Source organism: Schistocerca nitens, chromosome 1 (genome assembly GCF_023898315.1).
Source record: "Schistocerca nitens isolate TAMUIC-IGC-003100 chromosome 1, iqSchNite1.1, whole genome shotgun sequence".
Lineage (NCBI taxonomy): Eukaryota > Metazoa > Arthropoda > Insecta > Orthoptera > Acrididae > Schistocerca > Schistocerca nitens.
The window spans coordinates 590,566,473-590,699,883 of NC_064614.1; the positions used below are offsets into that span (position 1 = coordinate 590,566,473).

The 133,411-nt window shown below is 40.5% G+C and overlaps 1 protein-coding gene across 3 annotated transcripts; it reads right to left on the bottom strand.

Annotated features, from left to right (window-relative positions):
• Positions 1 to 24,777: 24,777 nt before the first annotated feature.
• Positions 24,778 to 76,670, bottom strand: LOC126236472 (uncharacterized). 3 transcript variants are annotated; one of them, XM_049945816.1, is made up of 5 exons: positions 76,360 to 76,426; positions 75,332 to 75,436; positions 68,233 to 68,358; positions 48,584 to 48,711; positions 24,778 to 26,535 (listed from the first exon to the last, which is right to left on the bottom strand). In XM_049945816.1, exons 1-5 carry the CDS (start codon positions 76,382 to 76,384, stop codon positions 26,506 to 26,508), a joined length of 414 nt encoding a protein of 137 aa, XP_049801773.1. In that variant the 5' UTR covers positions 76,385 to 76,426; the 3' UTR covers positions 24,778 to 26,505. The 3 variants fall into 3 exon arrangements, with proteins under 3 accessions (XP_049801773.1, XP_049801782.1, XP_049801765.1); XM_049945825.1 differs by lacking the exons at positions 48,584 to 48,711; positions 76,360 to 76,426 and adding an exon at positions 76,639 to 76,670; XM_049945808.1 differs by lacking the exon at positions 48,584 to 48,711.
• Positions 76,671 to 133,411: the final 56,741 nt, after the last annotated feature.

The window sequence follows — 133,411 nt, forward strand, 5'->3', positions numbered from 1 at the left end:
AAACTTAGTCACCTACAATTCTGACACAAAGAACAACTCTAGTGAAGAATGTATAAATTTTAAAAGCTATCTCTTGTCTATGAAAGAAAAAGATGGGACAAGTTGTACTCTTACAGTTCTCTGTAGAAAGTTGGTTTCAAAAAAAGATTGGTGATGTCTACCCAAATGTATGCATAACACTTAAGGCATAAAACTGCACTCCAGTGACAAACTGTTCAGCCACAAGATCATTTTCTGTTTTAAAATGGATTAAAACCTACCTATGGAGGAAAGAAAATCAAAAATGACTGGTCAATCTTGGAGTACTAGTCATAGAATCAGTCATGAGAGTCAGTCTGTATTTTCAGAGAATGATAACTGAATTCACAAATACAAAAGTGAGAAGAAAATCATTTCTCTAAGTTTGCTATATTTTGGAAAAGACCAATTAAATGGTATTGTATTGTGTATTTGGGACTCACTAAACTCCACGTTCTAAATGAAGTAATGTTGATATTCTGTATTAAACTGTAGTGATTTTTTTTGTATTTTCACCATATGTTTCATCCAAATTTGATGTTCCTGTGATAAATTTTCAGTAAAAGGGGCTACTGAACTGTAGTAGCTGTTTTATTATTGTTGAATACACTACTTGCGCATGTGCTTTGTGTTACATGTCATTTAAATACTTCAGTAAAATTTAAAAGTGTAGTTAATGATTAAGCAGCTTTAGTGTTGGTAGTCCATAAATGAAAAGCAATGCTGAAGTTTAGGAATTGGGGGGAGGGGGGGGGGGGCGTAATATAAATTATTGTGCAGGGGAGTCACACACCCTAAATATGGCCCTGCAGACATGAAAAAACACTAATTTGATGATGTAGAAACGGCTAAGATAAAATGGGAGGTGAGTTGGCAGTCATAGCTGCAGATGGATAAAAAAAATTTCCAAAAATGGAGTTAGACAAATATATTTCATGTACTTGAGAGTAATGTAGATGTGATTAGTTTGTTTTGCAAAGAACTGAAATACATACCATTAAAAAACAGGTCTGCTGCCTCCCTTCATACACCAAGACTGTAAATGATTTTTTGTTACAACATACGTTCCAGGCCAAAAGTTTTCAATCACCAATGATAAACACTACATATTTTATTTCAAGGTATAAACACATTTTACAAATTAAACAGACCAACAAAATAAATATCTTCTCTCTCTGTCATTATGTGCAACACAATATAGTTTATAACAATGAAAATATTCATTTATTGATAATATAATGTAAATGGATAGACAAAAAACTTACTCGCCAAGTGGCGAACACACACACAAAAGGGTTTAACTTTTACAAGCTTTCAGAGTCATTGGCTCCTTCTGGCAGAAGAGCTGAAGGGGTAGGCAGAGGGGTGAAGGAAAAGGACTGGAGAGGTTTAGGGAAAGGGATACAGTTCAGAAACGTCACCCAAAACCACGGGTCAGGGGAGACTTACTGGACAAGTTGAGAAGGAAAAACTGATTCATGATCTCTCACAACAAGACTAACATTGGCAAAAGTGAACAATTTAAAAAGTACTTCACTTCATGCAAGATAATATTTAGAAATGTGTTGCCTGTATCAAATAATTAATGCAAAAACAGGTAGGAATAGGAATAGTGTTAGTAAGGTTAAACTTAAAGCAAATGTAATATTGATCACTAAAAGGAGAAAGTAGCTCAGGAATTTAACTCCTACTTTATTGAAACTATACAAAAACTAAAAGAACATATAAAAAGTAATTGCTTTCCTCAGTCAGTCCTCAATACATTCAGCAACACAATTCTTTTTCATCACAGACATTGAGAGCAGAGATGGAAAACAATTCATAGTAAAATAAAGAAAAAATCATCAGCAGGAGATGACATGATCTCTGGTTCCTTCTCCACAGATGCGGTAAACTTACTAGTAAGTCACTGTCTTATGGTTCATTTTCAGATGCAATATTCCCAAGAAAACTTAAAATAGCAAAAGTTATACCCATACATAAAAAAGAATCTAAAGAAGTCCCAGCAACTACCATCCATTTGCAATGCTGCCTGTATTCAGCAAAATATTTGATTATGCAGTGACTACCAAATTAAAATAATTTCTTAGAAGAAATAGCATTCTTTCTTCTGCTCGGTATGGTTTTCAAGAAAGGAAAACCACTGCTGATGCAATATATGAATTTTTTGATACTACTCTACATGTTGTTGACAAGATGTGCCCAGATACATGTGTCTTTCTGTATCTCACAAAGACTTTTGGCATGTTAAATCACAACATACTTTTGCAAAAGTTACATTCTTATAGTATAAGTGGAACTGCCCATGGCTGGCTCAGCAGTTATGTCAAAGACTGAGGACTGTACATTCGTATAAATAAAGTCAGTCTATCATGAATTCTAAATGAGGCATACTCATTTACAACTACCATAAAACATGGCGTGCCATTGGGCTCAATTTTAGGTCCGTTGTTATTTCTGCTTTATTTAAATGACCTTCCTTATACTCTACCCACTAGTAAGGCATTTCTCTTTACTGATTATATTAACGGCCTTATCTGAAGTACAGAGAAATCTCTCCAGTCAGCAGTTAATAGAAATACAGCCCAACTACACTCATTGTTTGCATCAATCACACTGATACCCAGTGCAAAAAAGACAGTATGTCCAATCTTCCATACCATTCAGTCTAGAACTACCCATGTTCCAACAGTAATACTAAGTGGAAGCAATGTAGAATTTGTCAAAGAGACAAAATTCTTAGGGATTCACATCACTGACATATTCACATGGAAAAACCAAATCAACATTATTAGTTCCAGGCTAAGCAAAATTTCTTTTATGCTGCACTCAGTGAAGGATGGGCTAAATGCCAGAACACTGACATGCATATATTATGCTCTTTTCAATTCAGTGCTAGTCTATAGGATTATCTTTTGCGTTAGTAGTTCTGAATCAGTGAACTTATTTATACTGCAAAAAAGAGTAACTAAAATAATACTATACAAACAGCAAAAAGAAACATGTAAACAACTCTTTAAAAAATCAAACAATCTGCTCTCCCTAGTCAATATACATTTTAACTGCTCTATTTTATTAAACAAGACATCAATAGAGTGCACAGGAATACGGAGCATCACCTTGATGACACAAAGTCAAAAAAATTAAGACTAGTTCCCCATTCCACTAAATTATATAGTAATAGTGTTAAACATATGGGAATCAAACTGTACAGCCATCTCTTCAAAAAAGTAGAAAGTATTCAAGTAACAACAAAGTTTTTTTAAAAAAAGCCCTAAGAGCATTCTTAACAATGCATTTGCTCCTACAACATACAAGACTTTCTGGAATGTGATTAACCTATTCTCTATTTGTTTATGACCTGCATTATTATTTGAACTTATTCTAAAATTATTATGAATACATACATATCTTCAGTGTGATATTCACTATAAGAAACAATGTTATGTGTTTGTTTGTGTGTGTGTGTGTGTGTGTGTGTGTGTGTGTTTGTTCTCGTGTCAACTCTTTGACTGTGATGTTCACTCTGATAAAACTTTTATGTATGTATACATGTTCATATTGTCTGTTTGATTTGTCCTACACCATATTGTACAATTCTGTACACTGAACCACTGAGTGGATCAATAAAGGTACAGTACAATACAAATCAGGTGACTGACTTGTTCAAATCATATTCTTCTCAGCCTCACATCTCCTTTGTATTGACACACCCTCTGCACAATTTAAAAACATGTTTGGGATCATTGTCCTACTACAAAACAACCTACAATCAATAAGCCCTTGCCAGATGGAACTGCATTGTTGATCAGTATTGTGTAATATCCTTCCTTCTTTAATGATCCATTAATTCTCACTGCAACACCAACTTTATCTCCTGAAAAACATCCCCACACTATGACCAAACCTAAACCATTCTTTGCCATTGGCATCATACATTGAATCTTATACCTTCTCCATGAAATTGATAAACAAACATTCGTTGGTGGCTTCCAAATAGTTCAAACTTAGATTTGATAGTGAATAACGCCTTGGACCATTGCTGCACACTCCAGTTTTATGTTGCTGTTCCCATTGCAATCTTTTCATCTTATTCTGTTTTCGTAATGCAGGTTTCTTGGCCACAATGTATCTTTTTAAATCTGATTCATGAAGATCATGTTGCACTGTTGAGACAGAGATTGGAGTTGCTCAAATAGCATTTACTTCTTTGAAAAATTTTAGATGCCGTACAACTCCTCTGGTGTTTATTCTGTATGCATATGAACTGATCTTCCCTGTATAATGTTTCTTTCAGATCATGTAACACTTGCATTGGCACCAGTTTGGTTGAACAGCTGCACTGTATACACCACTGTAGATTGGGCTATGCCAACTTTTGTTGCTGCTGTCCTACTAGAATAGCCTTCCTGATGCAAAGCTACAATTACGTTTTTCAGTTCCATTTTCCTGCTTCCATCCCATTAGGAGTAGGGTATGAACCTGATCAGGTACGCAAACACACTGCTAGATGCATACAATGTACTGTAAAGTAATGCGAACTGATTGGTTCGGAGACTGCTGAAGGAATGAAGCCTATTTGAATGGAACTGTCTGACATAACAGCATTACAGTTTCTATGGATACTCATCATTAGCGCCCCTCTATGTGAACAGCCAGTCAGATAAACACCAATGGTGCTTAGTCTTAGAATATTATTACACCAATTCTGCTTGTGTACAACTCATCATCTTGCCAGGAGGTCTCATGGCCCTCATTTGATATAATTAGTGCAACATTTTCCCTTTTAAAGTCAAATTCAAAAATAATTTTACTGTCACACTAACCATGACTATACATAATGTTATTGTTACATTTTATGTTCACTTTTTCTTTCAAGCTTACTGGTAATGCAGAACTGTATACAAACTGTAAACTTTTTGACCACTGATTAACATGATTTAATTGTTGCAGATTGACATCCTTTCCTTTAATGCAACTAAAAGGTCATAATTCCTAAATCTTTCATCACAATTAATCGAATGTCTATGCAAATTTATTACAGCAATGGTATTGTTACAGTGTTGCTTCAAGCAAAATTTTTGATCAGTCACTGAAACTTGCAAGTTAAAATGATAAAATTCTGCATCAAAGTTAGGAGTTGTAAACATTTCATTACTTCCAGCATTACTACAAACATATATACTACTGTTTCTAAACTGACAACAATATTCATTTTGATGTATCAACCAACAGTCAAGCTGTAGCCAATAACAAAATCACAAAAACGTTTCAGAAAGGTAAAGCATGTTTGAAAATGTCAGATTGTTTGCATGTTACAGTTTCTGAATAGTCTTTAGAAAGTAAGTCTGAATGTAATTAAACAATGGAACATCTAGGATGGAATGTAACAATATTATGAAAAGAAAAGTTACTACTCACCAGATAGGCACAACAAAAAGACTCTCTCAATTAAAGCTTTCAGCCATTAAGGCGTTTGTCAACAACAGATAAAACACACACACAAATATGATTGCAGTCCCAGGCAACTGAAATCACACTAGTTTCAGTTGTCTGAGACTGCAGTTGTGTGTGCGAGTTGCATTTGCATGAGTGTGTCTCTGTCTGTGTGTCTGTCATCTATTGCTGATAAGGCCTTAATGGCCGAAAGCTTTAATTGTGAGAGTCTTTTTGTTGTTCCTATTTGCGACTCAGCATCTCTGATATATAGTGTGTAGCAACTTTCCTTTTCATAATACTGTTAAGTCGGAAGGTACATTTTCAATGTAGAGTTCTAGTAAAATTTCTTTGTGTATAGTAGGCATCAACAATACAGTCAACAACATGTAAACTCTTTTTACTCTCTGCAACTACAAAAGTCTTTTCATGACACAGAAAGGCTGTAAGAAAATGTCCTTGATGCTTTATGTTGATGATGGTTTCACTGTAGCTCACAGTGAACATGAAATCCAAGAATTTATTAGTGATTTAAGAGACGAATTTACATTTACTTTAACTCTTGCATCAATTTTCTCAGGTCTGGTAACTGACGAACCAGAAAATCGACCTGTACATGTAAGTCAAACACATCACACAGAGAAGATACCAGAGTGCTTCAACATTTGCAACTGTCTGAATTTCAGTATGGACTGGGCCACTAATGTTTTTAATGTGTGGGTATTCTGGTATTGCACATGTTATCTTTGTTGTATCAAGAAATCTTGAAAATTCAACAGATCATACTGTAGTCACAGATGAAAGGATCTTGCAATACATGTAGCCTAACAAATTATGTGCCTGTTTACAAACAAAAAAAAGGTTCAAAACAGGGATTTTAGAATGTTAATAGTGATGATAATCAAGGTGGTGATCTCTGCTCAGTGTGCTCAACATTGGATGTGTGTGAACTGTATTCTGGGACACCTGAACACCTAGATTAGTCACAGGCAACCTTCTGCTGCCATATTCACAACTGAATTTGAGTTGTGGCTGCTTGAGAAATTATCTGGACCAAGAACTGTTGACAAAATTGGGTCAGCTGAAGGCAACACCAGATCTACAGATTCACAGTCAAAACGTTTATATCAGACATTTATTTGTTTGTGAATTAGTTAATGCTGGTGAAATTATAGTATCAAAAATAGACTCTGACAAACAAGTTGCTGATATACTAACAGAACCATTGTTTTTCTTTATATTTAACCACTTGTGTAATAACACTGGAATTTGTAAATTATCAAATGAGGGAGAGTATTAATTTTTATTGTTTCCTTGGGGTTATTAATAAATGGACTTTGTATTTTTGGATTCAGTGATTGGCAATATGTAAGTGTTTAGTCTCTGTGAAGTAGTGGTGTGCATTCAGTTGTATTTAATAAAATTAGTGTTTTTCAACTGTGTAAATGTCATTTTTCATTAAATATCAGCAGGTTATGGTTAAATCTCAGCACTGAAAGCTCTAGTAACCATGTGTGAGTAGTGGTAATGCAACAATTTTTACCAGGTGATGTGAAACTTAAGAGTCTTAAACATTATGTTTATCTACTGACAATATTGTTTGGACCAAGTATTTAATAACAAAAATACATCCCATTTTATGATGTATCAAAGCTGAATGGTGTGACCCCTGTTCAATGCACAGATCTAGGTCAAATGTTACAACACCCAAGTTGTATTCATTGCTTGCCTTTTGAAAGTTGCCACTGAGTCACAGTACAAGGGCCGTCATTAAGTTTTAACAAAGGTACTGAAACATTGTTGTGGTAGAAACCATTTTATTTTTCTCAAAATATTTGGATTTAAAATTTATGCACTTTTGCATACATTCAAATCAATTCTCAAAATGTTTTTTTCTACTCTAATGTTGGTAACTCCAAACATGATTCTGGAAGGATTCACCAGTTTCTTTGGCTGATGACAATCAGTGTCCACAGATTTTTTCTTTGACATAAGGAAATAAAGTGAAGGTTAATGTGGGTAATGATACATTAGTTTGATGTTTGTCTCCACCAAATACAAATGTTTGGCATACTGTGTGACAGCTGGCATTGTCAAGATAAAGAATTATTCATTTATTCTTGATTTCAGCAATAACTTGAACAAACAAATTGTTGTATATGATTCAGCATTAACAGTTCTCTGATCCATTCCAAAAATGATCACAACACGTAAACCATAGTTAAAGAAATAAGTCATTATTTTGTAATAAGTGCTTTTGGAGATATTGGTTTATTTTGGCACACCAAACAGGAGATTGCTGTTTAGTTTCGAGTTTATGCAATTATATCCATACTTCATCTAATTAAAAAGTTGTGACTGGCTTTTGAATTTTCATGTTCAAATTTTTTGAGCTTTTTCTTACATGAACTGACAATCATTTGTTTCTGAGCTCAGGTCAAACTGTGTGGAATCTATCATGAACAGATCATTTTCACAGCCAAATCTACAGCAGTCTTAAATATGTCTCAGGTATGGTGCAATCTCAAAGTAAGTCTTACATTGATCCTCTTTGATTGTGGTTTGAAGCTTTTTGGCTGTTCTTCACAAAAGTCACTGATGGAACTGAGACCATGCCAAAATTCTACAAAGCAATTGTAGGCTGTTGTTTCTTTGCAATGATGATAAATTTGGCCTTCACAAAATTGAAAATATTGTTTTGATAAAAAATTTCATGTGAAATTTTTATTTTTCAAAACACCATATCTTTTCTCTTTAAATACTCACTGTAAACAGATTACTCAACCTTCTGTGTTGCTATTGTATTAATAATAACAAACAACAAATTTAAAGCAATATTAATTTCACATATCAGCTGCACAATCTGGTGGTCACTTGAAAGAAAAATAAAATGCAACTCGTATCTACATTCACTGCCTTCTTGGACAATAGTTTAAGTCTTGCTGCACACTTGTGGTTAGATGTCTTTTGACTGATAGTGCTGAAAGAAAATCATTCACTTTATGACATTCAAAACCAAAAGAAAGGCAATGCCTCACTAATTTTACCAAAAATCTTATACATACTGTATACTGCCCATGCTTACATCCTCTTATATTACTTACTGTTCATAAGTAATTAAATTTTCATTAATGTCACAACATAAAATTTTACCACTAGCTTATTAACTGCCCTTGTCCTTAGAATCATGGAAGTTAAAGTCAATTATAGAATCATGGAAGTTGAAGACAATTACTGATTTCCTAAGAACTATTAATAGGATAGTAAAAGACACTGAATGATTCTGGAAAGAGGAAAAATGAAATCAAACAGCTTGGGGAATCATTATCACCACATAATGAATCCATACAGAACAGTGAACCCCCTACTTACAAGAGGATCACCGATAATGTGACCTACAGCAAACACATTAAAAGCTACTATCTGTACATCTACATTAAACATTATTCTTTGCGCATTCAGATTGAAAATCATTTCTGAAAACTGTTTGCTTTATAGTTAACCTGATAATTTCTTTTTCACACATAATACTGTTTATCCCCTCACTAACTTCTAATAACTTGTACATAGCAGCTCTTGGCACCTTAGCAACAAACTTCTTTACTTTGGCAATGTTTCTCTTTCCAACATACACACCTTCCATTTCACTAATTGCATCTCATTAATATTACTGTTATTTACACGCTCCTTACTTTCTTCATTAACATGCTTACCAACTTTACCAACCTTTTTATTTGTTAACTGTATATATTCTGTTTCAATTTTATTTCATTCAGGTTCATTTATTTGCAAATCATCTACAATACTGTTAACTTCTAAAGCTCTTCTTTATTTTTGAAAATGACTCTTACTCACACTGTCATTTATTGTATCACAAAATTCATTCACTACCTGGTCACTTTTTGTTTCGACACCATCACCTATATTAACATTCATGTCAACTTTCTCTTTAACTACACCCCCCCCCCCCCCCCCACACACACACCCCTTTTCAATAATAACAAAATCAGTTTCATCAATATCACCAGTACAGATTTGCGTTACTTCAAGTAAATCTATCCTGACAAAACTCAAACTCTTCCATCTCTTTATTACATTTGTCTCCAATTACACTTTTACTAGATTGCATGCCCTGAATCCAAGTATCCGATTTGTTGTTTAGATACTGTAAACTAGATTCTGCAATACTGATATTGCTTTTAGCCTTGTCCCTTTTGGAATTTAAACCATTAAAATCATCGACACAACTTTTAATTTCATTGTGGAATTTGTACATTTCACTTCTAATTTATTCCATAAACTCCAGTATTCCAACCAAACATCAACCTGTACTGACACTTTGTGTGTTCAACCCCCAAACACACTATCTATTACTTTTTAGTTGCTTGTTTTGCCAAATAGTCTATCACACTAGAATAGCAAAAACACTTAAGCTGTAAATGATTTCCATGTCAGTTGCTGTTGACGCTGCATCATTTGCTGAGGTATGTTGTAAGTACCATCACTTTGTCACATTTCACTGTATTGTTGACAGTGAGATCTGCTCCATGCTGATTGGCTTCTGTGCTCCAGGATGTGACATCAGGTGAAGTCATGGTTAGCTGCGTGCATATGGATTTCTTAATGGCAGCTTGCACTCAATGTCTATGCACCACACTTCATATTTTCTGGTCGGTGTTATTTTCCTGTTAATAGATGGTGCACTGTCTATTTTTTTCACAGTCATACCCAAATTTATTGTTCACTGCTATGCTATGCTGGGTGCTGCCTATTCTTGTTAATCTTCACTTTGTCACAGTCATGTTCTGTCGATTACTCTTGCATAAATCTCTATGAATTCATAACCACTCTGCCAGATTGCAACACCCCCCTCATCCACTGCACAATACATAACCTACCAGTTTTACCTTTGCACATGTCCTCAGTAGCCATCACCTCCATTGGAAACTGGCTGAGGTTATGGTGTTGGTTGTACGGTATTTTCAGTGATGTAGCACCCACACAATTTCGAAGTTCGAACATTTAATAATATTTTGATGTTGTCTGGAGTACTGTTTGTAGCTAGTTTGAGACTCATACACTTCAATTCAGTACAGATGAACAGGTTACACCTGAAAATAGCTCCATAGCTGCAATCTGAGTGCAGTAACTTAATACCAAAATGGTAGTTTCCTATTGTTTAAGTGTGGCAACCAGTTGATCAAAAACAGTCACAAAATAAATTACTTACAATGAAATCTGTACAATTTAGAACATGTGTTGCAATGTTTATTAGACTGAATGTAATCAACAAAATTAACCACAAGTGTGCAGCAAGATTTTGTTTTAATCAGTCACCATTGTCATTAAAAATCATTGTTAAAAGTTAATTTTAACTGCTTTTAGTGAACAACAAGGACCAATAGAATTTTAGAATACAGAAAATGTTGCTAGTTACAAATTTGTACTAATACAAGGACACTATTTTTCTTCTGCATTGTGAATCCTCTCATTCACATGTATGAGCACCATATTGCCAATTATAGTAAATTTCATGAAGTTATTAATTAATGTTCAAAATATCCACGGGTGTACTGCTGGTCTACAGTGTCCAACGGGCACAATATTTCGGCGATCATAGATGTCACCATCATCAAGTGAACTGACGGACTGAGCTCCTGTGAACATGCCGGCACGGAGATCTGTACATTATGGCTGCTCAGGGGGAACTGGATTTGGTCGCGGCGGCGGCCTTTCTTAAGTGATTTGAGTTGTTTCACAACACCTAAGGTACCTACTATTACGTCTCTCATGCTAACCACTGTTCTGGTTATGAATTGTATTGACAATACAGATAAAGCTGAATTAATATTTATCGTGCTTCTATAAGGCGCGCCTGCTAATAGTACCTTTTTCTTCCAGTTTCACAGTAATGTGGAATCCTATTAATGTTCTGAACTTAGCAATGACGAAATATGAAGAATGTGTGATTCTTGAGTTTCTCCCGGCGTATTTGATAATCAAAATATCCACAGGTGTACTGCCAGTCTACAGTGTCCAACGGGCACAATATTTCGGCGATCATACATGTCACCATCATCAAGTGAACTGACGGACTGAGCTCCTGTGAACATGCCGGCACGGAGATCCGTACATTATGGCTGCTCAGGGGGAACTGGATTTGGTCGCGGCGGCGGCCTTTCGTAAGTGATTTGTTTCACAACACCTAAGGTACCTACTTTTACGTCTCTCATGCTAACCGCTGTTCTGGTTATGAATTGTATTGACAATACAGATAGAGCTGAATTAATATTTATTGTGCTTCTATAAGGCGCGCCTGCTAATAGTACCTTTTTCTTCCAGTTTCACAGTAATGTGGAATCCTATTAATGTTCTCAACTTAGCAAGAATGTGTGATTCTTGAGTTTCTCCCGGCGTATTTGATAATCAAAATATCCACGGGTGTACTGCCGGTCTACAGTGTCCAACGGGCACAATATTTTGGCGATCATACATGTCGCCATCATCAGGTGAACTGACGGACTGAGCTCCTGTGAACGTGCCGGCACGGAGATCCGTACATTATGGCTGCTCAGGGGGAACTGGATTTGGTCGCGGCGGCGGCCGATTTAAATACCCTCCGCCCGCGGAGCACTCACTCCGCCGTCCGCGCCCCCGCCACGGTCGCGCGGTGGAACAGATTGCGACGGCGTCTGAGATGACGTCGGTCTGATGGCTCTGTCCGCCGTGGTCATCACAACTATACATTTGCTCGATTTACTCTTGATTAACCCATTCGCTGGTTCCCAAGCCTTGCTAAGATTATAGCCACAGTCACGGTTTATGAGGTCATCATTGGTGCGAATTTCGATGGCCTCTCTAACAACACTGTCCCAGTATCTCGATGTCTGTACCAGAATCGTCGTGCAATCATACTCCATAGCGTGATTTTCCGACAAACAATGTTCAGCGACCGCCGACTTGCTCGGATACATCAGTCGAGTGTGCCTCTGGTGTTCACGGCATCGATCCTCGACGGTACGCATCGTCTGACCAATATACGACTTGCCACATTGACACGGAATCTGGTACACGCCGGCCTTCCTCAAAGCGAGGTCATCTTTGGCGCTCCCCACCAGTGCACGAGTTTTATTCGGAGGACAAAACACAGTTCCGACCCGGTGTTTCTTCAAAATGCGGGCGATTTTCCCCGAGAGTGCGCCTGCATATGGGATAAATGCAGTGCCTACCTCCTCCCTCATGATTTCATCCATCTCCACAGGTTGTGCTGTAGTGGGTGGGCGAGAGCACGTTGAATCTGCCACTCTTGAGTACCCATTTTTTCGAAATACAGTTCTCAGATGTTCCAATTCCTGGGGTAGACTCTCTGCGTCGTCATCCGAATGGAAACCTACTTGCTTTTTCCGTTACGTGGACGACACGTTTGTCATCTGGCCACATGGTATGGATAAACTCCTTGACTTCCTTACACATCTAAACTCCATACACCCCAACATCAAATTCACTATGGAGACTGAAACGGAGGGTAAACTACCTTTCCTTGACGTCTTGGTCAAGAGAAGGCCTGACGGCACCCTAGGCCATGGGGTGTATCGGATGTAATAACTATAAACGGCTTCTGACATCAAATGTAACAATTGTGTTACTAAATGTGACACTTCTGCTACTAAATGTAACTGGGTTTTCTCTTTGGATGCTGTCAATTGTCAGGATGAGCATTCTAAAGCATTCTGTCAGGGTGAAAATATTAAATAAATTAACTTTTCTCTCTTAACAACATGTGGGCAGGGTGGGTTCTTCCTTGGCTCGGGTATGAGGTCGAATGAAACATCATTTTTACATAAGATAACTTTTATTGAAGATTTGTACAACTGTATCTTACGGGATGTTCTGGTTCGGAGAGCGGCAGCTGTGTCGTTTGTGAAGTCTTCTGCTGCGGCAGCGGCGGCGGCGGCGGCGGCGTCTGATTACGCGTAGCGGTGTGTATCTCGTGTCGCAGTCTCGCCCAGCTGACGGGAGACGCGCAGCGCGAGGTGGCCGGTTTAATTATTGCGAGCGAAGTCGTGCGTCGGATGATACCTTGGGAGTGGCGTCCCAGTGTTTCTCTTCTCTATGCGGCCGCATGTGTTGTGCGTCGACCAGCGGAGCGGCGCGGCGGTGGAAGGCCAGTGTCCCGGACTCGAGCCACGGACTCCCGCTTGCCCGTCTTCGGCTGTCAGGTCTTCATCCCAGCTCACAGGTGACTACTGATGTGAGGCCGTCTCCTTCCCGTCCTCACGAGTCACCCGGGTATGTAAAAACCAGACTTCAAATACCTTTTAACTTCTGTCTTCTGGCGCAGCGGCTGCTGCTTGCTATTCCATTACAGCGGCGGACTTGGTTTGTCTGTGCATGATGCAGACTCTTCTTGCATGACGGTCTTCAGCACCGAAACTGACTGAAAACTACTGCTACTCTTCTTTTCTTCCTTCGTCTCTCGTCTCCGTCTCCGTCTTCATCTGACTTCATCTGTCTGGCCCACTGCGTCTCGCGTATTTATTCGCTTCAGTTTACTGGAGGTGAACGACTTCACGGTCATTGCCTCGTCTGTCACGTTGAAAAGCTTCTCGAAGAATCTTCTTAACGTCGGTCATTGGCTCTTGGAATGTAGGCGAGGGCCTTTGATCACACGTGACGGCTGAGAAACACGTGAGCCGGTCATTGCCTCTTCTGTCACGTTGAAAAGCTTCTCGAAGAATCTTCTTAACGTCGGTCATTGGCTCTTGGGATGTAGGCGAGGGCCTTTGCTCACATATGACAACTGAGAAACACGTGAGCCGGTCGGGCGATGCCCTGACGGCTGAATCGACAGCGCCCGCTTATGTGGAACTTGCTGACTTCATGGTCATTGTCTCTTCTGTTCTGCTGTTTTGCCCGCTGAATGCCAGTATGTAACTCTCTAAACTAAACCAAGTTTTTCATTTATATCCTAATTTCTAGTTCACTTTGATTTCACTGATTTATTTACTTAAGTACCACTCAACATTCCTCCACCCTTCGGAGAAATTCGCCCTCGAATTTACCACTCAACATTCCTCCACTCTTCACACGGCAAAAGCACTAACATAAGCAATGAAAACTCTCGACTTAGAAGATTACACACGCTTCACATTAAGTATGTTGAAAATACTTAAGCACTTTACTAAAGCACTGTACGCTCATGAATCACATAGTTCACACATAAATGGTTATAATAAGTGTAACAAATCTTGATGACAATGAATGAACAAAAATAGATTATTCACTTAGAAAGTAACATAGCAACACCTGTTTAATGTACCCTATACTAATGCAAGAATATCTATTCTACAGTATTGTTTATTTTAACATGAGACTGTTTAATAAAGAATGAAGTACAGTAAACAAAATTAATACACTAGTGCTGAAAAGTAACTACTGAAGTACACCAGTTAAGAGTGTGGTATCCAGGTAACAGGGATTTGATGAAGTGGTATATTATTATTTGGCTTCTTTTTTCGTCTTAGATAAAAGAAAACTGTACAAAGTAGAAACACCAACACAAAGGTTCCAGATATACCCGTTCCTAGCATTATAATTTTAGTTTTGTGTTCACCTTTTAATTTTAAAACATGTTGCATCATAACATTGGCATCAATTTTGCCTTGCTGTGAGTTTATGAACATATCTAATGACTTCAGAAGGGAACTGTCAAGGGAGTCATTGAGGTAGGATAGGTTTTGTGTAGGAAATGCTTGCATGGCGTTTTCTGAAAAAAGCAAACAACATGGTTATGAACCTACCAACCTAGTAAAAACAAAAACAAAGAAAAGAAGGAATACATTGTTAACTACAAGATCTACATGTCTCTACGTTCAACTTTTCTTTCTTAAAAAATAAACCATTATCATTTATTAATTATTTACATATGTATACTACAGTCTACTAAGATTCAACTAGGACATTCGCACTCTTGGTCAAAGATTGTATGGTGCCATGTCTGTATGTTGTGGTGGCGTGGCCACTCTTTTTCCTTTACGGGAACTTCCTCCACCCTTCGGAAAAGCAGACACTACTGTGGAAGGAATTACATCTGGAGCGCCCTTAAAAGGTTTTAAACGACTTGCATGCACAATGGTAGTTCGGGTGGGCAGTTGCAATTTAACGTTGACTGGTGACGTGATCTCAATAATTTGGTAAGGACCTCTGTAGTTTGTTACAAATTTCTTCGTTTTTCCTCTCGCAATATAAGGAGTTGAAACCATAACCCACTGACCTATTTTGTAATTTGGATATTTAGCTTGGGTATTACCTAATCTTTCCTGTCGTTCCAAAGCCTTTGTATTAGATTTTTGAACCTTTTTCCATACATCCTTCATCATTCGACTGAAATCTCTTACTGTTTCTCCGACTTTTCCGTTTTTCTGCCTGATTACATCAAAAGGGGACGGCATTTTTCTGCCATAGACCACTTCATAAGGTGACATGCCAGTTGCTTCATGCGTTTTAGCGTTGTATACCGACACGATTATTGGTAAATACGTATCCCAATTAGAATGTTGTTTGTTAATATAATAACTAAGCATCTTGCCAATTGTCCGATGAACTCTTTCTGTGCGCCCGTTGCACTGAGGGTGTAACGGAGTTGTGCGTAATTTGCGTATTTTTAGTAAGTGGCATAGCTGTTTCATTAATTCCGACATAAAATTAGATCCCTGATCTGTGATAATAGCTTCAGGTACGCCAAATTTAAGTATCCAGTTGTTAACTAAAGCTTGGGCAACTGTATTTGCTTGCTGATCTGGGAGATTCACCATAGCTAGATAGCGTGAAAAGTGATCTATAATTGTAAAAACATACTTATTACCAGCAGGTGTTTTATGAAATGGCCCGTAGAGATCGATTCCGCAGATTTGAAATGGACATGAAGCTTCGGGGAGCCTCTGTAAGGGTATTTTTGAACGAGAAAGTTCTGCTCGTTGTGCGCACGCAATGCAATTACGAACGTACTGCGCAACATCCTGCTTTCTGGTTTGCCACCAAAATCGCTCTGCTACACGTCTTTCGGTTGTCCGCTGTCCACCGTGTCCTGCAAGGATATGGTCGTGGGCCTCTGCCATTATTTCTTGTCTAAGGTGTTGGGGAACAACAATTCGCGGTCCAAGTTTTGTTTTACGGCATAATACACCATCTTCAAAGCAAAATTGTTTTTGAGTTGCGTATTTTTTGCATTCTGTATCCTCATCTTGTGCCTTTCTCCAGTCCTCAGTATCTCGGCCTGTTGCTTCCAAAAGTGCTATTTTCCGACTTAGGCAATCTGCATTCGTGTGTTTTTTGCCTGGTTTATGGATAACTTCGAAATCCATTTCGGAAAGACATAGGGCCCAACGCGTGAGACGACTAGATGGATCCTTTAACCCAAGCAACCATTTTAAAGCTGCGTGGTCTGTAATGACCTTGAATTTCCTACCGTACAAGTAGCATTTAAAGTATTTGATACCATAAATAACACTTAACAATTCTTTCTCCATTGTGGAATAATTTCTTTCTGCCGTTGTTAGTTGTCTCGAAGCGTAGGCTATGGGGTGTTCCGCGCCGTTAATATTCTGACTCAAAACAACTCCTACTGAATGACCACTTGCGTCACAGGATAAAATAAATTCTTTATTATAATCTGGGTAGGCTAATACTGGACTGTGTGTTAACTTATCTTTAAGGGTTTGAAATGCTGATTCACAATCTTCAGACCAATGAAATTTTGCACCCTTTTTCAATAATTGGGTTAAGGGTCGGGCAATTTCAGCGAAATTTTGAACATATTTTCGGTAATACGATGCAAGACCAATGAAACTTTGTACCTCCTTAACGCGTTGTGGTGTTGGGAAGTCCTTAACTGCCGAAATTAATCGAGGATCTGTTTTAATTCCTTTTTCACTAATGACATGCCCTAGGTATGTAACCTCTGTCAATGCAAAACTACATTTTTCCATATTTAATGTTAATTTAGCTTTTCTAAGTCTCTGGAAAACATTACGCAGACGCACAGCATGTTCATTAATGTCTTTGGAGAATACAATAATATCGTCTAGATATACACAACATTGCTGAGTTTTGAGTCCTCGCAATACTCCATCGAGTAGTCTTTGAAAAGTTGCTGGTGCATTTTTCAAACCGAAAGGCATTCTTTTAAATTGCCAATGGCCTCCAGGGGTAGAAAATGCTGTTTTATGCCTATCTTCAGGTGCAACTTCCAATTGATGATATCCGCTACGTAGATCGATTGTTGAGAAGTATTTACTGTTACCCAAACTGTCAATGATATCTGTAATGTTTGGAAGAGGATAAACATCTGAGATAGTTTGTTTGTTAAGGTGTCTGTAGTCACAACAAAATCTATATCGTTTCGTACCGTCGGGAGACTTCTTTGGAATAATTACAATATTTGAATTATAAGGCGAATCCGAATATTCTATAATTCCATCTTTTAGATGCTGTTCTATAAATTCATCCAGTACTGGCTGTAAGTGATGCGCAACTCTATAAGGCTTCCTATAAACTGGGGGACTATTTCCTGTTGGGATCCTATGCTGTGTGATATCTGTTGCTGGCAGTGGACCTTCTGCATTAAATAAATCTTGAAACTCAACTAAAACTGCTTCTATCGTGTCTCTATCATTTCCTTTCAAATGCTCAATCTTCTGGCGTAATGCGGTTTTATAGGCGTCTGGTTTCTGACCATCATTAATATCTGACCAAATGAAATCATCTTCTGCAAAAGTACTGACTGTAGCTACTAATATTCCCTTATGCAACTCTTTGTCCTCCACTCCGAAATTGTCAATATGTACCGGTACTTTTCTTTCTCCCTCAACGTCTTGAACCCGTACAACACTTCTACGTACAAAACAATGTGATACATCTAATTCCTCATTTTCCTCTAAAGGCTCTATTAGACACACTGTATCTGTAGGTACTTCGGAGTCAACGGTCATCCAGAAAAGTTTTCCTGAGCCAGATGGTATCTGATCCCGCGAATCAACCTTCAAGGACGTTGCACGCAGTGTAGTTGATTTCGCCTTCCGGTTAGGGAAATCTTGCGGCAGAGGGCCCTTTGCAGCGGTGTCACCTAGCTGAAACACTATTCCGCTAAGTTCTACAGTTTGCTGTCTGAGGTCAATTTTAGCGTGATGTTTATTCAGGAAATCCAGTCCTAGGATCGCGTCGTACCTGTCAGTTACCTTTGTTACCACTTCTACATCTTCCTTAAATTGTACACCGTGAATATAGAAAATCAGTGATGTACATCCTAATGACTTCACTGTACCTCCTCCTACTCCGCTCAATCTATACCTTGGAGGGTCATATTTCTTTTCTCCAATACATTCATTACTTACTATTGATACGTTTGCACCTGTATCCACTAGTATCCTTGCCTCTTTATCCTGTATGGTAGCAGATAACCAGCATTCCGCCTTCACATTAGCCTTAATGGCATGAAATTTTATTGGGAACGCCTGGCGGCGGCTCCGACATTCCCGTTTGAGTTTAACTGATTTCTATTTCCAAAAACTTTCTTAGACCTGCATTCCTTGAATGTGTGACCTATTCTTTGACAATTAGTGCATTGAGGTTGTCTGCAGTGTTTTGCTATATGTCCCTGTCGATCGCACCTAAAATATCGTACTCCTGCTGAAAATACATTTCGCTTCTCCTTGTATCTGGTGGAAATGTCTATTTCTTCGAAAGCTGTCGCCACAGATACAGCTTCCGCTAAATTTTTAGGAAACTCTGCCCTGACACGACGGGACGTTTCAAGAGGTAACCCACGTAAAAATGTATCCAGAGCTCTATCTTCTGCCTCTTGTAAAATAACTTTATTTGCTTCATCACTTGTTGTCAACTGATAGGTGTTAATATTAACTTTTCTAATCCTATCTACAAAACTTTCTAACGACTCGTTTTGCCTCTGAGTGATAGTGTTTAACTGTTCCCTATAAAATCTACAGCTGTTCTGTTTTTGAAAATGTTTAAGCAATCCTTTCTTCAATTCCTCAAATGTTGGAGCATTCCGTAATTCTTCATGGTATAATACGTGTGCTTTAGCCTCTCCTAGCAATCTTAACTTTGTCATCTGTAAGAGCTGTTCATCTGACCATGATCCTAACTTTGCAGCTGCTACTAAATCATCAAAAAAGGCTGTTATGTCCTCGCCAGGTTTACCTGAAAAAGGAGTTACTAAGGCTGCTGCTGAGGAATCTAGGGTGGGAGGGATTGAACTGGTTTGCCTAACCTCACTCAACTGTTTAAATAATGCATTATTATCACTTTTAAGCTGTTCTATTTGATTAACTAAGCTCTGAATAGCTTCATCAGTAGAAACCGCTTGTGGTGCTGACTCTGACTTTGTACGATTTCGTGTCATCATTTTACAAACTAGTAGTTACACAATATTACCACACTGAATTCAAAAGATGTTTAAATATTTTCAACAAACCCTTAAAATCATGAGAGAAAATACACTTCTAAATAAAGAAAATATTACGACTGCTATGCAAACCTCTATCCTTTCACACATTAAACAATACTAACTGTGGACCTTTAGTGACTGTCATTCACACCTCATATTGAGCCAAGGGTTTTTTCTCTGACACCAAATGTAACAACTGAAACGGCTTCTGACATCAAATGTAACAATTGTGTTACTAAATGTGACACTTCTGCTACTAAATGTAACTGGGTTTTCTCTTTGGATGCTGTCAATTGTCAGGATGAGCATTCTAAAGCATTCTGTCAGGGTGAAAATATTAAATAAATTAACTTTTCTCTCTTAACAACATGTGGGCAGGGTGGGTTCTTCCTTGGCTCGGGTATGAGGTCGAATGAAACATCATTTTTACATAAGATAACTTTTATTGAAGATTTGTACAACTGTATCTTACGGGATGTTCTGGTTCGGAGAGCGGCAGCTATGTCGTTTGTGAAGTCTTCTGCTGCGGCAGCGGCGGCGGCGGCGGCGGCGTCTGATTACGCGTAGCGGTGTGTATCTCGTGTCGCAGTCTCGCCCAGCTGACGGGAGACGCGCAGCGCGAGGTGGCCGGTTTAATTATTGCGAGCGAAGTCGTGCGTCGGATGATACCTTGGGAGTGGCGTCCCAGTGTTTCTCTTCTCTATGCGGCCGCGTGTGTTGTGCGTCGACCAGCGGAGCGGCGCGGCGGTGGAAGGTCAGTGTCCCGGACTCGAACCACGGACTCCCGCTTGCCCGTCTTCGGCTGTCAGGTCTTCATCCCAGCTCACAGGTGACTACTGATGTGAGGCCGTCTCCTTCCCGTCCTCACGAGTCACCCGGGTATGTAAAAACCAGACTTCAAATACCTTTTAACTTCTGTCTTCTGGCGCAGCGGCTGCTGCTTGCTATTCCATTACAGCGGCGGACTTGGTTCGTCTGTGCATGATGCAGACTCTTCTTGCATGACGGTCTTCAGCACCGAAACTGACTGAAAACTACTGCTACTCTTCTTTTCTTCCTTCGTCTCTCGTCTTCGTCTCCGTCTCCGTCTTCATCTGACTTCATCTGTCTGGCCCACTGCGTCTCGCGTATTTATTCGCTTCAGTTTACTGGAGGTGAACGACTTCACGGTCATTGCCTCGTCTGTCACGTTGAAAAGCTTCTCGAAGAATCTTCTTAACGTCGGTCATTGGCTCTTGGAATGTAGGCGAGGGCCTTTGATCACACGTGACGGCTGAGAAACACGTGAGCCGGTCATTGCCTCTTCTGTCACGTTGAAAAGCTTCTCGAAGAATCTTCTTAACGTCGGTCATTGGCTCTTGGGATGTAGGCGAGGGCCTTTGCTCACATACGACAACTGAGAAACACGTGAGCCGGTCGGGCGATGCCCTGACGGCTGAATCGACAGCGCCCGCTTATGTGGAACTTGCTGACTTCATGGTCATTGTCTCTTCTGTTCTGCTGTTTTGCCCGCTGAATGCCAGTATGTAACTCTCTAAACTAAACCAAGTTTTTCATTTATATCCTAATTTCTAGTTCACTTTGATTTCACTGATTTATTTACTTAAGTACCACTCAACACGGAAGACAACGCACACTGATCTGTATTTGCATGCAGACAGCTGCCACCACCCTTCACAGAGGAATGGGGTGCTTAAAACTCTAGTACATAGGGCGCACACTATCTCTGACAGACGGAGATACCCAACTTGCTACATTTCAAATGGTGTAATTACTCAGACAATATGGACTTGGGGTAGTGTTTGTATCCCAGTAGTTAAAATAAAATAAAATTATCTATCTGCATATGGAAAGGGAGTGTGTGACTTGGGGGGCTTGGGGGGTGGTGGGTGAGGAGACAGGTTGCTTACATAATGTAGAAGACTGTAGCATAAAAAGCTTTATGTATACTCATAAAACACACACCCCTCAAAAACTCTCTCTCATCACCATACAGAATACAGAACCTAAACAGATATGAAACACAGTCATGAAGCTTTCCTCCAAAAGCCTTAGTCTCACAGTTTCCAAGGGTCTTACCTGTTGCCCCGCTCCCAAAGTTAATCATGATGGACTTGTTCAAGACCTTCTCTCCTATTCCCAGTCCCTACAGTGGAAACAATTTTTGCTACCAACCCTAAGAATCAGACTTAACCAAAATCAATGTTAAACCCTGCCTGACTCAGTTCACACCTCCATCCAACTCTGATCCACCCTCACTGTCCACAGATCACCCCCTGTTAACTTTCCAGAATTTCTTAACCTCAAACCTTCATTCTCGAAATCTCTCAAGAATCCTCAGAAACAAACACAATCCACCACCTAAAAACCGATCCCAACCTTACAATCCTACCTGCTGACAAAGACTCATCATTGTGATTTTAAACCATGAGGATTAACCAGCAGAAGGACTGCTGCAGCTGTCAGATTCATCCACCTGCAAACCCTGCACAGTGACCCCATTCCAGAAATCCAACAGGATCTTCAGTCTCTCCTCAAATTCTTAGGCTCATCCCAGAACTTCTCCCCTGAGTCTATCTCTCTTCTCACCCCTACCACTCCCTGCACTACTGCCTTCTACATGCTTCCTAAAGTTCATAAACCCAAACACCCAGGACTCCGTATTGTGGCTGGTTACTGAGAGAATATCTGCTCCTGCAGGCCAACATGTTTAGCCTATTACCAACAACCTAACCTCCTATATAAAAGACACCAACCATTTCCTCCACCAACTCTCCACAGTTCCTGTTCCTTTACGACATGGTGCCCTGCTAATCACTATTGATGCCACCTCTTGTTACACTAACATCCATAATTCCCAAGGCCTTGCCACTATTGAACACTACCTTTTCCAGTGTCTGGTAGATTCCAAATCTACAGCCTCCATCCTAGTCACCATGACCAACTATATCCTCACCCATAATTACTTCACTTTTGAAGGCATCACCTGTTGTATGGCAATGAGCACCCATGTGGCACCATTCTGTGCAAACCTATTCATGGGCCATCCAGAAGAATCCTTCCTAGCCATCCAGAAACCCAAGCCCCTCACCTGGTTCAGATTCACTGATGACACCATGGTCTGGATCAAGAGTGAGGACACCCTATCTACATTCCTTCAAATCCTCAACACTTTCTCCTCATTAACTTCACTTTGTCCTCCTTAATTCAGCAAGCTAACTTCCTCAATGTTGACCTCCAACTCAAAGATGACTACATTTATATGAAAGCTACCAACCCAGCAATGCTTCCACTTCAACAGCTGCCACATGTTCCATACCTAGAAGTCCCTTCCATATAGTCTTGCCACCCATTACTGTTGCACCTCTAGTGATGAGCAGTCCCTCACAAAATGTGCCAAGGGCCCACTGAGGCCTTAACAGACCAAAATTACCTTCACAAACTTGTGCAGAAACAGATCCCCCATGCCTCATCTATCTAGCCACCCATCACCTTCTAAAGTCCCACTATCTGGCCACAGAGGAGCATTTCCCTCATGGTTCAGTACCACCCAAGAATGGAGCATCTGAATCACATTCTCCTCAAGGTCTGACTACCTCTCGTCATGCCCTGAAATGAGGAAGCTACCTATGAAAGCAGTCAGGTGATCTACAAGCTAAGCTGCAACAACTGTGCTGCATTCTATGTGGGCGTGACAACAAACAAGCTGTCTGTCTACATGAATGCCCTTCAACAAACTGTGGCCAAGAAAAAGGTGGACCACCCAGTTAGTGAGCACTCTGTTAAACACAGTGTTCTTCACTGCTTTACAGCCTGTGCTATCTGTCCTTCCTACCAACACCGACTTTTCTGATTTGCACAGGTGACAACTATCCCTGCACTATATCATACATTCCCGTAACTCCCCTGGCCTCATCGTTCGTTAGTTACTGTCCTTCACCTACCTATCTCCAATTGCCACTCCAGAGCTACACAATCTTCTGTTCCAGCAATGCACCAACAGTCTTCTTACTTCTGTCCTTTTCTGCAACCCCTCCCCCACCTTCCATCTAAACTCCTGTCTGCACTTAGCTGCCACACCACCTACCCGCTACATCCTTGTATGCTTTACCCCCACCACCCATACTGCTTCACCCATCACATGCTGTTGCTTGCGGTCTGACCATGGTGCCCAGAGACAATGATTATGTGTGTGTGTGTGTGTGTGTGGGTGGGTGTTGTGTGTGTGTGTGTACTCCAGAATAAGGACTTTTGGTTGAAAGCTTATATACTTAGCAATGTTTTTGTTTTGTCTGTCTGTGACTCAACATCTTAACTCTATGGTGAGTAGCAGTCCATCCTTTTCATAATATTGTCATACAAATATTTTCATTTTTAAATCTTATGGTCAGTGAAAAATCATTATCATGTTCTAAATGTTACATGGTGAATCTACATATGTCTCTACAGAACACAGACAAATAAATAAATTGTTTATCCTTATTCAGACCAAATTTAACACAGTAAAATCAGCAGAAACTTGCTACATTGTTTAAAAACCTGCTACTTTGACAATGATATTAAATAACTGCAGTTTACTACAAGTTGCTTAACTATTCAACCAGATTAATATTTATTGCAGAACAACAAGTACCTACATAGCATAAGAATGTTGGGGAGGGGGGGGGGGGGGACCTTGTTTACAATGAACATTGCTACTTGCCAAGCAACTAATAATTAGATAATCCAATAATTTGTATACTGATGGTTAATAGAATACAATTTTTATTTTATTTTGAATTTATTGGGATTCCCAATTTACAGTTTTATGTCTGATGAGAGTTGGTTGAAAACCTTTGGACATGAATAGTCCACTCTGAACATATATTATTTGATCAAAAGTATCTGGACACCTATTAGTAGATACTAATGGTTGGTGTGCCCCTCTTTCATGATTATAATGACTTGAACTCTGTTAGGGACACTTTTAATAAGGTGCCTGAATGTTTGTGAAGGAATGACAGCCCATTCTTCCTCAAGAGCAAAAACCAGAGAAGGTAGTGATGTTGGGTGCTGCTATCTGGAGCGAAGTTGATTTAACTCAACCCAAAGGTCTTCCATTGGATTCAGGTGCGCCCTCTGGGGAGGCCAGTCCATTTTAGGAATGTTATTGTACACAAACCATTGCTTCGCAGATGCTAGTACGTGAGAGGGTGCAATGTCATGCTGATACAATCAGTCATTGTCTCCAAATTGTTCCTCTACAGTACACACTACACAATGTCATAAAATGTATTCATATCCTTCTGCATTCATCATTTTCTTAAGTGCAATAAGGAGGTCACATCCTAACCATGGAAAACACCCCAATACCATAACACCGTCTCCTCTGTATGTTACTGTTGCCACTACACATGATGGCAGGTAATGTTCTCCAGGTTTTTGGCAAACACAAATGCTGCCATTGGATTGGCACAGGGTATGGTGTGCTTCTTCACTCAGTATCAGTCATGCACTGTCCAGTGGCATTGCTCTTTACACCATGTTAAGTGTTGCTTAGCATTGACTACAGAAATGTTTGGCTTATGAGCAGTTGCTTCACCATTGTATGCCACTCTATTAACTCCCTGCACGCAGGTGTTGTGTTATTTGGACTGATAGTAACACTTTGGAACTCATGAGTGACTGATTCCACTGATTTCATGAGATATTACAACTGACCTCCAAACTGATCAACAGTCCGTGTCCGTCAGTACATGAGGTCTGGCTAGTCTTGTCTCAGCTTTGGTTGTTTATTTGCATTTCAACTTCATAATTGCATCACCAACATTTGACTTGGGCAGCTTTAGAAGGGTTGAAATGTTCCTGTTGCTCAGGCAACATCCAAAGACTAGTCCATGTTCAAACTCACTGAGCTCTACTGATCTTCCCGTTCTGCTGTTACTGCTTCTCTTCTGACAACACAATCCTTTTACGTTGGCAGGTCTGCCTCTCATGACATCTAGTGTTCAGTTCCACATTACAAAGGGGTCCTGGGATACTTTTAATCAGATAGTCTATTTCTGTACATCCTTGTAAAGTCCTGTTTTCTATTATCTTTTCCTATTTTTGTCACATACAGGAAGACCAGTGAAATATAACATCTGTCATTCCATCCACTGCTGCCCAGTAACTAGAGGCCTTTTCAGTCATTATATGTGTGTAAAATCATATTTAGTGAATGAACCCAGAATTACTTATACATTTTGCTAATCTTAATAAGATACATTATTAACCATTTTTCATTATCAGGAAGTACATGAATAGCAATGTAAATGGTGTAAACAGCAAGGAGTCTTATTTTCATTTCCTGTTTCAGTACAGTATAAAGATCATTAACCCCCAAGAGACTGCTTGCATCTCTTGGTTTTCAAATTAACTGTAGAAAATTTAATCATATTAAATCTTGTGAGTCTGAACAGTAAATTTTTGTATGTTATTGAACACTAAAAATAAGATGTCACCAATCAGGCCAAATTCATGCACCTTTATTTTAGATTTTGTTATCTGCTGTCGGAGTCTGTTAGCAACTTCACCAACTGTTCTCCCCATATCAGTTACAGTTGGGACTATGCTTGCAATCTTGCCATCTTCATCACCTGAAAACAATGAAGTCTATTAAAAGTCGTTTCAGTCATTCAAATGTTTGCATATTTGTACTACACTAGTAATGATGTCAGCATCCTAACTGAACTCAAGAGTACAATGAAGAACATAGACACAGTGAAATGAGCTTCAAAATACTTTATTCAAGACAAGTGTAGGATAGCCTTTTAAAGAGGTAAAAGTATTAATCAATAAATTTTTTATGGTCAGGCAGATAATTAAGACATGATTTTAATTTGTAAATGAATTTAAAAAGATTCATAATTTCCAACAGCCTTTTTATCAGTGTACCTACCACAAATACTTCATACTCAAAAAAAGATGAGTGTAGTGAATGTGGAAATTCTCATCCTACCTATTCTCCTTCTTTTGTACATTGAAAATTTGCTTTTACTTTTAACCACAGATGCCACTCAAGAGAAAATACATTAGCAAGTAAGACTCCTGGAAACAATGAAGAAACTTACATGCAATGATTGAATATGAGGACTACAAAATATTGTTAATGCTTGATTTTGTACAATAAATAAGTTTTTTCTGTAATCACATGACAAAAGAAATAATAAAAATACAAAAACTCTTATATTCACTTCAGTGGGTTACAGCATTGGAAGATTCTTTGAAGAATGTAGAAAAGTTTTTCCCTAGCAACTTACTGAAGTGTTGACTATACTTGTTACACACAAGGATATGATGGAATTTCTCAGATGAGACTATCATTAGGGCAAAACTGCTTAATTTTAATTCAAGCATTTGTAACTAATTAATGATACTATAGAACTGATTTATATTTTTTTTTCATCTGGCACCAGACAAAAAGTTAGTGGAAGTTATCTAATTACTTGCTAATAATTATTTCCTTTCAATTTTTTTCTCTTCTGTGAGATGGAAATCTGAAAGGTGAAGTTTCTATTGACAGTCTGTGTGTATCTCTCTGCTGCCAATGCTAACAATAAACTTTTTCTTTTCATAACTGACTGTATTACACTTCCACATTATTTCATTAGTTATTTATTTATTTTTGCATTTATACATCCACTACATAAAAAGGGGTATTGGACAGATGTTATAAATTGGAGAGGAATTTCTCTTCTGCCTTTCTCATACAAAATTCTGTTTCAGTGTCTCCTGGGCCAAGCACAACAATTCGACTACAAAACTCGATACAACCTTACTTTAAGGCTTTGAACCAAATAGATCTCACTCACAACAAATTTTAGTTCTGAAACTAATTCTCATGCAACAAAAAATTTGAAATAAGAATATAGTTTTTACTTTTATAGATGACAAAGACACTTATGACTCAGTGGGCCATAAGTCTCTGTTCCAAATTCTGAAAGAACAAGGTCCTGATCTAAAACCACTGCAGCTATTAGTGAAAAAATAAATGGTATAAAATGTAATGCAAAATTCAGGGCAGAAATTTTAGAATTTGTAAAATGAAAACCGTAATGAGACTAGGTGATGGATTCTCTCTATTACGTTTTAACTGTGTCTCATCAAAAGTAACCAACAGTGACAAAAACTGAAATCAGAGCTTAGAATTGATGAACAAACCAAATTAGGAAGTAAAAATAGTAGGTAGACTGTTTATCTTTTGCAGATGACCTGGCAATTCTATGTCAGGACACTGAAAGAGTGCAAAAACAAACATAAATTATTAAAGAAGCAGGAGAAAGAATATGTAAAATTATTTGAAAAAATAAAACTCATGTCTAGCAACTACCTGGTGAACAACATTCTAAAAGCTAAATATGGGAAAATTGAGAGTACTTCTTAATTCCGGTACTTAGGTGAAATGAATCAGGCCTAGAAAAGATTGGTTGTGAAATTTCTTGTCACAAAATTGAAACCGTTTTCAGACTTATGAAAGACAATAGTAACAAAAAGCGCACCTCAAAATATACCAGACTGAGACACTACAACACAGTCATCACACCAGAGTGTCATGATGGGGATTAAATACACATTTTAGACAGAAAGGACAGTGAAGAAATTCAAAAGAGAGAACAAAAAGTAATCAGGAAACTTTAACGTCCAAATTGTATTGAAGAACAAACATGCACGCTAAGAAGAAATAAAGAAATTGTTAAGTATATACAAACATCTACTTGGATATGGGAAAATGCATGCTGCGATCCTAGGCACGTTTTAAAAGAACAGAACCAATCAGATTTACTAAATATGTACCATGGCAGATTTCTATGAAACTGCTGTAAAGCTGAAACTGAAACAATAAAATGGATCAGAGCAGATAAAAATGACCCGAAATAAATATAAATAATACAACTTGATATACCAGACAGAAAAAAAATAGGTAAAAAATTAGTGACTAGACAGTAGGCCTTGCAGAAAAACCCAAGAAACTCGGAACAGCTTGGTTTGATAAGACGGAGAGACCCCAATCTAAGATAATGAAAGTAATATGGGCTCAAAGAGAAGTTAACAAAAACATGAAAATGCCACTTGTTGTACATAACATTGTACACTAGGGACCAAATGCAAATACCGTATTTACTCGAATCTAAGCCACACCTGAAAAATGAGACTCGAAATCAAGGAAAAAAAAATTTTCCCGAATCTAAGCCGCACCTGAAATTTGAGACTCGAAATTCAAGGGGAGAGAAAAGTTTTAGGCCGCACCTCCAAATCGAAACCAAGATGGTCCATTGTAATATGAGACACAATTTAGGTTGAATGAATGACGATACAGCTACAGTAATTTTGTTCGAGTCGTAAGCTTAGCAGTTAAGCTTTCCCAGGTAGCCACTGCTATGTGTCAGTTTTTTTTTTCTTTATTGTATTTCAATTCCCCATCGGGGCGGGCTGGCAGCAGCATATGCGCTGCTCTTCAGCCGAAAGACATAGATCAAAATAATAGAAGACATTTAAAAACAGCAAAGGAGAGAATAAGGTGAACATAGATATAAAAAATGGGGAACATCATGGAAGGCATTAGACAAAAAACGGGGTGACTGTAAAATGGAGATAAAAAACTGTTTAAAAGTAGCACACACAAAAAGCCACACACTGCGACGATTAAAAGAACACAAGGCACAGTATGACTGGAGCATAAAGGTATCGACGGATGGCATAGCACATAACGTAACACTGACGGCGAACCTCAAGGCAGTACACAATTAAAATCACACCTCTTGACGCACAGGAGAAACAGCACTAAGCACAACACTGATATGGCACACTGATGATGATCAATACAGAGGATCTGCCAGGCACTAGGAGATGAGGGAGACCTGAAGAAGGGGGGGGAGGGGAAGAGATGGGGGAGATGAGCGGGAGGCGCGCTGAAGAGGGCCAGGTAGGGAGGGATGTGGGAAGGAAAGAGGCAAGTATGGGGTGCAGGGTCACAGGGGAGGGGAGGATGGAGGAAAATCCGCTCTGGGAGAAGGAGGGAACAGGGAAAAGGGGGCCCTGGGGAGGGGGGGGGGACAAGGCCAGGCTACAGTTGGAAGGAAGGGTAGATGTCACGGCGAAGTTCGTCATCCGGGAGGGGGAGGCGTTGGAAATTGCCCTGATGAAGGAGATGGAGGGTGTGGAGGTGGAGAGAGGGAGGGATACAGCGATAGAGGTGCGGCAATGGGCGGGGGGTGGAGAGGAAGGAGGAAACCAGAGGGTGGGGGGGGGGATCAAGCCTGCGAACAATGTAAAGGATGCGGAGATGTTGGAGGAACAGGAGGAGGCGGGGGAAGGGGATCAGTTCATACAGGAGCCGTGTGGGGGAAGGAAGGCGGATACGGAAGGCAAGGCGGAGCGCATGGCGTTCAAGAATTTGGAGGGCCTTGTAAAAGCGGGTGGGGGCGGAGATCCAGGCAACGCTGGCATAACAGAGGATATGACGGATGAGGGATTTGTAGGTGTGGAGGATGGTAGAAGGATGCAATCCCCATGTCCGGCCAGACAGGAGTTTCAGAAGGCGGAGGCGGGAATGGGCTTTCTGCTGGATGGTCTGGAGATGAGGGGTCCAGGTGAGGTGTCGGTCGAGGGTGAGGCCAAGGTATTTCAGGGTGGGGGTGAGCTGGATAGGATGACCATAAAGGGTGAGGTAGAAATCATGGAGGCGAAAGGAGCGAGTGGTGCGGCCTATGATGATTGCCTGGGTTTTGGAGGGTATGTGTCAGGCGCTCCGTCCGTATTTATACGGGTACCCTTCCTTTTTCACGTGCTTTGTTTGGTTTGAATTAATTGCTTGTTTTTCTTTGATCTGATAAGTGCTGTTCTCTTTGTTATAGGTGTTGACGTCACTCTAAGCTGAAGATGCTTTGTCGCATTCTAATAATGAGTGTTTACAGCCTGTCGTTTATTAGCTGCGTTCTTTGATAATGATCGACAAGAACCAAATAATAGACTGCGTATGATAGAAGATGATCTGAACAAGAGTTTAGCGAAAATTTTTCTCCGTTTGAAAATCTATGCAGGCGCCTCTTTAGTACATTACAATCTGCACAGAAATTAGAGACATCTTAGACTTAAAAATCTAGTCAATTGCCGTGCTTCATTTCTGACTGTATCACTATTACGCATAAGAATAATACGAATATAAACATGACATGTATATTCTTCCGCGTTTGCTGTTGTCTCACTCTAGTTTCGTAGTTTATTAGGCAGACAGAATTTAAATGAGATAGCAGCAAACATGAAAGAACACATGGCAAAATGTTTATATTCGTATTATTCTTATGGTGAAGAGAATACTGTGTGTGATTCAAAATTCTTAAAAGTTCCTATTAGCAACCGTCTCTTCTCACAGGTAGGAAAAAATTCAGAACGCAGAGTTGGCCATATAGACAAACATCCCTAACAGTCTTGCCAGTCGGATTTTTGTAGTACGTTGAAACGCTGCAACATTCGAAGATGAACAATACGCAATTTGTATTTACTTCGACGGATAATGTATGAAAATGCAGTGGTCGAAACTCGGGGCGAAGTAAAAAAAGCTCGTCTTCCACTTTTTTTTTTATTTACTGACGCAGAGGTTTTGGCGCCAGTATTTATCTTTGTGCCTGCAAAGCATGCCTGTATAGCGCTACATATATTCGACGGTAAGTTCTGGCGGCACCTACCAACATTTTTCAGAACTTCCGCTTACTTTGCACTAGAGATGGGCAAACTGAAACACGTAACTGTTTCGAAACAAATGAAACAGTACAACGAAATGTTTCGATACGCTGTTTCGAAACAGTGAAACAGTTTGTGTTTTGTAATCTAATAAACCTACATATTTTAGCATCTTGAATGTCTACTGTATAAGTATGTCCACATAAACACAAATAAGGTGCGAGAATGCTAATCATATCGCTGAAAGTCTTGGCAGTTTTGTATTTCCTGCAGCAAATGCGCTGCTTTCGTGTCGTCTGACTTTCATACTTTTCAATTGGCTGAGGACAGCCATAGCTGAAGACAGAAGAACCACCACGAACGGAACTGGAGATGGGAGCAAACTGCAGAGACAACGGATATGCTACTGGGATTCCCACATTCCGTTAGTATGGGTAATATACCCATCCTGCTAATTTCCATGCACACAAAGAGAATCATTGTGGATAATAGGCACAGTGAGTATAGACTCATGAATAACGCCAAATAATTCGAATAAATAACAAAATATAACAAAAAAATTTTGTCTTGCAAGGTGTTTCGAACCGTTACTATAAATTCACCATGTTTCCCAGCCCTTCCTGTTCACTATTACACTATCAGTGATATGTCAAACAGATTGCTTGCAATTGTACCTACATCAGATTTATGTATCTGTCTAATAACTGTCACTCTACACCTTTTTTTATTCAAAATGTTGTAGGCTTACTTGCGTTTCTTAATATGATTACTGTACATGAACAGAGAAGCGTATGTTATAAAAAAAACTGTAATTTAACTGAATGATTTTCACATATTTATCATCTTGAATGTGAATAATATGCGTTGTTTTATTGTTTGGTTAGTCTTTATAAAGCAGATGTTAGCCATTTCGGAACAGGACAGTCAGCTAGAAACGAAGCTTTATTTTCGGATATCTTAAGCGTCATGCTATTGCTTGTCAAAAAGATTTCAACACTCTTGAAAGTGTTTCATGAAGTGGTATGTTGTGCCCAGCCCGAATCTCGTCCGACGCAGAGCGGAATGAAATATCACTGTTTCGATACAATTAGTCCGTTCTAAGCACAGGTGGACTGAAACAGCCTTCTTTTGAAACAACGATACAGTTTCTGTGTCTGGCTCGAGATCGAATCTGGTCCGGTTATCCGAGACAGGTGCGGAATGAAACACCATTGTTTCGAAACAGTGAACCACAGCTGTTCCGAAACACTGAAACAGTTCCACATATCGATACACTGTATCGAAACTAGAAACAGTGGCCAAGTCTACTTGCACTCGAATCTAAGCTGCAGGCGGCTTTTTTGGATTACAAAAACCGGAAAAAAGTGCGACTTAGATTCGAGTAAATACGGTAATAATAATAAATACTTTTATATGCTTGTGAGATAAACTGTGGGTTGTGAACCATTTACAGCCCTATTCAGTCAATAATTTGACTGTATCTAGTGTAGTCTAGTTTGCTGTTTTTATCAGTATGCTCATACCAGTACCAAACACATTTTAAAAATGATGTCAGTATACACATATCGTCCGCTCGTGGTCTCACGGTAGCATTCTCGCTGCCCAAGCATGGGGTCCCGGGTTCAATTCCCGGCGGGGTCAGGGATTTTCCCTGCCTCGAGATGACTGGGTGTTGTTGTGCCATCTTCATCATCATCATCATTCATCCCCATTACAGTCAGAGGAAGGCAATGGCAAACCATATCCACTAGGACTTTGCCTAGTACGGGCCTCCTGCATCGTTCCCTACGTTCTATCAGGAGTATGGGACTTCATCATCATGATCATACACATAACAAATAAATTTATGTAGAATGCATTTTATTCATCTTGTAAAGTACAGTTACAAATCAATTACTTTAAAAAAATAAGCTTATAACAATTAACATATTTCAGCAGGCATTTCTGCATTTTTACGCATGATCAACTTAACAAGAACATATATAACACTTAACATTTTTCCACTGTTGTATTAAATAACAATCTTTTTAGTGGGTAAAACTCCATATTTAACAGATTTGTGTTATTTAATTTACTGTAAATTTTTAATCCCATGTACAATGGTGTTTGAGCATAAACTTTTAAATTATGAAAGGGAAAAAATTGTCAAGTCAGTTTTGATTTTTATAGACGAGAATAAAAATTTCATAGATGTACACAGAAGACATGGTTAATATTTTTAATTTTTTAAATAATTGGCAACACGGTGTTCTTTTTTGGACTAAACATTATTCTTATTATTCTCTCTTGGAATGTAAGTAATCTCAGGCTGTTCGTGGAGTATCGAACTGTAGTCTCAAAGTAGCTGTGGTAGACTATCTTTCTAGTATCCATAAGGGAAGAACCAGATAAGACATTCATTGCATAAGCTAAGCTGTTTAGTTTGTTTGCTAAGAAGAGTACAAGTGCCTTCCAATTTAAATTTTTGTCAAGATTTAGACCTAGAAATTTTACATAACTTGCTTCAGTCATTTCTTGATCACCATGCACTATTTTTATAGGAGATGCTGATGATGTTTTAGCACTGAACTGCACTAATTGTGTTTTTGTGACAGTGAGTTTTAATCCATTTTGCTGAAACCATAAATCTAGGTTTCCCACTATATTTTCCACTGTATCGTGAATTTGTTCTAAATTGTCATTTTCAATTAAAACTGAGGTGTCCTCTGTGAATAAAATGGAGTGAACATCAATGTTTACAGGTAAATCATTTATGTACAGCAGAAAAAGGTAAGGCCGTAAATTTGAGTCCTGTGGGACCCCTGTACAAATCTTTTTCCAGTCAAAGAATGATTTTTTTCCATTTGTATTTAGAATTACTCTCTGTTTTCTTTCTGACAAATAAGATTTGAACCACTGCAATTCCATGTCCACAATCCCATACCTCTCTAGCTTGTGTAGAAGTAATAAGTGATTGACTGCATCAGAAGCTTTGGTCAAATCACAAAAAATACCTGTGACCTTTTTACCCTTGTCTAAAGGAGAGCTTATCTTTTCAGTGAATTACCTGATAGCATTTATTGTATTTTTCCCCTTTGAAATCCAAATTGTTTCCTATAAGTAAGTTTTCAGGGTGTTTTGCAACAATCCTTTCTATCACCTTAGCAAAAACTGGCAGCTTGGAAGTAGGGCAGTAATTTCCCATGTCATCTGGTGAGCCTTTCTTGAACAACGGAAAATTTTTATAGTCCTGCTGTGTGCAAAGTGTTGTGAAACATGCAACCTACCTTCAAGTTATGCACTAGGTATAATAAGTGAGAGTATATGGCAATGTGAAACACAGATAGAAGTTATGCTAAATGTTTTAACTTGTACTACAATGTAAGTTATTTCCAATACATATGACCTACATTGTGTGTGTGTGTGAAATTGAATGATTGAGTCACACTAAGTAAATAATGCATGTGACTACTGATGTTCTACCTGTTTCATGACAAATAGCATGTTCTCAAAAGGAAAAAAAAAAGAGTGACTGTCACTAGTACAGTGCATCCTCTGAACATCAATAAATGGCAAACTTGGCTATAAGGCCACACAGTTGAAAAACATGTTAGTTCTCAATGAAGAATCAATGGCATCTCTCAAAAAAATATTAATCTGTACATATTGTCTTGTTCTATTCCCCCTGTAAAAAATAGATGAATACTTAGGTAGAATATACATATTATTTGACTAATTATCCATGAAGGGTTATAGAGGCATTTTATTCTTTGGGTATTCTACACTACTGGCCATTAAAACTGCAGCACCATCAAAATGGCATGTAACAAAAGTGAAACTATCTGTTGTGAATTTATCTTCAAACTGCATCTTGTATCAGTACTGAGAATTTTACGCATCAGTCGTGAAACATGTGGTATATTTATAATGACATTTTTTGGAATGACATTATCCCATTATCAACTGCTATAAAACCAGTGTCAGGTTTATGAAATAAAGTACATGGGGCAAGAGGATAGAAATTTTAAAGTAAGGTTTAATGATCATAATAACAAAGAGAATGGCTCAGCAATAGAGGCAAAGCACCTCAACAATGAGATGGATTCACTCGGTAACATCACAGAAAAGCATGAGGGTATTGCACATTGAAGACAAAGGGAGGTTGCTGTCAAATTTAGAGGAAGTTGAGATATTTTGTGCTTTAAGACAGGAATGCATCAGCATATTCAATGAGAAGACTCAATGTCCAAGGGGCAGTCTTGGCTCCACTTTAGTGCTGTTCTCTTTGAGAAGGAGCCACCAACTTATTCTAGTTAGCAGTGTAATATTTTATGTTACTTATTCTACACAGAAGCACAAATTGCAACATAGGTCTAGCATTGGTTTTAGAATTTGCTAGGACTTGATACATAATGTTCAAATATTTTACAATAGACAGGAACATCACTGAGGACTGTGATACATACAGTCTGGGGTAGTACTATCTTTGGTATGTGAAGGCAGCTGCAGTTAGTTTACATCTGAGCCTTGTGAGAGTATGATACTCAATATAAGTTGAGCTTGGAGCAGTTTTATTGTTTTACAATGCATTTTTTGTTGGATTTTTACTGTTGACATAGAAGTTTTAAGGTATGTTATAGTACAGCACATATAAACACTTACATAGTCATCAATATGTGTAGTATTACAATGTATTGATTTGTTTTCTTGCTTTACAGCACTCAATAATTGGATAATGTAGACCCAAAACATGTTGACTGTCACAGGATGGACTGAATCTGACAGGTCAGATGTGGGCCAGTGTGAATGTTTGTTGGGGCAGGTAGCTGTCAGACTGCTGTGACAGGTGAGCTGAATGGAAGTGAAGGTGGCTAGTAAGCCATGAGGCCCAGTGGTCATCAGGATTTTTCCAGGCAGGAAGAGGGGTGTGTTCTGGCAATATGGTCGCAGGACCTGTGATATGGATTGTTGTCGCTAATATGATTTTAATGAAAATACTTTAAAATTCATTACAAGAATGCTAGAGAAAAACCAATGATAGTTTTAGAACCATGGAAGTAGGATGAGCTCACTGAACAATAAATTCATGTTTGAAGCTTTAATAGTTAAAAAGTTATTTACATTATTACCATTATTGTTTATAGTAAATTGTAACAACTTAATCCATCAAGAAAGTCACAGTCATGATACACCAGATGAAAGAGGTTAATGCTTGCAGTATAATGAACAGATTAAACAACTATAAAAATGTTATAAACAATTTAATTTGTTTACATAAATAGTGCCATAACTATGAACTCACCCACGGAGACACAAAAGAATTTATCACTATGAGTTTCTTTCCTTGATGTTCCAAAACTTTCAGCGTATATTGAATTGTGGTTGTGATTTTTAAAATAGGTCAAGTTACTGTTTTGAACAGAATACGAAATGTGGTGATTCAAGTGTTTGAAATTTGTTTCAAATTGTTAAAATAATATATAAAAGATCAAACAGTCCATGGGCGTAATGCCAGTTCATAGTGTCCAATCGGCACTATGGACCAGCAGTACACCTGTGGACTGTTCGAGCAAGAAATATGCTCGGAGAAATTGAAGAATCACAATATATAAATGAGTTTGTTAAGAGATTGGAAAATGACTGCAAAGATTTTCATATGTTTTATCATAAGTAGTTATATGAAATTGTTACGAAAATTATGAATGGTGGTCGAGATGAAAGTATTTGCATTGAATTGAGAAGTGGTCATATGATCAAACATTTAAATAAGCACGCGGGGCAGAGCTCAGAGTCTTTTGCCTGTCATCTTGTGTCTGGAGTGTTGGTGAGGTATTTCATCTTGAATTGGTACTGCTATTGGCGGTGTGTATGCCGTGAATGTTATTTTTGTGTACTGGAACTTGTATATTGTGATTTAGTGAATTCTGCTGGGTGTAATGCTACATCTGCACAAAGTAGTGCCAAAATTTGTGCTGGTGATAGACATGGTTCAGGTATTCAGTGAGTTATTGTTGGTGACCACCATTCACGTACATTGTGCTTCTCTAAAGAATAATTAAAAGGGTTTCCTGTAAAACTTAAAGTTAATATGTTTTGAGCAATGTTATCCTTCAGCATTTTGACCAACAGATTGAACCTGAATATATCTTTTAATAAATTAGTCACTAATGTCTCACAGCTAATATAAGGCTTTGGCGTTAACATTATTATGTTGCAATGTTGGGTTTGGCTACCCCCCCCCCACCCCCACCCCCACCCCCATTGATGTTAGCAAGCCACACCCAAAGTTAATGGCTGTACATTACCAACAAACTTGGGAACAGGGGGCAAACATCATAATTGCATTGGCTCATCCTGGATTGAGCTGCATGTTATTCTATTGATATTTCAGATTGGTTGTGATGTGACGTGCATGCACACAGTACAAGAGACAGTCACCTGCTGGACTTGCCTTCCACAAGACTTGCTGTAGTCCATAATAACTATAAGTACTTAAGCATAAAATTTTTCAATAAGTTACCATGCTCAGCTCGTACAGTACCACTAAATAAATATAAGAATACATTGCAAACCTGGCTAAAAAACAACGAATTCTATACAAATGAAGAATTCTTAGAAACTAATCATCAAAATATATGTTTTACCTAAGTTATGAAGAAAATATTTTGATATTATTTAAGCTAGTTATTTACTGTGATTCTTTTCTTATGTGTGTATTTAATTACTGTATAAAACATTGTTTTACATAATGCTGAAGAAAAGGTCTTTAGTCCCTTTTCTCCCCTTTTTGTAACTATTTGAATATCGTACTGAAACTAAAACCCTCTGTAAACTTTGACGAAGCCAATTGTATGAAAAATACTGAAAGGCTAATAAAAAAATATTCTATTCTATTCTAGTATCCAAGCTGTACTAGTGACCAGTTAGGGTGGGAACTCATGAGTTTCTGTACAGTGTGGCAGTGTGTAAAAGCAGCAGCAGTAATAGTGCACTTAGTGCACATGATAAGCATAATAGCAAGTGTCAGTAACAGCAGCAGCAGACAACAACTACATGGTACATCGCCAGTGAAGCAGTTCTTACGGGCAAAATCAATGAGCTGCAGAGGCGGTGTCTATATGGTATCAAACGTGGGTGGCACTACATTGGCACTGAGCTGCAGAGGCAGAGCCTTCACATAGTATCACATGCGGGCAACATCGCATTGGCTCCAAGCACCAGAGGCAACGGCTTCACACACAGTCACGTGAGGCAAATGGCGGTCCATATAGAGGGCAATATTGCATCGCCATTGGACGAAATGCAGAGCAGCAGAGGCTGCATACGTCAACGTGGAAATGCAAGTTAACTACAGTCAGCAGCTGCATTGTAAATTTTTCTCATAGTCAGCAATGGCCAATGAAATTATTAATTTGCAAAGTGACTGTGGGTCAGAGAGTGCAGGGAGTGATGTTAGTAGTGATAGCATTGCAGGGAGAAGGAAAGAAATAGATTGGATGCCAGGAAGTTATCTGTATGCATTTTTTTTAATACTGAGTAAGAAATTAGAAAAGATAGTTTTACAAATACAAATGGGGTGCATAAAATCTGAGATAGTTGGAGAGTAGATTTAAAATAGGAGAATGAAACTGGGAATATAAAAACTGAAATAGGCAGGAATATAGGTTCAAAATTGGAGGATATGGAATTGAAGCTTGGTGATGTTAAAGTGCAGTGAGTGGGAAATTTGATCAGCTAGATAGTAAATTCACTGAAATTACAAATAAGGCTGAAAGTGCAGTTAAGATGGTCAAGGGAGTTATTCTCAGAGTTGATGAGGTAGGAAAGGGATTGGTAGCCAAAGTGGAAACTGTAGAAGATCATCCTGTGGGAGGAACTGAGGCACAAGAAAGGAAATGTATAAACTTTGAAATACAAACAAATGCAGAGTTTAAATCAGTGAATGTAGGCATTGCTGATTGTTATAAAAGTATAGGTGAAAAGCTGGATGGGGAAGTTAGCAAAAGAGAGAAGTCAGCAAAAGAGAGACACAGATAAATGAATTAAAGGAATCAATAAGTGATGTAGCAGCTGGACAACGTAATTTAATAATGGGGGAAGGATTGTGTACAAAACCCTTCGGTGGAGACAGTAATTACCATGCAGTGGACTTCTTGGCTACATGTAAAGATAATTTTGTTGCCAGCACAGTGAAATGGCTAAAATTAAATTTGTAAAGAGGCATTTAGAAGGGGGAGCTCAGACACTGGGTAATCAGCATGTAAAGAAATTTGTTGATTCCAGGACTTCTGAAATAATGTTCTTAAATACTGGGGGCAAGATAACCAAGTAAGATTACAAAATGAATTTTTGAATGACTCAGGGTATAACAATGATTAAAGAGAGGAAGAGACAATTTTGTGCAAGAGAATTAAATAAATTAATATATTTGGACTGGTCATTGGAAGTGCTTACAGAAATGTGTACATTAGAGAAGGCTTCCAGAGTCATTGCAGTGGGAACTCATACGCAGCACTACTGATTCTGTATAAGAGTTTCTAGATTTCATAGAAAACATGGGTAGTGGGTAGGGCTCTGTGTTACACACCAAAATTTGCTGAGCACAGGGATGGTAATTACAGCAATAATTTCAATGAAAATCATAGGTATGGATGAAGAGATGATCAGAGTGGGCATAATAATCATAGTGGGAATTGGAGATACAGACAGCAGGGAGATAATGGGAATCATAATGAGGGAAGGGAGAATTTTGAACAGAGGAGAGAGCAAGTAAGGCAATGGCGAAGACATGAGAGTGCACATGGTGCAAAGTTCCAGAGCAGACCATTAGAAAAGTAACAGGAGCCTCACTCAAGGTCCATAGTGAGGCTAATGGATATGCAATGGTTACACGGAAGATAATTGGCTAAAAACGGTTCAAATGGCTCTGAGCATTATGAGACTTAATTTCTGAGGTCATCAGTCCCCTAGAACTTAGAACTACTTAAACCTAACTAACCTAAGGACATCACACACATCCATGCCCGAGGCAGGATTTGAACTTGCGACTGTAGCGGCCGCGCAGTTCCAGAATGTAGAGCCTAGAACCGCTCAGCCACTCTGGCTGGCAGAAGAGAATTGTAGTAAGAAATAAAGAAGAGAGATTGCTATATGCAACTTGGATGCAACAATAGGTAACAAAAATATGTGCGAAGGGTTTAATAAATATAGTAATTAGAACAGGAAGCAACAATATTAACAATACATGCAATATGAATAAATGTAACAATGATGATACTAGCTATTAAGTTGGGGAATTGTCTGTCAGAAATAGAATGATTGGACTGAAAGATCATGACAAAATTAAGAGTTGGTTTAGCTTCAATGAAAGTTACAGAGAATTCTGAAGCAAAGGCAGTCACTTTGCCAGAAGTAGAAACAGATATTGATGTGGCCAAAGTTAAGTGTGGTGGATCAATGTATCAAGTAATGTGAAATATCTGTACTAAGAAGGAGTCGGGCGGCCTCTTGTTTACTGTTGAACTGTGTAATTGACTTGTGTAAATGTGTTACTTATAATTAAGCATTATTCATTTAAAGTGGTGTTTACAATTTTATTTTGCTATGAAATCCAACTGCACCCACACTTGCGATCCCACATTACACATTTTCCGAGAACTTCCATGGTTTGAGCAATTTCTGTATACAAAATAACTCAGGACAATGTGGCCAACAATGACTGCTAAGACACAGCAACCAAATTCATCTACCACATCATAGCCTGTGGTCATTTCTCCCATTCTGATTTGCCACCATGTGCTTTGAATCATGTGAAATTTAAAAATGATGAACAATTTGCTTTGTCACCAGCACTACTCTCTCAACAAACAGCACAGACAGTAATCATTGCTGCACTAGTTTCTACACCCCATGGACATATCCCAGAACATTTTACACATCGCATTGCTCTGTTTAGTGGATTTTCTGTGCACAAACATTCTGTGATGTTGCATGACCTGTTTCTTACATTTCTTGAGCCTAACCTACAATGCAGACCGCTGCCTTGCTACAACACGATGCCATATTGCTGACATATGCACATAACCTCATCTGATTTGACAACAATTCACAAGTGTTGAACGCAGTGTAAAAGTAGCAGATCACGAACAGTGAACTTTTACCAATAAACAATCTGAGTTTCACTGTTTCTGCCTCATCTGGTGCTCCTATATTGAGCAGCTGCACCTGAACCTGTAAACAATGCACTGTGCACTAAGTTGTGCATTCCGAATTTTTCAAAGGCCATGGCCATTTCTGCCGTGCTGTTCATGTATTCCACCATGCTTGCTATGCTAGTTTATATGCATGTACCCCAAGAACAGTATTAAGTATAGTGCCCAGATACAGTACGAGCCTCTACAGTCTTAACACCTTCGTCAGTGTTTGCTCCATCTGTACTGCCATCTTTCTTGGAACATTTACCATGACTGCCACGAATCACTAAGGCCCCCCAAAGACATGGTTTTCTCTAGTGGGCATCCTGAATGTCCATGGCATCCTATCGAATGAAACATGGTTCATCACATTGGTTACAGCTCTGCATGAGCATATGTATTAGATGTCTGATCTCATCCCTATGGCACTGTTGAGGGACCACAATTCTTGAACAATTGTCAAGAACCCAGCAACAGGCAATTCAAACATAGTGCCTGGAGTATCACTCAGCAAGCTCACACCTTCTCAACTTTGGCAAAAGATTAGAACACAAATAGACATTTCATGCCTATCCGGCAAAGCTCTGTGGTCACTTTGGATAGTTAAAATACTGTCAGCCATCTGCCTACAACTCTCATCTCATGGTAATGACCCAATAAAAACATTTTAATGGTGATTTCATCAACGCCACCTATGGTTGGCAATCCTGTAAACACTTCAGTATGCAGTTTCACACATGGCCACAGGAGGTCATGCCAGTTGACAACCTCAATCAAGTGGTACCTGAAGGTGGTGGTAGAAAGCCTACTGCCCCCACCACTACAGCTCGCCTGCCCTCCAACACAGCCTCAACTGGGTCCATTGCTGCAAAGACAGATGTTACCCCTGGTTAGCAGTCACACTCCTTGTAACCTCTGTGTTAGTATCATGTCAACCACAGGGATGCGGTTCAAAGTGCCACCTGCCTTGCTCATGGGACCCAAATTTGCCCCGAGGGATAAATTATGCACATCATCTTACGAACATCCTACAGGGTGCCTATATCAGCAAGTCATCTCATAATAAACAACTACTGTCAGGCACACTGTACATTCATGACCTCATCATGACATGCTCTTCCTGGCCGTCACTGGTGCAGATACTAGTTTTCTACCCCTGGAATTGTCTACTGTGTCACCTCCACCTTCTGTCCTGACTCTGTGAGTGGCTAACAACTCTTTGCTTAAGGTCTATGACACTACTCATTTGAATCCCAAATTTCAACCAGCATTTGGTTTTCTTTGGACATTTAACATGGCTAACATCGATGAACCTGTGTTAGGCGTAGACTTCCTGTGACACTACCGACTCTCCAGACCTTTCAATGGCCACACTGTTACAATATTCCTCCAATCAACACATTGAGGGCTCCTTCATAACAATGCCTATGCATTCAAGGGTGATGACTACTGCCTCTCTGCCACAGTTAGCTGAACTCATGTGTCTCACTTCTGACTTTGTGAATTCACTGCTCAACCAGTGACTTGACATCACAGCTCTACCTGTATGTGCAGGAAATGCATCGCTGCAAGCACTCATCATCAACATGTCAGTGGAACTGGTATGTGCATGGAAAAACACTGCTAAACTCCCATCATGGACACCCATTACTGCACATGTTGTACACCCAAATCCCACAACTACAGCCATGGCTATCACTAAGAAGGTTCATGTTGAACTGCCATCCTGCTCACATGGCGAGCAAACTTCTTCCTCCACAACTAAGAGCTTCAACAACACATCCGCTACCGAGGCAGACACCACCACCTTTGCAACAGTTTGCAGTTTTCTCCCTCCAAGCCTATACAAGTCTATGCCAACAGACCCACTGCCAGTACAAAGCATGCTCACCTCATCAAGTGACCGTGCCACACGGTAGCCGATCTGGCCTCTGCACCCACAGCTGACACGGACCATGCCCACATCGCTCTCAACAGGAGTCAGCCTTCCTTGCCTACACTTCAGGACAGCCCTACTCTGTGTGTGACATTGTCCCACACCCCAGAATGCCTACTGCTCATGTTACTTCAAATCCATAGAGAGCACGCATTAAGGTTATTAGAAATGAACTTGCAATAGGCTACGTATCACCAAAGGACCTCCTGTCCATGCGAAAGCATGCTACTTGTTGGTTAAGAAACTTTGCGCTGCATTCAGGAATTGTTAAGCTTAGGGATCGTATGGCCTTCTGCTAGCATTTGGTCATCACCTATTCATCTCATCTCCAAAAAGGACTCAACTTTCAGACTTTGAGAGGATTAATGCAGGCTCAATGCTCACACCATTTTGACAATTACATCCCTCTCATTCAAGATTTTGCATTGCAATTATGTGGTGCTCGGCATTTCTGCATCGTTGACCGTTGTAAGGCACATCACCAGATTCCAACGTACAAAGATGACATTCCTCAAACTTCTTTTATAATTCACTTTGGCTTGTTTGAATATTGCTTTATGCCTTACGGACTCAAAAATGCAGCTCAGACATGGCAACGTTTTGTTGACTCTTTATTTCTCCAGTTTCCATTTTGTAATGCTTATCTCGATGACATTTTAATTTTTTCCAGCTAAAGAACATGAGCAGCACCTTTTCCAAGTTCTCCTCGTACTCTCAGATAATGGTGTAGAGATAAATGATGACAAATCACAGTTGCGTCTGACAGAAATTACTTTCCTAGGCCACACTGTGAACTCTAAAGGCATATGTCCCACGTCTGAACACATCAGTCACATTATGAGCTTACCACTGCCCATCGCTTTTCGTGATCTCTAGTGTTTCTTGAGCATGATCAATTTTTTCAGGCACCACATTCATCATGCCACCTCTCTTCAGATGCCCCTAACTGACGCCTTACGAGGCAAGCGTACCTCAGGCAATCACGAACTGATGTGGTCCCAAGGCACAACTCGAGCCTTTAACAACTTGAAAATGGATCTCGCTAATGCAGTCACACTAGCTCTTTCCAGCATCGACGCCCCAATTTCAGTCTATACTGATGCAAGCAATATCGTGATCAGTGCTGTGCTGCAACAACATGTAGGCAAGACCTCTCAGTCGCTACACTTCTTTTCCAAAAAACTGTCTGCTTCTCAGCATATGTGGTTCGCCTTTGATAGGGAACTTATTGCTGTCTGCGAAGCCACATGCCATTTTTGAGAGGCTACCGAGGCATGTGGCATACTATTTACATGTACCACTGTCCTCTCATTGAAACACTACCTAATCCTGCCAGTGACCTCCCTCTACACTGATTTCAGCAGATGGAATTCATCAGCTTATGTATGACAGACACCCGTTTCATGAAAGGTGCGGATAACATTGCAGCAGACTACATGTCACACATTCATACTATTACAAGCCTTTTTGACCTAGCAGAACTTATGTGACTACAAACAACAGATCTTGAGGTGCATTTACTAACTAGAAACAGCTCCACCACCCTACACATCTGACCGTGCTCTTTCACTGTGATATGTCAACAAACACACCACAGCCACTCATACCTCTTCCTCTTCACCAGACTATCTTTTCTTCGCTACATGGAATAGCTCACCCTAGCATCAGAGTGATGATTCGCCTCATCACTGAACATTTCATCTGGCCAGATATTAAGAAAGACTGCTATGAGTTGTCTCAACCATGTGTATCATGCCAGCATACTAATGTTGGTCAGCACTCTCAGCTGCCTCTTGGACACTTTGCGATTCCAAAGGGATGTTTTAAACACATACGTAGGGACCTCCCTGGCTGCCCACCCCCTCTAACGGCCACTGCTATGTTCTGTTAGTCATTTACTGCATAACACGGTGGATAGAAATGGCCCCTTCGAACGGTATCTCGACAGATACTGTAGCTCGAGCATTCATTACCTGCTGAGTCACCTGTTGTGACTGCTCTTCATCCATCACCATGGATCAGGGCCACCAGTACAAATCTTTTCTCTTTGACTGCTTGAGCATTCTATGCGGTCAAAGCAATTTTGTATGACACCTTTTAACGCCGTCCTTTGTTATGCACAATTGGAAGACCGTTAATTGTAATAAATGATCACAGATTTAAAATATTGTTAGCCAGGTCTAGTGGTAATTATAAATAAAAATTACTCATCTGGTTTTTGAGGATCTCCTTCAATCCATTGCTTGAATTTCTTCTGTTTGGAAACCAGTTCAAATGTAAGTCCTGTGTGCTAACATGGCACAACTTCAATTGGGAATATCATGTAGTGTGTTTAAACACACAGCTAAGTTCACTATCAATTTGGTTAAACTCATGGTTGAGGATAATATACAACAGCAATGAAATAACTTCTATTTATAAGCACTATGATGAATGTCCATATAAACATGTCAAGTAACTAACTCTTCAAGTACACAAATGAAAATGTTCTCTCCAGATCATGGGGTTGTCTGAAATTTACATACTATTTACGCCTGAAAATTCACTTAAATATAGATAGAATTGGAAAATGTCCACTTAGGTAATACACAAAATTATGCACTGTACACAGGTGATATTATGTATCAAATTTTGGGAAACAAGTGCCCACAGATTTCAATAATTCTCCTGATATCTTTCACACACTTCAGTGAAGATAGGATTTATTTGTTTCAGAGTTCTGGGTCATAGACATCTTTGTAACATTTCATGGTGCATTCTCGACTGTTTACAAGTAGTTCAGACACAAAGAATAGTATACATATATTACAGTATCTTCAAGGTACTTACAAAAATCATAAAATGTTATGCAGCGTTTATGGAGTGTGGGTATAGTATTCAATGGCAAAGTAGTCTTTGTACCAATTAGTATTTTTCAAGAATCACCCCCATACTCATACCTGGTTACATAAATAACAAAATATCAAAGAAAAAATGCAATACCACTAAGATATTTACAAGTCATTGTGGGGGATATGGTTGTGTTGAAGCACTTCAAAATTAGAAGTTCTGTACAGATAAATGTTGATCATTACACATTTCAGTAAGTCACTGTATGGTTGTAACACTTGGTGCACATCAAGCAGAAGACGAATTCAGTATAAACTCTCCTATCTGGGGTTACATGTTTCACAAACTTATATACCTCATCATGTTTTCAGAAAAGTAACAAAATAACTCCCACCTCTATTAGATTTTCAGAAACAGTAGCAGAATAGTTACATGACTCAAGTGTATAGTCTGATACAATAAGTAGTTCAATTTATAAAGCCTTTTAAGTGCTGAATAATCAACCATCAAGTGTTCAGACATGCCGTCCTGACTTACCTTTCAGTGTAAGTAAAAAAAAAATTTGGTAAGTTCAGAAGTAAACAGTTTTCACTTCCCATTACCTTTCAACAGTGTACAAGTATGTAGTGGTGTATAGGTATAGTTATTAATTTACTAAAAACATTCCCCAGTTTACTTCCTATTTTCAAGGTTCATGTTCTTCACATTAATTACCAACAAGATGCAGATTATTGGCATGTTGGCTAATTACAAAAGATGTCACACTTCACATACAATCAACCTTTCTGCATAAATATAACTGAGTATTTACTTGCATCTGTTATTTCAAATCAAAAACAACTTACATTACAAACCTTGCTGACTGTGTGTCTCTTTCATACACTTCCTCCACAGTAAGAAAAGACAGGTTCCCTAACCAGTCCCTACCTAACATCATTCCCCTCATTACATTACTAATATACCAATACTTTGTGGCACCGATGAGGTCGACAACAACATCAATCTGAGTATCGTCTTTGAACTAAACTAAGATTATCTTTGGGTGAAACCACCAAGTTAGTTCTTTGTAAGGCTTGCTTGTGTAAAGAGGTGAATAAATGAACTACTGCAAAATGGGAGTTTTGTTTGGTGTAACCGACCCGAACTCCTCCCTCACTGGTGACCCCGACATGATAACGTCTTCCGTTTTCACTGTTTTACTGTGTCCGCGGCCTCCACATCGGTTATTTTCGCGTGTGTTACTTTGACACAGCATTTGAACAATGGCTTCAGCCAGACGCTTAACGCCGGATTTTGTGATTGACATGCATCATGTTGCGGGCAATGTACACCCGCCAGGACTGCAACACGATGCCTCTCACTCGACGATTACGCCGATTTCGCAGAACGTTTTCAAGCCTGCAACAGTAAGTGAGATTGGGAGTGTGCCTGACTCTGGCTATCAGACACCTTTTTTCCTACCACATGTGCCCTCCCTCATCGACAGTGCAGTTACCTCTTACAGATCTCTGTGCAGTGCGGGACCACTGCTGATTTTTGCAAATGCTTCGTTGGACAACCTACCACCGCCAGGACAACGATTTGCCATGCCACAATCCGTGCAGTACCATGCGGATTCCTGCCACGTGGCCGGAACTGCTTTGTTCACAGCTCAACCTCCTCAGCATCCGACCACACGAGCGCCTGCCTCGGTTTAGCATCAGCACATGCCTTCCTGCTTCAATACCTCTGCCTGCAACAGGAACAATAGCTTGTTATCTGTGCCTGACCTCCATCTCCGTCCCACTGCTATGCCTCAGTGTTTTGTGCCACGACATTCACCTCATCCGCACACCGTTTTGAGTGGATAGACTATGAACAGTGAACATTCACACATTCCGTCCGACGTTTGACAACATTTTCCAGACTGCACTTCTGGACAGCTCGCACCTCCGCAGCCTCCCTGCAACACAGGTGGCTCTGACTCTGATCATACATCAACCTTTCCGCTCAATTGCATATGTTTTCAAACTTTGAACTTTTTCTCACCTGTCGCCCCCGCACCGGCTTCAGTCGGGCTTCCGCCACCGCTCTCGGCACATCTCGGTGCCTCATCCACGTTGGTCTTCCGCAACGCGTCAATCCGAAAACACCCGCACCATGTTGAGCTTCCGCAACTGCAATCAACACATTACAGTGCTTCACACGTGTCGGCCTTCCGCGTCGCGATGGATCACGATCAACCACAATGCATCACTTTCGCGCTGCCACCCGACCAGCTGTCATCGCCACATCCCCTGGAGGAACACTTTCCTGGAATACTACAGCAACAACAGCTTGTTTCAGGCATGCCCCGACGAATTCAACTCAACCTGTTCTTCCGAACATTCTACAACACTTACCGATGCTGCCGCCATTTAATCCCGACAGGGCAACAACCTGGTTCAAAATTGTGGATGAAGTGTTCAACCATTACAAACTTGACGAGTCAACCAGATTTCTATGCCTTATCGCCCACCTGCACGACCAGGAGGACTTGATTGCTGACCTGGTCAACGCCCTGGACTCAGCTACCCAGTACACTCTAGCCAAAGCGACAGTTCTACGTAGGCTTGCACGCTCAACTGAGGCAGCAATACGGCAAGTGCTCCACATCGAGCAACTAGGCAATGACAAACCTTCCCAGCTCTGGAGATGGATACATTCCCTGGTCAGCGTAGATCTATTCTCTGATGCAGCTCTCCTCACCATCTGGTCAGATAAACTATCTCCTCACATCCGCTTTGCTCTGGCTTAAAGGCGTCCTGAACCTGTCGAGCAAAGAATGACGATTGCTGACAAGTTACACGATGCATCACTGCTCCATTTCGCCAGCCACTGCCTGCCTGACAAGTCTCAGGTTCAGGCTCATCGCCCTGCGGCCAGACGCGGCCAGGGCCGTACTGTTCTGACTGTTCCGCTCGCCCCGGGAAGCAGTAAACAAACAACTGAGACTTCACCGGCTCTTCCCGTGGTCACGCCCCCTCCTGCAACCGAACCTGCTGCGGCCACCGAACCTCAGCCATCGCCACTGGCAACGAAATTTCTACAGGAAATGCTACTGCACTACCCACACTGTCACTTCCATATATGATTTGGTGAGGCGGCATGGAACTGTAGACCACCCTACTACATCCCAAACGCCAATTGCAGGTAGGTTCGGGTGACGCCTGCTGTGCACAACATGACAGGAACCCCCCAGTGCTCCATTCTGTCCGGGAACGACCAGATAATTGTGGACGACTTTACATTAAAGACATTTCGTCAGTATACCTTTTTCTAGTGGACACAGGCGCCGATGTTTCACTGCTGTCCACATCAGTAGCGTCGTTGAACATCCGCTCTCATCATACTTCACTGCAAGCCGTGAATTCAACTAAACTAAAATGCTCGGGTTCAACCTCACACGTCTCACTCTCTGTAAACTGCAAACTCGAGTGAACTTTTTTAGTGTGGGAAATTGACGAGCCAATACTAGGTATTGACTTCTTGTGACACCACAAACTTTCACCGGACCTAGTGCGAAACACTGTGGTTCACCATCTGTCCAAGACTCACTTCCCCTGTGCTCCGTCGACCAACCCCCCCCCCCCCCCCGGACACATTGGTCCGGGCTCATCTCATCCATACATGCTTGTCTCTGTCGACAACGTTACACAAGGAAAACTTTGAGCTTTCCCTCTGGCTCCACGAAACACAGCTCCAGCTCTCCGATGCAGCAAAGGAATTACAGACACTATAGCAAGGACAAAGCAAGGTCAGTAAGTGTGCCGAATCTGCTTGCAATCCCAGCAATCGAGCTTCCGTGTGTTTACCTCCTGCTACCCCTCGCAAATTTGCTATCAAGACTGCCATAACGTGTACTGACAGTTCCGCAGGGCCACACCCTCCTAACACGGCAGAGTTTGACACTTGGCTGGACACAAGTGTGTATGTGCGATGAGCGTCACGTGTTCCCGAACTGACAGATCCTACCCCATCCCTCGCGGACAGCACCTCAAACTATGCAACTTCGGCTCCTGCTCACCGACTTGCGACCGCCACTGACAACCCAAACAGTGCACTCGCGCCAAGTTTTTCGTCCCCGACTGTGCTGCCACAGGCCGCGCCCTTGGACAATAGACTCACTAACGCTTCAAGAGCACTACCGAGCTCACGCGACCACGGTGCCACTGCGTCGGACCGGCGGCCAACTTGTCACATTGACTCCTGGGACACTTCGCTGCCTCGGCTCCCGTCGGATCTGCCGAGTGGCTCCGAACACCTCAACCGCGACTCCCCTGCCCCGCCCACCACACATCGTGAACAAACCGTCTCCTGTGCTGCCGGCAACAATTCCGTCGTCACCAACGGCAAAGTTCACAAGCTTTGCCTCACACCAGGCCCCCCGATCTCCAGTAAACCACGTTGACTTTGTCCCGAGCGCCTCTCCGACCTTAAAAAACAGATTTCTGAACAACTATGCTCCGGCATCATTGAACCCTCTGCCAGTAGCTGGTCTACGCCCATATACATGACACCCAAGAAAGACGGGTCGTGGCGCATGTGCGGAGACTACCGTCAACTAAACGCACAAAAAATTATGGACACCTACCCCATACCTAACATTACGACTCTACCAGTTCCCTCACAGGTGTGACCATGTTCTCTGTCATTGATTGCAAATGGGCCTACCACCAGATCCCCTTGGCACCTGAAGACATCGAAAAGACAGCAATCACCACCCCGATCGGGTTATTTCAGTTTCGATTCATGCCCTTCCATCTGAAAAACGCAACCCAGACCTGGCAATGCTTCATCAAGGAAGTGCTATTCGAACTAAAACTCTGCTTTGCATATTTTGATGACATTCTTGTGTTCAGCTCATCCATCGAGGACAACATTCGAATTATGCAAACTGTTATGAACACTCTCCGGGCAGCAGGCATCGAGACCAACCAGGACAAATTGCAGCTACATCAAACCGCTGTCATTTTTCTTGGTTTTTGGGTCTCTGCCGATGGCATTTCACTGCCCCCTGACAAAATACAAACAATACTAAACCTACACAGACCTTCGTCATTCAGAGAGCTCCGGCGCTTTCTGGGAACGGTTAATTATTATCGCCGTCATCTACCTCGGGCTGCAGAGATTCAGGCTCCACTGATGGACGCCTTGGCAGGCACCAACACTTCTGGATCTCGGCCCATTCCATGGACCCCTGCTATGACTGCCTCTTTCACTGCCCTCAAAAATCTTCTTGCCGAGGCCTGCACCATCACGCATCCTCATCCCAATGCACAGCTTTTCATCACCAGAGACACAAGCGCTACTGCCATCGGCACTATCCTTAGCCAGACAGTTGACGGCCTAACTTCGCCTCTGCAGTTCTTCTCGCACAAGCTCACCAATGCACAACGGAAATATTCAGCGTTTGACAGAACGGAAATATTCTGCGTTTGACAGGGAGTTGCTCGCGGTCTACGAAGTGATCAAGCATTTTAAGACTGACGTTGACGGATGCGGTTTCTATGTTTTAACAGACCACAAACCCCTGGCTGCGGCCATTACCATCCCGCCAGCTGACCCGCCTCCTCGCCGCTTCAGATACAGGGACTTCATATCTCAGTTCACCATCAATGTCAGACACATAAAGGATGCTGACAATATAGTTGCTGATTTCCTTTCATGAGTCAACGCTGATTTCCTTTCACGAGTTGTCAAAGTTCATTTGCTGTTAGACCTCTCTGAACTGCCTAACCTCCAACCCGCTAAAGAGGACACACAGAACCTGATTTCAGACTCTACCTCTTCACTACACTTTGTTCGCACCACCTTCCCCGGCTTTTCTGGTGAGATCTGGTGCGATGACAGTACGGGCACGTTACGCCCCCTCACCCCAACCATGCTCCGTCGAGCTGTCTTCAACGCACTGCTTAATTTAGCCCACCCCGGTGTTCGTGCGTCCACCCGCCTCGTAGTGGAGCGCTTTGTGTGGAGAAATGTCAACAAGGACTGCCAGCAATTGGCACGCTCCTGCGTCGCGTGCCAACGCTGAAAACTACACAAGCCACAAGCGGCTTCACACCCCCCCCCCCCCCCCCCGGCGCCTTTCCGATCCTTCCTGAACGTTTCCAGCATATTCATATTGACATTGTCGGCCCTCTCCCTCAGTCTGACTTACCTTCCTTCGTGGACCGCGTTTGACGCCACTTCACCAACCTCCATATCCCTCTGCCTGCCAGCCACTCCCGCCCTAAGGTTCACATCCCGAAATCTCTGGATAATTGTGAATACGTCATGCTCCGAGATGACACTGTCCGTGCTCCACTCCAACCTTCATATACCGGCCCGTACCAAGTTCTCCGGCGCTCAGCCAACACCTATGACATCCAGATAAAAGATTCAGCTCTTACAGTCTCTCTCAACAGACTTAAGCCTGCTCATGTCGAGCCCACTTCGACCCCCCTTCAGGCCACGACCACGCCACTCACTGTCGTGGCTCACGACGCTCCGACCACTCCCTCCACGTCGGACTTACACACTCGGTCGAGTGCCAGCTCCAATCGTCGAGCTCTTCTCCGACCTCGCCCTCTACTCCGGTCTCACGCACTCCGTCGAGTGATCACATGCTCCCCACATTCAAGCTTACCTACGATCACTGCTAAGTTAGTTCTTTGTAAGCCTTGCTATTAATTGCAGAGGAAGACATAAAAATAAAAAAAATGAAAATAATTCGCTTGGCAATAACTTTTAAGCTTATTCTCAAGATAAAGATGTTTTCTATTACTGGATCTTTAGATTACCATTCTGCTAATTATAAGCATTGATTTTTCATTCTAACATCTCTGAAGTCTCTAGTTATATATTTCTAAGGACTTATTGCTTCAATTTCTTGTTTAGTTACTTAATTTAATATATGTACATAATTTTATCAATGACAACAATCCACAGATAATTATGACAAACACACGATCTTCTAGAACATTCCATACACCGCAATGAAGATAAAGTTTTTTATCAAGTAGGACAGAATGATATATATAAAGACACACATACAAGGCCTCAGGAAGCACGAAATTGTCCGATAACTACCCGGATGCATATAAAAAAAAGGTGGTATCAGACATTTCATATAAATTTTGGGGAAGGCTGTATCATATAATCTTTGACTAGATTATAAGGCTGTGCTGAAGCATCTAGGACATAGATTCACCACAGTATCATAATCATGGAATCGAGTGCTATTACTATGAATGCCATCAATCCCAATGATCAACCCATGACAAGAGCTGGAGAGCTGTTTTATTTAAAGGGAGTTAGTGTCAGGCTATGACACGAGGTTCATTTCAAACAGACTGCATGTGTCCTCCTTATTCTCTCCTATTTACTTAAAAGGCGCTGATCATCTGTGTCAGTTCCTTGCTGTGTGCTCTTGTGAAAGAGACAGGGTTTCTAGCAACATGTCTTAGAAGCTAATGAATATGCTTGTCTCACTTCATTTGGTTTTCTTAGACAGTCTCCTTTATGATATATGTGTATCATCACTCGGCAGACAGTGTCGTAAAGTTACGATGACCTGATCCATTTGCGACATACTGGCACGCTTCCTGCTTCTGCCTGTATTTACAACATGGCCTAACTTTCATGCTGCAATGTGAATGAGTTTTAATAAAATTTTCTAATTTCTACCCATTATTATTCCATGCCATAATGTTATGGATCTACGCCCATTGCTTGTTCAATGACAGAAGGGGCATCAGTGGAGGAGAAAGAACACATGCAGAGTCCCGAAGAAGAAAGAGTAGCAGCAGACATGTGTACCTAAGGATATCTGAGTACACATCACTATGGCAGACAAAAGTGTTCTGACAACATGGTTACCAATGGAAATGCAAGTTGTTATCCGGTATGAATGGTCATGTGGGATTAGTGTGTCCATTATCCATGAACACCTACAGACCATGTTTGGTGAAGAGGTCATGTCTTGTCAAACGGTTAGTCACTGGTGTTGCATGTTCAGAGAATGAGTGTGGAGGATGAAAGTCAAAGAAGGTGCCCTCCACATCCACGAATAAAAACAACATTATTAGAGTACAGAACACGGTGTTAGCAGACAGGCGCATAGCGGTGTCAGGTGTGGTGTTGACACTGCGTATCAGCCGTGTTCAAGCCCATCATATGCTCCAAGATGTATTACATTACCAAAAAGTGTCTGCCTGAGGGGTGCTGAGAAATTTCACCCTGGATCACAAGAGTGCAAGAACAGAAATCGGCTTCGATCACTTTATGCGGTATGTGTAAGAGGAAAATGAGTTCATAATCATCACAGACAATGAGATATGGGTTCGCCACTTTATCCCAGAATACAAGGCCACTTCAATGACATAAAAGCATCCCAGATCACCAATGAGGAAAAAATTCAAAGTGTCTCCCTCCACAGGAGAGGTTATGGCCACAGTGTTCTGGGACACAAAAAGTGTGATTCTCCTGGATTTCCTCCAGCAAGGGACCATCATTGCAGCATGTACTGTGACACTCTTGCCAAACTTGGGTCTGCCATTAGACAAAAGAAGGTCCTGTGCTCTTACTTTTGGAACGTTCCTCATACAAAAATAAGACACAATGGCAAGACATATGAATACTGAGTCACAATTTGCCTTTATTTCTGCAAAAATGTCACAGCTGTAAGACAAAGCTTGACATGTTCTCCTTAGTTCCACACCTCATCATCATTATGGCATTCCAATGTGAGACACCAAATATCCAAGGCATTGCCTTGGGATTATCAGGTATTTGGCTCTTTGAGTGGTATCTAGTCCCTTGACCCATCCTCATACCAGCAAACAATACACATCCTTCTAAAATATGATGTACTGATGTTTGTACATGGCAAACACTGGCCAGTTTTCAAACCAGAGAAGGAACCTATGCATGAATAGACAGAACATCCTGTAAAGGAATTTTAATAACATTTTTATATTGCCAGAGAGGCAGGGAAGATTTGTGCAATGGCTGGGTAGTTGGCTTTACTGTTCAAAACTGTTGTTCTTCACTTCCATCTATGGCTCATCCCACTGACAAATGATCCTTTGCCTGAACAGTGAAGTCATTAGTTTAAGAGGCACAGCACATTGTAGCACCCTCAGCTGGGGCACCTTTAAATGTATTGCTTCGCTCAAATTCTTATATGTCCTGAAACCTGACCTCTGTATATGGCAGAGTGAGTCTTGGATGGACTTGGCTCATTTTTCTGTTTGTTACATACAGTAGAAGACAAAGTATGTTCACTGAGTTTGAGCAGATAAGTAATTTCACGACTGGAATATGTCTTGCCTACTGCAATTCCCTTAAGACTGTATGCACTTTTACATTAAAGACTGTAAATTCATTCACTATGTGAAGTAAGCACACAATCAACGAAAACTGTCGAACATCCAAGGTTGTCCTCTCAATAACTCATCAGTACAGACAGGCAAATTGTTGCACCGCTCAGTTTTATCCTCATTCTTAGGATTGGAATCCAAACAATTGTCTACCCCCTCCCCTCCCAGCACAATCATAAAATGATCTTCTTCTCTAGATAGTTTCATAGAGAAATTGAATCACAGTTGGTAACTAGTGCAGTAGCTATACTGAAGCATTTGACTCCAGGTGTCAGCTTTGATGCTTGATGTTAAAATGATTTTTATTGCCAAACTCAGCAGTAACAATTGCAGAAGAAGGGAGAACCCTAATGAAAACAAAAGCTGCACAATTGAAAGAGCAGGAATTCTGACATCCACTGGTAAAAAAAGTAAACTAATTTGATTTCTGAACATTTCTTCAAAATGTTCAGTATGGTGATACAGAGCAAGAGAGTGAGTCTCATAATGAATGAGCATGGACTGACTGAAAATAAAATAAAGATGTACAATTTACAGGGTTATAATAGACTGTACTATTCTTGCAGAACTGAACATAAAAGTGAAGGAGTAACATTGCTCAGGGATTCAGTATAAATGAATGTGTTCAATGCCCAATTAAAACTGTAGACAAACGTCGTTTGAAGCTGCACTGATTCACACAAATTATCTGGAAGGCAAATGCCTAGTATTAGCAAAATGTCACTCTCGAATCTCTGGCATAAAAGATTTCTTAACTGAACTTGAAGTAATACACAACAAAGCTATTAAAGAAGTAAATAGTGGAAAACCGGGATGGAATAACAGCAGTATTATGAAAAGGATAGACTGATACCATATAGAGGAGACACCGAGTCACAGACAGGCACAATGAAAAGCCTGCTAAACATTTAAACTTTTGGCCAACAGGCCTTCTTCATAGACAGAAAACACACACATTCACACAAGCACTACTCATACACACATGATCACTCTCTCTGGCTCATGTAGCCCGACTGTGGACTGCAGGTGTGACTGACAGGACAAATAGTCTGCCATCAGTGGTAGGGGTATGGAGGAAGAAGGGGTGGGGAGGATAACAGGATAGGGGTAGGTGTGCTGCTTGTGGCAGTGTACCAAGGACATTGTGGGGACAGGATAGGACTGCTAGATGCAGATTCGAAGATTCGGGTGGCCTTAGGGGGGGAGGAGGGGGGGCGACAGAAAAGGAGAGAAACAGACAAGGGGAAGAAGATAGTGCATGAGTTAGCAGAAAAGAAGAGTGCATGAGTTAGCAGAAAAGAAGGCTTGTGTAGTTCTGGAGTGGGACCAGGAAGGGGGTAGATAGGTGGAGGACAGAGACTTTCAAAGGCTGATGCCAGCAGGGTTATGGGAACAAAGGATTTAATGTGAGGAGAGTTCCCACCTATGCAATTCAGTAAAGCTGGTTTTGGTAAAGAGAATTAGGATGGTGCAGGCTGTGAATCAGTCATTGAAGTGAAGCACATCATGTTAGGCAGCATGTTCAGACACTGGGTGGTCCAGTTGTCTTGGGGCCACAGTTTGCCAGTGACTGCTCGTGCTGGCAGACAGTTTGTTACTTGTCATGCTGACATAGAAAGCAGTACAGCAGTTGCAGCTTAATTTGTAGATCACATATGACTTTCACAGCTTTGATAAGACAGGAGATGCATGTGACAGGACTGCAATAGCTGGTCATGGGAGGATGCAAGGAACAGGTCTTGCATCTTGGTCTATTGCAATGATATGAGCTGTGATGCAAGTGGTTGGGAGCAAGGGGAGAGTAGAGATGGACAAGGATATTGTGTGGGTTTGGTGGATGGCAGAATACCGCTGTGGGAGGGAGGAAGATAGGATATTCCTCATTTTTAGGGCACGATGAGTGGTAGTCGAAACACTGGTGAAAATTATGATTCAGTTGCTCCAGTCCTCAGTGGTACTGAGTCATGAGAGGAATGTTCCTTTGTGGTCAGACTTTGGATATGTGAGGGTAGGTGACTGGCAAGAAAAGGTATATACACTATGTGATCAAAAGTATCCGGACACCTGGCTGAAAATGACTTACAAGTTCGTGGTACCTTCCATTGGTAATGCTGGAATTCAATATGGTGTTGGCCCACCCTTAGCCTAGATGACAGCATCCATTCTCGCAGGCATATGTTCAATCAGGTGGTGGAAGTTTCGTTTGGGAATTGCAGCTCATTCTTGACAGAATGCTGCACCAAGGAGAAGTATCGATGTTGGTCAGTGAGGCCTGGGATGAAGACAGCATTCCAGAACATCCCAAAGGTGTTCTATAGGATTCAGGTCAGGACTCTGTGCAGGCCAGTCCATTACAAGGATGTTATTGTCATGTAACCACTCTGTCACAGGCCATGCATTATGAACAGGCACTTGATCATGTTGAAAGATGCAACTGCCACCCCCCGAATTGCTCTTCAACAGTGCGAAGCAAGAAGGTGCTTAAAATATCAATGTAGGCATGTGCTGTGATATTGCCATGCAAAACAATGAGGGGTGCAAGCTCCCACCATGAAAAACAGGACCACAACATAACACCACCGACTCCAAATTTTACTGTTGGCACTACACATGCTGGCAGATGACATTCACCAGGTGTTCGCCATACCCACACCCTGCCATCAGATCGTCACATTGTGTACCGCAATTCGTCACTCCACACTATGTATTTCCACTGTTCAATCATCCAATGTTTACGCTCCTTAAACTAAGCGAGGCATTGTTTGGCATTTACTGGCGTGACGTGTGGCTTATGAGCAGCCACTCTGCCATGAAATCCAAGTTTTCTCACCTCCCACCTAACTTTCATAGTACAGTAGAGCGTTGATTATCCGAACGTCGGTCAACCGAACGACCGCTTAACCGAACTGTGTACTCGCTCGCACCTGTTACTCTCCCACCCTACCCTACCGCCTCACTCCCAAACAAAGTTTCCCACAGTAGTCGCCGCACTGGGCCACTGCTGGCGGAACATTGCTTCTAATGGGGCCTTCACAAGGCGCTGCTGGCCGGCCAAGCTGCCAGTCGCTGTGTTTCAACAATCAGCACATTTCTGTCGGCTTGGCACTGGCAGTAGAAGTAGCGGCAGCATCAAAGCTGTTCAAAGCAACAGCTGCGCCAGCTTAGAGTTGAGGCGTGCCGCTCCATGTAGTTTGAAGGATTGCGCGCCCCCAAGAAGAGCTTCTCACGGTTCAAACAGTCACCTTCTGTTCTCTGTTACGACCACTTGTGTGCTGCTGCGTGAAGAAGTGAACTTGACGATACAAAGTGCTTAAACGTAAACGTGTTGTCCTTTCTATGAGGGACAAGTACGAGATTATTACTATATATTCCTACTGAAGTTGCCTTTGTATGTTACTTTGTAATACTAAAAGAGATGCCTGTTTTTATGAATAAATTTACAGTACAGTACTTCTTTTTGGCAAATAAACATGTACAGTTTGATTATCCGAACAAACCAGTTTTCTGAACACCCATGTCCCCCAATTACTTCGGATAATCGACGCTCTACTGTACTTGCAGTGGATCTGATGCAGTTTGGAATTCCTGTGTGATGGCCTGGATAGATGTCTGCCTATTACGCATTACAACCCTCTTCAACTGTCGGGGGTCTCTGTCAACCAATAGACAAGGTCAACCTGTACGCTTTTGTGTTGTACATGTCCGTTCACATTTCCACTTCACAAACACATTGGAAACAATGGACCTAGGGATGTTTAGGAGTGTGGAAGTCTCGCGTACAGACATATGACACAAGTGACACTCAATCACCTGACCATGTTCGAAGTCCGTGAGTTCCACGGAGCACCCCATTCTGCTTTCTCACAATGTCTAATGACTACTGAGGTCGCTTATATGTTGTACCTGGCAGTAGGTGACAGCACATGCATCTAATATGAAAAAGGTATGTTTTTGTGGATGTCCGGATACTTTTGATCACATAGTGTAGGAAATTTGTTTCTGTTGATGGTTAGGAAAGTAATATCAGGCTGTGAAGGCCTCATTGAAACCCTTGCAAATTTGGAATGGGGACTGCTTGTCACTACAGATGTGATTCCCACAGATGACTAGGTGGTATGGAAGGGACTTCTTGGTAATAAAGGGACTTCCTGGTATGGAATGGGCAGCAGTTCTAACAGCAGCAGCTACACTGCTTAAAACATTTAGGGAATCAGGTGAGACATCATATGCAATAGACATATGGAAACGTATTTTATTCAGATATTGGTTACAGTTGTAATTTTTGTGTGATACAGTACAATATTTTGCTGTCTCAACTCTCTTTCCTTGATGTTTACATTTCAACTCTTTCCTTGATGTTTACATTGTGTTTACGTAGAGCAAGGCACCATGGGGCAACCATAATAGTGAAACAGTAGTTCTTGTTGCCCTCTAATATGGTGTGTGAACACCTCTGATGGCCAGTGTAGTTGCACACTTGTGTGGCATGGACAGTAGGGGTTATTTCGCCATTCTTCCATTAGTGTAATATCCGGCTCTGCAACCATTGCAGGAGGCGCTGGTCTGGCTGCAATGCGTCTGGCAAGTGCATCCCAGACATGCTCAATCAGGTTTAAGTCCAGTGAACAAGCTGGGGACGCCATTTGTTCAATTCCCTCAGGTTAAAACATTTTGTCCACCAGTGCAGCTCTGTGGAGATGACCATTATCATCCACCAGAAGGAACCCATATCCTATAGCACCAGCATAGGGCACAACAAAAGGTCGAAGGATGTCATTCTATACCTCCGAGCAGTGAAAGCGCCATTCTGAATGGCATAAAGGTCCATACATACACCCATGCTGACTCCTGCCCACTCCATTCGTCCACCACCATGATATGGTGATGTTTCCTGCACATAAGCAGGATTGTTCAGACTTCCACATTTTCTCCAGATGAGGGAACAATGATTGTCCGGCTGAACACAAAATCTTGACTCATCTGTGAACAGCACCCTGTGCCATTCGTTACAACTCCAATCCTGATGTTTCTCCTCCCAGTTTCTGCAGACTAAACAGTGTTGCAGTTTTAATGGGACACTCACCATAGGCCTCCATGCATAAAGGCCACATTCCTGAAGGTGATTTCAGACTGTCTTTGTTGATATTGCACGTCCTGTTGCTGCCTGGAGCGTGTGTTGCAGCTGAGTCTCCTGTCTCAACAGGCAGTTAACTCATGGACATCCTTGGCCCTGCCTTCTTTTAATGGTTCCTGCTGTCTAAAATTGTGTCCAGGTCCTGGAAATTACACGTTGGGACACTCCAATAGCTGTAGCCGCCTCCCTCTGTGTCTGTCCCGCTTCCAGCCGTCCTATGGCTCTCCATGCCATAGCTTCAGGTAAGTCATGTTGTTGTTGCATTGCACTACCTGCTCACTACACTATCTGAACCCAATTGCTTGTGTAATTCATTTGGTAGAGTAAACATAAGTCAACACTGACCCCCTCTGCAGCAACTTTCCATTATGACCACTGTCTCGGTGACCATAATGTAGTTGTCTCCACTCCATAGAACTGACAGAAAGACGTCGAACCATTTTAGTTCATTCTGCCGATGACAATACTTCAGAACCTAGATATCTCAACTGATCCCCTAATTGTTTTGACCACTGTACAATACCGCCACTTCAACAGCTGCCACCACCCAGTTTCTGAACGTGCTGCCTAACATAACGTGCGTCACTTCAGTGACTGTTTCACAGCCTGCACCATCTTGATTCTTCCTGCCAAAACCACCTTTTCTGAAATGCACAGGAGGGAACCCTCCCCGCATTAAATCCTTCTTTCCCATAACCTTGCTGGCGTCAGTCTTCACTAACCCCTGTACTCCAGCTACCTACCCCTTTCACTGTCCTACTCCCAACACTGCACACGCCTTCTTTTCTGCTAACACACACACTGCCCTTTTCTGTTTCTCTCCATTTCCTCCCCCCCCCCTCCCCCAACTGACTCTGCACCTACCAGCCCCACCCTGTACCCACCATGTCCTTGGCATGCATCCATAAGTAGTACACCCTTCACTACCCCTACCCTGCATCATCCCCTTCTGAGCCCCATTCTTCCTCCCTACCTACACCATATACTGCAGATTACTACTCCTGTCCGATGCTGTTGCAGTCTGGAGTCCAGCCACAGTGGCCAGAGACAGTGCTCAAGTGATGTGTGTGTGTGTGTGTGGGTGTGAGTTATGCTTGTGTGTGTGTGTGATTTCTATCTTCAAAGAAGGCCTTTTCACCAAAAGCGTAAATGTTTAGTGATCTTTTCACTGCACCTGTCTGTGACTCAACACCTCCTCTATATATTACAGAATTCCTGTACTTTTCAGTAGCTGGTGACTAAAAAGTATAAATACATTGGAACAGAGCACCTGTACAAATTGTTTTCAGGATGTAAATACATATAACATTAAGCTGCATGTTAACAGCCGAAAGAGCAAAGAGCACTGAATCATCGGATACAAAAATACATTATTTTTTTGTAAAGACACCTTTCCATAGACTGAAAGTGCAAAAACCACAGTCATTTCAAATCACTGTGGTCAGTTAATTGTGCTGCAGGATAAGAAAACAGAAACTGGAAATGTAGTTGTTGAGAAAAGGCCGGCAAATGCTGAAATCTCAACATATTGCAAATGTTACTTTGACCAGAAGACTGGAAGGCTGTATATAGCAATGATATACATCTATGTCTACATCTACAAAGATACTCTATAAGCCACCATATGGTGCATGGCAGAGGGCACCCTGTACCACTACTGGTAATTTCCTTTCCTGTTCCATTTGCGAACAGGGCAAGGTAAAAACGACTGTCTATATGCCTCCATATGAGCCCTAAGTTCTCATATCTTATCTTTGTGATCTTTACCTGCAATGTATGTTTGTGGGAGTGAATCATTCAGCAGTGAGCTCCAAATGCCAGTTCTCTAAATTTTCTCAATAGTGTTCCTCGAAAAGAATGTCGCCTTCCCTAAAGGAATTCCCACTTGAGTTCCTAAAGCATCTCCATAACACTTACAAGATGTTCAGACCTACTGGTAACAAATCTAGCAGCCTGCCTCTGAATTGCTTCAATGTCTTCCTTTAATCTGACCTGGTACTGATTCCAAACACTTGAGCAGTTCTCAACAACAGGTCGCACCAGCATCCTACATGCGGTCTCCTCTACAGGTGAACCCAACTTTCCTGAATTTCTCCCAATATACTGAAGTCAACCATTCACTTCCCTTACAACAGTTCTCACATGCTCAGTCCATTTCATATCACTTTGCCATGTTATGCTCATATATTTAAACAACATAACTGTGTCAACCAAGGCACTACTAATGCTATATCTGAATTACTGGTTTGTTTTTCCAACTCATCACATTCACTTACATTTTTCAACATTTACAGCTAACTGCCACTCATCACACCAACTAGAAATTTTGTGTAAGTAATCTTGTATCTTCCTACAGTCACTCAAGTTTGACACCTTACTGTACACCACAGCATCATCAGCAAATAACCACAAATTGCTGCCCACCCTGTCTGCCATATCATTTATGTACATAGAGAACAACAGTGGTCCTTTCACACTTCCCTGGACCACTCCTGACAATAACCCTGTCTCTGAACACTCGCAATCAATGACAACATACAGGGTTCTGTTACTTAAGAAGTCTTTGAGCCACTCAAATATCTGTGAACTTATTCCACACACTTGTACCTTTGTTAACAGTCTGCAATGGGGCACCGTGTCAAATGCTTTCCTGAAATCTAGAAGTATGAATTCTGCATGTTGCACTTCATTCATAGTTTGCTGTATATCATGTAAGAAGAGGGCAAGCTGACTATCGTATGATTGATGCTTTCTAAAATCATGCTGATTAGTGGACATAAGCTTCTCAGCCTCAAGAAAGTTTCTTATATTTAAACTGAGAATATTCACGGGTTTTGCAGCAAACTGAAGTTAGGGGTATTGGTCTGTAATTTTGGAGGTCCTTTCTATTACCCTTCTTATATACAGGAGTCACCTGTGCCTTTTCCCAGTCACTTGGGACTTTATGCTCAGTGAAAGATTCATGACAAATGCAAGCTATGTAAGGGGACAAAACCATAGAGTACTCTTTGTAAAACTGAATTGGTATTCCATCCGCACCTAATGACTTGTTTGCTTTCAAATCATTCAGTTGTTTCTCTATGTCAGGGATGATTATTACTAAGTCATCCATACAGAAGTCAGTCTGATGGTCAAATAACCGTATGTTTGTATGATTCTCCTGCAGGAATGATTTCTTTAATGCAAAATTTAAAACTTCAGCTTTCATTTTGCTATCTTCAACTTCCACATCTGACTGGTCAGTAAGGGACTAAATGGAAGCATTAGACCCGAACAGCGATTTTACACAGGAACAGAATTTTCTTGGTTTCTCTGCCAGATCTTTTGCTAAGGCATGACGGTTTTAGTTGTTGTATGATTTGCACACACATCTTTTCACAGACACATGAATGATTTGGGTGATGTGGGAGACAGCTGTAAAACTTTCACGTCAACCCTAAATTATGCATAAACATATCTTGTCCAAAGATCCACAGAAAGAAAAATTTAACATATGGTAAGAAATGGGCCACCACAGAAGTCAAGAATACTAGAGGAGATTCAAAAGATTTTTACAGATGATATCAGAAATGCAGTAGTCAAGCAGTTGTGAGATGTACAAACATAAGAAGGAAGAAAATAGTAGGATGATACACTGAAAAACAAAAACATTGAGGCGACAGATTGAATACAAGTAAAAATAATTAAAAATAATCAAACACAGCACACAATAACTAGCAAAACATCTGACATTCCTAGTAAATTTGGTAACAGAGTAGGGTATGTTCCCAACATGCCTGGAAAAGATTTAAGTAGTGCTAGTTTATAAAGATAGTGGCAAGAGAATTCTGGAAATTATAGACTTATAACGATTACAACCACCTCATCAAAAATTGTAGAAATAGCTATAAAAACAGTTATAAAATTTACAGAAAAACAAAATATCCTGGATGAAGCATAGCATGGATTTACGAAAGGAAAGTCTACGAAAACAGCAGCAGCAAGCTTCATGACATACACGTTAAAAGCACACGAGAAATTTTTGTGGTGTATTCTTGGACCTCTCAAAAGCCCTTGACTGTGTATGCATTCTACACTCATAGATATGCATGAGTAAGATATCGGGGGAATTCAACCAGTCCAATAAACTAGAGAACAAAATGTCAAATCAAGACAAAAGGTAAACAATATTAACACTAGACTCAACACTCAGTCTGCTACTTTTTGCATCTACTTCCACATCTGCATGTCCATATGTACTCTACAAACTCCTCTGAAGTACATAGCAGAGATTACATCACACTGTATCAGTTATTACGGTTTCTTCCCATTCCATTCACATATGGATCACAGGAAGAATGATTGCTCAAATGCCTCTGTGCATGGTGTACTTAATCTAATCTTTTCCTCAGGGTCCCTCTGTGAGCAATACGTAGGGGGTTACAGAAAATTCCTGTAGTCATCAACTAAAGTCGGTCCATGAAACTCTGCAAGTAGACTTTCTTGGAATAGTTTATGTTTATCTTCGTCAGTCTGCCAGTTCAGTCTCTTCATCACTTCTGTGATACTTTCACAGGTATCAAACGAACCTTTCACTATTTATGTTCAATACCTCTGTTAGTCGTATCTGCTATGGATCCCACACACTAGAGCAGTTTTCTAGAATGGGTCACACATATTATTTGTAAGCAGTCTCCTTTGTAGACTGACTGCATTTCCCCATTATTTTACCAATAAACCATAGTCTACCACCTGCTTTACTTATAACTGAGCCTATGTGATCATTCCATTTCGTATCCCTACAAAGGGTTATACCCCGGTATTTGTATGATTAGGCTGTTTCCAAATGTGACTCATTGATATTACAGTCATAGGATGTTTTATTGTTTTGTGAAGAGCACAATTTCATATTTCTAAACATTTAAAGTAAGTTTCCAACCATTGCATCACTTTGAAATCTTATCAAACTCTGAATGACTATTATGCAGCTTCTTTCAAACAGTACTTCATTACAGATCACTGCATCATCTGCAAAAAGCCTGAGGTTAATATTGTCTGAAACATCATTAATATGTTAATATACAACATGAATATCCAGGGTCCCAACACACTTCCCTGGGGCACACCTAAAGTTACTTCTACACTTGACAATGACTCAACATCTAAAATAACATGCTGCCTCCTCCCTACCAAAAAATCCTCCATCCAGTCACAAATTTCACATGATACACCATATTATCATACTTTTGACAGTAAGTGTAGATGTGATATTGAGTCAAATGTTTTTCAGAAATCAAGACATACAGCATCTGATTAAATGCCTTGATCCAAAGCTTTCATTATGTCATGTGAGAAAAATATGAGTCGTATTTTACATGATCAATGTTTTCAAAATCTGTGCTGGAAGGTATGGAGGAGGTCATTCTGTTCCTTGTTATGTTTCAGCTCATAATATGCTCTAAGTTCTGCAACAAATGGATGTCAAGGGTGTACTGTACAGTAGTTCTGTGGATCATTTCAACTACCCTTCTTGTACAGACCCGTGACCTGTCCTTTCTTCCATCTACTGAGCAGGGCTTCCTGTTTGAGGGATCTGTAATGGATTAAAGTTAGCAGAGCTACAAATTTGGTACAGAATCTGATAAGGGTTCCATTGGGCACTGGGGCTTTGTTTAACTTTAATGATTTCACCTGTTTCTCAATGCCACTAACACTAATGTCTATTTCACTCATCTTTTCAGTGGTGCAAGAATTAGATTGAGATAACACTCCTGGGTTTTCCTTTGCAAAAGAACATTTGAAAACAGAGTTAAGCATTTCCGCTTTTGCTTTGCTACCCTCAACTTCATTTCCACTCTTATCTATGAGTGACTGGATGCTAACTTTGGGGGCCCAACAGCCTTTTGCCTAATCGGGTTTTCCAAGATTTCTGTAAAGGTCTCCCATGAGAGAAACAAAGTTGTGATCAAAATTGCTTAGGCTTTTGTGGCTACTTGTTGACACATTGCCTGCTGGCTCTGCTTCAGTAACCTCAGCCGAAGTTTGTCCAATGATCACGCTAATGCATTGGCACCACAAGCAGGTAGCATCCCCAAAGACTCACACTCCACCTTCTGGTGGCAAATCAGATTCTCCCTAATGAGCCACTGAAGACCAAAAGTCTCTTACAACAAATTACTCAAATTACACCTGGATAAGCTCCACAAAGTTGTTGGTGCAGTTTACTTTTGCCCTGTATATTTTTTAAGGTGCACACTAGAAATGTCATATTTATTGAACATGTATGTATAATATCATATGGACTGTAACCATATCTTTACCTTGGAAGTGTCTTTGAAAGATGAATGATGCTACGTTTACATGTTAAAGGTGACAAAATAACGCAATAGCATTATGTTTTACTGTCACTGAGCAGGCACTTAAAAACTGTATGATTCACCTGTAACTTTCACAGAGCAGTTCACCAACATTTCTTACTCTTGTGTTATTGGACATCTATAGATAAAGGACCACTGTGAATATTACAAACTGGGGTGAAATATTGGTACAGCTGCATTGTGCACTACATGACTGGCACCATGACTTAAGAACTGTAAATTTCAAACTGTTTCATGATAATGTTTCTGCTATACTGCTGCTATTTTTCATGAAAAAAATTGTAAAATTTTAATAACCACAATTTCAACCAGAACATTTATATTCATCTATTTAGATCAAGAAAGAAATTATATGTGGCAAAACATTTCAGTTTAGATGATATTTTTAAAACAGTTGTGCATGCAGAGATTTACTAAGGTTAAAGAAAAGATTCCATTGTTTTCACAGTTATAACAGCAATGATAATGAGGTTCTAAAATAAACATTTTCTATTCTCCAGAAACAACATAACTGAAAACTCAGCTATTCAATTAGTCACTACATTTTACCACCAAAAACAGAATGTAGCAAGCAAATTGAAATAAATCTGGTATTTTAGAAAATAATATTAGTCACTATTAGAATGTCATTTTGCCAAAAAAATTGGAGATAAAAACTATGAACAGCACAGTACCTGATACAGTAACCAGAAACATATAAAGTACTATCTTTGGTAGGTAATTTGTCAGTGGGAAGACTTAAAATTCATTTCTGCAATGAAATACGTGTACATTAATTTATTGTCTAAATTTTGGATAACTTACGACTGATAAGAAAAACAAAGTATGTAGCTCGAGGCTGAAATAGTCGTAGTTCCAAGCCATTCTTCCATGGCTCCACATCATTCACATTCAGTAACCTGCCGTAGTCATCACAGAGGTCAATCTCATCTGGAAACAAAAATATAATACGGCACTTTGAAATCGTGAATTCACAGTTTGTTTCAGGATCTGGGCAGGCAGTTTTGAAAGAAGTCACTGTTGTAATTTGGTTTAAAGGTAAACAACACTGAAGTACGTACAGTATCACAGAAGGTGAATTACATAAAAATTGAACTGATCAAAATAATATATTAGTTGTAAAATAGTAAATTACTTTAAAAAATATCATCTCAATATATTTACTCTTTGTGTCCATGTTTGGACAGTAAGATATATTTGAAAAGTTCATCTTAGGAAAAATAGATTTTTCTCCACAATATCCCACACAGGTTTTGCTATTACACCATCCTCAAGGGATCCACGTGCAGCACTTCTGGCTGCTCATGTTGCTGCCTTTCTTCTCTATTACAAGTGACATTCTAATACAGAAAACAAGATGGTGAGACATATCAGTGCACAGGAAAATATGATGTAGAGCATGTTTGTATAAAGCAACAGAGTTGACATAACAACACATGACAAACAGTAGAGAAACAAACTACCATAAAATTTGTAAAAATACATTGAGAAATTCACAACTAAAATGAAGTAAACACAACTATTATAGTAGTTTTGTAGAAGTAATGCAAATAAACTGCATTAAAATATCACCTACTGTAAAGCAAACAGATAGCAACAGGAGCAACCAAATGCTTCATTTAAGCAATGACATGAGTTTGATTCACTGGCTCATTTCACTACACTCGCTACACAAAGTTTACCATATGATTTACTGATTAATGATTAACTTTAACTTCCGATAAATCTCCTGTAAAGTAATGCTTTAATGTTTAACAAAGTTAACTTTATTAGTAACAGATTAAAGCTTATCAAAGTTAACTTTTTGACAAACATTGCCCAGCTATATGGATTTGACTTTTTTTTGCTGAGTGTCTGGCTTGTAGCATATTCAGGGGTTGAGTTAAGAAATTTTGAAACTTTAATACGCCTCGTCTGCTCCAACTCTCTCGAGGCCACATATACTTCTGTGTTTTGGACACTAAATTCATTCAAGTAAGTGGATGTTCAAGACACGTCAAACCAAAGGGGTCAAGGTCATGCCCCCTGGTTAGACTACTACTGCAACATAACATGGCACTGGTATAAGATGTGTACAAACTTATTTAAAAAAATTCAATCGTCAGTACTCCACTCTAAATTAAACCTGAGCACCATCCATGGATAAAGGCTAGATCCTTATCTGTGCTAAGTGCAGGAGGTTCTCCACAGAATCAGTGAGAAAAGGAACATATGGGAAACACTGACAAGAAGAAAGGATAGGATACAGGACACCTGCTAAAACATTATGGAGTAACTTCCATGATACTGGACAGAGCTGTAGAGGGTAAAAACTGGAGATGAACACAAGAAATTTGAATAAATCCATAAGATAATTGAGCACATAGGCTGCAGGTGCTACTATGAGATGAAGAAGTTGACAAAGGAGAGGAATTCATGCTGGGCCACATCAAACAAGTCAGAAGACTGATGACTCAAAAAAAGTGCCACAAACGTTGCTTTTGAACAGGTGACTTGGTCAGTCACAAGCAGTTTGCAACTTCCTCTTTCATAGGTGGCTGCCCAACTGTGTGGTATACTGACAATTGTGAATGAAACAAGAAACTGTGAGCCTGATGTACCAGAAATGGTTGCTGTCTGATGCCAGGTATACAGGTACACAAAAACTTGTGGCCAAGTAATACTGCAGTGGATCGATCCATCCTCCATGAAATCCTCCCCACTCCACCAAGAGTGTCTTTCCGCCGTCCACCTAACCTTCATAACCTGTTAGTTCATCCCTATGAAATCCCCTAACCACTTTCCCTACCCTCTGGCTCCTACCCTTGTAACCGCCCCCGCTGTAACACCTGTCCCATGCACCCTCCCACCACCACCTACTCTAGTCCTGCAAACCGGAAGGTGTACACGATCAAAGGCAGAGCCATGTGTGAAAGCACCCACGTGATTTACCAACTGACCTGCCTACACTGTGATGCATTCTATGTGGGAATGACCAGCAACAAACTGTCCATTCGCATGAATGGACACAGGCAGACAGTGTTTGTTGGTAATGAGGATCACCCTGTGGCTAAACATGCCTTGGTGCACGGCCAGCACATCTTGGCACAATGTTACACCGTCTGGGTTATCTGGATACTTCCCACTAACACCAACCTATCCAAATTTCGGAGATGGGAACTTGCTCTTCAATATATCCTCTCTTCCCGTTACCCACCAGGCCTCAATCTCCGCTAATTTCAAGTTGCCGCCACTCATACCTCACCTGCCATTCAACAACATCTTTGCCTCTGCACTTCCGCCTCGACTGACATCTCTGCCCAAACTCTTTGTCTTTGAATATGTCTGCTTGTGTCTGTATATGTGGGGATGGATATGTGTGTGTGTGTGTGTGCGCGCAAGTGTATACCCGTCCTTTTTTCCTTTTTTCCCCCCTAAGGTAAGTCTTTCCGCTCCCGGGATTGGAATGACTCCTTACCCTCTCCCTTAAAACCCACATCCTTTCGTCTTTCCCTCTCCTTCCCTCTTTCCTGATGAAGCAACTGTTGGTTGTGAAAGCTAGAATTTGTGTGTATGTTTGTGTTTGTTTGTGTGTCTATCGACCTGCCAGCACTTTCGTTTGGTAAGTCACATCATCTTTGTTTTTAGATATATATTTTTCCCACGTGGAATGTTTCCCTCTATTATATATCTGACTTCCAGCCTTGCCTCTCAATCCTTCTTAAAAAACCTTAATCCTACTCCCAACATCACCACTGCTGAAGCCCAAGCTATCCATGATCTGAAGGCTGACCGATCCATCGTCATTCTTCCGGCGGACAAGGACATTGTACAGTAGATGGCAACCAAATGAGGTGCTGCAGTGTCAAAACAGTGACACATATTCAGGAGGATGGGGTTTGCTCTGACCTGCCATTTTGATTTAGATTTTTCACAGTTTTCCTAAATCATTCCAGACAAGGCCACAGCCAACCTCTCTTCCTGATTTCTCCTATCCTCATAAAAGCATAATTATATATTCTGTAAGCACATATATTTTAGAGCTATATATTTTCATTTTGTTATGGCGACAAATTCTATACCATTGCAAGATGTTCCCTGGATGAACAAACAAACAAATAAATAGATGTATTACATAGATTGCTGGTATGACTCCAAAACTTGCACAAAACTGAATAAGTGTGTTTTTCCAAAATTTATGGAAAGTTCAGTATCAGAGAATCACTTCACAATTCTTTGAAACATCATTAAAAATCTCTTTTGTTGCTTTCACTCTAATGGATTTATTACAACACTAGTATCATCTGCAAAAAGTACCAATTCTGCTTAATGAATGATAAGTAGAACTTCATTCACATATATAAAGAATAGGAGTCAACCCAAAATTGACCCATGCTGGACTCCCTTCATGAATTCTCCTCAATGTCTAAACTTTTCTCTCCTTCCAACATTATTTGAATTATTAGGACAAGTTTTTCCAGTCTGTTTGTTCTGTATGATTCAAGCCAGTTGCTGTAAAGCGGTCAATTCCACAAAACTTAAAGAGTAACATAGTCTATGCCATCAAATGCCTTGACAGAACACAAAAAGTACCAAATGGCTATGTTGTGTAATTTAGGGCTTTAATATTTGATGAGCAAATGTATAAAAACCACTCCCACTCAAAAACACCTCCTGAAATCCAAACTACAATGTACACAGTAAATTATTTCTGCTTAAATGTTGAGACTGTCCTCAAGTACGAGTCCATTATTTTTCCACGTTTATTGGAGTAAGATGTCAGTAAGGAAATTGGCCAAAAATTATTTAAGTCTTTCTTGTCGCCATTATTAAAAAGAGGTTTAACAATAAATTGCATATTCTAGTATGGCTAGAAAAATTATCTGTATCAATGATGTATTACATAATTACATCATTAAGGACATTAATTATTAAGTCAGAAAAACTTTTCAGAATCCAGCTTGAAATTTCATCAACAAATATGAGCTGTGCTTTAGAATTTTTAATTTCATTGAAGGATGTTGGTGCTACTTCTAGTTGCTTGAAGTTTTATGGAATGACATTTTTAACATACTATCTTGTCTCTTTGATCGAACTATTTAATTCTATTTTTGATGCTACATATAGAAAGTGATTGCAAAAAGTACTCACAATTTGTGAATTAAGAGTCACAACATTATCATTTAGTGTAATTATTATGGTACCTTGTACTCTGACTGGTTGCTCTTTCACAGTATTCTGTACAAATTTAATCTTATTATCTGCATTATAAATTTATACCTGGGCATGCTTATTTCTGGACAATTTAAGGTCTTTTCTTAAGTATTTTATTCCTAATTCCAAGCAACATTGGATCTTAATTTATTCTGGATTTTACATAAATTTCCCTTTTCATCTTACATGAGGTTTTAATCCATTTAGTTGTCCACAGCTTACCTTCTTTTACTTTTTAGGAAATATGCTTACAAATAGTGACACAAAGTTACTACGGGAATATATTGAATTTCAAATTAGGATCTCTTACTATAAATGCATCATCCAATATCATCTCTTTTAACTTACTCTAAAAACATTGAACCCTGTTTTTATTTATAATAAGGCTCACTGCTTTGTATGAACATACCTAAGACCTGTGAGGTGCTACACTGTTTATTTCCATTAACTGTGCATCATGATCAGGTACTCAATTAACAATTTGGTACACATTAATTTTTTCAGCCTGAGCACTGCGTGTAAAAATATTATCAATCTGAAGTGCTGGTATTTTGCTGGTCATGAGGGAAAATTCACTAGTGAAATCAGACTGAAACAGTCAAATAATGTTTACAGTTCATTTTTCCTGTCGAATTCTTTTAAGAAATCTACAGTGAAATCTCCACAAACTACTAACTTTTACATTTTGTCCTACATGTAGCTCAATAATTCATCTATATTTCTCATAAATATCTGAATGTTTCCTAGAGTCGAACAGTAGATTCTTACAATTACAAAAGAAATATTCTGCAGTAATAACCACAAGCACATGCCTCTGCATTCTGATCTACACAGAAACTGCTTGTTTCGATATTTTGGCTTGTGTACATCTGTTATGTTTCAATGCCTCTTTTTCTTCATATTCTCTCTACATGAAAAAGATGCTAATCTATAACTTCTGATATCTATTTTATCTATTCCTGTGGTTACATGGTGCTCAGAGAAGCACAGAACATTCTTCACTTCAGAATTTTCCACATTTAGATGTACAAATCCATACCAGGTATTACTGATTTAATGGAGTTCTCATCTGTGTTTGTTTCCTTAACACACAGAACATCCCAATAGTGTTTGCACTTCTCTGACAAAATGTGTTGCTTAGTTCTCATGATGCTCCCTACATTTTTGTTACTAATAGTCAATGTGCTCTCTACATTTATGTTTCTAATAATAGTCAATGTGCTCTCTACATTTATGTTTCTAATAGTCAATGTTGGTTTTGAGCATTGGGTGAAGTTCTTCATAACTTCACCCAGTGATAGAACTATCAGCTTCTGACAAAAGTCAGCACTGTGCACCGTATGCCCACTTCCAAAGTATATGCCCACTTCCAAAGTATGTGCATTTCACTTATGATCTAGACTGGCAAAACAGAAACTCAAAACACATAAGGAGAGCAGCAGCCAGAATACACAGACATTCCTAAATATCTAAGAGTATACCTTGACAGATTTTTAAGCTACAAAAATCTCTGTATGCAAACTTCTAAGAAACTAGCAAAGAGAGACGACATTTTGAAGAAACTTACTTGAAGTATGTGATGAGCAAATGCTATTGTCCTCAGCACAAGGTAAGACCCTGTAATTTTCCACTGCAGTGTATGTCTGCCCAATCTTGATCTACTCACATGGAAAACGTGGATATCATCCTGAATGAAACACGGCATTTAACAAGAGGCAGTATGAAGGCTACACTCCTGGACAAACTGAACAGAGCAGCACATTTCTCTGCCACATGTATTCATGATTCAGCAATAGTGTATAAGAACATGTTCAGAAGGACCTTCCATAAAAAACATGTAATGTAGTGTGCATAGAACAAGTTTCCAGTAACATTAAACTCCACAAGAAGTTTCATGAACAGTGTAAACATGTAACCTCCAGAATGGTATGCCAAACAAGAAACTGAGCCAACATGTATCCAGTTGGAATAGGAAACACTACATACTATGAACAGGTGTTATGGTGTTATACCAGTAAAGGCAAACCTATCGAGGTGGAGGTTAGAAATTGACAGCTACATTTTCTGCTATTGTGACACATCCATTAGATTGTCCTATTATGCCTCATACTGGCACCTTCAAAGATCTATGGCTAGGAAACAATCCAGCCATTATTAATGTTGCCCAACATTAGGCTGAAAATTTAAGAAGAGACCATAGATGTCCCATGCCCCCTGAAACCTGGAATACAGTTTTTATTCATTACATTCATTACAGAAATCTCACAGTTCTACAATGTTCTGGGATATATTAAGTTTTTTGGGTCACCTATAAAATTCAGTTCTTGTGGCAGCACACATCTCAAAACTAGCCACCTCTTTATTTTAAAAAAAGGCAATTTTAGTGTCATTCTTTGGGCACCATTGGAAAAGATGATGATGATTGGAGACCATAGCTGAAAACTCAGGAAAATTAGTAGCTGTAGTCTGGTTGAAGAAAATAAGATTGGAACTGTATATTGCACATATGAAAATTGCTTGACAGTACCGTATGTTAATGCATCCATACTATGAGCACAACTTTCATTACCAAATATTCTTCTTTTGAGGTAGCTGATGTTGCACAACATCACTGCACTAACTATAATGTGATACAATGCAGAAATTCAAATCAGGTAGGTAAAATATGTACATTACATATTAGTCAATACTAAGTCTCTGAAGTACTCACTATGTAAGTCAGTGTCAAATAACTCTGATTCAGCCATTGTTGCTTTAACATAATCAAGGAGGCTTCCTATTCTGCAATCTGGATTTGCAAGTAGCTCCTTATCATCTGAAAAAGGAAGTAAAAAATAATTGTTTCACAAACATTTATAAAATACAGGAGCCAATCATGTTAATTAAACTGGGTAACATTTTATTCAAATAATTAATTCGAATTATTACTCATAATGTTTGAATAGCTTAGAGTATTTCATTTCTTTTTATTTTGCCATCCCATAATATTGCTTGCAGATGTTAGACTAGATGAACAAAGGAGTGTACGCTATGTGCCTCGATCAGTTTTTGGTCACAAGGTCAACAGTTCAAACACACAGCTAAATGTTCTCAGTGATCTATATATGTCTCAGTAATCTATATATTTGCTATAAGAATATTGTTGTTCGGGTGGAACTCACAAACGTCTTTTGAAATTGAAGGGAGAATATTTACCTCCTACGTTCCATTGTCAACAACAGTCTGCAGCCAAGAGTGCACACTATTACTTGTCCAGTTAATGCTGTGCTCCCCATTTGCAGTAATTTAAGCTAATGTTCCAAACTCACTACTATTTCATAAAAAGTAAATATCCAAGCGAGACCACTAGAAACAGTTCGCAGATACTAGTTATCTTCGACATCCATTCAGCTAGCTGATCTTCACACACTGCTTCAAGCCCCACATGATATGCTACATGTTAACAATTAAATAACAGTGCACAGTTATTAGTCGCAAATCCCGAAGTAAAAACTCGACTACTTTTTATAGAAATATGAGGTATTGTTGTGGTCAAGCTAAATAGTATCAATAATAGTGCCTTTGTTGATAAACGTGCTGAATAAATTTCGATTGTGACAAATTCTGATGCAGTCCATATTTTGAATTTCGCGGTGTCACTTCTTGAACAGTGTATCAAAGCCCGACGAAGTAATTGTCGGCAATCTTTGTTATTACAGTTAGAATCGACTTAAAAAGGATTTGAAATATTTGTGTTACCTGCATATTTTATCTTGATGAACATATTTTAACGCATGTGCTATACACTGTAGTGCATAGATATTTGTCTTTATGCCAGCAAAACATCCAATAATAGGGCCTACACCCTACACGATAACTCTTCTCTTTGGTAGCCAAGGAGTATTATAATACAGTATTTTGACTTTAACTGACAAGTAGACAACCGTACACGCATAACATGGAATGTGCAGCTTAAATTGTGGAGTACAAATACTAAAAGTATACAGATAACGGAAATACAGAAGCGTCCGATCTTACCCGTCGGCTTTGACCCATGACGTCACAAATACCGCGGAAACGACCATAAACAACAATTCCAATATGGCGGATATAAAAACATCGAATACGTATTGTAAACACTGAAATACACAAGTTTCACAAAAAGCCTAATGACTGTAACGGGACAAGCGTGGGAGATTGGGGGTTTTTGGGTGGGGAGAAACTAAATATGTCGTTATGCGGTGGGGGGAGTCTGCAGTGCCCCCCCATCCCCCCACAGGCTTCATTAGTGTCAAATCAATATTTTCGAATCATAGGCGGCCGCTGCCGCGGCCGCATTCCAAAAAAAAAACTCCCAACCTAACCTCAAGTGGGCTACGCTACAGATCAATATGTTCATCAAATTGCTTCATATTACGTATACATGTTCATTAAACAAGAGTACATCAAACCATGTATTAGGTTTTCCGCGCCGTAATGACGTCACACACCACAACACGCTTACGTCACGGGTCAAAGCCGACGAGTAAGATCGGACCTTTCTGTTGACCCCAGATAACGTATTACGTTCAGTCGTACCAAAAAGTATGGAATGGGGCGGGGGCGCTGTATGCCTGCGCCAAGGCCGTAGTAGGCGCTTAAAAACTGACTGGAAAAAAAAACCGTTTCAAGAATTAATCTGGAGAGGTAGGTTGAGTTCGCCTACCGCTCGTATCCGTATCTTCTACCAGGGAAAAAAAGACGCAAGTTGTTGTAACAGTGCCATTGCATCCACGAGTTATCATGGAGAAAGGACCACTACAGAACAGACATCTGTCGCTAGCATGGTTTGTGTGACAACAGTGTGCTCATACATTTCACTCCATTATTGGAGTTCTTGCTGCTACTTCAGTACGGTATTGTAGGATCCAGCGTTGCCAACGGTACGATCGTAAATATAAGATAATTTAAGACGGTTTGCGAACATACGATCCACCCCTCGGATCATACGTCTGTTGTACGACCTTATGCAGCAGCTAACAAAGAAGGGCAGTCACCAAGTCGGAGAGCACAGGAGCCACCAGCAACAGCAACCACACAGATGAGGTCGTGAGGCCTGGGAGATCAACAGCAGAAGCAGCTTCCAGTCAAGACAGATGACTGAGAACTAGGAGACCTGCTACACTAAGTGAGGATTTCTTATGGTATCTCGTAAGCAGAAAGAGTACATGGAAAAAGATGTAAGTAAAACTGTCCATCTTAAATATCAGTGTGACAATAGTGAGAGGAATATAAACATAGGACAAAGATATGGCCCAGGTTTAACGACACAAACTGAAAAAATTCACTGTATAGTACCAGAAGCAAAGGGAGCAAGTGAAATGCTTAATATATTACAGGAAGGGGAACTATTAAATTTAAAGCCAACTGTTAGAATACTTCACCAAAATGTTCAATACATAAACAATAAAACAGAGGAACTAGAGGTAATATTACATGAATATAGGCCAAAAATTCTAGTCGTTACAGAACATGGGCTAAAAGAAAATCACATAGGAATGTACAACTTGAAGAATTATCTGAAAGTAACCAGTTATTGCAGAGCTTCCTATAAAGGTGGTGGGGTTGCCATTTTTTCTAACGATAAATGAACTAAAGCCATAAATATAACAAAATATACTATAGAATTGATCTATGAAGCTACAGCACTGGAAAATAAAATTGCTGGGAATTTATGTTGTGTATTAGGTTTGTATGGATCACCAAATGGTGTACTTAAAACCTTCTTTGAACAGCTGGAAGGTATAATCCAACAACTCTCAAAAACATATGCTTATTTGATCATTATAGGAGATCTGAACATAGACACAAGTAAAAATACAGACAATATTACGGCCGTACTGGACTTATTGTGCATATACAATCTAACAATAAAAATAGATAAACACAACAGAGTAACAATGCATAGTGAAAATATAATTGATCATGTAATAACAAATATTCCTACATGCTATTGTGACACACAGGTAATAAACTCCACATTAGCAGACCATTTTGCAATCATGATAGACATAAATATAAAGACTAGTGATTCAGTGCAGAAGATATGGGAGATGAGAAGACAGAACTACCCACATAACATAAATCTGCTAAAAAATGTTAGAGGCAGAAAACAGGGAAACAATATATGTAGCTAAAGATAGAAACACCAAATGGGACCTGTTTTTTCTTTATTCAATTATTATTATGATTTTACATGTCCTGTTAGTAAAAGGCTTGTCAAAAAGCAACAAAAAAAGAAAAGTTGGGTGACTGGAGAAGTAATCCATACCAGAAATATTCTGAGAGTGTATTATGACCTCTCCAAACAAAAAATACTGAGGCCTACAACACACTGTATAAAATAGAAAAGAAAGAGTACTGTAGTTTCATCAGAGAAACTAAACCATCATTCATCAGAATGTCTATAGATAAGGGAAAGAACTACTCAAAAGGTTTATGGTCTTTCATTAATGAAGAGAGAGGAAAAATAACAAATCGGGCAGAGGACATCTGCCTGCTGATGAGTGGGAAAAGCAATGCAAACCCTCTAGAAATAGTCAATACATTTAAAAGATATATTACTGTAGCAGACGAATTAATAAGACAAAATAAAACAAATGCAGTAAGTAAATTGTTAAACGCCCCACATAAAAATCGTACTATGGTTTTCATACCTACAACAGATACAGAAGTGTCAAACCTAATAAAACAACTTAAAATTAAACATTCATCTGGCTTGGATGGTGTCACATCACATCTCATAAAGGAAGTAAATTAGCTTACTACGCCTATTTTCACTCATTGCTTTCATATGGCATCATATTTTGGGGTAACTCATCACTGAGGAATAAAGTATGTATTGCATAAAAGCGTGTAATCAGAATAACAGCTGGAGTCCACCCAAGATCATCCTGCAGACATTTATTTAAGGATCTAGGGATATTCACAGTAGCTTCTCAGTATATATACTCTCTTATGAAATTTGTTATTAACAACCAAACCCAATTCAAAAGTAATAGCAGTGTGCATAACTACAATACTAGGGGAAAGGATGATCTTCACTATTCAAGATTAAATCTAACTTTGGCACAGAAAGGGGTGAATTATACTGGCACTAAAGTCTTTGGTCACTTACCAAATAGTATCGAAACTCCTTCTACTCCATAGAGGAATTTTTAGATATAAATTAAAAAAAGAAAAAAAAATATTAAAAAAATAAAAAAAATAAAAATAAAAAATAAAGAAAACAAAAAAACACAATAAAATAAAGTTGTTATATTAACTTAAGTATGTTGTTAAATTAACCTAATTATGTCATGTATTGGAAAATTCGACTCGTTCCACATCATTACGAAATATCGTATTCATGATCCATGGAACTAGTATTAATCTAATCTAATCTAATCTAATCTAATCTGTATATTAAAACCATTGACACACAAGCTGAATGCTGCGATAGAAGAAGATATATTTCCAGATTCACTGAAAGTAAGTAAAGTGAAACTAATATTTAAGAAAGGGCACAGGGATGAATTAGGAATTTACAGGCCAACATCACCGATCTCAAAATTTGCTAAAATCTATGAAATGATAATAAGGAAAATAGAATTGTAAGTTTTATAACAAAGTACAGTATACTGCATTCATCACAACATGGTTTCAGAGAAGGGAAGTCAACAAAAACAGGATCAACAGATATAATTGAGCACATTCTTAATTTACTTGACAGGCAACAAAATACTTGTGGGATTTTTATGGACCTGTCTAAGGCATTTGATTGTGTGAACCACTCAAAATTAATGATGAAATTATATCAGTATGGAATTAGAGGAAAATGCTATGACATACTTAAATCATACATTACAAATAGGAAACAATGCACGGAAATCAGACATACTAGTGGGGGAAATATAACAAACTACAGATCAGAATCGCAATCAGTTAAATATTGTGTGCCACAATGGTCAGTGCTTGGGCCAATACTATTTATACTCTGCGTAAATGACTTCTCTAGCTATATAAATCAGAAACTTATAATGTATGCTGATGACACAACAATCATTTGCACAGCTGACACAAAGGAGGAGCTTGAGAAGGAAGTACTCCTGAATATCGAAAATGCAAATAAATATCTAACACAAAACAACCTGTTTATGAATCAGCCTAAAACAATGAATGTAGTATTTCAGACCCAGCATAGTAAAAATTATAATATAAATGGAAAGACTATTAAAGAAGTAACCAGCACAAATTTTCTAGGAACTATAATAGACAAATATTTGGCATGGGGGGAGCACATAGATGCATTGTGTAAAAATATAAACAAAAATAGATGCATTGTGTAAAAAGGTGAACAAACAGATCTTCATCATGCATAAAACAGCTAAGACTGTGGATGATAAAGTCCTCAGATCAATGTATTATGGACTTGTCTTCCCACACATGTCTTATTTTGTTCACATATGGGGAAGTGCACAAGCTGGCTACTTAAAAAGAATATTCACAATTCAGAAAAGGGCAGTGAGATGCATTGCAAAAATACCACCAAGATAGACCTGTAAGCAAGCTTTTGTACACTATAATATTATGACAGTATATTCACTGTACAAATACCAAAGCATAATGGTGGTAAGGTCAAGCGATAAACACCTCCTAAATAAAGATGTACACAAACACGGTACAAGAGGAAATGAAAATTACTACATGATACAACAGAAATCTAAAACTGTCTATTACTGCCCCTGAAGAAGCAGGGGAAAGGTTTTTTAATAAACTCCCTAACATCATTAAAAAAGAAACAGACCTAAAATGTTTTAAAAATCATTTGAAACTATATCTCACAGAGAAATGTATATATAGTTTGAGTGAATACTAAGATGGTGTTTAATTATGTTATACCATTACTGAAATATACCTTTAAAAATTATCATTTCTGTATGTTGTTTCGATTTGTGTGAATACATAATGTGAAGCATGTAATACCTTTGTATGCTTATAGACTATTTCTGTTATTGTTTCATTTGTATACAGTGAAATCAAGTTTGATGTTAATAGCCTATTGTATGACACACCCAATACTCTCAGCTGGATTTTCAGCTGGAATCCATGGGCAAAGAATGAATAAATAAATAAATATGAAACTTAACTATTGTTAATATTTCATTATATGAATTTTTATAGCTTATTTAACTTTTGACGATATATTTCACAAATATGATTTTGAGCAGTATGCTTGCCAGTCTGTTCAACTGTGAGATTTCCTAATTTCATTACACTGCGGTTGCGTAACTCCACGTATGACGTCGGCACCGGTCCGAGTTGACGTGCTGCTCAACGTGTTTTGTGACGTTACTTCCTGCTATTTCTCATTGAGAAGTCATTTCGTCACGTGAAACAAAATAAGTTCTGCGAAATATCGGCAACATGCCATATAAAGTAGAACCAATAGAAAGCAAGAACGCTCCCTACTTCCCCAACAGAGAGCAAGACACCGTATTGTGCTTATTTCAGCAGCAGCCTATGTTTGGTGGGTTTTACTTTATACACTACACCCCATGCTTCTTTTAAGCACCAACACGTTGAAATGTCTCGAGATGAATCGATATCGGTACGAGTTGTAATAAAATGACTGGAAAAGTCATTTTGGTGGATAAAGAATTTTCGTTTTTAGTTATATACGCATTAGGCCTACAGGTCGTGTGTAATGAGAGTAAGCTGTTTTAAAGCAACGACCCATTCAAGATCCATGAAAACATGTCGTTCTTATTATGACTTATTATATAATTAAGAATCAATAAAAAAAGATGAACAAACAGATCTTCATCATGCATAAAACAGCTACGACTGTGGATGATAAAGTCCTCAGATCAATGTATTATGGACTTGTCTTCCCACACATGTCTTATTTTGTTCATATATGGGGAAGTGCACAAGCTGGCTACTTAAAAAGAATATTCACAATTCAGAAAAGGGCAGTGAGATGCATTGCAAAAATACCACCAAGATAGACCTGTAAGCAAGCTTTTGTACACTATAATATTATGACAGTATATTCACTGTACATATACCAAAGCATAATGGTGGTAAGGTCAAGCGATAAACACCTCCTAAATAAAGATGTACACAAACATGGTACAAAAGTCGAAAGTGCAGGTGCATGTAAGCTTAGTGTAGTTGACTGAGGCATTGCAATAGAGAACGAGCAATAGAGCAGAGAGGTGTTCGCGTCTTCTAATATGGAACCTTTTCTTTCACCTTCGCGTTTTCCAAACAGATGCGAGAGTTTCATATGAAATTAGTAAAACAATTTCTGTAATATTTGAGGTTATGTTAATATGAGTACGCTCTGTGTCAAAAGTGTGTGTGTGTGTGTGTGTGTGTGTGTGTGTGATTTGGTGAACTTTTATAAGCTCTCTTTCCTGAGTGGACATGTGTCTTTCATTTTTGTCATATTACACGTTCACGGGTATAAAAATTTTATTTATGTATATCACAGAGAGAAAAACATGACTAGTGTACAGCCAAGAAACGAAATGTTCCTTTTAATAGAGCTAAGACAGGAATTCTATGCGCATCCATTTTTGTGAACAAACTGTATGGTTAGCGAGCCAAATAAATCAGACAACCACCGATGGAGAGCACAAAATCACGTCAACCAGCTCGTGCCGTGTGCCGAAAACATTGAGTCTCATGCCGTGGGATATCCCATTTGCGTGCACGTCTACGTTAGCTGACTAGTCCCGTGTGCCAACAGCTTTAGGTTGTTCCCAGAGATGAATCCCCGTGGGGTATTCACCGCATTGATTGCGTTGCACAGCACGCAATGCTCATATGTAAGGTGAAAAGGATTACAGCTAAATCGTTGACTCAAGGGAGGATAGTGAGTGGTACAGCAGACGTGTTTAAATATAAGGGGCGAAAATAAAAAATATAGAAAATTTTGGGAAACTAATTCCGAATTTAAAAGTTGGATATGCGCTGATGAATCGAACTCCACATGTGCTAGATGTAGAATCTGTAACGTAACTTTTTTATGTGAATTGGGATGCATTAAAAAAAATTTTGCAAGTGAAAAATCATGTCAAAAAATGAAGGGGGTGTCATCTAAACACCTGGCAATACTGAGTACATTTGTGAAATCATCTACCGCAGAAATATCTTTAAATAATCTGGTTCACATTGCAGAAATTAAATTGGCAGGATTCGTGGGAGAACACGGTCTTCCTTTCAATTTTGTAGATCATCTGGAGGGTTTAGTTAATACACTCCTGGAAATGGAAAAAAGAACACATTGACACCGGTGTGTCAGACCCACCATACTTGCTCCGGACACTGCGAGAGGGCTGTACAAGCAATGATCACACGCACGGCACAGCGGACACACCAGGAACCGCGGTGTTGGCCGTCGAATGGCGCTAGCTGCGGAGCATTTGTGCACCGCCGCCGTCAGTGTCAGCCAGTTTGCTGTGGCATACGGAGCTCCATCTCAGTCTTTAACACTGGTAGCATGCCGCGACAGCGTGGACGTGAACCGTATGTGCAGTTGACGGACTTTGAGCGAGGGCGTATAGTGGGCATGCGGGAGGCCGGGTGGACATACCGCCGAATTGCTCAACACGTGGGGCGTGAGGTCTCCACAGTACATCGATGTTGTCGCCAGTGGTCGGCGGAAGGTGCACGTGCCCGTCGACCTGGGACCGGACCGCAGCGACGCACGGATGCACGCCAAGACCGTAGGATCCTATGCAGTGCCGTAGGGGACCGCACCGCCACTTCCCAGCAAATTAGGGACACTGTTGCTCCTGGGGTATCGGCGAGGACCATTCGCAACCGTCTCCATGAAGCTGGGCTACGGTCCCGCACACCGTTAGGCCGTCTTCCGCTCACGCCCCAACATCGTGCAGCCCGCCTCCAGTGGTGTCGCGACAGGCGTGAATGGAGGGACGAATGGAGACGTGTCGTCTTCAGCGATGAGAGTCGCTTCTGCCTTGGTGCCAATGATGGTCGTATGCGTGTTTGGCGCCGTGCAGGTGAGCGCCACAATCAGGACAACCCATCGTTCTACCATTCCTAGACCGGCAAGGGAACTTGCTGTTCCAACAGGACAATGCACGTCCGCATGTATCCCGTGCCACCCAACGTGCTCTAGAAGGTGTAAGTCAACTACCCTGGCCAGCAAGATCTCCGGATCTGTCCCCCATTGAGCATGTTTGGGACTGGATGAAGCGTCGTCTCACGCGGTCTGCACGTCCAGCACGAACGCTGGTCCAACTGAGGCGCCAGGTGGAAATGGCATGGCAAGGCGTTCCACAGGACTACATCCAGCATCTCTACGATCGTCTCCATGGGAGAATAGCAGCCTGCATTGCTGCGAAAGGTGGATATACACTGTACTAGTGCCGACATTGTGCATGCTCTGTTGCCTGTGTCTATGTGCCTGTGGTTCTGTCAGTGTGATCATGTGATGTATCTGACCCCAGGAATGTGTCAATAAAGTTTCCCCTTCCTGGGACAATGAATTCACGGTGTTCTTATTTCAATTTCCAGGAGTGTAGTTGCTTTCTTGATTCTTAAGTCGATGACGCTGTAAGTCTGTGTCACACTAAATGTTCCCAGATAGTAAAGAACGCGATAGAAGAAAGCCATAAGAAGAAACTTGCAAAAAACTGAGGCATACAAAATTCAGTCCTCTTACTGATCAGCCAAAGGACGTTAAAAATTCATGATAAAGACACAAATAGAACTGAAATTAGAGTTTGGAATCTTTGTGAAATTTTTAAGCCAGGTGAGTATGAAAGGCTAGTGAAGTTGCAACGAGTAAAAACCTTTATTCGAATCTAATACTTTCATTTTATGAGTACAATATTTCTGAAAACAGTATTGTAGGATTTGCATCTGACGGTTGTAATTCTATAATGGGGTCAAGAAACACTGTTGCTACTTGGTCAACTGAAAAATGTCTTGGATTAAATATTCACAAATGCGTATGTAAGTGGCTTCATATATGCACCAGTGAAGCTTTTAAATGTCTTTCTGGGCATTCTGAAGACCTGTCTAGGAACATTCATAACCATTTCAAACCTAGTGCTAAGAGAAAGACACTAATGCATTAATTTCAAACTTTTTTGTATATCAGAATTTATAAAATATTGTATGCATCACACAGAGAAGATGGCTATCTTTGCAGGTCTTTGTAGTGAGAACATCAGAACAGTGGTATGCTCTGCATCTCTATTTTCATTTTAATGTCTTAGAGGGGAGGCTGTTTGCGGCAGCAGAAATTCACTGATCGCTCAGTGACAACTTTTTAAAATTGTCTAATTAATTTTGGCCCATATTTTTAGCAAAATTCACAGATTTCTGGAGTGGCAAAGTTGTTATCATTATCTTACATGAAAATTTGACAAAGAGTTACAGGGAAATATTGCTTTGCCACAAGGAGTGGCGCTATGTCCAATAAATTGATTGACATTGAGCCCAACAACAAGTCAAAGTTTCTTCCTGACAGCCAAGTGTATTTAGGAGTTCAAGTTCTGAACGCATTCAGGAACCAGAAACATACAGGGTGTATCAAAAAGAACCATCCGATTTGGCATATTTGTATTTCTGAAACTTGTTGTTGTTGTGGTCTTCAGTCCTGAGACTGGTTTGATGCAGCCCTCCATGCTACTCTATCCTATGTAAACTTCTTCATCTCTGAGTAACTACTGAATTCTACATCCTTCTGATTGTGTTTAGTGTATTCATGCCTGGGTCTCCCTGTACAATTTTTACCCTCCACACTTTCCTCCAGTATTAAACTGACGGTCCCTTGATGCCCCAGAATGTGTCCTACCAACCGATCCTTCCTTCTAGTCAAGTTGTGCCACAAATTTCTCTTCTCCCCAATTCTATTCACTACCTCCTCATTAGTCACGTGATCTACCCATCTAATCTTCAGTTTAGACAAGAAGAGAATAGAAGCTACAGAGCACCACATTTCGAAAGCTTCTATTCTCTTCTTGTCTAAACTATTTACCATCGACGTTTCACTTCCATACAAGGCTACGCTCCATACAAATACTTTCAGAAACGACTTACTGACACTTAAATCTATACTCAATGTTAACAAATATATCTTCTTCAGAAACGCTTTCCTTCCCATTGCCAGTGTATATTTTATATCCTCCATACATCGGTCATCATCAGTTATTTTGCTTCCCAAATAGCAAAATTCATCTACTACTTTAAGTGTCTCATTCCCTAATCTAATTCCCTCAGCATCACCTAATTTAATTCGACTACATTCCATTATCCTCGTTTTGCTTTTGTTGATGTTCATCCTATACCCTCCTTTCAAGACACTGTACATTCCGTTCCACTGCTCTTCCAGGTCCTTTGCTGTCTGACAGAATTACAATGTCGTTGGCAAACCTTTAAGTTTTTATTTCTTCTCCATAGTTTTTAATTACTACTCCAAATTTTTATTTTGTTTCCTTTACAGCTTGCTCAATATACAGATTGAATATCATCAGAGATAGGCTACAAGCCTGCCTCACTCCCTTATCAACCACTGCTTCACTTCTGTGTTCCTCGACTCGTATAACTGCCATATGGTTTCTGTAAAAATCTTAAATAGCCTTTCGCTCCTTGTAGTTGACCCTGCCATCTTCAGAATTTGAAAGAGAGTATTCCAGTCAACATTGTCAAAAGCTTTCTCTAAGTCTACAAATGCTACAAATGTAAGTTTGCCTTGCCTTAGCGTATCTTCTAAGAGAAGTCATAGGGTCCAAAAAATAGTTCTGAGCACTATGGGACTTAACTACTGTGGACATCAGTCCTTAGAACTACTTAAACCTAACTAACCTAAGGACATCACACGCATCCATGCCCGAGGGAGGATTCGAACCTGCGACCGTAGCGGTCGCGCGGTTCCTGACTGTAGCGCCTAGAACCGCTCGGTCACTAAGGCCGGCTCATAGGGTCAGTACTGACTCACGCGTTCCTAAATGACTCCAGAATCCAAAGGTATCTTCCCCAAGGCCGGCTTCTACCAGTTTTTCCGTTGTTCTGTAATGGATGCATGTTAGTATTTTGCAACCATGATTTATTTAACTGATAGTTCGGTAATTTTCACACCTGTGAACATTGCTTTCTTTGGGGTTGGAATTATGAGTATAAATGCTAACGTCAGCTTTTATTTTTGAAGCACTGGAGGGAGATGCAACACCACATAGAAACAAAGCCTACACAGTTACGCTTGAGAGATCTGTGACGTCACAGATCTGCGGCTAAGTACTAGGATCTCTAATAGATTCCCAACAATAAGCGTCTAACGTTAACAGTAATGGGGACACTCGATTACTGACTAATCTGATAGATGTCTCCATGGTCGCGCTACCGTGATCCCTTGCGAGTCCACGATGATCATTCCTGCAAGGGAAGCTTTAAAATGACGTCGAACATATTTGGTGCGTGGCTGTCACCACAATGACCGTTCCAAAGTATGTGAAATACATAATTCTTCGTAAGACACAACTCACAATAGGAGATTAGAAAGTTGTAACAAATAGCTGTAGCAATCAGCTGTGTTCGATCCATCCTCCACCAAGCCCCATCTCTCTCACTCCTCTCTGACCTCCCCTCTCTAGGCACATGTTTGTCGAATAACACATGAAATTTCTCACTGTAGTATTCGAGTTGTATATTGCAAGCCGGGATAGTTTTTGGTTGTTGTTAAAAATCTTAACCTAGGTCCGAGACGATCTCCGGCAGAAATGGCAATCATCATTTAAAAAGGGAAACATTCGACGAGTTACCTGTTTTTTCATGCTTAGCATTATGCATTTCTTCTCATAATAAAGTAAAAATGTTTACATAGGTATTTTTGTGATGCTTCAGACAAAATAAATCTGTCTGAATTTCTCATTGCAGTAAACCATAAAAAGACAGTTGCAGGGCATGAAAGGCAGAATACACATATAAACGTCATATAAATTACGTATGGAAATATTTGTTCTTGATAATAATTTTTCGAAACACATCATGTCAAGTATGAACAGATACTTAACTTCTGACCATTTCATAATAACTGACTCCTGACTTTGAGCTCATATTCTGGCCTCATTGCATTACAAACATCGATATGTTATACCTTTCCGGAATCTTGGAAATGTCTAATTTTATTCAGTGTATGAATATCGTGTCTTACCTGAAATGAGGGCAACATATGCGGTAATATTTAAGAGAAACTGTGCTTTCTCTAGCTTCATTCGGTGAGTGTCAACTTTAATGACGCATAAAAATCAGTCCGTGATTAGGAGAAAAATTTCCTTTTCCACAGTTTAAAGATGCAACATTATTCTACACTCCTGGAAATTGAAATAAGAACACCGTGAATTCAGTGTCCCAGGAAGGGGAAACTTTATTGACACATTCCTGGGGTCAGATACATCACATGATCACACTGACAGAACCACAGGCACATAGACACAGGCAACAGAGCATGCACAATGTCGGCACTAGTACAGTGTATATCCACCTTTCGCAGCAATGCAGGCTGCTATTCTCCCATGGAGACGATCGTAGAGATGCTGGATGTAGTCCTGTGGAACGGCTTGCCATGCCATTTCCACCTGGCGCCTCAGTTGGACCAGCGTTCGTGCTGGACGTGCAGACCGCGTGAGACGACGCTTCATCCAGTCCCAAACATGCTCAATGGGGGACAGATCCGGAGATCTTGCTGGCCAGGGTAGTTGACTTACACCTTCTAGAGCACGTTGGGTGGCACGGGATACATGCGGACGTGCATTGTCCTGTTGGAACAGCAAGTTCCCTTGCCGGTCTAGGAATGGTAGAACGATGGGTTCGATGACGGTTTGGATGTACCGTGCACTATTCAGTGTCTCCTCGACGATCACCAGTGGTGTACGGCCAGTGTAGGAGATCGCTCCCCACACCATGATGCCGGGTGTTGGCCCTGTGTGCCTCGGTCGTATGCAGTCCTGATTGTGGCGCTCACCTGCACGGCGCCAAACACGCATACGACCATCATTGGCACCAAGGCAGAAGCGACTCTCATCGCTGAAGACGACACGCCTCCATTCGTCCCTCCATTCACGCCTGTCGCGACACCACTGGAGGCGGGCTGCACGATGTTGGGGCGTGAACGGAAGACGGCCTAACGGTGTGCGGGACCATAGCCCACCTTCATGGAGACGGTTGCGAATGGTCCTCGCCGATACCCCAGGAGCAACAGTGTCCCTAATTTGCTGGGAAGTGGCGGTGCGGTCCCCTACGGCACTGCGTAGGATCCTACGGTCTTGGCGAGCATCCGTGCGTCGCTGCGGTCCGGTCCCAGGTCGACGGGCACGTGCACCTTCCGCCGACCACTGGCGACAACATCGATGTACTGTGGAGACCTCACGCCCCACGTGTTGAGCAATTCGGCGGTACGTCCACCCGGCCTCCCGCATGCCCACTATACACCCTCGCTCAAAGTCCGTCAACTGCACATACGGTTCACGTCCACGCTGTCGCGGCATGCTACCAGTGTTAAAGACTGCGATGGAGCTCCGTATGCCACGGCAAACTGGCTGACACTGACGGCGGCGGTGCACAAATGCTGCGCAGCTAGCGCCATTCGACGGCCAACACCGCGGTTCCTGGTGTGTCCGCTGTGCCGTGCGTGTGATCATTGCTTGTACAGCCCTCTCGCAGTGTCCGGAGCAAGTATGGTGGGTCTGACACACCGGTGTCAATGTGTTCTTTTTTCCATTTCCAGGAGTGTATTTACAGACAGATTTTCGTTATTTTCTGATGGCTCGTTTCATCGCTATAATGTCAAATGCAAGACGGTGTGATTAAGCTTAGCGTTGTAGCTATTGCAGCAGAGAAGGCACTGGTGTTAAGCTTGAAACTGTTTGGTTACATCATATATCTTTTACTGATGAATACTCCTCGAGTTCGTTAGTTAAGAATTTGTCAAGCAATTGTGTTAGTAGCTGCAATATATGCGAGGCTATGGTGTGCCGTAGGTGTCATACCAGTGCGCCACCACAGTTGTAATGTGCCAAAGGCGCCTAGTCATCAGTGAAAAACAGCAACAGCGTAGTCGCATTCCAGTACAGCATGGTCGCATTCAGTTTTTGATGCAAGTACAGGCAAATAATACGGGAATTGCAAATAAATGCTTGATATGCAAGCACCTCACAATAAATGAACATTTGTATAGCACATTTCAACAGTAAATAGAGAAGTCGATTGGCTAGAATAAATTGTGCAGTGGAGAATGATGACTGAAAAAAACCTGCCTTAATCGCTTTCGCTGCCAGCCTAGGTCTTGCTGCTGCTGTTATTGCAGTCATCCATCTTTTTGATTGATATGTCAAGACGGTGGGCTCTTTGTGCTTAACTGTTTTCAGGTTTGTATACATGACACGGATACTTTGGGGACCACCTTCCAGAGATGGGCGACACAACTGCAAAATACTATTTATTTTAAAATTCTTGTTCTCCTTTGTTACCTAGTTCTTGACAAATGCCTAGATAAGTTCAATGACATTCAATTCGCAATGCACTGTAGGCAACCACACAAGTTTTATTTCCTTCTCCCCTGTTTGCAATACACATTCCCAACGGTATTTCTGTGTCTTGGAGTGCAGTCGCGCATGTTCCTATAGACCAGCTGTAGTAAATTCCTCATATGATGTGGCATTACATGGAGGATCTACAATATTGTTCTCCATCCATTCAATAAAAGAATCCTGTCTCCATTTCGCATATGGATTTCGTGATACTGGATTTATCGTCATGTTATATGGAGCCTGGTCTAAAACAATTTATTTGGTAATTTTTCGAGAATGCTCCTAAATTACTTTTTGTAGCATTTGGCATTCATTTCAGAATGATAATCTGCACCTCCTTTTTGCCCAGTGAAATATAAGCCAGTATTTTGCAGGAACCCATCTTCATTCCCAATGTGGCACATTATAATCATTTTCCCTGAACTAGACTGTGTTTGAGTTACTCCTTTCCAGCTGGACACTTCCTCTGTGATAAGCGTATACATTTATGATGCATATGGCACTTTTTGTTCCTGCTAACCAAACTTTCTGGAATCATTTGCACCACACAAGCCTCATCAATTTATTAAATAGTCCATCCAGTGTTGCGGAAATGTCTTATTTCCCGCAAGAACTCGTCTCTTTTGCCTGTTACGTTGTTATTTTCCATCAACACAAGTTTTTGTCAACTTTTCATATCTGAAATCCAATTTTTGAATTGCACGCCAAACAGTTGTTTCACTCATATCAAGAAAATCTCCCACTTCAGTCTTCAACTTTTCCAATGTGTCTTCCACTGCTGTCCCACACAGAAGTCATGGATTTTTCTGCTTATGACTCCATGTGTAAACTCATCCAATACAAACTTCTTCGCCTACCAAAACTCTTTTTTGGTGATACAAGACATGAAGTTTCTCAATATTCTCACAAAATTCGCTTCACTGTGCTTTCACTAATGCAGAGACATTTAGAAGTTCTCTTTACTAGCTACACTACTGGCCATTAAAATACACCAAGAAGAAATGCAGATGATAAACAGGTATTCATTGGACAAATATATTATACTAGAACTGACAGGTGATTAAATTTTCACGCAATTTGGGTGCATAGATCCTGAGAAATCAGTACCCAGAACAACCACCTCTGGCCGTAATAACGGCCTTGATACACCTGGGCATTGAGTCAAACAGAGCTTGGATGGCATGTACAGGTACAGTTGCCCATGCAGCTTCAACACAATACCACAGTTCATCAAGAGTAATGACTGGCGTATTTTGACGAGCCAGTTGCTCGACCACCATTGACCAGACGTTTTCAATTGGTGAGAGATCTGGAGAATGTGCTGGCCAGGAGAGCAGTCGAACATTTTCCGTGTCGGGAAAGGCCTGTACAGGACCTGCAGCATGTGGTCGTGCATTATCCTGCTGAAATGTAGGGTTTCGCAGGGATCGAATGAAGGGTAGAGTCATGGGTCGTAACACATCTGAAATGTAACGTCCACTGTCCAAAGTGCCGTCAATGCGAAGAAGAGGCGACTGAGACATGTAACCAATGGCACCCCATACCATCACGCCGGGTGGTACGCCAGTATGGTGATGACGAATACACGCTTCCAATGTGCGTTCACCGCGATGTCGCCAAACAAGAATGTGACCATCATGATGATGTAAACAGAACCTGGATTCATCGGAAAAAATGACGTTTTGCTTTCGTGCACCCAGGTTCGTCGTTGAGTACACCATCGCAGGCGCTCCTGTCTGTGATGCAGCGTCAAGGCTAACCGCAGTCATACTTGCGTCTAGGGAACGCCAGGGAATTGGGTCTGCTGATTGGTTGAGGCTCATGACGTCATCAGGGAGACAGAACTTGTGTAGCAGTGCCGCCTGGTGACAAGAAGTATAATGAGCTCTATTGACATTAGCGACGTTGCTCACCCGTTGTTTAAAAATTATATGTAGATTGCCCACAGCTGTCATTTTGGAACGTCAAAGAAGTCCAGATTATTCAATGGAGCTTAACTTATGGGAATTAAATGTAAAAACCTGGTTCGAATGCGAATAATCGATAATGCGCTGACAGACTAACCCGGTTGCAGCTGTGGCAAATGCGGACCAAATATATGTAAAAGTTACATACATATTCCTTGCATTTTCTGAAGTTTATGTATGATATTGTTCATGATATGTATCAAAATATTCTTTGAATGCTTATTCATTAACTATATTTTCCGATTTTACCATGTTCTTTTAGGTTTTATTGCAAGAAGTGCGATAAATATGGTACCTTCAAATATAACGCAAACGTAAATATTAGGCAATGCCATATGTCCGTTTGTCACCATAACAATTATCCCGCACCCAATCTTTACGAGTTCCACAACTAACGAAATTATCAACCTTCAACTAACTTAGGCCTACGACAACATTAGAGAGAAGTCCATTGAATAGATTTCCAGGGGAGTGTTCCAATATTGTGCTCCTGGCAAAGTATGTGTTATGCTTCAATTTTGGTCGTTGTTATGTAAACAAGGAACTATATGTCATTGTTATGCTCGAACTGCATCTTCCTACACCTTGTCTAGTTTTTCAGAATCCGGGTTATGTTCATATGGCATTGTGATAAACAGTGCTGAATGAGGAATTAGATTAATTTTCTTTCCGACGTGCATGCTTCCATGCATTGCTTAATTATACTAATTAATTTGAAATTGTGTGAAAATATTGTGTTATATTCATATATACTGCCTCATGTGCAACATGTGGTCTGTTCTTGTATTAAAAATAGCAAATAAATAAACTGATAATTACATAGCCAGTGTGTATATTGTTGTGATCATACAGTCTAACTTCACCTGCTTCCGTAATTACAGAGACCCAACAGCTAGAAATATGGGCCAGATCCTCATCTGCTTAAAGGCTTTCTTGCATTTACTCACTAAACAGTTCTCGGAAACTGCTGATTTTCATTTTTTTCGTGCTTGAGATGATGATCAACACAGCAATTAGCAGTAGTTTGTATAGTTAATAGATTAATAGGTATAGACAATACTCACATCTCCAAATCGTGAGACTGTTATAGATGTAGGTCAGTGGTAATCACAGTTTATCATTTACAGTGAAATGTGTAACAAAACATTTGAAATAAATCACAAAGTTTCAGAGTGATACCGTATGTTTTAATGTATTAGACATTCACTTATAGTTCTTTTCCGTATTCTCTATTACAGACATAGGGCCTAGTCTGCTAGCTACAATACGGCATGTGGTGATGGGTACCTTGTATGACATTTCTCTAAATTTTCTCAATAGTGGTACATGTAAAGAACATGTTTGTCCAAGTTTTTCTCATTTGAGTTCATGAAGCATCTCCATAATACTTGCATGTTGATTGAGCCTACCAGTAAGAAATCTAGAAGCCCACTTCTGAACTGCTTGGTTTCTTCCTTAAACTGACCTGGTGGGGATCCCAAAAATTCAAGTGGTACTCCAGAATGAATTGCATCAGTGTAGCAAATAAATAAACTGATAATTACATATCCAGTGTGTATATTGTTGTGATCATACAGTTTAATTTCAGCTACTTCCGTAATTACAGAGACCCAACAGCTAGAAATATGGGCCAGATCCTCATCTGATTAAAGGCTTTCTTGCATTTACTCACTAAACAGTTTTCGGAAACTGCTGATTTTAATTTTTTTCGTGCTTGAGATGATCAACACAGCAATTAGCAGTAGTTTGTATAGGCTGTCCCACATAACTGATACCATACTCACAAGGAATATTATAAATCCCTGGTACACTGAGCCTGAGAGTATGTTTGTCAGGTCACAACCTTTCTTTAATTTTCCTTGGTGACAGAAAGACTCATCTGATTTCTCGCCTGTTTACACTCTAACTTACCCATTGCACCACAGATTGGAAGCCATGCTGTGTCTTTGTCCTCATGACTTGGCTGATGATTTCTTCAACAGAATTGACCTAATTTCATATACAGAATGTTTGTTTGGAGGGAGGAGGGATTGTGAAGGAGCAGTGGGAAGATGAGGAGGTTTGGTCAAGGGTATAAGTAAAATAAATAGTGACTAAATGGTGGTGGCAGGGGGGTGGTTTTGAGTCGTAATAAATACAAATCCAGAAAAGATTGTCACAGTATTATGACAAGACTACGGACTACATGTCATAGGCACGATCCCAATTTATACAGTAGTGTCCTATCTGAATTAATAGCAAACTTACTTCCAACTGGGAATTTGCATAGATAGCCAATACATATATTACATGCCTAATACTGCAAAGAATTCAAACATTACTAACAATATCATGCTTTGCTGAATATGCAAACACACACAACAATTCAATAATAATCATGAGGATAAAAAACATAGGGAAACATTCCACGTGGGAAAAATATATCTAAAAACAAAGATGTTGTGACTTACCAAACGAAAGCGCTGGCAGGTCGATAGACACACAAACACACACACAAAATTCTAGCTTCCGCAACCAACAGTTGCTTCGTCAGGACATATATATATATATATATATATATATATATATATATATATATATATATATATATATATATATATATACACAAATGTCTGATTGTGTCTGTGTATGTGTGGTTGGATATGGGTGTGTTTGCGAGTGTATAACTGTCCTTTCTTCCCCCTAAGGTAAGTCTTTCCGCTCCCGGGATTGGAATGACTCCTTAGCCTCTCTCATAAAACCCACATCCTTTCGTCTTTCCCTCTCCTTCCCTCTTTTCTGATGAAGCAACTGTTGGTTGCGAAAGCTAGAATTTAGTGTGTATGATTGTGTTTGCTTGTGTGTCTATTGACCTGCCAGCGCTTTCGTATGGTAAGTCACATCATCTTTGTTTTATATATATATATACAATTATACTAATTAATTTGAAATTGTGTGAAAATATTGTGTTATATTCATATATACTGCCTCATGTGCAACATGTGGTCTGTTCTTGTATTAAAAATAGCAAATAAATAAACTGATAATTACATAGCCAGTGTGTATATTGTTGTGATCACCACAATGAAAGTGCTGGCAGGTCGACAGACACACAAACAAACACAAACATACACACAAAATTCTAGCTTTCGCAACCAATGGTTGCTTCGTCAGGAAAGAGGGAAGGAGAGGGAAAGACGAAAGGATGTGGGTTTTAAGGGAGAGGGTAAGGAGTCATTCCAATCCCCGGAGCGGAAAGACTTACATTAGGGGGCAAAAAGGACAGGTATACACTCGCACACACACCCATATTCAGCCACACATACACAGACACAAGCAGACATTTGTAAGGGCAAAGAGATTCGGCAGAGATGTCAGTCGAGGCAGAAGTGCAGAGGCAAAGATGTTGTTGAATGACAGGTGAGGTATGAGTGGCGGCAACTTGAAATTAGTGGAGATTGAGGCCTGGTGGGTAACGGGAAGAGAGGATATATTGAAGAGTAAGTTCCCATCTCCGAAGTTTGGATAGGTTGGTGTTAGTGGGAAGTATTCAGATAACCCGGACGGTGTAACACTGTGCCAAGATGTGTTGGCCATGCACCAAGGAATGTTTAGCCACAGGGTGATCCTCATTACCAACAAACACTGTCTGCCTGTGTCCATTCATGTGAATGGACAGTTTGTTGTTGGTCATTCCCACATAGAATGCATCACAGTGTAGGCAGGTCAGTTGGTAAATCACGTGGGTGCTTTCACACGTGGCTCTGCCTTTGATCGTGTACACCTTCCGGGTTACAGGACTGGAGTAGGTGGTGGTGGGAGGGTGCATGGGACAGTTTTTACAGCGGGGGCGGTTACAAGGGTAGGAGCCAGAGGGTAGGGAAAGTGGTTAGGGGATTTCATAGGGATGAACTAACAGGTTACGAAGGTTAGGTGGACGGCGGAAAGACACTCTTGGTGGAGTGGGGAGGATTTCGTGAAGGATGGATTTCATTTCAGAGCAGGATTTGAGGAAGTCGTATCCCTGCTGGAAAGCCACATTCAGAGTCTGATCCAGTCCCGGAAAGTATCCTGTCACAAGTGGGGCACTTTTGTGGTTGTTCTGTGGGAGGTTCTGGGTTTGAGGGGATGAGGAAGTGGCTCTGGTTATTTGCTTCTGTACCAGGTCGGGAGGGTAGTTGCGGGATGCAAAAGCTGTTTTCAGGTTGTTGGTGTAATGGTTCAGGGATTCAGGACTGGAGCAGATTCGTTTGCCACGAAGACCTAGGCTGTAGGGAAGGGACCGTTTGATGTGGAATGGGTGGCAGCTGTCATAATGGAGGTACTGTTGCTTGTTGGTGGGTTTGGTGTGGACGGACGTGTGAAGCTGGCCATAGGCCAGATGGAGGTCAATGTCAAGGAAAGTGGAATGGGATTTGGAGTAGGACCAGGTGAATCTGATGGAACCAAAGGAGTTGAGGTTGGAGAGGAAATTCTGGAGTTCTTCTTCACTGTGAGTCCAGATCATGAAGATGTCATCAATAAATCTGTACCAAACTTTGGGTTTGCAGGCCTTGGTAACGAAGAAGGCTTCCTCTAAGCGACCCATGAATAGGGTGGCGTACGAGGGGGCCATCCTGGTAGCCATGGCTGTTCCCTTTAATTGCTGGTATGTCTGGCCTTCAAAAGTGAAGAAGTTGTGGGTCAGGATGAAGCTGGCTAAGGTAATGAGGAAAGAGGTTTTAGGTAGGGTGGCAGGTGATCGGCGTGAAAGGAAGTGCTCCATTGCAGCGAGGCCCTGGACGTGCGGAATATTTGTGTATAAGGAAGTGGCATGAATGGTTACAAGGATGGTTTCTGGGGGTAACAGATTGGGTAAGGATTCCAGGCATTCGAGAAAGTGGTTGGTGTCTTTGATGAAGGATGGGAGACGGCATGTAATGGGTTGAAGGTGTTGATCCACGTAGGCAGAGATACGCTCTCTGGGGGCTTGGTAACCAGCTACAATGGGGCGGCCGGGATGGTTGGGTTTATGAATTTTGGGAAGAAGGTAGAAGGTAGGGGTGTGGGGTGTCGGTGGGGTCTGGAGGTTGATGGAGTCAGGTGAAAGGTTTTGTAGGGGGCCTAAGGTTCTGAGGATTCCTTGAAGCTCCGCCTGGACATCAGGAATGGGATTACCTTGGTAAACTTTGTATGTGGTGTTGTCTGAAAGCTGACGCAGTCCCTCAGCCACATACTCCCGACGATCAAGTACCACGGTCGTGGAACCCTTGTCCGCCGGAAGAATGACGATGGATTGGTCAGCCTTCAGATCACGGATAGCTTGGGCTTCAGCAGTGGTGATGTTGGGAGTAGGATTAAGGTTTTTTGAGAAGGATTGAGAGGCAAGGCTGGAAGTCAAATATATAATAGAGGGAAACATTCCACGTGGGAAAAATATATATCTAAAAACAAAGATGATGTGACTTACGAAACGAAAGCGCTGGCAGGTCGATAGACACACAAACTAACACAAACATACACACAAAATTCTAGCTTTCGCAACCCACGGTTGCTTCGTCAGGAAAGAGGGAAGGAGAGGGAAAGACGAAAGGATGTGGGTTTTAAGGGAGAGGGTAAGGAGTCATTCCAATCCCGGGAGCGGAAAGACTTACCTTAGGGGGAAAAAAGGACAGGTATACACTCACACACACACACACACACACACACACACACACACACACATATATATATATCCATCCACACATATACAGACACAAGCAGACATATTTAAAGTTTGGGCAGAGATGTCAGTCGAGGCGGAAGTGAAGAGGCAAAGATGATGTTGAATGACAGGTGAGGTATGAGTGGCGGCAACTTGAAATTAGCGGAGATTGAGGCCTGGTGGGTAACGGGAAGAGAGGAGATATTGAAGAGCAAGTTCCCATCTCCGGATTTCGGATAGGTTGGTGTTAGTGGGAAGTATCCGGATAACCCGGAACGATGTAACACTGTGCCAAGATGTGCTGGCCGTGCACCAAGGCGTGTTTAGCCACAGGTTGATCCTCATTACCAACAAACACTGTCTGCCTTGTGTCTGTATATGTGTGGATGGATATGTGTGTGTGTGCGAGTGTATACCCGTCCTTTTTTCCCCCTAAGGTAAGTCTTTCCGCTCCCGGGATTGGGATGACTCCTTTCCCTCTCCCCTAAAACCCATATCCTTTCGTCTTTCCCTCTCCTTCCCTCTTTCCTGATGAGGCAACAGTTTGTTGCGAAAGCTTGAATGTTGTGTGTGTGTTTGTGTTTGTTTGTGTGTCTATCGACCTGCCAACGCTTTCGTTCGGTAAGTCACATCATCTTTGTTTTTAGATATATTTTTCCTGCGTGGAATGTTTCCCTCTATAGAGGGAATGAAAGATGTCTGCTTGTGTCTGTGTATGTGCAGATGGATATGTGTGTGTGTGTGTGTGTGTGTGTGTGTGTGTGTGTGTGTGTGTGTGCGCGCGCTCGCGAGTGTATACCTGTCCTTTTTTCCCTCTAAGGGAAGTCTTTCCGCTCCCGGGATTGGAATGACTCCTTACCCTCTCCCTTAAAACCCACATCCTTTCGTCTTTCCCTCTCCTTCCCTCTTTCCTGATGAAGCAACCGTTTGTTGCGAAAGCTTGATGAAAGGTGAAAGGTGAACAGTGTGTGCACATGTCAATTAGCAATATTGATTTTCTGCGTAGAAAATGAATAACTCCATATGTTTCATATATTTTGCATTTAACAGTATTTCATTCTTCAGGTTGCACTGGCATGTGAATTGCGTAAACCCCTGTTTACCATCATACTACACCTAATGACTGCCAATATCAATGATTATAAGATGATATCCAAATTTTCCTATTAGTGTTGGCATTGATAGCCATCAAAACATAGAGGGTATTTTCTGGAGTGAAGTTCCACAATCAAACACAAAGATATTCCTCTCTTCCGCTCTTATTTTGTACACCTCCATGCCTCAACCCTCCTTCCACTGACTCTTTAATCCGTGTTCTGCTTACATCTTTCCTTGATCACGAATGCTCACTTTACCATGTGCAGTCCACTCCCCCCATCCCAATGACCTGTCTCAATGTTGACCCTTTGCCTCAAGTGATGCAAAGGTATTACCGACTGCCACTCACCCTATGGTCAGGGCAGACCCACCACATCAGATACACTATAAGGTGCATCAACAGCAGAGCCTATTGTGAAGCAAATGATACCTGAGCTGTTCCAAGCAATGCACCAGTTTCTCCGCCACCATTACACCTGAATGCAGCAGCCTGAAGACAGCTGACCATAGTTAAAAGCGCCTTCAGCCAATCATGAAATGCAGCCAGCTCCTATTGTGTCCAACACACACCCTACCCATCCTACCCTTTCTAACTTAAGAATTAAACTATGAAAACAAACAAAAAAAAGCTAAATATGTGACTTACTACTGTCTGACAGAGGCAGATGGCTTCTCCCCACTCGAATAAAATTATATTGAATATATTGTGTGTTCTTATCTAAGTGCTGGAATAATTTAATAACCTGTTTATGCACTTCAAAGAAATTTCTCCTTCAACTTATTATGTGTATGCGCAATACCTAATAGACTTACAGTAAGCCTCTATTCCCTATTTTAAGTTTATTAATACCAGAGATTGCTGGTTCACATTTACATAAGCTGAGATTAATTTGGAAGCCTCCCTTCCCTCTGTCTCTTGCCCATACCACCTGCATTAATACTGTACTTTTGTTCCAATGTGATCTTTGCGCTCTCAATTGTGATTATTAGTTTTCCTAAAGGAATAAAAAAATCATTTAGCGTGATGTACTGTTTTTATGGTGTTTCAGTTGATTTTTGTTAATTATCTGTCAAAATATGACAAATGAACTCAGCACTTCTACAACCTAGTCAATTAGTGGTATGTTATAACAGCTAATTATGTGATGGCAGAATGCTGTGAGTTGAGAGCTTCGAAGTTATGATAGATAACACTTGGCATGATACTCTGAAGTAAAGTTTTTTTCTCTGGTATGTTAACTTATTTGCCTATGAATCTAAGCACGCTTAATGTGTCATACATATTTTGTGATGTTTCTGGACAGATATTCTGATGATGGGCAATGTCTGAAATGCATTACTAATTAGTCATCAAAAGTGGCTAAAACATATACTGTTGTTTGCTTAACATTTTCTGGTGATTTACCCATAATTATGTAATCCTTGCACACTACTTCCTTTTGCATTTATTTTAAAAATAAAAGTAACTTCCTATACAGATATAATGGTACATTGTACATGGAAATTCAATCTTTATTTTTTGTTTCATGGTCCTGCTAGTGTTTCAGCTTGTATTTATTTTATTTATTTTTAATTGAATTATTATAATTTTTTCTGTTTTCAGTGTGTTCACTTAAATTATGAATAATTTAAAAGTACATAAAACATTAAACCATATAACCTGCTGAAATACTAAGAAGCACTTCCAGAATTTCTGTAGAATGGGTTAACACCATTATTCCGATCACTTTACAGAAAACTATCGAAACAGTCATTTTAACTCTTTCGCCTTACAATTTATTACTGTATTTGGTGGGATGAATTTGTATAAGATACATTACTTCTTGAAAAGCTGCTGGCAACCAAAACTTTTTTTATTGAAAATGTATGTACAATATTATGCAAGTGTTTATTCAGGCAAATAGTAATATTTAAATAAACTGAAAGTTAGTTGTTTCAGTACGCTGCAAGATTTTGAAATATTTTCCAATTAATTCACAAAATTTAATTCCTTTATGACATTTTCAAGTGCATCTTTACTTCAATGATACTTACTCTTTACTTTCACTTGCCTCTTTTTTTCCATCACCTCAGTTAACTACCTTCATTTCTTTCTTTTACAAATGTCTGCCAAGTCGTCTGGCGTAGCCTATCTAACCGATAACCAGTGTGGTGGGTTAATACGGATGCCAGGGAATTTTGTTAATGTTTAGATTGAATGCTTGTAAAATTGTAGTGCTTTAGGTGTGCATACTTTGCACTCTGAACTGTAAAACCAAGTGGTTGTGTTCAGAGCAGGTAAGTTTGGGGCCAGACTGACCCCACTATACTGCTTGTGGGATTTTTCTAGCGAACTGTTTCCTGTTCTTATACATTCAAACGATGTTATATTCTCGTAAAGAAATGAAAATAAGTGATCAACTCGATGAATGGCTACAGTCTATCCTTGATTAAGTACAGCTACACACACTGATTAACCAGAACCTTTTGACCATCTACCTAATAGCCGGTATGTCTGTCTTCAGCACGGATAACAGTGACGATGCGTTTTAGCACAGAATCAACGAAGCCTGGATAGGTCGCTGGAGGGAGTTGGCACCACATCAGTGCACACAAGTCCCCAAATTCTTGTAAACTGTGGGCAGTGAGCTCTGATGCCACATTCAAGTTTAATCACATGCCAGTCTGTGTGATGGGCAAAATCAAGTGTGTCTGTATGATCACCCTGTGTGAACGAGTTCTTAAATGCAAAATTTAGGACTTCAGTCTTCCTTTTGCCCTCTTCTACAGAAAGTAACTAGCTACAATGCCGAGTCGGGCCTTTATCCGGATTATATAGCAGCCATGACAGTAATTCAGAGTTAGGTGAAGAAGAAGAAAATGAAAACGAGGTAGAAAATGAAGAGGTGTTGGAAGAGGTCATATTTTGATCTAGCACTTACCAGGCATTGGTCCTGCATAGGTCTCCAAAATTCTTGTTCTGAATGCAGCATCTGGTCATTCCATGTAATGAGTAATATTTTTGGAGAAATTCTTAGGGCAATGAATGATTTTTTTCTTCTTTTTGTGAATCCATCAGAGGTGGGATATAGGACTGCAGCTGGCTTCAAATTCTTGTGAAAAACCTTGTACCATGCAACTAGTTTCGGCATCCGAATAATCTTAAGGCAATACATAAACCACCAGATAAATATATCACATAGTTGGTCTGCATTATGCAGGTGCCACCAGTTTTTTTACTAGATTCCACGGACTTCTTCATGCTGACATGGACACCTCAGTCATAAGACAACTAGTTATATTTCTACAATTATATGCATGGTATCCATTCTTTCAGACAGTCAAAAGAACAGTCACTGTGCATACAATTGTATCTATACATAGCCTAGCTTGGCATTGGGGAACTTTCTTCAGTTCAGATGCACTCATACACTCAGAGCCATTTGCAGGAATATCTCATGGATACGGTGAGTGAGATGGACTGCTGTAGTGAGGGTACTACTGCAGTAGTAGCGACATATGGAATTTTGGGTCAGATGCTGAGGTAATCCACATAGTCGTGATGGGCACTGTGTCTGGGTAGTGAAGTAGTCAGTGCAACTGCCTTGAGAGCAGGAGAGACGGGTTCAAATCCCAAACCAGTAAAAATTTTCTTGTGTCACCATTGATATAGGTCAACACAGCAAGAAAGCATTTAATAAAATTATCATAATACTTTTATGTCAGAGGCATCCACATGGAACTGAAGGAGACATTCACAGAATCTAATAAACTGTTGGGACCTGCACAATGCAGACCAACTATGTAGACATGTTTATCTGGTGGTTTGCATACAGCCTTAAGATGGCTGCCATTGGGGTCACCAAAACTACATGCATGTAATAATGGATTGATCGTAGAAAAACAGCTGTTTGATACAAGATTTTTCACAAAAACAAATGAAAAAATTCTGAAAAACCAGACTATTTCTCCAACAGAAAATACCTGATTGGTGATATGTGTCATGCAATATAAGGCATCTTGAGATTATTATCCTATTCAGCTTTATTGAAGTAAAAATGTATTTACAATGATGCCTACACAAGTTTATCTTGTTGTCCATCTTTTCTATAACCTTTGCAAGCTTTATAATAAAATTTATATGAAAAGTTTTCTGTACATGTTTACTTATCCTGTAACTACAACTAATTGATGCATAACATAGTGCTACTGTGATGGGTTTAGTCATATGTTAATTCAACCGACAGGTTTGGTTCTTAAGGTTTCAAGAAAATATAACATTTCCATATATTAGGAACATGTCAGAACCATTTCAATGTAAACATTTAAATTATGGTGAGGAGTATGTGATTTTCAACATGCTTCACAAGTTTGATTTTAATTGCTTTAACCAGAGAAAACTAGTTTCAACATCTTGCACAGCCCACTTTTGTATATTATCCCTTAAATGTCACAAAGTTGCCAGCAGCCATGGCAGACGACTCTGCTGTGGCTGATGTTGGCCTCACAGCACTTACCATGTTAAGTAATTACCAGACATTAACTGAATTATTGGGCAAAAACATTCCATTAAAGGAAAATTCCTCATACAGACATTAGAATTTTGGCTGCACTTTTTAAACAAGACTTCTAGATCCATATACTTCATGCTCAAGGTCCCGAAAAGCTGTTAACACATCGACTGCAGTATTGTCACTAAAAGCCACACACCTGATGCCATATGCCTGGTGACAAAACATCCATCACCAAGCATGTCGTAACCGACATGTTAAATATAGAAAATTAGACCAAGAAAGTCAGCAAAATAGATTCTTGGGGACTGTTTTAATATAAAAAATAATAACGGGAACTGAATAAACAATTTTCAGATTGTCCAAGCAAATTTTGCTTTTTGACTTCATTCAGTTGTCAATTAGAAAGCATTCGTACTGTAGAATTCTGATGAATACTCATACTTTACCTGTGAAAAATAGCAAAACCATTTGAAATGACTATGTACATAGTCCAATTAATGTTATAGTTTAGTAGATATTTCAGTTACATTTTGTTAACTACACTCCTGGAAATTGAAATAAGAACACCGTGAATTCATTGTCCCAGGAAGGGGAAACTTTATTGACACATTCCTGGGGTCAGATACATCACATGATCACACTGACAGAACCACAGGCACATAGACACAGGCAACAGAGCATGCACAATGTCGGCACTAGTACAGTGTATATCCACCTTTCGCAGCAATGCAGGCTGCTATTCTCCCATGGAGACGATCGTAGAGATGCTGGATGTAGTCCTGTGGAACGCCTTGCCATGCCATTTCCACCTGGCGCCTCAGTTGGACCAGCGTTCGTGCTGGACGTGCAGACCGCGTGAGACGACGCTTCATCCAGTCCCAAACATGCTCAATGGGGGACAGATCCGGAGATCTTGCTGGCCAGGGTAGTTGACTTACACCTTCTAGAGCACGTTGGGTGGCACGGGATACATGCGGACGTGCATTGTCCTGTTGGAACAGCAAGTTCCCTTGCCGGTCTAGGAATGGTAGAACGATGGGTTGTCCTGATTGTGGCGCTCACCTGCACGGCGCCAAACACGCATACGACCATCATTGGCACCAAGGCAGAAGCGACTCTCATCGCTGAAGACGACACGTCTCCATTCGTCCCTCCATTCAAGCCTGTCGCGACACCACTGGAGGCGGGCTGCACGATGTTGGGGCGTGAGCGGAAGACGGCCTAACGGTGTGCGGGACCGTAGCCCAGCTTCATGGAGACGGTTGCGAATGGTCCTCGCCGATACCCCAGGAGCAACAGTGTCCCTAATTTGCTGGGAAGTGGCGGTGCGGTCTCCTATGGCACTGCGTAGGATCCTACGGTCTTGGCGTGCATCCGTGCGTCGCTGCGGTCCGGTCCCAGGTCGACGGGCACGTGCACCTTCCGTCGACCACTGGCGACAACATCGATGTACTGTGGAGACCTCACGCCCCACATGTTGAGCAATTCGGCGGTACGTCCACCCGGCCTCCCGCATGCCCACTATACGCCCTCGCTCAAAGTCCATCAACTGCACATAAGGTTCACGTCCACGCTGTCGCGGCATGCTACCAGTGTTAAAGACTGCGATGGAGCTCCGTATGCCACGGCAAACTGGCTGACACTGACGGCGGCGGTGCACAAATGCTGCGCAGCTAGCGCCATTCGACGGCCAACACCGCAGTTCCTGGTGTGTCCGCTGTGCCGTGCGTGTGATCATTGCTTGTACAGCCCTCTCGCAGTGTCCGGAGCAAGTATGGTGGGTCTGACACACCGGTGTCAATGTGTTCTTTTTTCCATTTCCAGGAGTGTATATGCAATAGGATAAATGAGTCAAAAGAAACACACAAACAGTGACATTTTCTTTATTAAGTACACTCGGATTTCCACATCACCCTGAGGTACCGAGTATGATGCGTTACTCATTTTTTTCCTTGGCGAGTTTCCCCAGTAGGCCTATAAACCATGATACACAAACATGCACACACAACTGTAGGACAGATAAATTTAATTCTTAGAGTATGTGTGTTCAAAGCCAACATGTACACTCAACACTTCACTGTCAGGTTGCACCAAAGCACTAGCAACATTTGACTTTTCAGCCAGGGTTGGTTTACCAAAGACACTTTTTGGACTGAAGTTATGTTTGTTACATGTTCGTTGAACTGGCATCTTCTCATTGCTGGCACAGTGTTGACCTTCTTTCTTGGTGAGAGAGTTAACAAGTGACAGCAATTTCTTACCACAGCTTCAGAATTTGCTCACTATCTCCCGGTATGTCGAAATTGTTTCTTGCATGCGTTGAGCGATACGAAAAAAAAAACAGTTTCTTCACAATTTATGGACAGTAAAAATAAGGTTTATTAATTACCCATTGTGGATTACAATGATTGTGACTTTAATGTCTTCTGAGACTAGGCCGTTAATACAAATAATCTTTTCATGTGAACTGAAAGAAACTTTGCAGTACAAAATTGCACCAGGTTACTGAATGCACAAAGAACGAAATTCTATAGTTTTACCAGGAACGATCCTACTATTGAATAGTAAAAGCTTATTATTATGCGGTGTTTCTTATCGTCCATTGACTGGAATACAATCTCTTCATCCGCAGTTCGAAACATGTGCTCTTTCTCCACATGTGCTCTCAAACTAGCCAATGTATTAAAGGAATAGCTGCAGTCGTCTTGTGGGCACTTAATCTTACCTTCTGTATTTGGCTCTACATCATGCGTTTTCCTGATATGCGGGTATAAAGTTTTTCGAAGCTGAAATGCTTTATCGCACACAAAACACGTGTTGGAATCTGCCAGTATAAACACAGGCCTAGAACACACAACAGTGAAGTACTATAACGAGTTAACCACACAATGTATCCGGTATCGACAGACGAATGGCCTCGTTTAAAGAACAGCGCGTTTCAGAAAGTAGTTGCTACTGTCTGAAACGCGCTGTTCTGGATTGGCTGGTGTGGGAGACGACGTCATGGCACGACGTGGCCAATCAGCAAAGCCAATTCCTCGGCGTCCCCTAGACGCTAGAGTTGGGCAACACGATTCTTTTTCCCGATTCGATTCCTACGATTCAATCTCACATTGCGAATTGATTCCTACGATTCGTTCACGATTCATTCTAGTCTGTGATGGCACGATTCTTACGGAATGCAAAAAGTTCTACATCGTACTCACAGATGGCAGCACATTGTCAATGGAGTTAGACTCGGACTGCCAGAAATAGTTTATTTATGAGGTGCATATGACTTTACAAGTGTGATTCTCGATTTATACGTGTAATGCCTTAATTGTTGAAACGTCATGTTTGATTTGATTGCATCTATTGTTTTATTTCAGTATGCTAGGAAAGAGGAGTCGATTTGTGCGGAAGGTGGTGCAAAATTACGTGGTATGCCAGTTTGGTTGTGTGGCTTGAACGTATCTAACTACAGACGTCTGTTTTATAGTAACAAAATCTAGCAGTGAGGCAGACGTGGTTTGGCTCATATCATCCCAAGTTTTTCTGTGCTAAGATGTCTTTCCAAGTCCACATCACCCTTGTAATTCATAACGCAGCTGACAGCCCTCTCACTCAGCACATTTCTTCTAAATACAAAGCACAGGTATTTTGCTTTTAATTTGTCTGAGAACGTGACGCTGTCACTACTATTTACTTGAGAAGACGACATACTTCTAAACAATAGGATTCAATCGTATACAGCAACATTACTTCACTAAAATTTAATATAAATCTGAACACGATAACATTCGAAAACTCGAACTTGAAATTATTAACTAATTAAAAAGCTTTTGTTTAAAGACGGTATTACACTGCCAAGAAAGGTATTGGTTAGAGAGAGCCTACATTCTCTCTATATAGGCTCTGTAATATTGGTCTAGTGCGACAGCCATTTAGTGGCGGCACTGGTGGAACTAACAGAATTATTAAATTAGCAGTGAAGTAATGTCGCTGTATACGATTGTATCCTACACTTTAGAAGTATGTCGTCTTCTCACATAAATAGTAGTGGCAGAAGCAATTTCTCAGACAAATTAAAAGCAAAATTCCTATGCTTTGTATTTCGACGAAACAAAGGTTAAGCTAAATTTGCAGTGTGTGAGGGCTGACAGTTGCTTTATTGTGAAATATAAGGTGCTGTGGAATTGGAAAGAGCACAGAAAAAAAAGGTAGGATGATACGAATCCGCGCATGTGCACTATATAGGGATAGTAAATGGGAAATGCCTTTACGCAAGTTCCCGTCAGCTTGGTTTTCACGAGTAATATTACGGCCCACGAACTTCGTTTGTTCGTTCCGAGCTTCCTTTGCTCACACGCATCCTCCACTAGGCCACTTGACTGCCACCTGGCGGTCGTAATCATTCGGTACGACTCGGCATGATTCGGAAGTTGCCTTCGAAGCATAGCGTACTAAAGCCCGGTCCACACGCAACGATCTGTCTGCGCAGACATCGGCGCAGATTTCTGTACATGCAAAAGATCGCTGCAAATGTGGTGTGTTCACACGACACAAACCCCAATCTACTACTCGCCCGCCATCTGTCGGTGGAGAAAAGAAATATCAGTGGCTAGCGACTACGCTCCCCGTAAACGTCAAAAATTTAATTTAGTTCTTTGGATATATAGAAATGGAGGGAGTTCTGTTGTGGTCTGTGTTCGCAACTTGCGTTGCAAAAAACATTCAGACCAACCGCAGGAAACAGAGAAAGCGGTCAAAATGGTGTAGACTAAGAAAGCCAAGCAGATCAAAATACCATAACGTTGGCTGGTATCCTTGATCTACTCCTACACCAGATCTTCTAGGTTTCTGAACTTTGGATAACTCTTTTCGGTAAACAGTTCGCAACGAATTTTTTATTTTTTTATTACTATTTCTCTCTTTGCCGAGGGTCAACTAACCGCAATTTTTCAATTAGAGCATTGTATGGTGCTGTCATTTTGTCTCGGTCACTATATTCTTTACTTTTAATCTTCCAGAAACATGGGTGGTTTCTATATATTTCAATGAATTCACTAACAAACTCTCGAGAACACTGACGAGTATCAGCCATTTTAATGCCCTGTGCGCACAAATACAAACACTAGACTGAGCAAACAGCTGTTTCGCGCCAGATTTGCGGCGATCTCCTGTCCACACGCTCCAACTTGTCTGCGCAGATGTGGTTTGAACCCATAAGGCCCGTCCACGCGTTACGATCTGTCTGCGCAAATGTCTGCACACATCACATCTGCGCAGACAGATCGTTGCGTGTGGACAGAAGATTTGCACCAACCTGAGGTGTGTGCAAACCTGGAAGTTGGAGTTGGAGGTTTGAGCGAAACCTCTCAAATCTGTGGGTTCAAACCACATCTGCGCAGACAAGTTGGAGCGTGTGGACAGGAGATCGCCGCAAATCTGGCGCGAAACAGCTGTTTGCTCAGTCTAGTGTTTGTATTTGTGCGCACAGGGCATTAAATTGGCTGATACTCGTCAGTGTTCTCGAGAGTTTGTAAGTGAATTCATTGAATTTGTAGAAACCACCCATGTTTGTGGAAGATTAAAAGTAAAGAATATAGTGACCGAGACAAAAAGATTGCAGCATACAATGCTCTAATTGAGTTATCCAAAGTTCAGAAATCTAGATCTGGTGTAGATCAAGTATACCAGCCAATGTTATGGTATTTTGATCTGCTTGGCTTTCTTAGTGATCAAGAAACACCAAGACCAAGCAGGAGTACAATTGAAGATGAAATTGGAGTGTCAATGTTACCGCCAGCCGTTCATGAGGAGAAATTGCCCTTCTCATACAAGTATTTTTCCTCATAATATGAAGGGTTACAAGCTTTAAGAGATAATTATAAGTTTCGACATCCATCCGCAAATAATTTCGCCAGTCGTTAGGTTCGTCCTGCAACTCTCTCAGTAAATTTACGTGAGAAAACTGCTTTCGCTTTAGCAGCCACTGTCTACACCATTTTGCCCGCTTTCTCTGTTTCCCGCGGTTGGTCGGAATGTTTTTTGCAACACAAGTTGCGAACACAGACCACAACAGAACTTCCTCCATTTCTATGTTTCAAAATAACTGAATTAAATGTTTGACGTTTACGGGGAGCGTAGTCGCTTGCCATTGATATTTCTTTTCTACACCGACAGATGGCGAGCGAGTAGTAGATTGGGGTTTGTGTCGTGTGAACACACCACATTTGCAGCGATCTTTTGCATGTACAGACATCTGCACCGATGTCTGCGCAGACAGATCGTTGCGTGTGGAGCGGGCTATAGATTTGAGAGGTTTCGCTCAAACCTCCAACTCCAACTTCCAGGTTTGCACACACCTCAGTTTGGTGCAAATCTTCTGTCTACACGCAACGATCTGTCTGCGCAGATGTGTTGTGCGCAGACATTTGCGCAGAGAGATCGTTGAGTGTGGACGGGCCTTAAGAATCGACGAATCGTTGGAACTTGGAATCGTCACGACTCGGAAACACGCAATCGTTCTTACGACTCTTTTGAACGACGATTCGTCCGTATCACGATTCGATTCTTACGATTCTTTATTTAGAGTCGTTCAAATGAACGACTCATTCACGAATCGCCACAACTCTACTAGACGCAAGTCGCAGCCATGGTCTCTGAGCTGATAGTCCATGCTGCTGCAAACTAGAGATGGGTGGAGCTCGTTCATCCCCGTGAACTACTTCATTCATTTCACTCTTTGCCGTGAAGCGTTCAAATGAAGTAGTTCATTCATGAAGTACGGAAGCCTGGCGAAGTTGCCCAGTTCGCGGCTACGCACGCTTCGCCTGGCTCGTACAATAAAGCTTCGTAATACTTCATAATTTTACCAACAGATGGCCGCACTATGCAGTAACATGCACGCAACGTTTTACGCTCTTACAGCGTCTGAGTTAAATAGAGCTTGGTCGAAAGGGACAAAGGAAAGGTAAACAGAGAAGCCTGTCACATATAAGGGAGGTATTACATTTAATCTTGCTCGACATTTTCTCATGAAGCGCTCAAAAAAGTCTTTATCTACCAAATGAAACATTATTAGTTGTATTCACGGACTGAAAACTAGGGCTACCAACGAAATGCAGTCCAATTTTATGTTCCTTTCAAAATTTAATCGAAAATAGAATGAGTATGTTTACCACCGTCACAAAGTCTATATACCTACGTTAAGTAATTATTCAGAAGTTTTCATGTAGATTTTATTTTTGTTGAGGATAATAACCCTCCTTCAAAACGTAAACTGTCACCTGTAGTCATTGGTACGATTTCAGGTAAAGTCCCTCTTTCAGTGTTATTAACAAATCTTTTATTTTCATGTTGGCCGCCGATGTAGTGGGAGAGGAAGAGGCGAACCGAGCGAGTGAACTAGAAAAAAGTGAGGAGTGCGCTATCTGTGAAGAGTTTGAAGTACCAGTTCATTGAAATTGAGTGGTTAGTTCACACTTCAGTGAAGTGAAGCGTTCATTTGAACGACTCATTCACGAGCTCCCCATCACTACTGCAAACGTCGTCGAGCTGTTCGTGCAGATGGTTGTTGTCTTGCAAACGTCCCCATCTGTTGACTCAGGGATCGCGACGTGGCTGCACGATCTGTTACAGCCATGTGGATAAGATGCCTGTCATCTCGACTGCTAGTGATACGAGGCCATCGTGATCCAGCACGGCGTTCCGTATTACCCTCCTGAACTCACCGATTCCATATTCTGCTAACAGTCATTGGATCTCGACCAATGCGAGCAGCAATGTCGCAATAAGATAAACCGCAATCACGATAGGCTACAATCCGACCTTTATCAAAGTCGGAAACGTGATGATACGCATTTCTCCTCCTTACATGAGGCATCACAACAACATTTCACCAGGCAACGCCAGTCAACTGCTGTTTGTGTATGAGAAATCGGTTGGAAACTTTCCTCGTGTCAGCACGTTGTAGGTGTCGCAACCGGCGCCAACCTTGTGTGAATGCTCTGAAAATTTAATAATTTGCATATCACAGCATCTTCTTCTTGTTGGTTAAATTTCGCATCTGTAGCACGTCATTTTCGTAGTGTATCAATTTTAATGGCCAGTAGTGTATAATACGGAAATGCTCGCGCCCTATTCTTTTTCGGCATCAAAGCAAGTACGCACACCAATCGCCGTAGGCTTTTCACAACTACATAGATGATTCACGGTTTCACACAAGTAGAAGGCAACTAGTTACATCATGAGCACTGTCTTACACACCTACTCAGCAACGAATGGGAGAACGATTGTTTTCTATCTGACAGGAAGCAGAAATGTAAACATTGCAACAATGAACAATGAAATGGAAACACTGTTAAGATGTCTGGCAAGATGGCACATACAAGCGCGCAGCCCATAGAAATGCAAAAGCAAATAAATTAAAGATGTGATTTTAGCGCTTTATATGGATTTATGTGCATAAGAACGTAACAGCCGCTAAAGTAAACAACAGAGCCCATTTACAGTTTTTGTCTTATTAATATTTATCACCATTAGGACAAAACGATCAATTGGAAAGCAACAATTCGTCTGGAAGTTGAGTATGATTGTATCTTTAAACTGTGCAAAGGGAGTTTTCATCCTAATTCCCATCTGACTCCTATGACTCCTGAAATTTGACACTCGCCAGAACATGATCGAAGAAGCATGCTTTCTCTTAGATATTATCGCATATAGGGACTCTTTTCAATTAAAATGTAATATTCTTACACCAAATAAAAGTAGACATTTCTCTGATTCTGGCAAGGTATAACACATCGATGTTTGTCATGTGATGTGACTAGAACATGAGCTCAAAGTCAGGGGTCAAGTATTAAGAAATGGAGTTATTTAAATCATGAATGACACAGATCCATGCCTTCCAGAAACATTGATTATCATGAATGAAATTAGGAAATGACATGTTTTGAATGGGTATCGTGTTTGAGTTTATTCGCTCATTATCAAATGATTTCGTAGTTACGTTCCCGCACCATACCTCAAGGAGCTAATTCTGGTGCACACTTCGAGCTCTCCTCGCTATCCATGGCTTCACCCATAAATATTTCCATTTCTGTTTCTTTTTAAGCAATGTGCTCACCACCATCACTAAATTAAATGCTGTTGTACAGACGACAACCATTCCCAAGCAACTAATGGCTCTGAGCACTATGGGACTCAACTGCTGTGGTCATCAGTCCCCTAGAACTTAGAACTACTTAAACCTAACTAACCTAAGGACATCACACACATCCATGCCCGAGGCAGGATTCGAACCCGCGACCGTAGCAGTCGCACGGTTCCGGACTGCGCGCCTAGAACCGCGAGACCACCGCGGCCGGCTTCCCAAGCAACTACAAGGAAAAATTTTATGATAATGTAGCTCCAATGAAATAGGTTGGTCAAAGAAGTCTGACCAAATCTTTTAGGTTTTCTGTGATTTCCTTCAGGTAAATGCTGGAATGGTTTCCGTGAAAGGACACAGCCAACCTCCTCCTCCATCTTTCTCTAATCTGATAGGACCTATCGAGAGAAAAGCAAAAAAAAAAAAACCAGTTATGTGTTTGTGACAAATCTTAAACGCACCATTGCTTTGAATTAGCTTTTGCCTAACTTAACACCCTGGACTTGCGAAGGATCATGGTAGCATGACCATAGGCACATTTATTGCATTTCTCAGTAGACGATTTTTCTTATTGTAGCCCCAGACAGCTGTAGCATGGCAGTTTGAAAGCATGGATTCGCAGTCACTATGTTTATAACAATTGTTATGACAATCTTGTATGTCATGGTTGAAATAAACGCTTCAGAGTATTAACTTACTTAGTGTCTTTTCAAAATGCTGCACATGTGTTGCACGCCCAATTCTAGGGGAAGTTATGAGAATGGTCCTAAAGATAGCATGTTTATGTTGCCGTCTGACAAAGCCTTAAGACTGAAGTGGTTCTCAGCAATTCACAGGAGAGCCTGGATCACCAGTAAACAGTCTGCTGTAAGTATCTGCACATTTATCTTGATTAATATATGGTTACTTTTTTTTAGTAACGTAATGCTACAGAACTGAAAATATTAACCAATAGGCCTACTATAATGGAGTGTTATACAATGTCACTTTGTGCAGACTTCAGTCAGATTTCCTTTGTCAGTTTGCATCCCATCTCTAGATTAACTGTAAGATGTTTAGATATGTAAATCACATTTCATTGCACATGAACTTTTAAGGAATGCCAGCACATATGACCAACAAACTGTCTGACTCCTTATGGCACCTTTGGACCATCCACATTTAAAGTGGCAAAAAATTTATTTAGTACATAGTAGTGAATACTTGTAATATGTTTTTAAAAAATCAAAATTATAGCACCAATTCTTTAATTTTTTTTTCCGGTGTTGATAGTGGTCCAGCCCAGAAAAGTACATTATAAAAATTGCTGTATTAATGTCATGTTTATCTCTCTATTTCCAGATGCTGACCCCTAAAGTTTTTCCAGGGTGCCCTACTTATTTGTCTTTGTAGCAGACATCTACTCTAAAAGCTCCAGATAGTTGTTGAGACCATTTGGAAAACAGGGGACTCAATGTAACCATTTAGCAGAATGTGAAATCGCTTGCAAAAATGAGTCGATTTCATTTAGCAGTTAAGAAGAATGCAAAACTAAACGGTGTAATTGTGAAAAGCACAATGGCTCGTTCGCGATAAACAAAACAAACAGTTTGCTTCTTGTGTTCTTGAAGAATGATGCTTATCCAGGGATTGTGTTATGTAGTTGTAAATAGTGATTTATTGCTAAGTGTGAAGTTACCCATGAAAGTAAGTGTCCCCCAACTAGACGAACAAAACTTTTGTTTGATTTTTTTTTTTTCAAATGAAGCATGTTGTAGTCATACTTATTAGTAGCATACATGCAACATAATGAACTCACACACACACACCTGTCTCCTGTCAATTGTGATGGCAGACTGATCTGTAGCTTTCAAAAACAAATTGTCAATAACATCATGTTATAGTTTCCACATTGCTTACTGCATTTGTTGCATGTTTCCCAGGTCACTGGTGAAAGTCAGTGACTTGTACTGAACATTCCTCTACATCCGTGGTGCATTTAATGAGTATATACAGAGCTTCAGAAAGACCATATCACTTCCAGAGAAGTCTAAGGGATACAAAATGAATTTATTTTTGAGTGAACATGTTAAGGAAAACAGTACTGCAGATAAAAAAAGGCTACATATTATGGAATAATTTTTGACAGCACTCCCAATGAAAGCAGAACTGACAAAATGAGTAACATAATTACATACATCCATATAGAAGATAATATTGTGGAAATTCAAGAATCCTTCTTAGAGTCTCCGTGTTGGGAAAGACAGCAGAGGTTATGTCAAAATATATTCAACAGCAGCTGGGAGAAGACTGGATGGATATTGTGTTGTGCAGGTCTCAAGGTCATGGCAGTGCCGCACCAATGTCAGGTTTTCATGAACTGGTACAACAAAAGATACGAGAAGCCATATCCATGGCATTTCATAAGCCACACATGGTCCCCCAGGTCTTTCCAAATGGTGAGCACCTCAGGGAGCTCAGTATTCTCTTCCTGGGTATGGGCTTGGCGACCCAGGGTTTCCTGAGTTGGAGATTAGTACGCACTGCCACCCCCTGCAACCGTAACCTCTGGTCATATTTCAGCAGCCACTATATGGTGCGATGGTGGAACACTGTACATTACAGGGAACAGGGATCTTGGCTTCACCACCTGAGTCGCAATGATGGTACAAAACTCTTAAAAGACACCTCACTCTTAAGGTGTGCTGGGTGCAGATAAAATGCATGGCTATTGAGGCAGAACAGTCTTTAGCAGACAACCTCTGTGAAACCTGCCATACCTCAGTTGTAAGAGGCTTACTTCAGCAAGTGGGGCTCTGTCTGAGAGGATGAATGACTCCAGCGACTTGTAGGAGCAAAATAGCTCACAGTAGCAATAAACTTCAACCTCCAGTGGAAGGAGTGGGCCACTGGAGGGTTTACCTACCCACTCCACAAAGAGACCTCTGGTAGTGTGTCCATCTAATATATCTATTTCTGTGTTGAATAGCAGCAACAGAACAATGTCAATATATTATTTTTATGAAGGAGGAAGAGGGCACATTCAAAAGAATATCTACATTCTATATACAGAAGGGAGTGGAGGGGATTTCAGCAGCAAGTTATGCAAAGCAAAAAACTTCGAGGATATACTGTAACTGCTGAAATGCAAGGCATCTTCAATTACAGCACACTTTTTACCAAGTAGTGACCTTATGTACCTAGACCCTGCTGAATTTTAACAGAATGGTACGATGAAGGTATAATCAAAGTGAGAAATGTGACGAAACAGGTTGATGGTGAAGTAGGAAAAACACCTACCTTGCCCATCTTTAATTCAACTACAGGGTGACAATTACTGAACAATATGAAAACACATAAATTAGTTACAAACTCCAATGTGCACACACTTTATTCAACATGTAAACGTCACTATAGATATTCAGATCCAGGTTATGAGGTGTACGATATGCCTGCCATCATTGCCGATCATGTGGAGCAGACGAATAGCAAAATTCTGCATGACCCACTGAAGCATCAGAAAACTGATTCTATCGATGACCTCCTAAACAGCTGTTTTCAGTTCAGCAATGGTTTTGGCGTTACTGTGAACACATTGTCTTTAATATAGCCACACAAAAAAGGACTCACATGTGTTCAGATCCGGAGAATATGGCAGCCAATTGAGGCCCATGCCAGTGGCCTCTGGGTACCCCAGAGCCATAATGCAGTCTCCAAAGGGTTACTCCAGGACATCACACTCTCTCCGGCTTCAATGGGGTCAAGTTCTGTCTCGAATGAACCACATCTTGTCGAAATTAGGGCACTTTGGATAATGGGGATAAAATCATCTTCCAAAACCTCCATGTACTGTTCAGTAGTCACCCTGCCATCAAGGAATATCACACTGATTATTCTGTGACTGCACATTGCACAGTCACCCGTTGAGGTTGAGGAGACCTCTCAATCACAAAATGGGGATTCTGTCCCCAAATGCACCAATTTTGTTTGCTGACAAACCCATCCAAATGAAACTGGGCTTCGTCACTAAAACAAATGATAAGGTGCGTACTAATTTCCATCATGCCCCGTGGCCAACTGTGCAGTTTGAACATCCTTACGATGATATTATTTTATATAGTTCAATAAATTGTTGCCCTGTACATTACCTCGTTATGTACAGGCTGGTTTCTTATGTCTTAAGTCTGTATATCTCCAGTCCTGTGTGTTCCTTTCTGTGCCAGAGATTTGTGCAGACAGTTCCAGTGTGCAAAGGAAAGCTGACCTGTAGAAGACGACGTTTACACACACATGGGCCCAGGCTCACTGTGCACCCAAACCTCGTGTTAATTGCTCCAGCACACATCTACTCTGGTCACAGGAATATGCTCTTGATGTACACGAACAGAAGATCCAGGAATTTCTGGTCATCAGGCGATTACTGCACATGGAGGCAAAAATGGTTTTTGAGGCTATGCAACCTCCGACACTCTAACAGTTTCTGCGACAAGAGAAGCGGTGCAAAACTGGATTGTGAACTTCACACTTCTCTTACTACAGTTGACTTACTTGAAACGTTTAGCCGATCCTCTTCTCTGGATATGCAGCTGTGTCGATCTCCACAACTTCTCCGAAGAAATAATGCTGGTTAGAGGAACCAAAAAAATTACTATCTCTCTCACTTGAAATAACTCAGTACTCTCATACTTCCAGTTCAGCTCAGGCGTATTTTCCTTTCCATAACTTTCATATAAGCATACAAACTCTTGCAAGTCAACTGCACTGTAGTGCTTAAGTACTCTCATACTTCCAGTTCAGCTCAGGCGTATTTTCCTTTCCACAACTTTCATATAAGCATACAAACTCTTGCAAGTCAACTGCACCAATACTCATTAGATACAATTAAATATAATCACAATTGCCTAGTTTTAACAACCAAACAATTTATATACGTCCCAGCGTCTTGCTTTGTTCAGAGCTAAGAGATGAAGTAAGTTAAAAGTCTATATATACGGAGACAGTAACTTGTTCTCGAAAGAACAGTTACTGTTGATGACCATGCAGCTTTTCCCTGGAATAAATTATGACTAACTGACAACCTCAGCTGCCGACAGGTGTTGTTGATATACCTCGATGTAGCACACATTTTCAGCTGTCCATATCGAGGTATATCAACAACACCTGTCGGCAGCTGAGGTTGTCAGTTAGTCATCATTTATTAAAAGTCTATATTCAAATGTTCATTTTTATTTTTTTTTCAACACTCACATTCACTAACACAGCAAAGAATAGCATTTAATTATTCTGTGTCCTCTCACATCCTCTCACACAGCGTCTGTGGTTCTTGTGGCAAACACCTGTCAGCGCTGTTCGACTGCCTCGCTTATTGTCTTCTCATTACAAACTTCCAACTTGCACACAGAAACCAGTGGCACAGTAGATATGTTTCGGCTCTCTTACCTACTTTTAAAATATTGGGTGTTCGAGAGGGTGGAAGGCCGAGTCTCTCTAGAATTTTCATCGAAATTCTTGAGTCACTACAACACTTGTACCCTCATTCTCTGCCATTGTCAAGCAACCAGTTATATCAAGTCTGATGCTTCAACACAAACAGCCAGGACAGATGCTAGTGCATCTACCATTGTGAAGCAACCAGTAGCCAAGTCTGATGCCTTGATGCAAACTCACAGTGCAGGTGTTTGCAGCTGCACCTACCAAGGCACTGCTGTAGTTATTAGTTTGCCAGAACCACCAGTGTTGAGGTCTATGGAAAAGCAGGTGACTTCTACTCCAAAAAAGAAATCTGGTTACAAGACAACTACTTCTACTTATTTACCATTTTCCCCACAGAAAGGGAAACCACTGGATGGGAAGGCAAAGCCTAAAAAGCATGATGTCAAGCCCTCTAACTGTAGTGCTTCAGTACCTTCTAATGGGGAAGACTGTGCGATGGACCTAGACATATGTTTGAGTGATCCACTGAGCCCGCCACCTTGAACTCTGCTCCTACGGCACAAGACTTGGTGAGGGTTAAACAAAATGATTTAAGTTGGGTCCCATTCTTCAATGAAATTTAAATGGTTACTGGACGCATTTGGAAGAATTATAACTGTTTGTACAAGAACAGCCTTCAGGAGACGTACTTCAAGGTCATGAATTATCCTGTACTACCAGGATTTTAACCTCCACATGAAGGATGACCTAAGTGGTGACCATGCAAACGGTGGTATGGTTGTGTTCATCAGTAAAACACTCCATTACTTGCTCATCATCCTCACCATTGAGATATAAGTGGCTATAGTGGCAATGTGTGCCATCTCACCTTATAGCATGATCTGTGTAATCCCACCACAGCAACTGCTTGATGGTACACTACTTACTTATCTCATATTATAATAACTTCGCCCCCATTCTTATTACTTGATGACATCAATCCACATCACATGCTCTGGGGCTCTTCTACTATCTGCCCTGGGAGTCAGGTGACAGAGGCTCCAAATGTCAGTCGATATCTGCATACTTAATACTTGGGATACAACACAGTTATGCACAGCTACTGGGTCATTCTCTGCTAAAGGTCTCTACCTATGCTCTCCTGCCCTCAGAGATACCACTACATGGGAAGTGGCTAATGATTTACACTCCAATGATGACTTGCCCATCTAGTTTCATCCAGCTGTAAATACAAGACCTGAATGGAGGCCACCTAAGCGGCTGTTTGGCAGTGTGAACTGGCTGCTATACAGCCAACGGTTTGTCTGCCAATACTGTTATGACACGCAGGAGTGGGTGGACCAAATCACGAATGTGATGCATCATGCTGCTGATTCCTCCATTCCTACATCTTCTAGCCACCCTAAAAGAAAAAGCGTCCCTTGGCGGAACAAGGAATGTCAGTTAGCAGTTAGGAACATGGTGCTGTGTTACATTGGTTTAGGAAAAGAACATGTGGAGTTTCCCAGCCTTTCGGCAGGCAAGGGATAAAGCTAGGTGAATCATCAAGAAGAGAAAGCAGTGCATGTGGGGAGAATTTTTAATATGCATTAACTGTTCTGTACCAGCAATGAAAGCATGGGAATTACATCTACATCTACATCCATACTCTGCAAGCCACATGATGGTGTGTGGCGGAGGGTACTTTGAGTACCTCTATCGGTTCTCCCTTCTATTCCAGTCTCGTACTGTTCGTGGAAAGAAAGATTGTCGGTATGCCTCTGTGTGGGCTCTAATCTCTCTGATTTTATCCTCATGGTCTCTTCGCGAGATATATGTAGGAGGGAGCAATATACTGCTTGAGTCCTCGGTGAAGGCATGTTCTCGAAACTTCAAAAAAAGCTCGTACCGAGCTTCTGAGTGCCTCTCTTGCAGAGTCTTCCACTGGAGTTTATCTATCATCTCCGTAACGCTTACGCGATTGCTAAATGATCCTGTAACGAAGCGCGCTGCTCTCCGTTGGATCTTCTCTATCTCTTCTATCAACCCTGTCTGGTACGGATCCCACACTGGTGAGCAATATTCAAGCAGTGGGCGAACAAGTGTACTGTAACCTACTTCCTTTGTTTTTTGATTGCATTTCCTTAGGATTCTTCCAATGAATCTCAGTCTGGCATCTGCTTTACTGACGATCATCTTTATATGATCATTCCATTTTAAATCACTCCTAATGCCTACTCCCAGATAATTTATGGAATTAACTGCTTCCAGCTGCTGACCTGCTATATTGTAGCTAAATGATAAAGGATCTTTCTTTCTGTGTATTCGCAGCTCATTACACTTATCTACGTTGAGATTCAATTGCCATTCCCTGCACCACGTGTCAATTTGTTGCAGATCCTCAAGCATTTCAGTACAATTTTCCATTGTTACAACCACTCGATATACCACAGCATCATCTGCAAAAAGCCTCGGTGAACTTCCGATGTTATCCACAAGGTCATTTCTGTATATTGTGAATAGCAACTATCCTACGACACTCCCCTGTGGCACACCTGAAATCACTCTTACTTCGGAAGACTTCTCTCCAGTAATTCAGAAGATTTCTGGGAATAAAGGTCCATACCCAATATCTGCCATAATTATTACAGAAATAGCAAACAGCACCTACGGAAATAGCACAGACGTTGACAAAACATTTTTGTGATTTGCCCTCCACCTATTACATCACTTTCGATTCCACCAAAATAGGGAACACATGGAGAAATTGTGACTACATTTTTTATCTGACATCTTTGAGCCATATAACTGTCCTTTCTCCATGCTGGAACTACAGTCGGCACTAACTGACGCGTGTGACACTGTTCCAGGACCTGACAGTATTCAACATGACATGTTATGATACCTAAGCCTTTTCAAGCAAATATGGGCTGAAGGCTATTATCTGGATCCATGGTGGGATGCAAACCTTATACCACTTTTAAAGCCATGGAAAGACAGGTTTTCACTAAATAGCTGCAGGAGTGTTGTGCTTACTAGCTGTATAGGAAAGACCTTTGCACAGATGATAAACTGACACCTAGCGTGGACTCTCAAAACCGAGGGATTGCTCGGCTATTTCCAATCTGGATACTGGAAATACCGGTCCGTGTCTGACAATCTCCTCCAATTAGAGGAAGTGATACAAAGATTCATTCCTACGTAAACAACAGTTTAATAGTAACTTTTTCGATTTGGAGAAAGTCTATGATACCACCTGGAGACATATTATCTTCCATAAACTACATAAATGGGGATTTCATGGGTATCTTCCCATCTTGCTGCAATCTTTCCTCAATGAATTATGTTTCTGGTGTCGAGTCGATGCTACATACTCCGATCCATTCCCTCAATGGAATGGTGTTCTGAGCATCACCCTTTTTTCTACAGTTATTAATAGTACCTCTTCCACAATGAGGAACCCAGTCAATTATTCTTATTTGTGGACGATTTTGCAGTATTCTACTCTTCCTCCAGTCTCCCAGCTACTACACATCAACTACAGCTGACCCTTAAGAGGCTGGAGTATTGTGCCTGATACCTCTAATTTTAAATTCTCCAAAGATAAAACTGAATGTCTTTAATCATTCACAACAATGTTTTCCCTACCAGAACTCCAGCTGAGGAGAACCATCTTGGATTTTATGACTTCACTGAGGTGGTTGGGCCTCACTTTTGATCAGAGGTTAACTTGGCTGCCACACCTGTATTACCTATTATGCAGATGTATAATGGCACAAAACATCTTAAAATGTATTAGTGGTATGAACTGGGGAGCAGAATGATTCAGTTTTCTCGCACACTATAGAACCATCGTCCACGCACAGTTTGACTAAGCCATCATAGTATATGGATCAGCTAGGCCTTCTTATTTACAGATGTTGGACGCTGTAAAAACATGTGATAGGCTGGCAAAAGGTGCCTACCAAACCAGTCCCATACCTAGCCACTGTGCAGAGGCTGGTGAGCCACCTCTCACCATCTGGCAAGAACTGCTCATGGAGTGACGTGTACAAAAGTGCAGTCCATCTCTGATCATCCTGCTGTCAGTGTTAACACAGGTTTACTGGTCGGCAGGTTGGTAAGCCTTTTTCTGTCCACATGAAGGAATATCTTGAGGAACTTGGCATACCTCACATACCAGTTCTTAAACAGGGATGGGGGCAAAGTCCCTTCCTGGATGACTGACAGGCCCATTTTTAACTTGGACACGATGGAATACAACAAGCTCACAACCCTACCTTCAGTTTTAAAATGGATTTTCAATGGCATATTATTGGAGCACAAGGTGGTTTTTCACCGATGGATCGGAGCAAAGGGACAATGTCACTTTTACTGTTATCTTCCCACATTTTATCATTTGACTCTGCCAACCAAGCCACTTCTTTGTGTACTATGCAGGTCATGAAGGTACTGCAGCACATGAAACTTCTTTGTATGACTAGATCTACTGGAACTTGTATCTGTCACTATTGTTATGTGGCTTCTCTTTTCGTTTTCAAAACAGTACTCTCCATTCTCGAGCACCACGATCTTGTGATAGTGTGTTGATGATCAAGCTGTTTAGCACCTAAAAATTTTAAATCCACCCATCCATCCAAACCAAAAGCTCTGTTCAGTCCCTCTGCTAATCACACTCTAAATCTTTGTGGAGTTCATGCAATCTCAAGTGTTCCCTCTAGTGTCTCCTGTTTTAGAACTGCAGAGAAGGTATATCCATTCTTCTCTTCTCATCTTTTCCACGTAGATGGGCATTACTGGCAGGGGGGGGGGGGGGGGGGGGGAACACAGGCAAAAGTTTGAAACAGTTGTCTGATACCGGAGTGGTCATTACAGTTCAGATCATCATAAAAGAAAAGATGAAAACAATTGTGAACACTTTGGAAGATTCAAAGGCAAACCTTGGTACTAGATCTGCACCAAGCTTGTTCCTTTCAACAATTTTACCTTTTTGACCGACATTAAAGTTTGGCACACAACACTGGAGGAAGTAAATGTAGTTCAATACCTACAGTTTCCAAAAATGACTTTTGACAAAGCACTCACTAAATTAAACATCCTAAATGAGTTATTAGTAATGGAACAAACTAAAATTATACACAATGCTGTTGCTTCTGGTACTAAAAAATACAATGATATGGACATAAACACTGACCAATGAGGAAGGAGGAGGTTAAATAAAATGATGCTGGGTGATCAATCTCACAAATAAGAATTATCTTTGCTCTACGATGAACCAACAACTACTAGCCAATTAGTCATTTAGTAATTGAAAGAAAAGTTTTATATGGAATTATTTTAGTGACATTATTGACAATGTTAGTAAAGTAAAGGCACAGAAACATGTACTGTAATAAATAGTACTAACTTTCTCATGGTAAAGTTACAAAACTAACTGATATGGTTTCCAGACACATAAAATAAAACAGGACAAGTGGCCTGTAATTGAAGAAGTGTCATGATGATCTCTCCATTGGCAAAGATTCTGGAATAGTCCCCCATTTGGATCTCCGAGAGGGGACTGCCAAGGGGGAGGTTACCATGAGAAAAAGCTTGAATAATCAACGGAAGGAAAATGTTCTACAGATCGGGGCATGGAATGACAGAAGCTTGAATGTGGTAGGGGAACTAGAAATCTTAAAAAAGGAAATGTAAAGGCTCAATATAGATATAGTAGGGGTCAGTGAAGTGAAGTGGAAAGAAGACAAGGACTTATGGCCAGATTAATGTTGTTGTTGTTGTTGTGGTCTTCAATCCAGAGACTGGTTTGATGCAGCTCTCCATGCTACTCTATCCTGTGCAAGCTGCTTCATCTCCCAGTACCTACTGCAACCTACATCCTTCTGAATCTGCTTAGCGTATTCATCTCTTGATCTCCCTCTATGATTTTTACCCTCCACGCTGCCCTCAAATACTAAATTGGTGACCCTTGATGCCTCAGAACATGTCCTACCAACCGATCCCTTCCTCTTGTCAAGTTGTGCCACAAACACCTCTTCTCCCCAATTCTATTCAATACCTCCTCATTAGTTATGTGATCTACCCATCTAATCTTCAGCATTCTTCTGTAGCCACATTTCGAAAGCTTCTATTCTCTTCTTGTCCAAACTATTTATCGTCCACGTTTCACTTCCATGCATGGCTACACTCCATACAAATACTTTTAGAAATGACTTCCTGACACTTACATCTATACTCTTCTTCAGAAACGCTTTCCTTGCCATTGCCTGTCTACATTTTATATCCTCTCTACTAGACCATCATCAGTTATTTTGCTCCCAAAATAGTAAAACTCCTTTACTACTTTAAGTGTCTCATTTCCTAATCTAATTCCCATCAACAGCAGCAGAAAATGGTATAACGGGAGTATGTTTTGTTATGAATAGGAAGGCAGGGCAGAGAGTGTGTTACTGAGAACGGTTCAGCAACAGGGTTGTTCTGATCAGAATCAACAGCAAACCAACATTGACAACGATAGTTCAGGTATACATTCCGACGTCGCAAGCTGAAGATGAAGAGATGAAGAAAGTGTATGAGGATACTGAAAGGGTAATACAGTCTGTAAAGGGTATGAAAATCTAATAGTCATTGGAGATTGGAATGCAGTTTTAGGGGGAGTAGAAGAAAAGATTACAGAATATGGGCTTGGGAGAAAGAATGAGAGAGGAGAAAGACTAATTTAAGTTCTGTAACAAGTTTCAGCTAGTAACAGCGAATACTCTGTTCAAGAATCATAAGAGGAGGAGATATACTTGGAAAAGGGCGGGAGATACGGGAAGATTTCAGTTAGATTACATCGTGGTCAGACAGAGATTCCAAAATCGGATACTGTATTGTAAGGTGTACCCAGGAGCAGACATAGGGTCAGATCACAATATATTAGTGATGAAGAGAAGGTTAAAGTTTATATTTGGAAAAGGCCGGGTGATATGGGAAGATTTCAGTTAGATTCAGTTCAGACAGAGTGTCCGAAACCATATACCAGATTGTAAAGCGTACCCAGGAGCAGACATAGACTCAGATCACAATATAGTAGAGATGAAGAGTAGGCTGAAGTTTAAGACATTAGTCAGGAAGAATCAATACGCAAAGAAGTGGGATACAGAAGCATTGAGAAATTATGAGATACAGTTGAAGTTCTCTTAAGGCTATAGATACAGCAATAAGGAATAGCTCAGTAGGCAGTACAGTTGAAGAGGAATGGACATCTCTAAAAAGGGCCAAATCAGAAGTTGGGAAGGAAAACATAGGTACAAAGAAGGTAACTGCGAAGAAACCATGGGTAACAGAAGAAATACTTCAATTGATCGATGAAAGGAGGAAGTACAAAAATATTTCGGGAAACTCAGGAATAGAGAAATACAAGTCGCTGAGGAATGAAATAAATAGGAAGTGCAGGGAAGCTAAGACGAAATGGCTGCAGGAAAAATATGAAGACATCGAAAAAGATATGATTGTCGGAAGGACAGACTCAGCATACAGGAAAGCAAAACAACCTTTGGTGACATTAAAAGCAAGGGTGATAACACTAAGAGTTCAATGGGAATTCCACTGCTAAATGCAGAGGAGAGAGTGGATAGGTGGAAAGAATACTTTGAAAGTCTCTATGAGGGAGAAGATTTGTCTGATGTGACAGAAGAAGAAACAGAAGTCATTTTAGAAGAGGTAGGGAGGATCCAGTATCAGAATCATAATTTAAAAGAGCTTTGGAGGACTTAAGATCAAATAAGGCAGAAGGGATAGATAATATTCCACCAGAATTTCTAAAATCCTTGGGAGAACTGGCAACAAAACGACTGTTCACGTTGGTGTGTAGAATGTATGAGTCTGGCGACATACTATCTGACTTTCGGAAAAGCATCATGCACACAATTCCAAAGACTGCAAGAGCTGACAAGTGCGAGAATTATCACACAATCAGCTTAACAGTTCATGCATCCATGTTGCCTACAAGAGTGATATACAGAAGAATGGAAAAGAATATTGAGGGTGCACTAGATGATGATCAATTTGGTTTTAGGAAAGGTAAAGGCATCGGAGAGAGAATTCTGACGTTGCGGTTAATAGTGGAAGCAAGACTAAAGAAAAATCAAGACACGTTCATAGGATTTGTCAACCTGGAAAAAGCGTTCGACAATGTAAAATGGTGCAAGATGTTCAAAATTCTGAGAAAAGTAGGGGTAAGCTATACGGAGAGATGGGTCATATACAATACATGCAACAGCCAAGAGGGAATAATAAGAGTGGTGACCAAGAACGGAGCGCTCATATTAAAATGGGTGTAAGACAAGGGTGTAGCTTTTCACCCCTACTGCTCAATCTGTACATTGAGGAAGCAATGATGGAAATAAAAGAAACGTTCAGTAGTGGAATTAAAATTCAAGGTGAAAGGATATCAATGATATGGTTTGCTGATGACCCTGCTATCCTCAGTCGAAGTGAAGAAAAATTACATGATCTGCTGAACGGAATGAACAGTCTAATGAGTACAGAATATGGATTGACAGTAAATCGAAGAAAGACGAAGCTAATGAGAAGTAGTAGAAATGAGAACAGCGAGAAACTAACATCAGGAATGATGGTCACAAAGTAGATGAAGTGAAGGAATTCTGCTACCTAGGCAGTAAAATAACCAATGACGGACAGAGCAAGGACGACATCAAAAGTCTATCAGCAATGGCAAAAGGGGCATTCCTGGCCAAGGGAAGTCTACTAACATCAAATATTGGCCTTAATTAGAGAAAGAAATTTCTAAGAATGTATCTGGAATACAGCATTGTATGGTAGTGAAACATGGACTTTGGGAAAACCGGAACAGAAGAGAATCGAAGGATTTGAGATGGGTGCAACAGACGAATGTTGAAAATTAGGTGGACTGATAAGGTAAGGAATAAGAAGGTTCTGTGCAGAATCGGCGAGGAAAGGAATATGTGGAAAACACTGATAAGGAGAAGGAACAGGATGATAGGACATCTGTTAAGACATGAGGGAATGGCTTCCATGGTACTAGAGGGAGCTGTGGAGGGCAAAAACTGTACAGGAACACAGAGATTGGAATACGTCCAGCAAATAATTGAGGACATTGGTTGCAAGTGCTACTCTGAGATGAAGAGGTTAGCACAGGAGAAGAATTTGTGGTGGTCCGCATCAAACTAGTCAGAACACTGATGACAAAAAATTAATTTTCTTATTATTCTGTTCTTTATACTCTTATCACGTAACTGTTGTGCTAAATGCTGATTTGCATTCGAAGTTTCTCAGTGATCTATTTTAAGCATGTATATTACAGTTACCAGAGCATGAAAGTACACAAATTATAAAAACCAATCTTTTTTGTCAGCCATTGCATCTATATTATTCATTTTTTTATAAAATGTACACTACAAACACATCAATTTAAAAGCAGATTGTGCAGCATCACTTGGTTTTGGCACCCCAGGCCTCCAGTGGGTTTAGTCCACCACTGCACCAACCACACTGTGTCTGTTTGCCAGTAAAGGATTCTGGTGTGTGTGTGTGTGTGTGTGTGATTTCAAATTATTGACACTGCTTGTCCTCGTCCTGCCCATGCTGCCGTTGTTCTTTGCTCAGTCAAAAAAGTTGAACTCACTGAGATGAAACGTCCATCTTTTGAGCCTATTCACTGAGTCTTTGAGATCAAGAAGCCACATTCAGCCTAAATAGTCAGTTATTATTTGTAAACACCTGCTGTAAAGATAGCAGCAGAAGTATGTTCCTACATATGTTTCTCTCAATAATTCCTTTTTTATAGTGGAGTAATTCCTTCTGGGTCTCAATGATGGGATGTTAAGCAAATAGATGTTCTATTCCACTTCCTTCCTGTGAGAACACACGTCCTACTCTGAAAGTGCTGGTGTCACATAACATGATACAGGGTTTCTCATAGACTCACTGTGCAAGTATAGGGCTAGACATTATAAACTTCTACAACAGCACAACAGTTTCTTTGTACTTCACAGTCCAGGAGAACATTCCTCCTTTTTTTAGTCATTGCACAAGAAACCTTGCCATTTTTGAGTAATCAAGCACAAATTTCCACTAATAATTTGCCACACCAAGATACAATTCCAACTCTCTTATCACAGAATCTGCTGGGAAAATATGTACAGCTCTTACATGCTCCACATTGGGCTCGATTCCTTTCTAAATAATGATATAACAGCAGCACACCACCTGCAGAGCGAAGTGACATTTCGCAAACACAGGAGTGTACAAGCAGCTCTGAGTCTTTCTAGCACACTCAGCAACTTTACAATCTTTTCATCAATATTATGAGAAAAACTAATTACGTCATCTAGATAGACCATACACTTCCCATACGAATCCTCACAAGACTCTGTCTGGCACATATTTAAATGTGGAAGAGGATGGGCAGGCCACTACAGTATACTCCTAACTAGTTTTTAGAAGTTTCAGTTCACAAAAAGCCTCATTCATTAACAGAAAGCTATTAATGATATCTATCTGGACCTGCCTGGGGAAATTTTGGAAAAACATTCTCTCTTCAGAGATCAAAACAGGTGCAACATATCTGGTTTTTATGTACACTAACTGAGTGGGAGAAAATCGATAAGGGTACTCAACATAAACTATTGTAAGCAGAGTAAAGTAGGGACATGCGTCATGGTCTGGGATTGTATAAGTTATGGAGGTGTTTGAACATAGTGACAAATTATGGAATTTTTAATATTTTGTTATAAAAACATTCTACGAAATAATTACTAAATGTATAGATGCTCGAAACTGACTAGGAATCTAAATTCCAACAGGATAATGACCCCCACTGAAGGTCGAACACACGAATGATTGATCTGCAATGCACATCACTTACAAACTACTACTCCATTAACTGGCATCAATAAAAAAATTGTGGTTCACAACTGGTAATGAAATCAGGAGAAGGCAGTGCTCATTGCAAAATAATAATCTGAAAGATGAAAACAGCTTGGGACAAGAGAGAATCAGAGGTCACAGCTACTCCTAAGGATTTCATTGCCTGAACACTATAGACAATAACAAGAGAGAATGGACTCCATATGAAATAATGAAGGCTCAGGAAATCCCAATGAAGCAATACTTTTTATTTTGTATGGTATTTCTGTTTCTCCTTCATTGTTTAATCTTTTAGAGGAAATAATTTTAAATTTTTGCTTCATGAAATTAACATTTGTAAGTTCTTTGAAATTTGTTAAATGTAATACGAGGTCTTAATTTCGTGCCAATTGTGTGTTGGAGTGAAATGCGGTTGGCATTCCTACAAACACCTGAGTTTAATGTGTAACTGCCAGAAGTTTCATTGTTGTATGTCTGTTTGTTATTGTTCGGTGCTGTATTGAGTACAATGCTGGGTCACACAGTTTGAAAATTTTGAGATGGCAGAGTTAGAGGAGCAATGTGTCTGCATTAAATTTTGCTTGAAACTCAAGACAACCTTTACAGACACACACCAAATGATGCAAGAAGCCTATGGTGATTAGTGCTTTAAGCTCTACTTAGTGTTACGAATGGTTCCCATGGTTAAAAAGGGCCACACAGAAGTTAAAGATAACCCTTGTTCAGGACGCCCTTCAATGTCTACCGAAGATGCTCTTATCATGTCAGGAATGTCATGATATTGTGCATGCCATCGAAGACAACACTGTCCAAGAGATTGCAGAACATAACTTTTCAGTTGGATCATGACATGAATTCCTGACATCATCATCTTGGAATGCATCGTGTTCTGCCAGGTTCATCCCATGGCTCATGAGTCACAACTAGCTGAAGCTCGCAATCAGAGAAGAGCTTTTGGATTGCACAAATGAGAACAAGATGTTCCTTAAGAGAATCATAACTGGTGATGAGACGTGGGTCTACAGTCATGACATTGAGACCAAGCTTCAGCCTTCACGATGAGTCGGGAAAGGTTCTCCAAAACAAAAAAAGCTTGTCAGGTCATGTCAAGTGTCAAAGCCACGCTCAGTTTTCTTTGACTCTGAAGGATTAGTTCATCGTGAATTTATGCCGTGCATCAATGGTACTATCAGGCATGTTGCAATGCCTGCAAGAAAATGTTAGCAAGAAATGGCCTGAAACGTGGCAGGACAATTCATGATAAGGCACCTCCACATCCATCCTCGTTGGTGCGACTATTGTACAAAAAACGAAATCACTGTGTTGCTTCATCCTCCGTACTCTTCAGACCTGGCTACTGCAGACTTTATTATTTCCAAAGTTGAAAATGCTGTTGAAAGGATAAAGCTTTGCAATGATCATGGTGTATATGTGGACAAGGAAAAAAAATTCTCGGATTTCCCAGTAAAAGATAAACTTTCTCCTGGGTGAAAATACACTTTTTCCATGTTAAGTGACAGTATATTAGTCTTCAAAACTGTAAAAGTTACCAAGCCTTTGAATGATTATGGTTTTATACACTGGCGTAGAATTTCCTGACACTTTAGGAAACTAAATTCAGGGAAACAAAAACACATTTTGGAAAGATGTTTGATGTGCAGCAACATGTATACTGTGTATTTTCTTGTTACAAGAGTATAAATTCGAATTTCACCAAACACCGCATGTTACTTTCCAGAGCATTGAAATCGAGATTGCGATGTGCGTTTGTAAGCCAGTCATAGCTCATGTCACGTGATCTCGCCAGCTGATGACAGCAGATATTTAGAGCATAGGACAAGTAATGTAGTCAGCCAATAGCAACATCACTGCTAAGTAGTACGAACACAAAAATAAGAAAAGTTAATGGTTTAAATTAATATACATAGTGTTGCTACAAGAGAAGCTAAGCTTTCACATATAATGTTTACCTTTTTTGTGCATGTTACACTTTAAGATAAATTGAACACATGTGCCAGTAAAATTTTTAATCACGACATAAATGTCTGGTCTTGAAATTATTCTAAATGGTCGTTCTCAACGAATTGATTTTTAAATGAGAGCCAAATGCTCTGTAGCAATACAAGATAGTGGCACCCCCCCCCCTCCCTTTCCTTGAGCGTTTTACGTAGGATGCCAAAAATTAAAAAAAAAAAAAAAAAAAAAAAATCAACTTTTCAAAAATATGTGCATTTTGTAGCACACATCTTCCTGAAGTGTCTGAGACATAAAACATGTGTTCGAGGAAACATGAGACATTTTATTTGGTCGTAAGTGTGCCAAAGTGCAGTGCCACAACTCTTCACACAGCTTTCTTCTATTACACGTCACTGTATTTCGCTCTGTGGAATTCAAACGTGTAATATTTTGTAATGGGTGCCATCAAACTATATTCAGGACAGTGGAAATTGAAATGTCCTGTGGTACACCTCTCTTGCTCCCAGTCAGTCGGTTTGCCATCCTGCCCCCTCTTTTAAAAAAAACTCACAATTAACACTGGATGGAATTATCTGTAACCAGAAGAACAAGAACTATTTATTACCTATTAGCTAATAACTTGCTGTTTTGTGTGACATAAAATTAAATATAGAATACATAAAACCAGAAAGACGAGACAAGCCAGACAATACACAGTTCTTCAGTCCTAGCATTTTTCTCTACTCTTGTTACAGCTTTACATCTAATACCTCATCAAAGTTCGTCAAACGTTTTGCTACATGAAAAAATGAAATGTCGCTGTCTAATATTGAAAAAGCTGTTAATACAAATTGTAACAAAGACTGGTGTGGTTTCTCGATCTGATTACATGTATTTTGTCACTGTCTGCTAGATAAAACAAAATAGGCCTGCCTAATATTGCAGCAATTGTAATACATGCCAAATAAATGAGACATTTTGGCACAAATTGTTATTTTTTATAACATGACAGAATATAATTCAAGAAGTACCAAGTAATAGGCTATTAGGCCACCTCACGCAAATAGTTTTATGTTAGGCAATAGTTTCACATTTCGTTCATACGCTCCTGCTTCTGAAGCACGAGATCGAAAAATAGTAGTACGAAATTTTTATATAAATTTGGAATCGTCTTATTTTTCCATAATTTGTGTGCTGTCCCCGTTTCTTCTCCTTCCTCATCCTGACAAACAATCTTGTCATCACTAATTCTGTAACTATTGCTGCCAGTGTCAAAACTTACTCTCCAATTAAGTTTACTAACCCTGCCACAATCACCAGTTTAGTTATCCTGCGTTTATTCTCCGTTTAGACATTATGAAGTGTTCGTAAAACGCGTTTCCTACTCTTCTCCCAGAATACAACTTTAGCGGATGCTAGCTGGGGACTGTACAACTGGCTCTTACTAGTGTAGCAGTCTGGCCAAAGATTTTCTGTCAAAATTTCATTTTCTTGGATACACCGAGAAGATAATATGTACGTAATCTTTCTTAGCTCTTATTCCTGTTACTCATTTATTTCCATTCTGGTAGCCTCAACCTACGGATTTCGCAAGTAATTATAACACCACTGACAATTCCCCAGTTAACCATATA

Coding starts and splice junctions, on each gene's coding strand:
- LOC126236472 (XM_049945808.1), bottom strand. CDS start 76,384: ATGTTCATCAAGATAAAATATGCAG. Junction 75,437..76,359: donor CATCAAGATAAAATATGCAG/GTAACACAAATA, acceptor TTCCTTTTTCAG/ATGATAAGGAGCTACTTGCA. Junction 26,536..68,232: donor CTTTGTTTTTCTTATCAGTC/GTAAGTTATCCA, acceptor CATTGTTTTCAG/GTGATGAAGATGGCAAGATT.